This window comes from Enhydra lutris, unplaced genomic scaffold (assembly GCF_002288905.1).
Source record: "Enhydra lutris kenyoni isolate GAN:26980312 unplaced genomic scaffold, ASM228890v2 scaffoldscaffold59, whole genome shotgun sequence".
Taxonomy (NCBI): Eukaryota; Metazoa; Chordata; class Mammalia; order Carnivora; family Mustelidae; genus Enhydra; species Enhydra lutris.
This window is the reverse complement of record NW_019154143.1, coordinates 11,801,002-11,944,627: the sequence shown is the minus strand read 5'-3', so window position 1 is coordinate 11,944,627 and position 143,626 is coordinate 11,801,002. Positions and strand designations below refer to the sequence as shown.

The 143,626-nt window shown below is 44.7% G+C and overlaps 3 protein-coding genes and 1 pseudogene across 6 annotated transcripts; all 4 read right to left on the bottom strand.

The window, feature by feature from the left end:
- Positions 1-22,871: 22,871 nt before the first annotated feature.
- Positions 22,872-27,373, bottom strand: LOC111158442 (coiled-coil-helix-coiled-coil-helix domain containing 5). 2 transcript variants are annotated; one of them, XM_022520462.1, is made up of 4 exons: positions 27,186-27,373; positions 25,995-26,135; positions 25,707-25,905; positions 22,872-23,050 (listed from the first exon to the last, which is right to left on the bottom strand). In XM_022520462.1, coding segments are annotated over exons 1-4 (366 nt in total). In that variant the 5' UTR covers positions 27,188-27,373; the 3' UTR covers positions 22,872-23,026. The 2 variants fall into 2 exon arrangements, with proteins under 2 accessions (XP_022376170.1, XP_022376171.1); XM_022520463.1 differs by having other exon boundaries at positions 25,773-25,905; positions 27,186-27,370.
- A 9,194-nt stretch (positions 27,374-36,567) lies between these two features.
- LOC111158476 (RNA polymerase I subunit B) lies at positions 36,568-66,959 on the bottom strand. Of its 3 annotated transcripts, XM_022520516.1 has the most exons (15): positions 66,763-66,959; positions 62,112-62,279; positions 61,719-61,865; positions 60,287-60,419; positions 58,810-58,946; positions 57,716-57,939; positions 56,566-56,737; positions 53,647-53,818; positions 51,934-52,215; positions 50,907-51,040; positions 45,238-45,408; positions 44,089-44,245; positions 40,389-40,585; positions 39,343-39,596; positions 36,568-38,059 (listed from the first exon to the last, which is right to left on the bottom strand). In XM_022520516.1, the coding sequence occupies exons 1-15, from the start codon at positions 66,955-66,957 to the stop codon at positions 37,177-37,179; spliced, it is 3,426 nt and encodes a 1,141-aa protein (XP_022376224.1). In that variant the 5' UTR covers positions 66,958-66,959; the 3' UTR covers positions 36,568-37,176. The 3 variants fall into 3 exon arrangements, with proteins under 3 accessions (XP_022376224.1, XP_022376225.1, XP_022376226.1); XM_022520517.1 differs by lacking the exon at positions 62,112-62,279 and having other exon boundaries at positions 37,177-38,059; positions 66,763-66,939; XM_022520518.1 differs by lacking the exons at positions 51,934-52,215; positions 53,647-53,818 and having other exon boundaries at positions 37,177-38,059; positions 51,002-51,040; positions 66,763-66,939.
- LOC111158374 lies at positions 64,614-65,880 on the bottom strand (annotated as a pseudogene).
- A 4,432-nt stretch (positions 66,960-71,391) lies between the features above and the next one.
- On the bottom strand, positions 71,392-107,566 carry LOC111158497 (tubulin tyrosine ligase). Its single transcript, XM_022520558.1, has 7 exons — positions 107,405-107,566; positions 104,750-104,828; positions 95,730-95,962; positions 87,198-87,333; positions 85,985-86,254; positions 77,662-77,805; positions 71,392-74,997 (listed from the first exon to the last, which is right to left on the bottom strand). The coding sequence occupies exons 1-7, from the start codon at positions 107,559-107,561 to the stop codon at positions 74,883-74,885; spliced, it is 1,134 nt and encodes a 377-aa protein (XP_022376266.1). The 5' UTR covers positions 107,562-107,566; the 3' UTR covers positions 71,392-74,882.
- Positions 107,567-143,626: the final 36,060 nt, after the last annotated feature.

Genomic DNA, 143,626 nt, shown 5'->3' with positions numbered 1-143,626 from the left:
CTGGGCCTTACTATCCAATCTGTCATATAAGAATATTCATTCAGTTGATGGCTGACCCTGACTTAAGTTCTTATCCCTTAATTCTACGTTAAGAAGCAACGAAAATTGGAAATATAGGCGAAATAATTAAAAATGCATAAAGTGAGCTATTAAAACACTGATAGATAATAAATATATATATTTCTATGCATCTTTACAATGTCCAGAAGAGGGGTGCCTGAGTGGCTCAGTTGTTGGGCATCTGCCTTCGGTTCAGGTCATGGTCCCAGGGCCCTGCGAATGTGCCCTGCATTGGGCTCCATGCTTGGCGGGGAGCCCGCTTCTTCCTCTTCAACTCCCCCTGCTTGTGTTCCCTCTCTCGCTGTGTCTCTCTCTGTCAAGTAAATAAATAAAATCTTTAAAAACAAAAAACAATGTCCAGAAGAAACAGCGGGTAGTATCAATGGGTATCAGGCTGTATCCTAGGCAGTGTGTAAAGCACTCTGTGTGTCATCTTATCACATCAGCACAAACAAGAAACAATCAGAAGAATATTTTTGGCTTTAATTTACGAATGAGCAAACAGGCTTAGAGAGTTTAAGGATTTTGCCCAATAACACGCCTAGCAAAAGAGAGGATCGGGAATCAGGTGCCTTAATCTCAGTCTGTGCTCATTTTCCTGAAAGCCACATTTGTAGAAACTGGTGCTTATCTGAGCCTAATCCCCAGGGTGCTGTGATTCATTGGAGAGAGGATTAGGGAGGTCAGGAGCAGGATAAGTATTGGCCAGAGTCCATCTCATAGAAGGTCAAGTGGGATCCCAGACACACCACAGGGCTATTTTGCCAGCCTTGCTTCCCTTACCAGAAGAATAGGTCTATTATGGTAAGAATGGCCCAATGAAGTCCTTCAATGGGCCTCTTACATATAAGATAATACCCCAAAATTCTGTGCTTCCAGAACATTGCAGAAATTAATTGCATAAAGATTTGAAACGGCTAATGATTTTTACCACATCTGCACTTAGCTCCCCTGTGTGGTGGGTGTGAAAGGCTACCGGTGGTGGGGAATGAAGGCAAGTGAACACAAACATCTTCTGGGGATGGATTTGCTTAGCTCTCCACGGCACTTCTGCCAACGTCGCTGTCCGTAGATTTACAAGTTCTTATTCAGTTACAAGGGTGTCCCACAAATTATTTGGCCATGAGACACTATTTTATGACAAAAAATATGGCAGTGTGCCCAAATCATGGAATTCCCTGACGTTACCACATGTCATATCTCCCAGAAGCAGATAGCCTCCCAGAATGCTGTGACTGCCCGCTGGAGTCTTGTTTGTGGGAGTGGTGTGAAGACAATGACTTTGGGGTCTGTAGTTGACCTGAGGGCACTGCCCTGAATCCTCATCAGAACTCATTCCTCCAGCTGCTGGTGGTTCTGCTGAGTCCCCTTCCAAGAATGACCTTGACTCACAGGAACAATTGCACCCAAGGTCACGCACCCTCCGCGATGTGGGGACACACAGCAGTTTCAAGTAAGTGTTGAACTTCTCTTGATGGTTAAGAGACCCCATTGGTCAGATGCTACAACAGGGACAGTGCTGGTGGGCTGAGTATCCATGCGGGACCCAGCGGGCACCCCAGCCCAGCCCGGCGGTGTGGGGGAGACCGCAAGACAGCACAGGCTGTGGAGAAGAGCCTACCGCACTGATGGAAGAGCTGGTCTGGACAGGCTTCCCGCAGGCTGTCCACACTGCCTCCCCCTCTGACCCACTAGTCCCGGTCAGCCTTTTCAACTACAAAAGTCAGTGACTGGCAGGAGCCTCCAGGCATTCAAAAATGTGACCAGACATCCCCGGAGGCAGAAATCCCAGAGAAAAAGTTTGTGCCAGTGCCTCCGTCTTCTGGTGGGCATTAGTGCCCCAAGGTCTCCGAGGATGCCTGGGCCTGGTTCATTGGCAGACCAGCCATGGGAAAGGCCAGTGGAATGCATTTGGGCCATGCTACTGTGCAACCATGGAAAAAAATTGTCCAAAACTTTGCACGAAGAGGAAAACTCTGCCCAGTGGACAGAGTGGGAGTTAGTTACGCTTGTCCTGAACAAGCCCTCCAAAATGGACCTTGCTGTACTTTCAACGATCCATGGGCAGTAGCCAATGGATGGCAGGGACTACATATACCCATCAAGTGACCATGAAAGGCGCACAACCTCGCAGGCTCATGGTGAAGGAATACCCTAGACCTCTCTATCTCTGGCCCACACAGCACCTGGCTGGGCCTATCTTCTTGGAATACTTTGGTAACCTGCTCCCGTGCTGTCACCGCTGCCCTCAACTAACTACAGGACAACCATTTTAGTGGCGAGCTTAAATTAAGGACTTTAGGAGTAGAGAATCTTGACCCAACACGTCAAAAAAAGTTAATTTTCAGGACACTTAGATTCTACTCAGCCTTATCTTATTATTGCTAATCTCCCCCTTTCCCCACACGAAATTCCCTTGGATTGCTGAATCTGTCTTATCTCTTGACACTGCTGACAAACCCTTGAGAGTTCCTCCTTTGAATACTTTGAAAGAATTCCTCTAGAAGGTATTCTCCCTTATAGGTTCTTTCCGGTACTAAGAGTTCCCTTACATGGTTAATCCCAACTCCCCAGTCTTGCCAGCACTGGACCTTGACTTCACATCAACAAAATGTTGTTGCTGAGGCGACTCAAACCTATTATTAGCAGGCTGTATGTTGTCTCAGGCAGGACACGGTGTTGAGGTTGGGCTGGGCTATGATAGCTGGGTATTATATTCCGAACACACCTTTGCCCCAGATGAACCCTACTGCCTACAGTGAGTATCAGGTATATACTGCCTGCCAGGCATAAACAGGCTGAACTATGTAGTGTGATGGATGATCACATTGCCTGCATTTTCTGCTGACCAGTCAAGGGAGGGGATGTGTAATAACCAACACCTCTTCTGGCCTGCACTAAGTGAGACAGAACTGCCAGAATGGCTATGGCAAATAGTGGGCGAAGGGATCAGAAGACTCAGAGAAGTAGCTCTGCTGGTGGAGAGAGGCTGCTGAGGACAGAAACCCACCAGGTGGGTGTGGTCCACAGGAGGACCTGAAGAACATTCTATTTTCCCGAGTGGTAAGGAATGTGCCAGTGAAGGTGGCCCACAGCATCGTGAAAAGTTCAGTGGCGGCTCCTTTGTAGGCCAGGCCTGATGGGAGATGCCATTACAGAAAGAAGTATGCTTCCAATTCTTTTTTTTTTTTAAGATTTTATTTATTTGTTTGACAGACAGAGATCACAAGTAGGCAGAGAGGCAGGCAGAGAGAGAGGGGGAGGCAGGCTTCCTGCTGAGCAGAGAGCCTGATGTGGGGCTCAATCCCAGGACCCTGGGATCATGACCTGAGCCAAAGGCAGAGGCCTTAACCCACTGAGCCACCCAGGCGCCCCTATGCTTCGAATTCTAATGAGGATGACAGAATGTCAGAATAACAGAGGCCAGGTGACGGCACACCACTGCCTGCAGGAAGGTGGGTGAGATTACTGTAGTACGTGACAAGTATGGTGCTAATTCATGGCAGCCAGCAAGAGGAGTCCGTTCTCACAGAGTTACAGAAGTGGTATCATACCATAGTATTCCTAGGGGGCAAGACAGAGCTTAATTTATACAACTAAAGGGAATCAGGATGGATGATAAAGGCTCGAGGCAGCCATCTCAATAAAAAATTATGATCCTGAGGCACCTGGGTGGCTCAGTCCATTAAGTGTCTGCCTTCAGCTCAGATCATGATCCCAGGGTGCTGGGACTGAGCCCTGAGTCAAGGGGTGGGGGGGGTGTCCCTGATCAGCGGGGAGTCTGCTTCTCCCTCTCCCTCCCTCCCCCTCTCCTCTCCTCTCCCTCATGCTCTCTGTCTCTCTCTTTCTCAAATAAGTAAATAAAATCTTTTTTTTTTTTTTTAATTATGACCCCTGGCCCATCAGCCCTCTGACTAAAAGGGAGGCCAGGCTGCATAAGGAAGGATTCCCCCCATGTCATGGAAAATGCATATGGTAATGATGCCTCCAGTCCTTCTCCAAATGGACCTCTAAAAGGACCTCAGAAGAAAGGGGAGTAAGCAGATATTTCAAGGACAGTTGGACAAAGGACCTGAGTTAAAACTGAAAAGTAGAAATGAAGTATTACCATTACAGAAGGAAGGTCATACATGGAGTCCTGAGCCAGGCCAAGTCCTAGTGGATCCGCCGTGTCCATAGATCCACCTGAGGCTCATTTCCCTGGTCCACACGTAGATCATTGGAACGGACATGCTTGCCCATCTGAAGGACCCCATGTGGTCCTTAGCCTGTGGGGAAGAAGCCCTGGAGTGGGGAAGCCTCTGCAACTGCTTCCCCTGACCAAAATAATCTATCCAAAACAACACTCATCCCGGGGGGATAGGCTCAGAGTAGCACCACCCATAAAGACGAAAGAATGAGCAGGTGGAGGTTCCTGTCAAAGGGTGCCTGTCCCTTTAAATTACAACGGTTGGTACCCTAACAGGATGCATCCTGGCAGAAGGCAAGTGGATAGCTGTGCACACAATCAAAGGTTGGCCCCAGGGGTCATCACTGCCTCACCTGAGAGGGTATCCAGATGTTTTCTCAGGGGAGCTAAACAGGCTCTCAGGGCAGTAGTAGGGCAGTCGGGTGCTCTGGCTAATGGCTCTTTTGTAGCCCTGTCAGCGACCACCTACAGTCTTACCCCAGGGTATAACTCTCCCACCCTCTGGTTATGATCAAAGATGATTTGGGGTGGAATTGGGATCCCCCTGAGAACAAGTCTGGGTTAGGTTACAAGCAGGAGTAGACCAACTATAAGTGTTCCCAGATAACTGCAGTCATAGGGAACATAATGAGCACGGAGCTCCCTTTTGGAACGCAAGCTCTGGGGATGTGTATTCACTTCTAGTATCTGCTCTCCTTCCCCAAGATGGACTGGAGAAAGAGACATTGGAGGCAAAGAAATGAGTTACTTCTACAAGCCCTTCAGCGTCTCTCCCAAGACCAGCTTTCCCCACTCTCTCCCCTGCGCTGGGGCTTGACCTCATCCTGCAAATTCTGCATTTACTGTTCCATCCCCCCAAACCATTCCAAACAGGCGACCTGCTCCTTCTCACCTAAAACGAAGCAGGAACCCCTTGCTTCTTCTTGTCTTCCCACCTGTTGACCCTTAAATTTCCCTCCCTGCATCGCCAATATCAAGAATCCTTGACCTTCAGCTTCTATGGCTCTCAGTCTGTGCCTCCCACATCTGACCCCTGAGTCCAGCAGACACAGGCAGGTGCCTCAGAGCTGCCTGAGTTCCTCTAAAAGAATATTTTAATCTTTCATCCTGGAGACAGCTTCTTGTTCATTTCCAGGCCCGAGCCATTCTTCAGGCAGACCGGGTCACAACGTAGAATGAGCAGGAGAGCCTCTGGGCATTTAACGACCGAAGGCTCCTTCTTCCTACAGAATCCCTTTCTCCACCATTTTTGGGCAAGTATTTGAGTTCCTACCATGTGACAATCACTGTGCTTGAACTGAGAATATAAGGATAACAACTAGACTTGCATCTAACTTCTTGCCAGCAAGCTTGGAAGCCAGAAAATGATGGAATCTATCCAGTGTTCTGAGATGAGATGACTGTGTGTCCAGACTTTTTCAGGTTCAAGATCAACAAGTCACCAGGAGGGCTCACAGGACTCGGCATATAGTCAGACTCTTGCTATGATTTAGTACAGTAAAAAGACACAAGGAAAAAAAAAAAAGAAATGGTACATGGGGCACAGTCCAAAGGAAACCAGCTGCAAGCTTCCAAGAGTCCTCTCCCCCGGTGAAGTCACACAGGACATGCTTAATTCTTCTAGCAGAGTTGTGACAACACATATGAAATGTTGTCCACCAGGGAAGCTCATTAGAGGCTCAGCATGTAAGATTTGTATTGGGAACTGATAACATAGGCACCTCTGTCTAGCACATATCAAAATTCCAGACTCCCAGTTGGAGAGCAGATGTTCAGCACAGACCATATGCTACAGTTTCAACACAGGAAGCCATTCCTGTCAGTTAAGGAATGATGGGAACCCTGCTGAAAGCCAAGGGCCCAGATGCCAGCCAAGGGCCATCCTTGTAAGCAGTCCTTTCTAAAGATAGCAGTCTTGGGCCTGCTGTGTTAACCCCCCCTTTTTTTTCCCCACCAACGGTCGACTTGGAATTTTGCTATTGGTAAAAATACTCTTGAAGCATGAAAGCAAAGTGAAGACATTTTCTAGCTAACAAAGTAGAGCCAACAGAGCAGCAGGGAATTCTAAAGAATGTACTTTATTTTTTTTCTAAGGTTTTATTTATTTTTTTATTTATTTGAAAAAGAGAGAGAGAGAGAGAGAGCAAGCATTAGAGGGGATAGGGTCAGAGGGAGAAGCAGATTCCCCACTGAGCAGGGAGCCTGATGTGGGACAAATCCAGGGACTCCACGATCATGACCTGAGCCAAAGGCAGTCAACCCAACCGCCTGAGCCACCCAGGTACCCCTAAAGGACGTACTTTAGTCAGAAAGAGGGCAATCCAGAAAAAAGACTGAAGGAAAGAAAGAGGAATATTTATGGTGCAAAACATGATAAAAATGCCTGCCAGGTGTAAAATAACAAGATGAGAAACAAAATAAGGGACAGAGGATGGGAGGTTAATGTATTCAAATATCCTTGTATGATGTGAAGGATAGTAAAGCCATTCATTAATTTTAGACTTTAATAAGTTAATTGTGAATGTCAAAATATCTAGGGTAAAAATTATTAGGCTAGATATAGAAATCCCACACTTGTTCAAAGAAAAAAATAAAGGACTTGGGGCGCCTGGGTGGCTCAGTGGTTGAAGCCTCTGCCTTCGGCTCGGGTCGTGATCTCAGGGTCCTGGGATCGGGTCCCGCATCGGGCTCTCTGCTCAGCAGGGAGCCTGCCTCCTCCTCCTGTCTCTCTCTGCCTGCCTCTCTGCCTACTTGTGATCTGTCTGTCAAATAAATTAAAAAAAAAAAATCTTTAAATAAAAAAAAAGAAAAAGAAAAAAATAAAGGACTTATAGAGAAATACTTAATCAGTACAAAAGAAGCCAGAGACAAAGAGAACTAGAAAGGAAGGCAAATATGAAGCACAAAATCAGACGGCCAAAATATTCCAAACAGGTTGCTGATTATCATGTAAATTGTAATAGAATGTGTATCACACAAATAACTGAAAATTTTCACTTAAAAGATTTATAGTAAAGGAATGCAGAAGGATATATTTAGACAAACTAAGGAATAGAAAGCAGATGTGGCTATGTTATTATCAGACCAAATAGAATTTAAGGCAAAAAACATTACTAGAGATAAAGAGGATCACTCCATTATGATAAAAGGCTTAATTCACCGGAGCATGAAATAAATACAAACTTGTACAAACTTAAATAGCATAAAATACTGTATATAAATAAAAGTGGGTGGAACTATAAGGAGAAATTCACAATGCTATTATCCATGGGATGTTTTACACAGCATTTCCTCTAATACTTTGACCAAGATATTACTATATTGACTACACTTCGCAGTCAAAGGCACATCTTTTGGGCAGAAATGGAACAACAGCTGTGGACCACACGTTGTTTTGAGTCTCATTTTGAACTTTTATGAAAAAGGACCCTGCATCCCACTTTTCACCAAATCTCAAAGGATTGATGTCACTCCCTGACCACAATTCAATTATATTAGAAAGCATTAACCAAAAAAAAAAAAAAAAAATTAGAAAAACCCACATTTGGAAATTCATGAAATAACTTCTATTCTTTTTTTTTTAAAAGATTTTATTTATTTATTTGACAGGCAGAGAGAGAGAAGGGAGGAAGCAGGCTCCCCGCTGAGCAGAGAGCCCCCAGGAACCTGAGATCATAACCTGAGCCGAAGGCAGAGGCTTTAACCCACTGAGTCATCCAGGAGCCCCAACTTCTATTCTTTTTTAATTTATTCTTTTTAAGTGGGCTCTACACCCAACGCGGGGTTTGAACTCACTAGCCGAGATCAAGAGTCACACATTCTACCTAATGAGCCAGCCAGGCCCCCAACTTCTAAATAATTCATGTGTCAAAGAAGAAACCATAGTGGAAATCACTTAGGATGTAGAAATTAAAAACAGTGACAATACTACCATACCACAAATATTGTCTTGACATTATAGCTTTAAATGCTCTAATGTTAGAGAAAACTAAAGATCCACGTAAGTAATTAAACTTAAGAAGTTGCAAAAAGACAAAATAAATGAATTTCTAGGCAGTGGATTGCTGCCTTAAAATTATGGATATTTCTCTCGGTCTTATTAAGTCTCTCAGACATGCTTCTCCAATTTATACTCCTATTAGCTATGGTTGGAACACAATTCTTACACCCTCACCAACATTTAAAAAAATTTGCTAAATTAAGTTCTAAGGGAGTACAGATGTGTTTTTAACCCACTGAGCCACTGAGGCACCCCCAGATGTGTTTTTTATTTAATTTTTTAAAAAGATTTTATTTATTTATTTGACAGACAGAGATCACAAGTAGGCAGAGAGGCAGGCAGAGAGAGAGGAGGAAGCAGACTCCCTGCCGAGCAGAGAGCCTGATGCGGGGCTCGATCCCAGGACCCTGGGATCATGACCTGAGCTGAAGGCAGAGGTCTGACCCACTAAGCCACCCAGGTGCCCCTTTTATTTAAAATTTTAAAAGATTTTATTTATTTCTTTGATACAGAGAGAGAGAATGCAAGAGGGGGCGTGGGGGAGGGAAAAGCGGACTTCCTGCTAAGCAAGGAGCCTGACACGGGACTCAATCTCAGGACCCTGAAATCATGATCTGAGCCAAAGGCAGATAATCAACCGACTGAGTCACCTAGGTGCCCCAAATGTATTTTTTTAATGTAAGTTAAATTGGATAGCTCATTATTTGAAAATAAGGGACAAATCATCTGTATTCTCTAGGTCTCGGTATCTAAAATCTCAGGAGGGAATTTCTATCAGCTCAAGCTATTTTCAAGAAATATTATGAATGTTTAAATGATGTAAAACATTTGGAATTTTAAAAATCAAAATGCTATGGAATGTAAGTTATCAAAATATTGATGAAGGAATGACAGTGAGTCAGGTTTGTACTCTCTTTCTTGCAGAAGTGAATGGTATTCGTGGTCATTAGACTGTATTCTAGGCAACATTTGAAACATCTGACTTCAATAGTCTTCCCATATGCTCACAACAATCAGATCTAAGTATATTTAGCTCCATCTCACTGATAAGCAAACAGGCTCAGAGAGCGTAGAACCCTTGCCTCTCCTCCTCCTTCCCCTGGCGGGGGGCACTGGAATAAAGTGAGAACAAGAATCAGATTCCGGTCATTTTTAAAGCCTGTGCTCATTCCTCTAGATGCCATAATGTGGATATTAGCTCATATCTGAACCTAATCTCTGGAAAGCCGAAGTGCCCCATCATCCGTTGGAGAGAGAAGAGCTTATGGAGGTGAATAGATACAGAGGTTTGGCAGTAGTCCATCTCACAGTGGGTTAGGTGAGACCCTGAACTGACCTTACGGTTATTTCCCCGATCACATCAGGTTACACTTCTCAACTGGCGAAATCCCCACATTTCTTTCCTGACCGAAGAATAGTATTATGATGGGACAGGTCAAGTGAAAGCTTCTAGAACTGCTCCCTCCCCACTTCCACCTTAGATAATCAACCAAAAATCAATGCCCTATCCCCGGGGTGGGGGATCCCTAGCTCTTGCTAGCACCATCCAGAATTATCACCATCCAGAACTCAAAAGATGCAAAGGTGGTGATCCCCAACATATCTTCATTTAACTCACATGTTTGGACTGTACAAAATCCAGATGAATAGGTTTTCACAAATTTAATCAGGTGATGTTGCCAGTGCTCACTAGGTCCATGTACAAGTGGGAACAGTATACATGGAAGAGTTCCTGTATGACATTGTTTGGCCATAGTGAGTAATGGAGTCTAGGCATGGGTTCAACAGAACAGTTTTTTCTGAAGAAGGTTGCTATGGCTATGACACTGATGAATGTCCAATCTGCCTTTGGGGGCAGCCAACACCGAGCTATGGGAATTTGGAAATATGGTTCACTCTAGCCAAGTTGGCACACTACAAAGACTTCACAGTGACCAAACTGCCTTACCCAGGCATTTGGACAAGGAGGAGATGAGAGAGTTGATTTTTGAGGAGGCTGTTTCAAAGCTCAACAATATCAGAAGCCTGTGGATGACAGAGAGCATATAGATTCATTGACTACTTGGACTCTCAGTCCATTGTTGGGTGGCTTTGCAGGCTTTGCTACAAAAGGTGCACCACTGTCAAACTGTAAATGATCCAGAAAGCCAAATACATGATAGTTTTGTTTCAAAGGCCACAACAGTAGGCCCAGAGTCAGCTAATCAGACTGGAACAGAAACATCATAACCTTAAAAAGTGCCAACAATGGTGAAGCACTGTTGGAAGCCAAAAAAGGAGAGTCAAAGGTCCAATGTGGTCAATCCATCAAGAGTGGGGAGGACCAATGCCCTCTGTCCTGTGGCTTCCTTTGCGGTGAGATAAGGGGGCCAACTCTTGGCAGAAGTCACAAGTCTGGATGCAATGAGGCTTCTGCATCAGAAACAGGGTCCTCGAGTTTGTGTTCAGTGTATGATGGTGGATGGAGTGCCATGTTCAGGATGACGGTGGGTCCAGGAGGCAATCTGGACCACATAGGCTTGACCAACACCGTGACTCCAGTCAGCCTCCTCAGAGAAAGGGCCCTTACCATGGGCCCAGTGTGCTGAATCACCAATCACAACTTTTTTCCAGTTTGCAGTCCAAAGAGGGGTGTCTTTGTCAGTCAGCAGTTTTGAGTAACAGAGCAGAAAGCTAGTCCATTGGGGAAGATCCAAGAGTCAGTAAAAATATGACTGGTTCTGGGGCATCTGGGTAGCTCAGTGGGTTAAGCCTCTGCCTTTGGCTCAGGTCATGATCTCAGGGTCCTGGGAGTGAGCCCCACATCGGGTTTTCTGCTCAGCAGGACCCTGCTTCCCCCTCTCTCTCTGCCTGCCTCTCTGCCTACTTGTGAGCTCTCTCTGTCAAATAAATAAATAAAATCCTAAAAAAAATTTATGACTGGTTCTGTAGAGTATCATCTAAAGCAATGGAACTTCCCTTTCACACTGTGGGTGGGAATCTAAATTGGTGTTGCCACTGTGGAAAACAGTGTGGAGCCTCATCAAATAGTTAGAAATACTATATGATTCAGTAATTCCACTACTGGGTATTTACCCAAAGAAAGTGAAAACACTAATCAGAGGAGATATATGCACCCTCTGTTTATTGCAGCATTATTTACAACAGCAAAGATATGGATGGAACCTAAGTGTTCACTGAGAGATGAATGAATAAAGAAGATGTGGTATATATATATGCAATGGAATTTTACTCAGCCATAAAAAATAACGTGACCTTACTATTTGTGACAACATGGATGGAGGTAGGGGGTATTATGTTAAGTGAAATAAGTCAAACAGAGAAAGACAAATACCATATGATTTCCCTTATATGTCTAAAAACCAAAACAAACAAAGTAGAAACAAACTCATAAATACAGAGAACAAACTGGTGGTTACCAGAGGTGAGGGGGATGGGGGATGGAAGGAGTGGGAGGTATTGCAGTTATGGAATAAGTCAGTGGGATAGAAGGTAAGGCACAGGACACACAGTCAATGGTATTGTAATAGCATTGCAGGGTGACAGATGGGAGCTACACTCGTGCTGAACAGAGCATAATGTATAAAAGTATTGACTTACTATGTCATACACTTGAAACTAATGTAACATTGTATGTCAACTACACTTCAGTTAAAAAAATAATGAATTAATTTAAAAAATGAAGCAATGGTTCTGAACCAAGGCTGATTTTTGTCCAGAGACATAGAACAATGTCTAGAGACATTTTTTATTTCCATGACAGGGTTGGGATGCCACTGGTATCTGGGGGGTAGATGTCAGGGTGCTGCTAAGCATATTACAATGCCCAGGACCTCCCCCCATTCCCGCAAGGAATTACCAAGCCTAAAATGTCAATAAAGGGGCGCCTGGTTGGCTCAGTTGGTAGAGCATTGTGATTCTTGATATCAGGATCATGAGTTTGAGTCCCGCACTGGGCGTAGAACTCACCAAGAAAATAATAATATAAACTAATTAATTAATTAATTAAAATGTCAGCAGTGATGAGGTTGAGAGACTCCGGTGTAGGGTGGCTCAGCCCACTGTGCTGATTGGTCCTTATTGTAGATGATCTTCTAGAGTTGTCCTTGTGCTGCACAGGCATTCACCATTCTAGCCTATTTTTGTATTTATTTTAAATTCTGTGTAATGAGGGGTGCCTGGGTGGCTCAGTAGGTTAAGCATCCAACACTTGATTTTAGTTCAGGTCATGATCTCCAGGTTGTGAGATCAAGCCCCATATCAGGCTCCACACTGGGCTTGGACAGAGCTTAAGATTCTCTCTCCCCCTCTTCCTCTCCTCCTCCCCTGTCTAAAAAAGTAAAATAAATTATCTGTAATGAAAAATGCAATTAAATGAAGAGATCTAAGGAACCAGAATTCTGGGTAATCTTTCTATTTCTTTTTCTTTTTTTTTGAAAGAGGGGAGGAGCAAAGGAAGAGAAGGGTAAGAGATAATCTTAAGCAGGCTCCACACCCAGCACAGAGCCAGACAAGCAGGACTTGATCTCACAACGGTGAGATCTGAGCCAAAGAACAAAATTCTGGGGCACCTGGGTGGCTCAGTCATTAAGTGCCTGCCTTTGGCTCAGTTCACGATCTCAGGGTCCTGGGATAGAGCCCCATATTGGGCTCCCTGCTCAGTGGGGAGCCTGCTTCTCCCTCTCCCACTTCCCTTGCTTGTGTTCTCTCTCTGTGTGTGTGTCTCTCTGTCAAATAAATAAATAAAATCTTTTTAAAAAAAAAGGTTCCAACACTTAATCAACTGTGCCCCCACTCCCCCACCTTTTTAAAAAGATTTTATTTATTTATTTGACAGACAGAGATCACAAGTAGGCAGAGAGGCAAGCAGAGAGAGAGGAGGAAGCAGGCTCCCCACCAAGCAGGGATCATGGGATCATGACCTGGGATCATGAACTGAGCCGAAGGCAGAGGCTTTAACCCACTGAGCCACCCAGGCACCCCACTCCCCCCTTTTTTAAAGGAGTTAGAAGTTTATCAAATACACCACAAGGGAGCAGTGGGCAGGACAGCAGAGGAGAGGCTGTCAGCTTAGATTTTTTTTTTTTTTTTGAGATAGTGTGTTTGTGTGCATGGGGCTTGAAGTGCAGAGGGAGAGGGAGAAAGAATCCCAAGCAGACTCCATGCCAAGCACAGAGTCTGCCTGACACAGGGCTCAATCTCACAACCTAAGCTGAAACCAAGAGTCGGACCGCTTAACTGATTGAGCCACCCAGGTGCCCTTTGACTAACTAGAACTTAAATAACAACTTGAAACATTAAAAAACAAACTAATTAATTAATTTTAGAAAAAGAAAAAGCAGAAACAAAGGAAGAAACCCTGTGCTCATGAGCACCGACTCCCTGTTCCTCCTCTCCCTAGTCCCTGACAATCCATGAATCCACTTTCTTGTCTCTGGATTTGTCAGTCCTGGCCATTATATATAAAGGGAATCATAGAGCATATAGTCCTTTGTGACTGTCTCTTTTTACTCAACATAATGTTTTCAAGGTTCATCCATGTTGTAGCATATACAGTACGTCACCCCTTCTTACGGCTGAATAATATTCCATTGTATGGAGTTAGTACATCCTGTTCATTCCTCAGTTGATAAATATGATTTCTGCTGTTGGGCTATTCTGAATAATGTTGCTGTGAGCATTATCGCAAAAATTTTTGTGTGAATACATGTTTTCAACTCTCTTGGGTGGAACACACCTAGGAGGGGAATTACTGGGTCATATGGTAACTCCATGTTTAACTGGCACCATTTTACATTCCCACCAAAAATGTATGACATCATGAATACCACTGGTTCTTGCATAAGGACAAATTATATTTTGTGGTAGTGAAAAGCACTCACTGAGCACCCACTTTCTTGCTTCTTCTCAAATTAAGTAAAAATATTGATTTTTAACAAGTGATTTTGCTGAAATAAAGCAAAAAAAACAATTTAATGTAATAAATATTTAGTAATTCTGAATTCTGCTTGTCTTTATTTTATTACTCACCCAACCATCATCAATTACCCAGACATGAGCAATAAATATTAAATGTAGTCACCTTTAAAATGTTTTCAACTGGGGCACCTGGGTGGCTCAGTGGGTTAAAGCCTCTGCCTTCGAATCAGGTCATGATCCCAGGGTCCTAGGATTGAGACCCATATCGGGCTCTCTGCTCAGCAGGGAGCCTGCTTCCTCTTCTCTCTCTGCCTGCCTCTCTGCCTACTTGTGATCTCTGTCTGTCAAATAAATAAATAAAATCTTTAAAAAATAAAAAAATAAAATATTTTCAACCTTCAGGTGCCTGGGTGGATTAGCTGGTTAAGCATCTGCGTTAATGATCCCAGGGTTCTGGGATCGAGTCCCACATCGTGCTCCCTGCTCAGCGGGGAACCTGCTTCTCTCTGCGCCCCTGCCCCTCCCCCCTGCTCAAGCACTCTTTCTCTCTCTCAAATAAATAAATAAAATATTTTTTAAAATGTTGCCAACTTTTATCATCTCTAGTCGTAGCTTTATACATTTTTTTTTGTTTTGTTAATGTAAAGATATATATTTATCATGGGAGGAAGATAGGATACTGAATAATTTAGCATCTTGTCAGTTTGACTTTTTTAAAAGAAATTAGTATATGAATATTCTCTCTGAGATAATATTATAATTTTCATTTTGTTAGACACATATGACAATATAAGGAGAAAGAGCTTCATTTTCAGATCATTGTATGCATGCCGTTTTATAGACAAACCATTATTTCCAACTATTCATTATTCTAAACTCTACGGCAGGGTGTATCCTGTCGATTCCTGTCCATACACACGTTTCTGTAGCATAAAGGCCAGCAGAGAGAACGAGATAGTTCCACACTGCCTTCCGGAAAGGCTGTGCTAGGCCACGCATCTCTACCCATAGCAGTGTTTGCCTGTTGCTCTGTGCACCTTACATTGGGTCTTCACCCCAAATTGTGCAAGGTCTCTAGTGCGTCAGAGATGATGCTCTGCTCACTCACTTTTCCTCCGGAGCACACAGGTAGGCCCACATTTCCCGGCACCCTTTGTGCTGAGGTAGGGCTGAGTTGTGGTTGTTGGCAGTAGTGCCAAATACGTTTGAAGGATCTGGCTGTCTTCTGCAGTTGTTGGATACTTGTATTCCCCATGAACCTTCCTCCCCAGACAATGGTGCCACCTTCATCAGCCTGGCTAGAACCTCTTAGCGGGGGAGGTAAGAGGAAGCAGCACCCGACCCCTGGGCCTCTGACCTCAGCCCACCACTCACCACCATTCTGGGGACCCCGTACCTCAAGACAGCTACAGCCACACTTCCCAGGCCGTAACCTGAACGCGGCATGTGACCACCTCCTTCACTTCTTCTAAACTATTTACTGAGTACCTACTATGTACTAGACACTATTCTCAATGCATTGAATATATCAGGGAACAAATGAAACAAAAATCCTTGCCCCATTCTGGTGGGCGAGACAGACAATAAACAAAAGACCTGCTAAATAAGTACTTTACGTGAAAAGAAGGGATAGGGTAGGGAACAGGTCACCAGAAGTGAAAGGTAAGGAGTAGGTGGCTGTGCGAGGAAGGGCGGAAAGAACTTGGCCTTTGAGAAAAGACCTAGAGGTGACAGTCGCATGTTTATCTGGGAGAAGTTTTCTAGCAAAACAATTATGCAAAGGCCCTGAGGCATGGCCAAGCCTGGGGCGTTCAAAGGGCAGGAAGAAGGCCGTGTGGCTGGGAACGTGGAAGGAAATGAGGTCAGAGAAGTAGTGATGAGGAGGGTGTCCAGATCACACAGGGCTTCGGAGGTGACTGTAATGACTTTGACTTTTGCTCTGAGTGAGATGATGTGCCCGTGCACAGTTTTAGACAGAGAAGTGACATGTGTTCTGACTTATGTATTACAAGGGATCCCTTTGGCTATTGTACTGAGAACGCACCCACGGTAGGAGGAAAGTGGAAACCAGGAGATCGGGGAGTGACAGTGGCTTGTGCTGGATTTGGTAATAGGAGGTATGGATCTATTTTGAAGATGGAGCCAGAAGGATTTCCCAGTGCACCAGGTCCTGAGGAAACAGGCGTCTAGGAGGCTCCGAGGTCTTTGGGTGGAACAGCGGGAAGAATGGAACCATCTGAGTTAGGGAAGACTGAGGGTGGAGGGGGTGGTTCTGTGAGCAGGATTAGGGGCTCAGGTCTGAGCCTGGGAAGACTGAGATGTTTCAAGACATCAAAATGGAGATGTTGGGTAGGCAGCTGATTGCAAGTCTGGAGTTTGGGAAAGAGGTCTGAGTGGAGATTAAACTTCCTGAAGTTGGGGCCTTCCTGAGCCTGGGTGGCTCAGTTGGTTAAGTGTCCACCTTCTGCTCAGGTCATGATCCCAGGGTCCTGGCATTGAGCCCCGCAATGGGCTCCCTGGTCAGCAGGGAGTCTGCTTCTCCCTCTGTCCCTTCCCCCCATGCTTGGTCTGGTGCTCTCTCTCTGAAATAAATAGAATCTTAAAAACAAAACAAAACAAAACAAAACAAAACCCTTCAGAAGTTGACTATCTTCTGTAGTTGATTTTGCTGTCCCCCTTCCCCACCCCTCCACTACCCGGGTCTACACTGTGTGATTCAGAACATTGAAACATGCCTGGCCACGTTACACTTAATGATGTGACTTATGTGTGCCGCTTAAGAACATTGTAGTGTGTTAACAATCTGTCTTCGAATGTGAATTAACTGTTGTGCTCTGTAGGGAGACAATCCTAGTCTAATTTTTAAAAAAGATTTATTTATTTGGGGGGTTGGGAAGGGGCAGGAGAGGGAGACAGAATCTGACGCAGACTCCGAGATGAGCATGGAGCCCATGGTGGGGCTTGATCCCACCACCCTGAGATCATTACCTGAGCAGAAATTAAGAGTCGGGGTCTTAACCAACTGCGTCACCCAGACGCCCCTCTAATTTTTAACACTGTATCATGACTATATTTTCTAGGCGTCTGGATAACTCCAATGAGAATGGTTACAATGCCAGCATGACCCAGACTTCACTGGAAACACAGACTAAATGATGAACGTAGTTTCATCACAAATGGGAGGACGTGTGTAACTGGACTGGGGAAGTAACCGGAAGAGATCACACCTCACATTGTGCAGAAAGGAATGTCTGCTTGCACATGCACAGAGAGGTACAGGCAAGCACACAGGGAGACGGAAGCTCACAAGTTCAAGATAAGACAGGCGAGTACTTCAGTACTTCTAAATCTACCAATAGTGCAGGGGTTTTTGTCTCCCTGAAAGACACTGATGTTCAGTAGAAACTAGCAGCCACTGAACTGGCTTGGGCGCACACCTTCAACACGCAGACCTCATCGTATTGTATTGTTCCCTTAACTGCTCTGTGACACCGAGCATTTCCCGGTGGAGATACAGCAACTCAAATGTCTAGCGGACTAACCAAAGGGGAAATCCTGGTAACAGAAGGGTTGGCCCCTTAGGGCACAAACCCGATTCTATCAGATCTTCCTATAGTTATTCGTGCTAGTGTTCTTCATCCTGTAGTCAACTGCAGCAAGGCTGCGATGAGAAATGTGTCCCCTAGCTCTTAGGTACTTTGGTTTGAAAAATGGAGTTTCAATCATCTCCTTAATTTCTATGACGACTGTAATGAAATCACAGAAAACATAAAAGATTGCTGATCTTTTATCCAAAACCAAACTAGGCTTCTCTTATTTATTTGCATATTTGGCAGGGAGTGCAAATGTAAATTTTGGCCCCTCCCGCTCAGTCTGTTTCTTACCAAGAAAAACGAAAAGATGTTACTTGTTAGGTGTCCTGGACATCTAATGTACAAGCTTGCCAATACGGAGTTGTGATTTACTTACCTATGATACTGAGGCATTCATAATGTGCATTTTAGTCACGTTTCCATTTCCTCAAAATGTACAGGAGCATTTAATGAGATTTTTTACTTGCTCTCTTTTACTTCATTACATAAAATTTGCTTTGACTTTCAGCTCAGCAAGCCAACATCTGATTCCTGGGGTCAGTCTCATGTGATGCCATCAAGCTCACTACCCTCTTGACAAAATCATGGACCATGGAAGAAAGGATTTTCAGTTTTACCACCACATAAGAGAAGAGAAGGGCATCCTTGAGAATGCAAGCAGTTTAGAGAATTATTACTGGAAAAAGAAATAGAAAAAGCAAAACTCAGGATGCCTGGGTGGCTCAGTTGGTTAAGCATCTGCCTTCATTCAGTTCAGGTCATGATCCCAGGGTCCTGGGATCAAGTCCCATTTCAGGTTCCTTGCTCACCAGGGAACCTGCTTCTCCTTCTGTCTGCTGCTCCCCCTGCTTGTGCTCTCTCTCTCTCTCTGACAAATAAATAAATAAAATCCTTAAAAAAAAAAAAACAAAGAAAGAAAAAGAAAAACTCTTACTGTGTTAGACAGAAAAAGTAAGTAGTTGTTTTTATTCAATAGAGGTAATTTGCTTTTTAATTAGTACTACTGGGTTTACATTCTGCTTTTTAAAATCTTACACTTATGTAGCTTAACATACATGCTTGCCTGGACACAGTTCCCTGGGGCTGGTGCTCTGCTGGGGCTAGGTGCCTTGGGGTTGTTCTGCTTCTTCATTTTTCTGATCTGCATGTCTCTCTTTTCTTCACCAGTCCCTTGTACTGCTGCACCACAGTCATGGTGTTATCCCCAGTGGCTTATCCTGGGAAGCATGAGATCTGCCTATCTGCCCACGCTCTGCAGCAAAGGCAGCTCCAGGGACAGTGTCCAGCCATCTGCCCTTGAGAACCTCGGGAGTGCAGGTCCCTTCGTTACACACACTTGTCTGTGTCCTTGGCAATTTTGCTGCTTCTTAATACTTTTCAGAGAGACATTCTTTCCTCTGTTCAGCTGACCCAACACTCCATGCATCCCATAATTTCTAGACCATCAGAGAAGGAAAGGATTCGAATTATTTGGGTCTGACCTTGTCTCACATGTCACCACCTCACTGGTAAATATTTATTGAGTTAAAAAAGAAATACTATTGTGACACACACCGACTCCCTGGACTCTGAAACCTCTGTTAACGTCACGAGCTTCAAAGTAGTTTCCAAAACTTTCAAACCTTAATTCCAAGCATGTTAATATTATAGAAGACAATCAAAATTGAGAAATTCCACTAGGATAGTGGTTCTCAGCCTTGTCTGCATACTGAAATAGATTTTTAAAATCGGATATATATATATATATATATATATATATATATATATATATATAGTTTTTTAGATTTTAGATTTTAAAGTAAGCTCTGTACCCAACATAGGGCTCGAACTCACAGCCATGAGATCAAGAGTCACATGCTCTACTCACTGAGCCAGCCATGTGCCCTGTCAGCTTATTTCAGGATAATGAATTTCCTTAGAGAATCTGGCTTCTGTTTATACAGATTCTGTCCAAAAGATTTTCATAGCATAAACCAGGTGCTTACCTACTCAAGGGAGTGCTGACTGAAATATATAGCGTCCTTATTCTGATTATTTTTATCAACAAAGTCAGTATATTCAATGGCAAGCGCAAATCCTCAGTTCAACCACCACAGGTGAACTGGAGACTCTCGAGGACATACTCTGCTTTCGGGTTAACATACCCTACCTCCTCACCTCTGCACTCCCTTGACAGGCATATTCTGCCTCCTCAGAATCCTGAGGGTCATCGGCTCACTTGATCACCTCAACATCTGCACACGTCCCCCTACACTGACCCCTGTCCCCTCCCCACACTGTTCTCAATACTCCCTCAGCCTTCACGCCCACTACTTCCAGTTGACCTCCTTGGTTGAAGGCAGCCATCCTTTGTGAACAGAGCCAAGCATTTTGAAAGCATTTGTGTTATTGCAAAACCTCCACCAATGGTAGTTGTGGTGTGATGCAGGCATGGGAGGCAGCAGTGACGGGCACCAAAGGGAGTTGAGATGATGGGGGCTACTGTAAGGCCGCCATGACAGGCTGCGACAATGGTGGTGGTGGCCGTGGGTCACGTTGCAATGAATGGCCACAGGGTGGCTACCACTGAGCGAACTGCCCCGAAGCTGCTGCTCTTTGCTGGAGTTTTCTCTCCACCCGAGCCCACTTTGCCTGTGTGTCTGGCACACAGGAAGGAGCAGGGAAAATGACTGGTGGGGGTTAGTTAGATCCCCCTTGAGTGGGAAGTATATGTTCTCCACTGTTTTCCAGAGTTCCCCAGAGTTAAGCTGTTGGCCAGTGGTAACTTGCTTGATAATGCAGCCTTGATGTGCTGCTTTCCCTTCCTGTCTCACTTCCCTCTGCCCTACCAGTGCTTTCTGGGGCCATCTTCCAAAGCGCTGCCTCAAAATCTGTTTCTGGGGGAACCCGACCTAAGATAGTGCATCATGAACCAAGGATTAGGATTCAAGTGCAGATGGCACATTAACAAAAGCCAACCCTATGCCAAGCCGTGAAAGTCTCAACATATTTCTAAAGACTGAAACCATAGAAAATGTGTTCCTAGTCCAATTGCAATTAGGCAAGATAATGAGAAAAATCCCCATGTGTTCAGAAATTTAAAAATACAGTTTTAAACTTCTAAATAATCTGGGGTCAATGAAAAATGCAAAATAGAAAGGCTTGCTTTGTGGGAAATTTAAGTGTGTACATTAGAAAAGAAAAAAGGCTAAGAATCATTGAGCTAACCATTCATTTCAAAAAGAAAAAAAATTAAATCCAAAAAAGGTGAAGAAGATAAATTAAAAACAAATATGCAAAGAACACCAGTAAAGCCAAAAGTAAATTCTGTGAAAAGAGGGGCACCTGGGTGCTCAGCTGGTTGGGCGACTGCCTTCGGCTCAGGTCATGATCCTGGAGTCCTGGGATCAAGTCCGCCATCGGGCTCCCAGCTCCATGGAGTCTGCTTCTTTCACTGACCTCCTCCCCTCTCATGCTCTCTCTTACCCGCTCTCTCAAATAAATAAATAAAATCTTCCCCCAAAAAATTCTGTGAAAAGATTAATCAACTTGTTTTGTTTGTTCTTATCACTTCTTTTCTTTTTTATTTAATTGAGAGAGAGAATGGGGAAGGGCAGAGGGAGGGAGAATTTCAAGCAGAATCCCCACTGAACATTGAGCCTGGCATGGGGCTTGATCCCATGACCCAGATGATGATGACCTAAGCCAAAATCAAGGGTCTGGTGCTTAACCAACTGAGCCACCCAGGCGCCCCCTTGTTACCCTCCTTATAATTACATGGAGCAGAACCCCACTCAAGCAAAGTGGGGTTGGCTGAAAACACAAGAAGTTCTGAGGACTCAATCCATAACCCAAGGAAACTAAAGCTGGGGACAGAAAGCCATCAGGACCCAAGCAGCCCGTTTAGGAACCACAAGAACGATCACATTCCTTTCTCTACCTGGGTTTTCTCTGGTTTGCACCACATGGCTTTTGGCAGCTCTGGCAACCCTGACTGCTCCCAAGCAAACTGACAACTTCGTCTTAAAGATCAAATCCCCAGGAGACACCCTGGCTCATTTTTCCAAGCCAGAGCACAAGCCTTGGGCTTCCAGTGGCCAATCTATCAGCACTGGGCAGTCACTTCTAATTTCTGGAAGTTTGGAGTCATGTCCAGGGGGAAGTGGCTTGTCTGAATGGTGAATCTGGGTGCAGGCACTGGGCACACTCAGCCGGGCACGCCGGGCTCTCTCTCCCCCATCAGTCCTGTCTGCCCTCTGCCCTTTAGGACCTGCCCCCCCTGGGGCACTCGTGCTCAACCAGCTGAGCTCACAGAACATGTACTTCTGAGGAGAAACTGAGAAGCTGCAGCAGCCCCTGTTGGTCCCTGCCCAGATCCACTCAGCCCTCTTCTGGGCGCTGAATGCTGCTCACTTGATTCCTGGCTACTCTCCACGCAGGGCCTGTTTGATGGCAGGGCACAGGACCACACAGGGCAGGAAGGAGTGCAAGACCATCAGTGCCCATGACACCTGCCCCTGATGACAGACGGGCAGTTGGTGATCTATACCCCAACCCCCTTGCCCCTTAGATTGAGTCCATTGTCCACTGTGGTAACTGGCTTGATAACGCACCTTTTGTCAGCTGCCTTCCTCTCTGTCTCACCTCTCCACTCACCTCCAAACGTTTCTGGAATCACATTCCAAATATAATATCTGCACTCTAATTCTCAGGGTTGAATTTTGGAAGGACACAAACCAAGACAGAACTGAAGTCCAGGACAGCACACGCTAAACCATACCCTTGGTGTCGCTGTTCTCAGTATAAAGCCAGTATTTTCATTCCCACTGTCTAGTGCCCGTGTCTATCACACGACTGCTTCAAAACTCAGGAGGAAAAGAAGTATGATATTATTGCCCCCTAAACTTCAAGGAAATGCTCCGTAAAGACTGGGTAAACGCTGGAGTGGATGGGAGAAAGAGCCTTTCCCACATCTGTGCAGCAGGAGACTGGAAGTGGCTGTTAGCAGAGTTAACGAGGGAAGAGGGGTCATCTTAACTCTGGTGAGCAGGCCCTTTCTTGGCACACGGTGCGAAGCTGGGGAACAGAGGAGCAGCGTTTCCCCCTCAGCTGCTGAAGGCAGAAGACAAAGTCTGGTATACAGAGTCTTTATTTATTGTGAGTCCTGCTGTCCAGAGAAGCCAGACTCATGTCCAGGCCCCTCAGGACTCCACCTGGCCACTCTTCAGGGCTGGGGGCATCAAGGAGCCAGTCACTCATGTCCAGTTTTTCCATGGTTCAGAGTCCTCAGGAGGTAGGAAGTGGCTTTGCCTGTGGAAAAAAAAAACATGACCATCTACTAGCACCTCTTTCGTGCCTGGTCCTGGGGCCACCACTGGGGAGATTATGTAGACACAGCAGAGGCTGCCTTTGCCAAGTCCAGAGTCTGGAGGGAGAAGGTATCAGGTGATGACCTTGGCCATCTGTCATGTGAACACATCTGACACAGTGAACTGTCACTGGGAGCAGAGAAGTCACCATTTGCTATATTTACTGAGCATGTGCTGTGTCCTGGCATTGTTACAGGGCAATAGAGGAAGCAGGTGTGGTGGTAATCACTCTGAGTGCACTCAGGAACCACAACAAGGCTGTAAAGGAAGAGATATGATCTCATTTCCATTTTTACAAGGTCCTCTGGCTGCCAGAGGAGAGCTGATTTAGGGGCAGGATGGCCACAGGAAGAGGCTGACTGCTTAACCAGAGCAGGAATGACGAACCATGCCTCCTCTGCCTACTTGTGATCTCTCTCTCTCTCTGTGTCAAATAAATAAATAAAATCTTTTTTTTTTTTTTTTAAGGATTGTATTTATTTATTTGACAGAGAGGTAGAGAGAGATCACAAGTAGGCAGAGAGGTAGGCAGAGAGAGAGGGGAAAGCAGACTCCCTGCTGAGCAGAGAGCCCGATTCAGGGCTCAATCCCAGGACCCTGAGATCATGACCTGAGCCTAAGGAAGAGGCTTAACCCACTGAGCTACCCAGGTACCCCAATAAATAAAATCTTAAAAAATAAATAAATAAAAGTCCTTCCTACTGGTGTCCACTCCTAGGGCCTGAACCTTTCACTTATTACTGCCTTATTAAAAAAAAACAAGAACTACAGGGCCTGGTAGAAAGGCATCTCCCCCATATTTAGCCAAGAACCCCTCTGAGACAGCCAATGGGAATGAAGCAGTTACAAGGCAGTGAGATACAAGCCATGATGGAGGGAGCTCAGACACCCTGGGAGCCTGGAGATGGGGATGCGCCAGCTGGGGATGTTTTCAGAGGCAGCGATATATAAGCCAGAATAGCAAGTAGCCAGGTGGCCCGGAAGGACAGTCCAGGCAGAAGGAAATAGCTGGATAAAAGCCTGCCAGCAGGAGAGACACGCACCTGAGTAACTGCAGGCTCACTATGGCTGGAACAGAGTATGATGTAAAAAGTAGGGAGCGGGGTGGGCGGGGACCCTATAGGCTGTGCTGGAATTTAGATTTGGAGGATGGAAGTGAGAAGCCACGGAAAGCTTTGTGGTTTTTTTGCTTGTTTGTTTTTTTTAAAAGACCTTACTTATTTATTTGACAGAGAGAGAGCACACAAGCAGGGGGAGCAGCAGGCAGAGGGAGAAGCAGGCTCCTCGCTCAGCAGGGACCCCAACCTGGAGCTCAATCCCAGGGTCCCGGGATGATGACTTGAGCTGAAGGCAGACACTTAACCGAAAGGTTTTCAAGTGAAACAGGACATGGGGTGTCTGGGTGGCTCAGGTGATTAAGCATGCGCTGACTCTTGATTTGGGCTCAGGTCATGATCTCAGGGTTTTGAGAACAAGCCCTGAGTCAGTGTGGAGTCTGCTTAGGATTCCCTCTCTTTTGCTCTCTCTACCCCTCTCCCCACTCGCACGTTCTCTCTCAAATAAAATAAAATAAGTGAAGCAGAATATGGTCAGATTTCCTCTGGGACTGCTCTGGGACCATCACAGAGAATGGACTGAAAGCGGTAATACAGAACACAGAGGCTCAAATGAGAATGTTAAGAGGGAGGTGGTTCAAGATGTGACTTTTGCCTTAGGAGGACACTGTCCAGTGAGGGGAGGTGGTTAACTTCTAAAGGAGCATTTCTCAATTTCATTTTTATTACTGCTCCCCAAGGGGTCTTTAATGACATCTTTTTTTTTTTTTAAAGATCCTATTTATTCATTCATGAGACATACACACACACACAGAGGCAGAGGGGGAAGCAGGCTCCCCACCGAGCAGGGAACCCAATGGGGACTCGATCCCAGGACCTGGGGATCATGACCAGAGCTGAAGGCAGATGCGCAAACATCTGAGCCACCACCCAGGCAGCCTCCCCAAGCAATCTTTTAAGACAGCTTTTAAAAATTGCAGCCATCCATGAAATCTTAATACCATCGTTATACTGCATATCTGTTTATGTACTGTACACATCATTAAAGAGAGTAAGACTCATTTGCTCACTCCTCATCCCCTCACTGAGTACAGCAGAGGGGTAGTGAGGAAGGGAACAAGAGAGCAGGTAAGGAAGGAGGTGGATGAGGTCAGCCCAGGGAAGAACACAGAGAACCAGCAAGGACCTGGATTTTGTTCTCAGAGCGAATGGGAAGCTACTGAAGAGATCTAAGCAAATATGTACCAGGATGAGTTTTCAGTTTCTAAATGCTCTCTCTGGCTACTGTGTGGAGGGCAAGTGAGAGGGGATTCAGAGAGTCAGGGAAAAGGCTGGGGCAGGGATTCTGGAGGTGGAGAGGTCAGAGAGGGGTCTGGACTGAAGCAGGGGCTATGGGAAGGGGCAAGAGGTGATCATGTTCTGGATCCCAGATGCTCACGCAGGCCTATGGCAGGGGGGCTGAGGGTAACTCCCAGGTCTTTATTTTGAGCAACTACAAGGACAAAGGGGGTGAATAGTGACGAGTCCCTGCTCCTGCCTCACCTCCACAGTTGAGGGTGATCGTGGCGGCTTAACCTCCGCAGTTGAGGGTGAGCGCGGCGGCTGCACCTGCTCAGCACACTGCAGGAAGCGGCGCATGTGCTCTGCACAGTTGCCCACAGCTGCCTCATTCTGTCGAAGGCACTCCTCAAAGGCCTCAAAAGGTTCAGCACAGACCTGGCGGATCTGACGGATGATTGGGCTGTGGAGGAAGGACATTTCAAGCATTCACACTTCCACTCCACTGCCCGCCCCCACCCTCCACCCCGTCCCATTCTTGCCCACACTCACTGGGAGGATGTGCATTGAGCAATACTCATCTTAAGGTGGTAACAGTCCCGCTGCCATGACTCAGGCTTGGCCGCTACACACTGGCCATACTGCTCCAGCTCCCGGCCACAGTAGCGAGCCGTGACCTCCAGGGCTGCCTGCCTGTGGGACATGGTGGGCTGAGGGTAATTTCAGGCAACAGACCAGAAAGGGAGTTCTGATCTCAGTAGGGGGATGGAGCGTGGAACAACACTAGGTATCTTGGGCAGATCTAAGAGTCTGAAGGTATCCTGGGAAAGAGCCAGGGAGATGGACGGGGAGGGAAAGCATGAGCCCTGGGGACTGTGGAACAGGGTGGGGGCTTCTGGGAAGATGACGGAGATCTTTTCCAAAAAAAGTCTAATCATTCAAAGGCAAGCCTTGGGGTCCTTCAGGCATCCCTCGATAGGGCCTTAGAAGTAAGATCTTGAGTTCTAGGAGAAAATCTGGGAGCCATAAAGGGGTTCGGAAGTCCTAAAAAGAGGTTCAGAAGACCAAGTGGTAAGGTCTTGGGTCCTGGGAAAGGGTCCATTGACCAGAGTCTTAACGATTAAGTCTGAGGACAGAGGTACTGGAGGTGAGACTTGAAGCCCTGGGGTGGGCCTCCGAGTTCTAGGGGCATGATGTGGAAGCACTGGGTGAGGCTGGAGCCTTGGGATAGATCTGGATGTTCGTACAAGTAAGCTCTTGAGAACAAGATCTGGAAATCTAGAGCGGCACGGGTGGTCTGGGAACAAGTCTGTGGGCGTTACAGGCGAGATCTGCGATGATGCGCTGATCCGAAGGTTCAGAAGGTATAGTTTGGTGATCTAGGGGGATGAACCCGGAGCTATAAGAACGGGTCTAAGAATCGCAGAGGTGCCGTGACAATTCTGCAGTCCTAGGGTTGCAAGGTGATGGACCGTGCCTGGGGTCCTAGGGGCACGATTGGGTGGGTGTTAAGTGTGGACCTGACAAGTTCCCAGTTACCCAAAGAAGAGGGGCGGAGTCTAAACGCCCAGGGGGCGGGGCCTAGACACGCGGAGGGACGAGACTTGTAATGGACTGCTCTGAATCCTAAGGGTCGGATCTTCGAGGAACAAAGACGCCAACCCTTCCTCCCGGAGTGCTGGCCCAGGTCCAGATCACGGAAGAGAGGGCAGCAGATCCAGGGTAGGCGCTCCCGCTACTCACATCTCCAGGCCGGTACGGGTAGGAAATCAGTCCGGGAGGAGAGCTCCGCCTTTTCCGGTCAAGTTGTCATGGCGGCGCCCAACTCGGCTGTCCTTGCCTCGTTTTTTCCGGTCGCAGAGCCGGCAAGTGGCCCATTCTGTTCCCTTTAGGCCCAACCTGTCATGGCGGCGCTCTGTCTCTCCTTCCGGCCCCGCCTGTACTGGCGGCGCCTGCGCAGCCGTCGCGGGCCGCTCTGCGGCTCGGTGGCTCTGCGCTTTCTACATCCGGCTGGCCGTGGCCGCGCCGGAAATACGGGAGAGGCCTCCTGTGCGCTTCTCTCCTAGCCACCCGCCGGGACCTGGGGACGAGCGGCTGCTCTGGCCACTCAATGTGGTGCTGTTGGTGGCCAGGTTGGGCGCCGTGGCTGCGGGCTCCTTGCCGCGGTGACCGGGAGCCTGACGCTTACCGCCGCAGTGCCACCTTCCGTCTTGCGCGGGCGCTCCCGGTCCTCTCCGGATGCTGGCGCGTGCGCGCGGTGGCGCGCGCGGAGCCGCGGGAAGGGGGTCACCGCAAGAGTGGGACCAGCCGGCCTGGAGCTGCCATCGGCTCAGCCTGGGGGACTCAGACCAGGCCCCCTTCTTCTTGGCATAAGCCCTGGGACCAGGCTGGACTTGAGTGTTAATATTGGCTCCACGCGATTATGGGCATGTGTAATTCTAATTCCTCCTGGAGGGGTATCATTTCCACCTATTGGTCTGCCCTCCAGTGTGAGACCCGGGGGTACGTTTTCCCACCTGTGAGGGTGGGTGCGTGTATCCCGAGATCAGAGGGAGACTAAGCATCAGCCCAGCCATCAAATATGTGGATGTCTTCCCAGACTCCAGCCAAAATGAACATAAAATGGTCTTCATCATAGTGTCGAGGAGCAAGAGCTATTTGTGAGCAAGTGACAGCTACTTGGAGTATGGGTGTGCTCATCTGTAAATGGGGAGGATGACGGTGAGGTCCTTTACACAGGGCATAGTGCATGTGAACAGTTAGGGCAGAGCCTGGACCCTCAGAATTTCTGGAGAAGTGAGCGCTGTTACTGGAGACTATTATTGTGAGCTGCCCTGGTTGGCCCTGGACACATGATTGTCCCACTGACCATCCGAACCTGCCTTGGATGATAGGAGTAGGTTTGGAGCTGTGTGCACCAAAGGAAAGTTTTTTGTCCAAGGCCTCCTATTCTTTCTTGCAAAAACTTCCAAGTGTATTTTTTTTAATATTTTTTATTTATTTAACAGGCAGAGATCACAAGTAGGCAGAGAGGCAGGCAGAGAGAGAGGGGGAAGCAGGCTCCCCGCCTAGCAGAGAGCCCAATGTGGGGCTCGATCCCAGTACCCTGAGACCATGACCTGAGCCGAAGGCAGAGGCCCAACCCACTGAGCCACCCAGGCGCCCCCCAAGTGTATTTTTGATGGGAGAAGAGGGGAAGGGAACACCCTCAGTGGCAGAGAACACTTCGGCTTCAAATGTGGAGTGAATCCTCATATTTTTCTCTCCTGGAAAAGTGAAATCTTAACCTGTCCCTTGCTACTTCATGATTCTTACCTCAAAGTCCCTGTAACATGCTCCCTCAAGGGAAGGGGTTCAAACATGTGAGCTCATTAGTAGGTATGATGAAGACCCCAAGAGGAGACAGCACCCATCTTCCCTTTGGGAAGTGTGACACTTGTGCTTCCAAGCTTCTGTGTTGTTTTTTGGCCTGTAGCTCAAGAGTCTGACTAACTTCCTCTTAGGGATCAAATGCAAGGTAGGCTTATGGAGTGAAGCAGACCTGGGTTTGAATCCGGGATCTTGGGCAGAATCTGCTCTCTGGGTTTCAGTTTCCTCCGTAACAGCTGCTTAAGGATGCCCTTGTGAGCAGAGACTGAAATGACACCTGCTGAGCACTGGAGAAATGACACCTGCTGAGCTTCTGGATTCCAGCCATTTGTTAGTCTAGGCAGGGGTGGGTGAAGCTTGGCAAAGGATCCACATGTTGGTTCCTGCCATGCTATCCACACAGGCCTGGATTAAGTGTGCTGTCTTCCCTCTGGTGCTGGGCGAGGGAGGGCTTGGGAGGTCAAGGCCATGGCTCTGTCCTAGAGAAACTGACAAACACCAGCTTCACAGTCTTCTACGTGATGATGACAGCAGAACAGAGGATGTTGAGCACTGTGTACTTTCCCTTTCTAGCCTTATCAGAATTTGTTACTGTATCTGTTTGTGTATTTTCTGCCTACTTCAAGACCCACAAGGGAAGGGGCCTTGTATCTGTCTCATGTCACTGCTGGATCCCCTCCATAGCATGGGGTCTGGCAGAGTAATAATGGAATGAATAAAACCCATCTGCTTTCAGGATTGCATGAGGATAAAATGAGAGCCACTCGTTGACTTATTAAGTGCTGTCTGTGCCAGGAACTGTTTCCCCAGCAGCGAGTAAAAGACCGAAATTCATACTGGTAAAAAGGGTATACAGTGTGATGTTTGGGTATACATAGGTATTGTGAAATGATTACCACAGTAATACCCATCAGTTCACATAGTTAACATTTTTAATGTGTGATGAGGACATTTGAGATCCAATCTCTTAGCAAGTGTCAAGTATACAATATGTTAATATTAACTAATGCTATACATTAGGTCTCCAGAACTTAATAGAGTTTATACCCTTTGACCAACATCTCCCCATCTCCCCATTTCCCCCACACCCCAGGCCTGCCAACCACCATTCTGTTTCCATGAGTTCAACTTAGATTCCACATATGTGAGATCATGTGATATCTGTCCGTGTGCTTCACGGAGCATATAGTCCTCCAGGTGGGGCATGTCAGATCTGATGAAGGGCAGGGAGTGTGACGGGGGTTTGGGTGGGAGGGTGCACTTGTGGAATGGGATCCGGAGGGAGCTGTCCAGTGCTTCAATCCCTGGCCAGACTGAGAGCCGCCACAAATGGCAACACAGACACAACTTTGACCGGATGATTTGTGAGGTACAACAATGTGAGTCCTGACCCTTGATCCCCTGAAGGGGCCATGTGGCAGGAAGGGATGGTGCCTGGGTGTGTCGGTGATTTCCTAATGGTGTTATGAGAAGAGCACTGTTGACTAGGACAGGGTCTCCTGGAGTCCTGAGGGCTCCTCTCACCTCAGGTGGATTCACTGCCACCTTCATCTCCTGGGTTTTTCTTTACTAGAAGTGCTCCCTTTTGGTCTTAAGTTTATAGGATATGAAGGGTGGGAGGCAAATCCTGACGAGCCCAATACATGTAAAATCTCCAAGCTGAGGACAGCAGTGAACATGCTTTTCCTGCCACATTACATCTGTTGTCACTAGCCGGGGGCTAGTGACCTAGAGCTTCAGGACCACCCCTCCTCTGGAAACAGTGGCACAGAAAATTGTTAAGAGGAAACCATATACTGTGACTTGGAGGGGGTCTCCCAGCTCTTGACTTATTTTTTTTCACCTTATTAAGCTCCTTAGTTTAAAAAAAAAAAAAAAAAAAAAGACTGAGTGAAATGAACACTTTGCTCGAAGCTTAACTTCCATTTTCTCACTAGTGTCTCCTGGATCCTTTGCCTCCCAGATCTGTTCCCCAAGAGCTCAAAGCCTTAGGATTCCTGGGAACTGCAGTGCATCCCATCCCTGCCTCCTGCTTCTGGATTCCAGCCATTTGTTAGTCTAGGCAGGGGTGGGTGAAGCTTGGCAAAGGATCCACATGTTGGTTCCTGCCATGCTATCCACACAGGCCTGGATTAAGTGTGCTGTTTTCCCTCTGGTGCTGGGTGAGGGAGGGCTTGGGAGGACAAGGCCATGGCTCTGTCCTAGAGAAACTGACAAACACCAGCTTCACAATCTTCCTACGTGATGATGACAGCGAACAGAGGGTGTGGTGCCCTCGTGGTGAGGTCTGCTTGGCTCTGTTCTGCCCCCTGGGAACGGGTCTTAGGCAAGACCTTGACCGCTCACCCAGGGCAATTCTTTTCCTCCTGCACTGGGCAGCTGCCTGGGGCTGGGGTTCCAGTGGGCCTGGCCACCTCCTCGGCACTGCATGTACCCTCCTCATCCACTCTAGGTTCACGGGGTTTGAGGTGTAAAAGATGCAGATTTAGATGTTGCCGCTGATGAGTGGGTCCCAGTGCTGATCTCTTCCAGGTCCTTGGAGGCTGGGGGCCACAGGCTGAAAGGGAGGTGTGCAGAAACTGGTCCCAGATAGAGGGCAATGCCCTCACTTCTTGGCTTTGCCTCCAAGAAGTGGTATTTGATGTTTCAGCTAGAACACAGCTCTACTTGAGACGGAAAAGGAAGTGTGGGAAAGGTTAATTAAGTGGTTTGTTTCTCTTACAGCCAATCTGGGCCTCCTCACCAGTCTCGGTATTATCTTTTTTTTTTTTAAAGATTTTATTTATTTATTTGACAGACAGAGATCACAAGTAGGCAGAGAGGCAGGCAGAGAGAGAGAGAAGGGGAAGCAGGCTCCCCGCTGCGCAGAGAGCCCGATGCGGGGCTCGATCCCAGGACCTTGGGATCATGACCCGAGCTGAAGGCAGAGGCTTTAACCCACTGAGCCACCCAGGCGCCCCTCGGTATTATCTTCTGTCCACACGGAGGCATCGCACATTTAGAACCCACACAAGTATGTGTTCCGTAGGGAGCTGAGCCTCAGTGGGATTGGCTTCCTGAGGTTGCTGTAACAAACTGCCACAGGCTGGGTAGCTTAAAAGAACAGACATGCATTTTCACTGTTCAGGAAGCAGGAAGTCCAAAATCAAGGTGCTGGCAGCAGATTCCTGCTGGAGGCTCTGAAGGAGAATCCGTTCCATGCCTGTTCCCCAGCTTCCGGTGGTTACAGGCAGTCCTTGGCATTCCTTGGCTGGTAGACACATTACTCTTATCTCTGCCTCCACTCACATCACCTTCTCTGTGTGCTCTCCTCTTACAAGGGCACCAATGCCAAAACTCCGGGGGACGCTTCTGCCTACATCCCTTTGCCCCAGGCTGCACCCTATACCATCGTAATGCCTGCAGTTGAAAAGGCTTACTGGGACTCGCAGGTCAGAGGGGGAGGGCAGTGTGGACAGCCTGCGGGAAGCCTGCCCAGACCGGCTCTTCCATCAGTGCTGTAGGCTCTTCCCCACAGCCTGTGCTGTCTCCCCTACATGGCAGTGCGGGGCTGGGGCGCCTGCTGGGTCCCACAGAGGTACTCGGCCTGTTGGCACCGTCCGCACTGTGGATCTGCCCAACAGGAACACTTCTTCCCATCAACAGAAGTACCACACATACTTGAAACATCTGTTCTTATAATACATCTTGCAGTACCTGTTACAACCACTTGGGTGTATGGAGTGTCCATTAAAACCGGTTCATTTCAAGGACCAGTGGGGCAATTCATTTTTGTTGTATCAGCATTCTTAACAGAGACAACTTATTTATTCCATCTTGTGTATAGTTCTGTTCTTTCATTAGGAAACTCACTTTTATAAATACAGAAACTGACAGCCCTATTTTACTGGAGTTTTTAATCTACCCATTTACTATTTGGATGATTAACCCATCATTCAATTTTGTATTTATTTCCTTAAAATATTAATGTTATCCAATATTCCATTCATAGACATAAGTAACATTCAGTTTTACATATAGCTCCATCCTTTCCTTGAAGACATTTGTTTCACAACAATTCCATTTGTATAAATATGTATCTTGTCTACACCTGTATCCATTCACTGCATACACTAATTTGTGTTATACCAGTACAGCAAAGAGATACATGATATATCCAGTCCTCTGGCAAGAAAAAAAACAAAAACAAAAAAACCAAGAGGAATCTTGAGCTGACCCTCACACCTTATAGAAAAATTACTCAAGGGGCACCTGGGTGGTTAAGTCAGTTGGGCATCCAACTCGATTTCGGCTCAGGTGGTGATCTCAGGGTTCTGCAACTGATTCCTGTGTTGTCGGGCTCCCCGCTCAGCAGGGTCTGCTCAAGATTCTGTCTGCCTGTCCCCACCCCCTCCACTCACACACTCTAATAAATGGACAAATCTTTTAAAAAAACTCAAAAGGGATACATGGATCATAGATTTAAGTGTACAGCATAAAATTATAAACACTTAGAGTATATAAAATCTTGGAGCTTGAAGAGTTTTTTTTTTTTTTTTTAAAGATTTATTTGACAGAGATCCCAAGTAGGCAGAGAGACGGGGAGGCAGGCTCCCTGCTGAGCAGAGAGCCCAATGTGGGGCTCAATCCCAGGACCCTGAGATCATGACCTGAGCTGAAGGCAGAGGCTTTAACCCACTGAGCCACACAGGCGCCCCTGAGCTTGAAGAGTTCTTAAGACAGGACACCAAAAGCATGATCTACCAAAAACCAAACCCAAATGATAAAGTAAAAACTGCACCCTCTCATGGAGTGCTGAGTAGCAGTAAGAAGGAATAAGTTACTGACACATGCAAGAACCTGAGTGGAGCTCAGGGGAACTGCAGAGTGGAAAAGGCCAATTTCAAAAGGTCACTACTATATGATTCCATTTATATAATATTCTTGAAATAACAAAATTATAGAGATGGAGAATAGATTAGTGGTTGCCGGGGTTAAAGATGGGGTATACGGTTGGGGACAGCTATGAAGGGAAAAAATCATGGCTGAGCCTTGCGGTGTGGAATAGTTGTGCGTCTTTTTTTTTTTCCATTTAAATTCAGTTAACATATGGTATATTATTACTTTCAGAGGCAGAGATCAGTGATTCATCAGTCTTATATAATACCTAGTGTTCATTATATCACTTTTCCTCCTTAATGTCCACTTACCCCATCCCTCCACCCCATTCCCCTCCAGCAATCTCATGTTTGTTTCCTATGATAACATCACTTATGGTTTGTAGTCCTATGTCTTGATTATGTTTGTTACATTAATCTACATGTGGTAGGACTGATCCAAACAATACACACATACACAAAGGAGTGCATGTAAAACCGGTGAAACAGGACTAAACTCTGGGAATTGTCCCAATGTCAATTTTGTGAATCTATAAATTTAAAAAAGGTAAGCAAATAAGAGATAAGACATATGACTTCACTCTGGTGTGGAATTTAAGAAATAAAACAGATCAACACAGCGAGGGACAGGACGAAGAGAGGCAAACCATAAAAGACTCTTAACTCTAGAGAACAAACAGGGTTGCTGGAAGGGAGGCGGCCAGGGGGAAGGGGTAAGTGGGTGAAGGGGTTAAGGAGGGCAATTGTGATGAGCACTGCATGGTATATGGAAGTGATGAATCTCTAAATTCTACTCCTAAAACTAGTATTACACTATATATTAACTGGAATTTAAATAAAAAACAAAAGATAGGGGCGCCTGGGTGGCTCAGTGGGTTAAAGCCTCTGCCTTAGGCTCGGGTCGTGATCCCAGGGTCCTGGGATCGAGCCCCATGTCGGGCTCTCTGCCCAGCAGGGAGCCTGCTTCCCTTCCTCTCTCTCTGCCTGCCTCTCTGCTTACCTGTGATCTCTGTCAAATAAATAAATTAAAAATTAAAAAAAAAAAAGATAAAACAAACTTTATTTGTTACCATTTTTAGTGCTCCTAAAAAAATTGGGAGACTTGGAACCACATACCTCAGCTATGGGCTTGTGAGATAGACAGAGACTGGAATGGGGTGGCAAAGTTCATCTGGGAGTCTACTAACAGTAGTGCAAGTATCAGCCAATAGATTTGAGGCATTTTTCCTTATTTCTTTTTCCCAACAGTTTAATGAAGCAAAGCCAGGATATACTAGTTTTCTCAGTCTAGCTCTATCTGCCTTATCATTAGTAAGAGACACCTAAAGCCAGACTCAAGAATTATCTTAGTAAAGTTTAACATCAAAGAGCATGTATTCACAAGTGAATACAAGGTCATCTACTGTCAGCACCATTTATAGTGCCCAAAGAATGAAACTGCCCAAATACACCCCAGCAGGGAACAATACGTCCAAACAATGAAATATTGTACACAGAAAAACAGCCACTGGGTTTTAGAGATTAGTATGGAAAAACAATGTAAACTATCTCCATAAATTGTATTTATTACATGTGGAAATGGCATTTTGGCTGTATTACATTAAATAAAATAAAGCATATGAACATTATTTCTAAGATATGGAAGCAACCTAAATCTCCATCAAGAGAGAACAAAGAGGGGCACCTGGGTGGCTCAGTGGGTTAAAGCCTCTGCCTTCGGCTCAGGTCATGATCCCAGAGTCCTGGGATCGAGCCCCGCATCGGGCTCTCTGTTCGGCGGGGAGCCTGCTTCCTCCTCTCTCTCTCTGCCTGCCTCTCTGCCTACTTGTGATCTCTGTCTGTCAAATAAATAAAAATCTTTAAAAAAAAAAAAAAAAAAAAAAAAAAAAAAGAGAGAACAAAGAGGGGCGCCTGGGTGGCTCGGTCGGTTGAGTGTCTGCCTTTAGGTCAGGTCATGATCCCGGGGTCCAGAATTGAGTCCCATATTGGGCTCCCTGTTTGGCAGAGAGCCTGCTTCTCCCTGAACAACCCCCCATTGCTGGTGCTTTCTCTCACTCTCTCGAATAAATAAATAAAATCTTAAAAAAGATGAATAAGGGGCGCCTGGGTGGCTCAGTGGGTTAGGCCGCTGCCTTCGGCTCGGGTCGTGATCTCAGGGTCCTGGGATCGAGTCCCGCGTCGGGCTCTCTGCTCAGCGGGGAGCCTGCTTCCCTCTCTCTCTCTCTCTCTGCCTCCCCCTCTCTCTCTTTTTGATCTCTGTAAAAAAAAAAAATAAAATCTTAAAAAAAAAAAAAAAGATGAATAAAGAAAACGTGCTATACATACAATGGAGTATTATTCAGCCCTAAAAAAAAAAGGAAATCCTGCCATGTGCAACATGGATAAGCCTCAAGGCCATTACACTAAGTAAAATAAGCTTGTCACAGAACCACAAATACTGCATGATCTCACATGAGGGATCTGAAAGAGTCAGACTAGAATGATGGCTACCAGGAGCTGGTGGGAGGGAAACAGGGAGTTGGGTGTCGAGCGGGTGTACAGCTCCATTGCTACCAAATGAGTGAGTTCTGCCTCTAGTTAACAATATTCTACTGTACACCTAAACATGTGTTAAGAGGGTAGATGTCGGGGCGCCTGGGTGGCTCAGTGCGTTAAAGCCTCTGCCTTCAGCTCAGGTCATGATCCCAGGGTCCTAGGATCGAGCCCTGCATTGGGCTCTCTGCTCCTCGGGGAGCCTGCTTCCTCCTCTCTCTACCTGCCTCTCTGCCTACTTGTGATCTTTGTCAAATAAATAAATAAAATCTTAAAAAAAAAAAAAAGAGGGTAGATGTCAAATTCAGTGTTTTTCTAACCAAACACACACACACACAGACACACACACACACACACACACAACCCCAAAGGGCACAAGGAATCTTTTGGAGGTGGTGTTTCTTACCTTGATTGCGGTGATCATTTCACAGGTGTATGCGTATGCTCAAACCCGTCTAATTGTACACATTAAACATGCACAGTTTTGTTTAACAATTACACTTCAATAGAAGTACCTTTGGTTTTTACTTTAATGTGGATATAAGCAAATACAAAATGAAATATATGGTTTACAATTGTATTTGTATTGGGTTGCTTTGTTCTAGACGGAGAAATGTTTGAGGGTCACTGCCCAGAGAATGTAGGGTACGGGGACTCCGGGGTTGGAAAGACTTCCCTGTATATCCTTCTACTTATCTGTATATCATTTTTTTTTTCCCGTGTATCATTTTTAAAGAAGATGCTTGTGGAACTTTTGAACAAATAACACTGCAAATCAGCTTCAGTAGTTATTCTGATGAGACTCAGAAATCCTGAATTCTTAGTTGCCCGGTCTTGGTGGAAAACCTGAACACCCCTGAGAAAAACTCCAGAGGAACCGAGTCATCTCTTCACTGAGCCCAAGTTAGAGTTTGTTTTAATCCGATCGTTCTCCTAACCCGAAAGGCGCCATCAAGTTAAATGACATCCAATTTCACCTTAATGTTCATGGCTGCCAGTTCGGCTACAAAATACCGGAAAACGTAAGGCACAGAAACGGTGTCGATGGTGTCGCTTCGATCACACAACGTACAGTTGTATTTTCTGTTGCGCGTGGCAGACCAGGAAGGGGGTGGCTTCTCCAGCAGCGGAGACAATAAACTGCCACACTTAACGCACACGTGTGCTACCGAGCGATCCGAACAGTTGAAGAGGCGGTCATGCAGGAGAAAAGATGTACCATGAGCTAAAAGAGCGTCCCGCTCCATTTCCCCAAAACGGATTCCGCCCTGGACATTCCTTCCCCCAATAGGCTGGTTGGTGACTTTGTCTCTGGCGCCCGTGGTCCTAACCTGGAACTTGTCTGAGACCATGTGGCGCAAACGCTGGTAATAAACCACACCTATGAATATGTCTGCTTCCAGTTCCAGCCCACTGATGCCACTGTACAACCTCTCGGTGCCATAGAAGTTGTAGCCACCAGCTTTTAACAGCTCCCCGAAGTACTCCAAGGCCGAGTTCTCCTCTGAAAAGGTGAAGGGTGTTGCATCGTGGCAGAGACCGTGCAGGGCAGCGGACTTCCCTGCCATACTTTCAATTAACATCCCGATGGTCATGCGGGAGGGAAAACCGTGAGGATTGAACAGAATGTCTGGGACCATCCCGCTCTCGGTGAACGGCATGTCCTCTACTGGCCACAGCCTGCTCAGGATGCCCTTCTGCCCGTGGCGACTGGCGAATTTGTCTCCGATGGTCGGGTTCCGAGGGACTCTCATCGTGATGCAGATACACTTGAACTTCCCACTGCCGGTGTCATTACTACACACTTTGATGTTATCCACGATGCAATTTTCTTTACTCCTGGGAAGAAAAGCAGACTAACTTTTCTAACTTTTCTAACTTTTCTTCCTTTTCTAAGGAAGTCTAACTATTCTCTTTACGCTGACAAAGACACCTCTAAGTTTTAATTGACATAATTAGTGCTTCATAAAGGATATCTGCACAACTTATTCTAACATCTCTTCTCCAGCACAAAGAGAGTTGGTATCCCTAAAAACACTTGTCAACAGGGCTGCTGATTCCGTTCGCTACGGAACTCTGCTCACCTGAAAGAACAGCGACAGACCACCTACAAAGACCTACAGCTGAAACCATTTCATAGATGTAAAATAAGCTAAACATTTTTAATTTTAGCAAGAGGCATCATGAACTTGACATTTTTAGCTAGGAAAATCCCTAACTACATCCTGAGAGAGATGATTAAGTTTGAATATCCTAGTTTTAAAAGAAGTCACAGGCAACTTGTCAAATCCTAACAGACTGACAAGAGAAGCAGAAAAACAAAGACTGACCAGCAGACACCAAACTTTGTCTCATTTAAGAAATGCCAATTCAGGGGTGCCTGGGTGGCTCAGTGGGTTAAGGCCTCTCCCGTCAGCTCAGGTCATGATCTCAGGGTCCTGGGATTGAGCCCCGCATTGGGCTCTCTGCTCAGAAGGGAGCCTGCCTCCCCTCCCCTCTGCCTCTCTGCCTACTTGTGATCTCTGTCTGTCAAATAAATAAATAAACAATCTTAAAAAAAAAATGCCAATTCAGTTACAACTAAGTCAAGTCAGGGAGCTACCACTTGTATCTTCTCCAAAATTTGCCTCTTACAAGGTAAATTTCACTGACCTCAGCAACTTCACTGAGAAACAGCCTTTAAAAAACAGCACTGGGGGGGCGCCTGGGTGGCTCAGTGGGTTAAAGCCTCTGCCTTCGGCTCGGGTCATGATCTCAGGGTCCTGGGATCGAGCCCCGCATCGGACTCTCTGCTCCGCGGGGAACCTGCTTCCTCCTCTCTCTCTGCCTGCCTCTCTGCCTACTTGTGATTTCTGTCAAATAAATAAAATCTTTAAAAAAAAAAAAAAAATAGCACTGGGGTGGGCGCCTGGATGGCTCACTGGGTTAAAGCCTCTGCCTTCGGCTCAGGTCATGATCTCAGGGTCCTGGTATGGAGCCCCACATCAGGCTCTCTGCTCAGCGGGGAGCCTGCTTCCTTTCCTCTCCCTGCCTGCCTCTCTGTCTGCTTGTAATCTCTGTCTGTCAAATAAATAAATAAAATCTTAAAAAAAAAAAAAATAGCACTGGGTACCCAAACTTACTTATAGTACATCACAAAGCTTTCCCCGGTGTTGAGGTTCAGGTAGCCATAATACGGGTCTCCATACTGTAGCTGGGCTCCGATGAATGGCAAGCCATCGTCGTCTAACTTCTGCAGAATCCGCGGGTCACCAGGTTTGACTCCAAACACCAGACTATCATCTCCTTGTTTAATTTTCTCAGATAGATCTATGAACTCAGACTTGTAGACACTTCCATGGGCAAAGCCTCGTTCCCAGGAGGCCTTATTCACGATCTACAAGGTCAAAGAATAGTTAATTTAAGAGACTGAGGCCAAATGGGGATTTTCACAATAAAAATGGTTAGAATTAAAATATATGATTTAGGATAACTGGCATTCTATTTTAAAAACTCCAGGGATGCCTGGGTGGCTCAGTTGGTTGAGCATCTGCCTTTGGCTCAGGTCATGATCCCAGAGTCCTGGGATCAAGTCCTGCATCAGGCTCCTTACTCAGTGGGGAGCCTGCTTCTCTCTCTACTCTGCCTGCTTGTGCACTCTCTCTTTCTCTCTGACAAATAAATAATCTTAAGAAAATGAAATAAAAACTCCAGATTTTCTGGAGCGCCTATGTGGCTCAGTCAGTTAAGCATCTGCCTTCAGCTCAGGTTGTGATCTCAGGTCCTGGGATCAAGCCCCACATCGGGCTCCCTGCTCAGCAGAGAGTCTGCTTCTCCCTCTCCCTTTGCCCCTCCCCCTGCTTGTGCCCTCTCTCTCAAATAAAATCTTAACAAAACAAAACACATTTTCCAAGCCACCTACACTATGGCTTTCAACCTAATCATGCGTAAATATAAAAGGTAGATATACCCAAGACTATACTCATTCAACACATTATACTATGCACTCAAATATGCACCATACATGCATATCTGAATATTTAGTGAATATCACTTAGGGCTTGCCACTTTCATGGAGATTAGCAATTAATCATGTAACAGAATGCTCACAAGCCAGGATGTAGAAACACAGTAAACAAAAAAGTTAAAAAGTAAAAGGAATGGAATGACATCTCCTGGGAGAACTTACCATGGCATCTTCCATATCGTAGCCAGTGTAAGAAATAACAGCAACGATGGCATTTGTCCCAATTGGATAGTTATCCATGTCATAATAATCATACATGTATGGTCTCACTAAAGGGCTTTGTGGAGTCTGAAGACGATACAGTTTATTATCTGATCGAGCTTGGTAAGTGAGAAGTGGAAAGCCCATGGTTTGCTTCCCTACAAAGGGGGGAAAAAAACTTCAGCATCTTTTTTCCCCCTGATTATAAAGGTCATATATAAAATTGGAGGGGTGCCTGGGTAGCTCAGTCACTTAAGTGTTTGCCTTCAGCTCAGGTCATGATCTCAGAGTCCTGGGATCGAGCCCTGCATCAGACTCCCTGCTCAGTGGGGTGTCTGCTTCTCTCTCTGCCTCTCACTCCACTCTTGCGCTCTGCCTCACTCTCTTGCTCAAACAAGTAAAATATTTAAAAAAATAAAATAAAATAGGAAACAACAAAACATTCATCATAGGGGAATGAATAAATTAATCATGGTGCTTCTGCTCACTATAGACTAATACACAGCATCAAAATGAAGCAGAACCACATGTAGCTACGTAACCAGACCATGAAGACAACACTGAGTGGGAAAAAGCACAGAATGACATTTAATATTATATGATTTATGTATATTTGCAACACATCCCAGACAATTCCATACCTAGTTTATGAACACATGTATGATGTAAGAAAAGCATAAAAAAAGATAATAAAGGATATATACAAATATAAGGTATTACTAGTGGGGGAAGAGAAGGGGTAAAGACAGGAAAGTAACTATTATCCGATTACTTTCTTACACAGAGCAAAATGTCAATATTTGTTAATTATTTCATAATTTTTATAATTATATTTTTAATTATAATTATAATTATTTATAATTACATTATAAACCAATATTTGTTAATTCCCAGGGTAGGAAAGTAAGACTTCTTTCTACTTTATATTATAGAGAATCAATTTGAAACAAAAAGGTTTTTAAGACTATATATATATATATATATATATATATATATATATACATATACATATACATGGAATTTTAAAATACAGAAGAGGAGACTTCTGGCTTCCAGTAATAGAAGGGTACTCCTACAAGACCACCCTCCACATATAAGATCCAGAACAATACTAAACAAAAACACCATATGGACACACACACACACACACACACACACACACAATCTGAAAGCACTGGAGAGTAACCAGAAGCAGTGAGGAACTGGAGAAGAATTTACACTTGGATGAAAGAAATGGGACGGAGTAAACTACTACGTTTTTCAGGTTTTAATGTTTTTGTTTGTTTTGGCCTGGCTGTCCAGCCACTATAGCGGCTATAACCTAGATAGAAACCTACCATTTTACCGGCTTAAAGAGCCAAGGAATAGAGTTCAGAATACAATAGCAACTGGAGAGTAAGGGGGGAAGTTTTAGAAAGGGAAGAAACATAAAGGGAGGGCCTTAAATTCTACGTATAAACTGAATCCAGATCTCAGTAGGCTGAGCTATGCATGCATGGGACAGATCTAAGCAGCCACCTAAGGCTAGAAGAACATACTTCAACTGCTATGTTCAACTATCTATCAGTTAAATCTAAAAACCAATCCTCTTCAAAGGAACATAATAGAACCCAGAGTCTTAAAACCTATCATTCACGGGTGCCTGGGTGGCTCAGTGGGTTAAGCCTCTGCCTTCGGCTCAGGTCATGATCTCAGAGTCCTGGGATCGAGCCCCGCATCGGGCTCTCTGCTCAGCAGGGAGCCTGCTTCTCCCTCTCTCTCTGCCTGCCTCTCTGCCTACTTGTGATCTTTCTCTCTGTCAAATAATAGATAAAATCTTAAAAAAACAAAAACAAAAAAAATCCTATCATTCACAACATTCCCGATATGATCCGGTAGTACTAGAAAAACAAAGAAACAGGAAAACAGAACCCATGCTCAAGAAAAAAAATGTAATCAATGGAGACTGATCCCAAGGTCCTGGGATCGAGCCTCAAGTCAGGCTCCCTGTAGCAGGGAGTCTGCTTCTCCCTCTCCCTAAAAAATATATAAATAAATCTTTAAAAAAAAAAAAGATGTTGTAATTAGCAGACAACGGTTTTTAAAGACCTGTTACAACTATGCTCAAAAACAAAGGAAAAAAATTCATAAAGAAGACAAAAATCTCTGAGAAAACAGAAACTATAAAAAATAAATGGAAACAAAAGGCTGAAACATTAAATATCTGAAATAGAATAAAAAGTCAGTGAGGATAATGATAGATCAGTAAAAATGATCCAATCTGGGGGCGCCTGGGTGGCTCAGTTGGTTTAGCGTCTGCCTTTGGCTCAGGTCATGATCCCAGGGTCCTGGGATCGAGGCCCGCATTGGGCTCCTTACTCAACAGGGAGCCTGCTTCTCCCTCTGCTGTTCCCCCTGCTTATACTCTCTCTCTGTCAAATAAATAAATAAAATCTTTAAAAAAAAAAAAAAAAAGATCCAGTCTGAAGAGAAAGAAAAGAAAGACAGGAAAAAAAAAAAAAAAAAAGAACGGAGACCCCATGGCTTACAGGGCAGTATCAAAAGGTTTAACATAGATGACACATACTGAAATCTCAGAGGAGGTATGAGAGAATAGGGCAGAAGCAGGGTTTCTAGAAATAATGGCAGAAAAGTACAAATTTGATGACATCTTTTAAAACGGATTTTAGAAGACCAGTAAACACCAAGCACAAAGACCATCATATGTGGGCGTATCACAATCAGCTACCAATGAGCTATGAAGAGAAAATCTTACGGACAGGAGAAAATAACACATTACATACAAGCAAACAATGACACGTACAACCACTGACTTCTAACACAAATGACAAAGACCAAGAAGAGACCCAGTAATATCTCTTAAATGCTGAAAAACTGTAACTGTCCGACCAGAATCGTACATCTAGTTCCAGGTGAAGACCAAATAGAGACATTTCCAGAGGAATAAAAACTAAGAGGATTTGTAGCCAGCAACCTAAACTACAAAAATAAGCACTAAAGGAAGGCTTCCAGGCTCAAGGGATACGACACTCAGTGGAAACCGGAATCACTGGGTGGGCAGGCAGGGCATGGGCAGTGGTGGGATATGGGGAAAAACGACAGCTTGGGTTCTTCAAAAATCCAATCACAAGATCTCAGACAAATCCAAATCGACAAACATTCCACAAAATGACCTTTCTGTTCAAAAACATCAGTGTCAGAGATGACAAAGGCTAAGGATCTCATTTAAACGACTAAAGAGACTCGACAACTAAATGCGACAAGTGATCGCAGACTAGGTGCTACACAGAAAAAAATCTGCCATAAACCGTGTTTTGGGGATGATCCGTCAAAATCTGAGTAAGGACTATAAAGCAGTATAACGACATCAATGGTACACTTCCTGTTGTTAATCCTTGCCCTGTAATATGCAAGGGGACACCCTTACTGGTAGGAAATACACAATGAAATACTTCGGGGTGAAGGGGCATCGGGTCTGCAGCTTACCTCCAAATGGAAAACGGTACACGTGGGACAACATGTTAACAGAATCTACACAAGGGGCTTATGGGAGTTCTTTGTGCCGTGCTCGCAACATTTCTCTGAGTTTGAAATTGTTTCACAATGAAAAAGTTACAAGTGTCTTTCTTTGTGAATACCACCACTCTCCCCTCCATCTTACCCATCTGGCACTGGTACATGTTCCGGGGACTCTGGTTGTGATCGGAGAAAGGGATGAAGTTGGCGATCACACTCAGCAGGCTGTGGGGGAAGAGTTCCTGGTGAGTGGTAACTCCAGCCAAAACCTCATCCTCAAAGATGGCAATGTTCATGGAGATCTGGAAAAGAGGAAGGACAAGGAAGTTCAAGGCACAGAGTACCTGACGGCTAACATATTAACACTCCCTCTCTCTCAGAGTTTGGGACTCAAAGATTGGAACGAAAACCTTCCCCACTCAGCATCATGAACACTGATGGGATCCACTGGGAAGCACAGGGAAGCTTCGGGTCAGAAATACTGTTTGCCTGACGCTTTTCATTCTAAATCCACCCTGGTCCAACTGTAAAGGAGGGGAACAAAGATACTTTGAAGCAGCACAAAGCTCACAGTTTTGCAACTGCGAAGATGTAGGCAAATACTGTAAGTCTGATGGAATGTTCCCACCTCAGCACCTGAGGCAGAGCCAGGTGCAAAGGAGTGGGGCAGGATGGGCAGGCAGGTGATGTGACCACTAATCCTCTCTCTCAATGAGAGGTCACAAAGGAGGCAGAAGATAAGTTCTGATTTTCTTTCAAATGCCCAATCATTACTAAACAATGACAACACTTTATAAAAAGGTTTTTTTTTGTTGTTTTTTTTTTGAGAGAGAGAGAGAGAGAGAGCACACAAGCAGGGGGAGGGGCACAGAGAGAGAGAGAGAGAATCTGAAGCTGACTTCCATTCAACATGGAAGCCTGACACAGGGGTTGATCCCATGACCTGAACCAAAATCAAGAGTGGGACTGAGCCACCCAAGCACCCTGATAACACTTTTAAAAAATAGTGGTTAGGGGCACCTGAGTGGCTCAGTGGGTTAAGCCTCTGCCTTCGGCTCAGGTCATGATCTCATGGTCCTGAGATTGAGCCCCATGTCTGGCTCCCTGCTCAGTGGAAAGCCTTGCTTCTCCCTCTCCCTCTGCTGCTCCCCATGCTTGTGTTCTGTCTCTCAAATAAATAAATAAAATCTTCATAAAAAATTAAAAAAAAAAAAAAAACACAGTGGTTATTAAGTTTCCTGAAGTTGTACACTACACGAGCACACACAGGCACCAATCACAATGCTCTACGTACCTGCTCCATAGTTCCAATTAGTTCTTCTTTGCCTAATTCCAAGTTCTGCACGGGACGCACCAGTCTACAAGGAGTGGTAAACAGGAACAATCCTGGGTACAGACTTGGTTTTCCTGTCATGGGGATAAGGGCCACTTCCATCCAGGGAGGAATTCTTTTCTCTCTCAATACCTGTTTTCAACAAAAAGAAAGTTCAATTAAGGAGCGATGTGTTTTATATCTATCTCTTGCCACCCAGGAAGTGGGAAGAATGGGAAAGGAGGTCAAATATAAAAAGCAGTATGAGGAAATTAGTTATGCCAGTAACATCCTAGTGCCCTGCCAGTCTCATCACCGCACAGAATGCCACTCACCCAGTATCCAGAGCTGGCAAAAGCCCTACTTTCTGGGGGGGGCGCAGCCCTACTATGTGACAAACTGGTAATGGGGAAGACTCAGGGAAAAGTAAACCAAGAAGGTGTGTGTGAACAAACACACTAAGTAAAAGTTTGTCCTCTGATGTCTAGAATATAGTATGTTACTGGTTTTATTTTAAACCCATTATTCAATGGGGATGCCTGGGTGGCTCAGTCGTTAAGCCTCTGCCTTCGGCTCAGGTCACGATCCCAGGGTCCTGGGATCAAGCCCTGCATCAGGCTGCCTGCTCAGCGGGGAGCCTGCTTCTCCCTCTCCCACTCCCCTTGCTTGTGTTCCCTCTCTCGCTGTATCTCTTTCTGTCAAATAAATAAAATCTTTAAAACAAAACAAAACAAAACAAAAACCTATAAACTGTACTCAATGAAAAGGCCCTTCTACCTGGAATTTAAAAAACAACAAAACTTTCATTAATCAACTCCTGGATAAATATGAACCCACATCACAGAAATGTAAAAAAATAATGAAACCTATATATCAGAATTTAAGGGCAGTCACAGCTAAGCAAGTCAAAAAAAAAAAAACAAAATTGTTAAAATTTTAAAGCAAAAGCTAAAAAAAAAAAAAAAAAAAAAAAAAAAAACAAAAAGCCAACAGAGACACAAAAACACACAAACCCCCTACAAGTTAACAAAGATAGAACCTGAAATTAATGAGGTGTAGTACCGAAAAAGGTTCAAAACAACAAATCAAAATTCTTGGTTCTTAAAAAGAAAAAAAAAAAAATACCCCTCACTTAACCTAAACAAGAAAAAAAGGGGACACAAACACACAAATGTGCTGAGTAGGAAATAACAACAGGAAAAAAACATTAAAACTAAATTTTAAAATCATGGGTATACTCTGCATACCTATAAGAAATCAAGATGAGGGACGCCTGGGTGGCTCAGTTGGTTAAGCAGCTGCCTTCGGCTCAGGTCATGATCCCAGTGTCCTGGGATCGAGTCCCACATCGGGCTCCTTGCTCATCAGGGAGCCTGCTTCTCCCTCTGCCTCTGCCTGCCATTCTGTCTGCCTGTGCTTGCTCTCTCTCCCTCTCTCTCTCTCTGACAAATAAATAAATAAAATCTTTAAAAAAAAAAAAAAAAAAAGAATTCAAGATGAAATGGATAAAATGTAGTTTACCAAAACAGACCTCAAGAGAGGTAAAAAACCTTTTAAAAGATGATCAATTTCCATATTAGAAATAAAGGTATCCAGAAACTACCCCCAAAGAAAGCACTAGCCAGGGCGCCTGGGTGGCTCAGTGGGTTAAGCCGCTGCCTTCAGCTCAGGTCATGATCTCAGGGTCCTGGGATCGAGTCCCGCATCGGGCTCTCTGCTCAGCAGGGAGCCTGCTTCCCTCTCTCTCTCTCTCTCTGCCTGCCTCTCCGTCTACTTGTGATCTCTCTCTGTCAAATAAATAAATAAAATCTTAAAAAAAAAAAAAAAAAAAAGCACTAGCCAGACGGTTTCAGAGGGGAATTCTAGCAGACTTAGACCCAGATAACCCAATGCTCCACAAACTGTTCCAGGGCACTGAAAACAAAGGAAAACTTTCTAATTCTTTTTATAAAGCAGATACTCATGTCAATGAAGAAAAAAAATCCACCAAGACCAAGTGAGATTTATTCCAGGAATTTAGGATTCATTATTCATCACTATGACTAGAGAATGATGATTATTAGGGAATAAATTAATATAATACACTCAGTACACACCTAAGGGAAAATATTACAGATTTGTCCCCAAACAGACCCAAGAACGAAGCACGGAATTACTGTATGATCCAATGGTTCCGATGGGAGGCAGACACCCAAAAGTTCTAAAAGCAAGGATTTGAAAAGGTACTTGGACGCCCGGGTTCATAGCAGCAGTATCCACAACAGCCAAACTGTGGAAGCAACCCAAGCGTCCACCAATGAATGAATGGCTCAACAAAATGTGGTATATACAACGGGATACTCTTCTGTCTAAAAAAGGAATGTGGGGGTGCCTGGGTGGCTCAGTCATTAAGCGTCTGCCTTTGGCTCAGGTCAAGATCCTAGGATCCTGGGATTGAGCCCCACATTGGGCTCCCTGCTCATTGGGGAGCCTGCTTCTCCCTCTCCCACTCCCCTTGCTTGTGCTCCCTCTCTCACTGTGTCTCTCTCTATCAAATAAATAAATAAAATCTTTTTTTTTTTTTTTAAAGATTTTATTTATTTGACAGACAGAGATCACAAGTAGGCAGAGAGGCAGGCAGAGAGAGAGGAAGGGAAGCAGGCTCCCTGCTGAGCAGAGAGCCCGATGCAGGGCTCGATCCCAGGACCCTAGGATCATGACCTGAGCCAAATGCAGAGGCTTTAACCCACTGAGCCACCCAGGCGCCCCAATAAATAAAATCTTAAAAAAGAAAAACAAAAGAAAAAAAAAGGCTTAGAGAAGCTTCTACTTTAAAATAAAATAAAATAAAATAGGAATGCGATTCTGACCCATGCTACGATATGGATGAACTTGGAAAACATTATGCCGAGTGCAATAAGCCAGACACAAAGGGACAAATATTGTATGATTCCACTGACATGAGGTACCTAGCAAAGTCAAAGTTCACGAAGAAAAGTGGAAGAGCGGTCCCAGGAATTAGGGAAGGGGGAAATGGGGAGCTCCTGCAGAATGGCAGGGTTTCAGTCTGGGATGACGAAAACCTTCCGGAGATGGACAGGGTGATGGTTGCACAACAACAGTATGAATGTGCTTAATGGCACAGAACTTAAAATGGTTATAATGGTAAATTTTGTTATGTAAATTTATAAACAAAACCGAAGGACAGGGACTTCTGGAGAGGGTGGAAACGGATCCAATTTGAGCATCAAAATGAGCAGCAGCAATGGAATACTCATGAAATGAAACAAGCATCTTATAAATCAATGCTGATGTGAATAAATAAACAAATGGAGAAGGGAAAACTCTACTTACAGAACAGCAACTCATAAATGCCGAAGGAACAATGGAGTTAGGAAACCATCTGGCAGCCATCACAGTAGTAACAAACTCAGCAAAGAATCCTCAATAGAAGAGTAGTTTTTGTTTTGTTTTGTTTTGTTTTAAGATTTTATTCACTCACTTGACAGAGAGACAGCAAGAGAGGAAACACAAGTAGGGGGAGAGGGAGAGGAAGAAGCAGGCCCCCGCGGAGCAGGGAGCCCAATGTGGGGCTTGATCCCAGGACCCACGGATCATAACCCAAGCCGAAGGCAGACACTTAATTGACTGAGCCACCCAGATGCCCCCAGAATAGTAATAATTCTGCAAAGAAGTCACCAGCTCGTGGGGGAAAATCTAATGAGGGCAAGGGCTTTCATGTAGCTTCCAAATCTCTCTCCACAAGTTACTAATTACACAGAAACTGGTAACAGTGCAGCAGGTCAACCTAGAGACTACAACCTGAGAGTGATCATAATTAATACAGCCAGCTTCGGGACAGGCCAGCCTCATGTGCCTCTTGAAAGGATATCCTGAATCACATCATCAGAAAGCTCCATGCCCACATAAATTAAAGAATATCGAATAACTGGCCTGTAGTTTTTTTTTTTTTTTTTTTTTTTTTTAAAGTTAAGACCTGAAAGGCTGAGGGACTGTTCCAGAGTAAAGGAGATGAAAGCAACATGGTAACTTTATGTAATACACGATGCTGCCCGGGGCCCAGCCCAGGATGGCGAAAACAACACCATAAAGGACAATGCCATAAACGACCTGACTGAGACAACTGGTATCATCTGAGTTTCAGGGGCACATTCCACTACCCTGACGCTAAAAAGTGTACAGTGGGGTGCCTAGATGGCTCAGTGGGATAAACGTCTGCCTTTGGCTCAGGTCATGATCTCAGGGTCCTGGGTTCGAGCCCCGCGTTGGGCTCTCTGCTCAGTACGGAGCCTGCTTCCCTCTCTCTGCCTGCCTCTCTGCCTCCTTGATCTCTCTGTCAAATAAATAAATAAATAAGATCTTAAAAAAAAAATGCGTGCTATGATTACTAAGGAGAGAAACTCCTTGTTCTGAGGAAGAATGTTCTGCAATCTTGGAAAAGGCATCTTATCTGTCTACCACCCTCAAATGGTTCAGAAGAAAAAACTATGTACCTGTTTATAAAGAGCGTACAAATGGATAAACCACGTGGAACAAAACGTAACAATTGGTGGAACCAGGGATCGGGTACATGGAAGCTCTTCCTGCTGTTCAAACATTTACGTTTACAATTATACCAAATATTTACGTTTACAATTATACCAAAGTAAAACGATTTTAAAAACTAAAAAACCAAAACTAAACTGAATAGACCAGAGCACGAACTACAACTCATCCTGTTGCCAAAGAACAATTCTTCAATGCTCGTCATCTCGTAACAACGCTCTTGTTAGGAACATTCCAAGTAAGTTAGTTAAAAGATGTCTTTCTATTTGATTATTTATTTATTTATTTATTTACTTATTTTTTAAAGCTTTTACTTATTTATTTGACAGACCGAGATCACAAGCAGGCAGAGAGGCAGGAAGAGAGAGAGGAAGGGAAGCAGGCTCTCGCTGAGCAGAGAGCCCGATGTGGGGCTCGATCCCAGGACCCCAGGATCATGACCTGAGCCGAAGGCAGAAGCTTTAAACCACTGAGCCACCCAGGCGCCCCTCTATTTGATTTTTTAAAAATATACTTTCAAGATCCAGAAGCCAACAGGACATGACTTGTATCTTGCCTATCTTTAGTATTACTTGAAATACAAAGAAGCTATTTTGAGGCCCCCTATAGGCCACTAGTATTTATAAAACAAAAAAAGTTAAAATTTGTTAGAGTAGGGCCTCAAGGAAACTACCAAAAAAAAAAAAAAATGCTTTCAGGTCAAAGTATCTGGCACTGACCCCAACCTATGAGGCCAGCACAAGACAAGACTCTGTGACTACAGGGGATGTACAGGCACCTCTGCATCATTTTTTTTTTTTTTAAAGATTTTTATTTATTTATTTGACAGAGAGAGAGAGAGATCACAAGTAGGCAGAGAGAGAGGGGAAGCAGGCTCCCGGCCGAGCAGAGAGCCGGATGCAGGACTCGATCCCAGGACCCTGAGATCATGACCGGAGCCTAAGGCAAAGGTTTAACCCACTGAGCCACCCAGGCATTTTAGGAATTAGCTTCTGATCTCCAGACCCTCTGACCACTCTGGACAATCCTGCGGCTACCTCAACAATGAGAAAAGGACTGACAATGAAGATCAAGACACAGAATAATTCACTAAGAGGCAAGATCACCTTAAAATGTCGGAGCGAATCTGCAATGCTAGGAGCAAGTTCCTTAGCCACCCAGCCGAGCATGACGCCATCCAGCAGGACAGGGTAGCACTCGCTGTATGATCGGTGTGGAGTTCCGTCAACTGGAGTGACCCCTGGTGAAACAAACACACAGAATGCTCACGTCGGAATGCTTTTTTCCTACAGTCAGAATTCCCTCCAGATGGGCTCAGCAACCGCTTCGTCATTTTAGACAGCTAGTCATCTTGTCTCTAAACCACATTTTTTTTTATTGCTTTAGTGTTTCTAAGTCACTGCAGCAAGGACACACGAGCAGCTAGTGACTCTGTCTGGGGGGAGAGCAGCTGGGGAACAAGGGTGTATGTATACCTTCTATATTTTGATCTGAACCATGGAAACAGATGAACTTTTCCCCCAAAACCTAACTACATGTGACCCTCATTATTTGTGGATTCCACACTTGTGAATTTGCCTACTTGTTAAAATTTATTTGCATTGTGGGCGTTCCAGGACATTCAGCCAAAGCAGAGAGAGCAGCCAGAAGATCCCCAGGAACAAAGACTATGTCTCTGATGACATTGGGGTACAGACTAGATTACTCCTTTTCAACTGTCTTCCTAAAAAATGACACGGTTCCATACTTAGAGATGCAGTGGTCAAGCCACCAGATGCACAGAGAGTGACCCAAAACATTATTTCTGATATTCAATGCAGAATGCTGCTTTATTTCAAATACTTTTGACATCTTTTTTTTGGTTGGGGGTTGGGGAAGTGTGTGTGTGTGTGTGTGTGTGTGTGTGTGTGTGAGAACAAAACCATATTTAATTCCTCCTTCACTCATTTAAAACAAACAAAAATGTACCTGACCTACAGAAGAGCCAAGAGATCAGACCAACTCCAGCACAGAAGAAGAAATAATTCTTACAGGAATTCTCCGCTCAGCCTCCAAAGAAGCAAACCTTAATAGTTTGCACTTGTTAAAACCCACATACCCAAACGAGATGGCTTCTGGCCGCACCCCACATACCCAAGCTGCACAGCAGAGCGGGAACAGACGCCGTGTACACAAACTGTGTGACGACCTCGCACACAGCAGTCAAGTGGTTCATGAGGCCGCAGGGCTCCCCGTCTGGGGTGTGCACGGGACACAGGAAGCCCCAGGACTCAGGCAGCAGCCTGCGTACCGTGGTGGTCCTCATCTTGGCAAAATCGGCCCCTCTGTGCACACAGCGGAAATGGGAGAGATAGCGTACGAAGTTCAGCTTGTCAGCCACAACACAAAGGCCAGAATCTTGCAGGAAGCCAAGACCTTCATAAAACAAAAATCATTCAGAAACAGGCTCAACTTAAAAACACAAGTCTCGGGGCACTTGGGTGGCTCAGTGGGTTAAAAAGCCTCTGCCTTCGGCTCAGGTCATGATCCCATGGTCCTGGGTTCGAACCCCGCATGAGGCTCTCTGCTCAGTGGGGAGCCTGCTTCCTGCTTCCCTTCCTCTCTCTCTGCATGCCTCTCTGCCTACTTGTGATCTCTGTCAAATAAACAACAAAAAAAAAATCTTAAAAAAAATAAAAATAAAAATAAAAACACAAGTCTCTTTAGATTTGAGGCTCTGAGGACAAGCACCTCAGGGCACACTATAAATTACACAGTGAGTTATTATAAAGTTTATTAGCTCTCCTGAGTGGGAAGAGTTTACAAAAAAAGGCAGTAAAACCCCCCAGACTTCCAAATTATATCAGTCTCCTGGTTCTCTCTCTCCTCTACGACTACCTCCTTAGGGGGAAATGTTAAATGAATATGAAACAGCAAGTAACTAAATGGGACCCATCATTGAGGCCGGAAGAATGTGTGAGAAGTTGTTATCCTTGGGGCGCCTGGGTGGCTCAGTGGGTTAAGCCATTGCCTTCGGCTCAGGTCATGATCTCAGGGTCCTGGGATCGAGCCCCGCATCGGGCTCTCTGCTCAGCAGGGAGCCTGCTTCCTCCTCTCTCTCTGCCTGCCTCTCTGCCTGCTTGTGATCTCTCTCTGTCAAATAAATAAATAAATAAATAAATAAAATCTTTAAAAAAAAAAAAAGTTGTTATCCTTAAGAACAATCTGCACTGGGGGCACCTGGGTGGCTCAGCGGGTTTAAAGCCTCTGCCTTCGGCTCAGGTCATGATCTCGGGGTCCTGGGATCGAGCCCCACATCAGGCTCTCTGCTCAGCAGGGACCCTGCTTCCTTCTCTCTCTCTGCCTGCCTCTCTGCCTGTCAAATAAATAAATAAATAAAATCTTCAAAAAAGAAAAAAACAAAAAAAACTGCTTTAGTACCATCTGTTTGGGGAAAAAAAAAACAACCCCCCCCCCACACAAAAAACCCCAGCAGATTTCTGGGCTTTCAATGACCATATAAGTCTTCCAGGCCTTTCTAAAGCACCTGGTTTAGGGACAGGAACACATCTACAACCCTCCCAGACTATCTGTCCCAGTGACTGCTCCTCACAGATCTACGCTGTCTTTAGTATTCTGGAAAGAGCCACAGAGATGCACGTGACAACGAGAAGTAGATTTAAGCTCTACGGATGCCTTGTCTCAAGTCCTTCAGACCAAAACACACTTGTCAAATTTATGACATGAAATCGTTCTTTACTGAAAGGGACAAGAACACTTTCAAAGAGAACCTCTCTTAGCAATATATAAATCTACACTGAGCAAACGCAGTGCAACTAAAACAAAGCCAATCCGTTTAGTTTTTACCTGTTTTAGAACGCAGATTTCCAGTAGCAAGAAGATACTCAAATGGCTTTGTAAGGTCTGTTCCCAGATTAAAAATCTTCATCAAATTTTCAGTGTTTATGGACACATTCGTCTTCTGAGCCCTCTTGTCTAAAGCTATTTTAATAGATACTAACCAAGATTCCATTTTTTCCTGAAATAAAATTTAAGCCATTACATTCAAATTATTCACGTTTTGTATTTACTCCCATGTAATCTGTACGTTTGCAACAAAGGCCCACTAATTTATACATTTGACATGGAAAATGGCCTATAAACCTGAAAACCATGCACTATTATAGGTCAGGCATTCTCTTTTTTTTCTTTTTTTAAAGATTTTATATATTTATTTGACAGAGAGAGAAATCACAAGTAGGCAGAGAGGCAGGCAGAGAGAGAGGGGGAAGCAGGCTCCCTGCTGAGCAGAGAGCCCGATGCGGGGCTCGATCCCAGGACCCTGAGACCATGACCTGAGCTGAAGGCAGCGGCTTAACCTGCTGAGCCACCCAGGCACCCCAGGTCAGGCATTCTTAAGATAGAATCTACAAACGCCTGTAGATGAGAGTTTCTCCACTTCAGCACTACTGACATTCTGGCTGGATAGTTCTTCATGGTGAGGGGCCCAGCATGCGTGTAGGATGTCCAGCAGCGTCCCTGGCCCTAACCCACTGGATGCCTGTAGCATCCCCCAAGCCGTGACAACCAAAACTGTCTCTGGGCACCGTAAAATGTCCCCTGGAGTGGGGCAAAACTGCCAGTCAACACTCTCGACACCAGTGGTTTGCTCTGGCGTTAGAGTGTTTTCATTAAGATGCTCTTATCAGGGGCTCCTGGGTGGCTCAGTCAAATAAATAAAGTTAAAAAAAATAAAAACTTAAAAAAAAAATAAAAAAAGATGCTCTTATTGGAGGCACCTGGGTGACTCAGTCATTAAGTGTCTGCCTTCAGCTCAGGTCATGATCCCAGGGTCTGGGATAGAGCCCCACATCGGGCTCCCTGCTCAGCAGGAAGCCTCCTTCTCCTCTCCCACTCCCGCTGTTTGTGTTCCCTCTCTCACTGTGTCTCTGTCAAATAAGTAAATAAAATAAACAACCAAAAAAAAGGGCTTTTATCAAGCAGTCAGAACAGCTTCGACAGGCAGAAACAGACAACAAAAACAAAGCTTTAAGACCAAGCAGCAGCCTGTTGTCCTACCAGTTAAAACAACTAAAAGGAGGTCAAAGTCTCCAAATGACACCCAAAATACAAGATGGCTGACAAAAAAGACTGACTCTTTCTTCTCCCAGAAATCTTAAACACAGTGGAAAATAAGACAGAAAAGAAAGAAAAGAGAAGAGAAAGTCAGGCAAGCGGGGATCAAGAGACATGGGGAGCAGCTCTGTAACCCAAGACAGGAGGAGACTGGGGGAATGAGGAGCTAACCTTGCTCCCCAGTCACACGTTTGCCTCCTGTCACTTTGTCGTTAACTTGCTAAGTGAGCAAGCAGCATTTCTCACAAGACCACTTGGGCCAAACGTATTTCAGTATTAAGAATTTTCCAGACTCTAGGGGCACCTGGGTGGGTCAGTGGGTTAAGCCTCTGCCTTCGGCTCAGGTCATGATCTCAGGGTCCTGGGATCGATCTCCGCATCGGGCTCTCTGCTCAGCAGGGAGCCTGCTTCCCTCTCTCTGTGCCTGCCTCTCTGCCTACTTGTGATCTCTGTCAAATAAATAAATAAAATCTTAAAAAAAAAAAAAAGAATTTTTCAGACTCTAGAAAGGTAGCAGACGCACAAACCTAACACCTCTGATAAAGACTGAGGCATTGAATTGTAATCAAACACAGTTCTACAGTGAAACATACAAACTGTCACACTAAGTAGAATCAGTAAAAATTATAAACAACCCCCCGCACTGCAGGTCAGTTTTTCCTGCCAAATTGCGTTCTTTTAGGTTCTTGCACTTTCTGGACTGGGTACGAGTCCCCAGGTGACCGGGGACTTATATGTAAAGGTTGCACACGACAGAGCAAGAGAAGCCAGAGAGGCCTCTCAGAAGCCTTCCTGGGAGGTTCACCAGCCTTTCCACTGAAAGGTTGAGGCGTTATGAGGCTGAGCAGATGATGCCGAGGGCAGGGAAGGGAGACGTCACAGAAGGTGAGGCGTGACGCCCACCTGATCTGTTCTCAAGTTCAGCAAGGGCAGCCCGGCACTCGCTCTCGCTCCCTCACGGTTGAGAAGCCCTCAGAACCAAGCACAGAAATGAAAGACACTTCAATCTCTGCAGCAACACTCAGTGAAATGGCCAATGCAAGGCTGTGATTCAGATTAGGTCACTGTCGCGTACCTTCCTGAAGATTCCTACTGTGTCCCACGTTCAGAGGTTTAGAAGCTTAAAACAAAACTAGTACAAAAGGAAATGACACATGGTTAGGCCAGTCACACGGGGTCATTAATGTTACAACCAAGATCTGCTGTTATCTTCACTTAGCCACTAAGAAACATGAAGGACATTTTTTTTTTTAAAGATTTTATTTATTTATTTGACACAGAGAGAGAGAAATCACAAGTAGGCAGAGGCAGGCAGAAAAGGCAGAGAGAGGGCAGGGAAGCAGGCTCCCCGCCGAGCAGAGCCTGATGCGAGGCTTGATCCCAGGACCCTGAGACCATGACCTGAGCCGAAGGCAGAGGCCTAACCCACTGAGCCACCCAGGCGCCCCATGAAGGACATTTCTGAATTTGGTATAAACTAAGATCTTTGATCCAGTCCCTTACTGCTCAGCAAACACACAAAAAGAAAAGGCGGACTATGTAAAACGCCCAAACTACAAATCATAACCATGAAGGAAACAATACTGCCGGAAACTGCCAAAACATTCCACGAGAAGGCAGCTGGCCGGGGCGAGAGCAGCAGGCTCTTACCTTCAGAAACATGAGGAAGAGCTGACCGGGCGTCAGGACTTCCTGATTCACTAAACTATCCGGATTGTCCTCCATGCACTCTCCTTTGGCTAATGCAAAGAGCTTCCGGGTCATGAGACAAAGCATATAAAACTTTTCCGTATTGGATTTCAGGTGGATACAGACGCACTGGCTGTCAAAGAGAAAGCAAAGCTTAAAAAACCATTTTGTTGCTACTAGTCCTTGATCTACCGACCAAGGGGCCTGATTCCTCTTTACCTAGAAGAGCTTACTTGTTTTCAAAAAATTGCTTTTCATCTTCACTGGCAACATAAGCAAAAGGACAGCACATTGTCATAAGGTCCAGAGCTGTGCTGGACAACACGGTGTGACAAGCACCATGTGGCCGTTTACATTTAAATTAATATTATTTTTTAAACGATTTTATTTATTTATTTGACAGAGATCACAAGTAGGCAGAGAGGCAGGCAGAGAGAGAGGGGGAAGCAGACTCCCTGCTGAGCAGAGAGCCCAATGTGGGGCTCTATCCCAGGACCCTGAAATGATGACTTGAGCCGAAGGCAGAGGCTTTAACCCACTGAGCCACCCCGGTGCCCCAAGTTAATTAAAATTATTAAATAAACTTAAGAATTCGGTTTCTCAGTTGTACTGGCCATTCAAGGGCTCCTGATGGGTCTTGTGGCTACATACTGGATGGTGCTAAGAACTAGAGAGTGGTTAGAGAACCCAGAGTCCCTGCCTTGGGGAAAGAAAGGGACGTCCTGCCTACAACTGTTAAATGTTGCACAAAGAAACATGTTTGTCACGTGCAGAGAAATTACGAAAGCAAATGTAGTCAAAATGATACCGACTAGTGAATGGAAGTGTCCACCATACTATTTTTGCAGCGATTCCAGAAGTCCGAAGTTGTTTCAGAGTAAAAGTGTAAAAGTACAATAAAATAAAATGAAACTACCATAAAAGGAAAAGGTGAGGATGGCCATGGAAACACAGGGCTAGCCCCTACTTCCTTAGACCAGAATCCTACCCGCAGGTCCATTCTGAGTCCCAGATAACTCGCCAGCACTAACTACAACCGATAAAAAGAACCACTGACACCTTCCGTCCCACGGAAAAAAAAAAAAAACACAGTTTAAGCAAAACCACATACTTAAACAGAAACTCTGCAGCTTGTTCATTTGGACACCAGTCAGGAAGACTGAGCTTGACTCTGAAGCGTTCACCTAGATAATTAAGAACCTGCTTTTGTGTGGAACAACCCTCTTCCATGACGATCCTTAACATCTGAGAAACGGAGTTCCTAAAGAAAGAGTCCTCCTCTTTGCCTTTCATGAGCTCCTGAAAAATCTGGTAATCGGAGAAGCTGACAAGTGCCTGGGGAAAAAAAAAAAAAAGGTTTTCTTTTGAATTACTCATAATAACTAAACCATTTTACCCGTTCGGTAACAATTCTCTATTTTTCTAATTTCCAAGAAAAATTAACACTGCACTATCGGTGAATCGAAATGTAACTCTCCAAGATAAGATTTTAAGTTTGTTTCGGCGTTAAACAGAGATTGCTAAGACATTCTGCATCAGTGACGCAAAAGAATAAATGCCTAGACATTGTGACTTGCTGAGATGCTGTTATTCTAGATACGGTAGGTAGGGCTCTCATTAGAGGCTATATGATAAGACGGCAAGATGGCCCCAGTGAGCCTCGCCTTCTGGTATTCACAGCCTTATGCAACCTCCTCCCAAACTAAGTCAGCACTGGCCCATGTGACCAAGACAATACAGTGGAAAGGCAGATGTCTGACTCTCAAGGACAGGTCATAGAAGGGACTGTGGTACAGCCTTGCTAACTCAAGCAGCCAGTCCAAAGGCCCATGCGGAGGAACTGGGACCTCCCACCAATAGTCCATAATGATGGGCCAGCCGTGAGCAACCACCCTGGACGTGGACCCTCTGGCCCTGGTCCAGCCTTTTAAATGACCACAGCCCCTACTGACATCTCACTGCAACCTCCTGACATCCCAAGGCAGACGTGTCCCCCAGTCCCAGCCATTTCCAAGCTCCCAGCCAGAGAAATAATAAGACGGAAATGTTTACGGATGGTTTAAGCCACCAAATTTTGGGGGATTTGTTATGGAGTAGTTCACAGCTGGTACACCACTAAGGAGACCCTATCCATCCGTTCTGCACAGAACGTGACCCCCCAGTGATGGTCTTCATAGCAAAAGAAATATATTCACAAAGTCACACCTTAAGTGCAAATCCCAAAGGAAGAAAAAATAGTTCTTTCCGATAAATAAAGTTCAACATAACCGTGCCATTTTCCAAGTAGTGAAGGTTCATATTGACTGCAGAATGTTCCTCCCTCACACAGTGCATTGAGACTCCTATTGAAACAAAGCAAGAAGTCAAAAACTCAGTATTACCGTAACTGCTTCCATAGTTGTTTTTTCTTCTGAATAATGTTTACCCTCTTAAATAAAATTTTTTAAAGATTTTATTTATTTATTTGACAGAGAGAAAGAGACCACAAGTAGGCAGAGCAGCAGGCAGAGAGAGGAGGGGAAGCAGGCTCCCCACTGAGCAGAGAGCCCGATGTGGGGATCGATCCCAGGACCCTGAGATCATGATCTGAGCCGAAGGCAGAGGCTTAACCCACTGAGCCACCCAGGCGTCCCTGTTTACCCTCTTAAAAATAGAGCCAAATCACCAAGGTTAGCAAAGACTGGCAACCAAAAATGTCTCCAGACCTTGCCGAATGTCTGCTAGGGTGCAAAACCTCCCTGGTTGAAAACCTCTTAGTAACCGAAGCTACAGAAATTTAATCCAACTCCAAAGTTTCCTTCCAGAGCAGGGTCCGTGTCTTATAACACGTTATATCACTGGCACCCTGCGGAGCCCGATCACACAGCACTTTATATCCCTCATACCCTGTGGAATCCAGTCAAGAGATGATGGCTTGATCAAAGAGTTCAAATGAAGAAAAGCAGAATTTTAAGATTTTAAGTTTGTTTGCGTTAAACAAAGATCGCTGAGACATTCTGCATCAGTGATGCAAAAGGATAAATGACTAGACATTGTGACTTGCGGAGATGCTGTTATGCTAGATCCAGTACGTAGGGCTATCATTAGAGGCTGATTTTTAGCTCAATTATTAGAATAAATTATTTAACTGCAGGGCTGCCCAAGAATGTAAAATGTTGTCTTAGAAGCCAGGAGCGGTCAAAGAGAGTGCTCAGAGTCCAGGGGGCTGTCTGCCAGGGACCCCAAGAGGAATGCCACGGCAGCCTGCACCAGGAGACTTCTGAGACCCATACCAACCTCTGGTTAAGTCAGGCCAACCTCCATCTTCATAAGCCATACCATAAATACATGTGCTCTTTCAATGTGAGAAAAATGACACATAATAGAAAGTAGGGCTTTTCACTATAAATTCTTAGCACAGAAATGTATGCATTTCTGTGCTAAAACAAAACTTCTCTCTCTTTTTTTTTTTTGAAGATTTTATTTATTTAACAGAGAGAGAGATCACAAGTAGGCAGAGAGGCAGGTAGAGAGAGGAGGAAGCAGGCTCCCGCCGAGCAGAGAGCCTGATGTGGGGCTTGATCCCAGGACCCCAAGATCATGACCTGAGCCAAAGGCAGAGGCCCAACCCACTGAGCCACCCAGGCGCCCCTGAAAAACAAAACTTTTCTAAAAGAACATTCCAAAAGTCACTACAACTTACCATACTGAGTATAGCCAGGCCCTCTGGTTTTCCATTTTGGTCTTATCATTGCAATGGGGAAATTCCTCCGAGGCATAATCAACATTCGGATAACTTTTTCAATGCCATTTATTATAAAATAGCCTCCCATTTCCTGCCAAAGAGATGAATTATAATTTGTTGAACAAAGATACATTAATCGTAATGGACACTGGGAAGGGTATGTGCTATAGTGAGAGCTGTGAGTTGTGTAAAACTGATGATTCACAGACCTGTAGCCCTGAAGCAAATAATACATTTTATGTTAATTTTAAAAAATAAGATACATTAATTGTAAACATGAAACTACCTGCCAGATATAGTGCCAGGTGCACACGGAGGCGAAAGGGTCTACAGATCCCTTGGAAACTGTATGGAATCTGTCAGTGTGTGAACTAACAGTCTTCTCAAGTACATTAAAAAGGTTCTGGGGACCTGGGAGAAAAGTATGGAAGAAAATCAGGGTACTTTCTTCCACTGGACAGGCTCGACCTAACTTGCCCTTTTGTCCCCTAAAATGATTTGTCTTCATATGATATTTAAAAAACAAAACAAAAACAAAAAAAACTTACTGTAAAGAGATGAAAACAATAGCCATTTGCTTCCAGGCAAATAAGGTTTCCCAAATAAGTTAAAAAAAACTTTGTACAAAAACTCTGGAAACCAGAAATTCAGATTAGCTAAAGAGGAAACTATTTTTTCACAGTTCTAGTATCTCATTTCTGTAATAATAATAAAAAAAAACCACTACAGTGGCAGCCCCACTCTGAAGCAGGTGTAAGCATGCTAGGTGCTCTATGTTACCATCCCATTTAATCCTCGTAATAACGAGTGGCACAGTTGTTATGCCCAGCAGAGGGAGCAGAGGCTCAGAAAGATGGAATGTGCCCAAACCCACATAAGTGGTAAGTGGAGCATCTGCATGTCAAACCCAGATCTGACACCACCACGCTCATCCCGCCACATTACATGTTACACAGTCTCCCCACTCCAGGCAGAGTCTGTGCTCCTGATCACTCCAACTCAATACTGCAAAGCCACCTAACGTGGCTGAAAGAGACGCCGAAGGGAAGGTAGGGAAAGCGTTTAATATGCTCACACAGTCTTACTGCTGGTAAAGCAGAACATCTCTAAATGTGTATCCTATGGAAAATTGGGGAAAAGCCGCTCAATTCTTCCCCCACAATAATAATGTTCTCTAACTGTATGGCTACTTCTCATACACTGTCTCTGAGCCTCATTCTGAGCCCAGCACAAGATGCACACAAGGGAGCCAGCCCCGTTTAACCTATCCAGAAGAGAAGCAGAGAAGGACAACCTGACTCCTACTGATGAGTGTGGGATCTTCTTGCCCCCACCTCGGGCCTTCTCTAGCATCGCCCAGCCCTGCAGCATACCAGGGGCCCGCAGTTACCTCTGCTTCCTCATGGTGCTCAATGAGGGCTTTGGGAGAAAGGCCGTGTAAGTTGCAAAGCTTAGACTTCACCATGATGGGAACGTAGCCAAGAAACTGTTTAATGATTCCTCTTGAGATTCCATTCACTGCCCAGCTGATATCAGCCTAAAGGGAAAGAAGAAAAAAAAAATACTTAAGAAAAAGAAACTACGTGCATCTACAAGAACTCGTATTTTAAGAGAGTAAGGAAGAAGGCTGGAAAGTAAATGAGCATATGCTTTCGATTTAGAAGATGGAATCTCTTGGACGATCGTGCTAAGAAAGCAGAATTCTGGTATATGCTTTATGAGGCGTCAGCTGTAGTCTCACAAACGCACCGTGTGAGGGTCGCACGCTGTCACTTGTACTGACCGTTAGCTTGCCCCGGTAGGTGCTCCTCCGGCCCCGGCATTCGGCTGGATAAATGTTGAGCTCTTTGCAGATGTTCCCTTTCGGAACCATGGGCGGGCTGATGACAGCGTCCACAATAGTAAGGGAGATGCGCTCATCTTTGAAAGCGAATTCAAAGGGAGGGATAGCCTGAAATACAATCCATACTATTAACTGCTTGCATTTCTCCAAGACCCTCTTTCTCCCTAGAGAAACCTTTCAAACCCCACACGTTCTACACGCACTGATGCCTACCATGCCACAGGTGACCTATCTAGGAAGAGGGTTAAAGCTACATCCATTCTACTCACACCCAAGTCCCTAAAACGATAACGTACTACCTTCAGATCATGACAGGCTACTACAAGTCAGATTCGTAGCAGGCTCCAGGGACAGTTATGTACAGAACAAAGCCGTTCTCTGAACCAAGTGTCTGCCTTCTCTGTTATACTTGGTGTCTGCTAAGTATGTAGCCAAACAAATGGGACTGCGCCTAACAGGCAAGGATATGGAAACACCTGCTGATTTGGGACCAGACACTCTAATGCCCTTCTTTGATATCTGTACATTTCATTCCATGGTGGCCTCGTTCTGAAGCCAGAGCCACAGGTGGGGGCCATGGTTCTTCCTCTGCCACAATAGCTGCTTCTCTGCACCGCTCCCTGGGGGAAGCTCTGCTCTTCTGAGGAAAGGGCATCATTGAGCTACCCTAGAATCAACTATGAACAACCCCCTAGCCTTAGCGTTAGAACAAGAATGCCGAAAGTGGGGCCAAGAAAATAGATTCTCCTCCTCCTGTCAGTTCAGTTGACCTTTTCTAAATTTTACAATTTTATCTAAAGCTGGCATTGTTTTAGAATTTAATATTTTATTCTAAAATAAAATTTTAATCTGTCCTGTTTAAGGATTAAAATTAAGCATTAATTTTTAAAAGAGGGAAGATTCACTTTTTCAAGCCATAGCTGCACTATCTATATCTCAATACGATCTCATTACTTGAGATAGTTATGGTCTATAAAGTTGACACAAACACTGGATTAGTGAATACTGAACCACCATTCTGAGGGGAAAGACAAAATTAGGTTCCTGTGGGTCCCCGATCACATTTCGTCAACTGATCAATATACAACCTTGTTTTAAGGATACCTTATTCAATATATATGTTGATTCATTAACACTGAACCCACAGCCAACAGCATTAACTCATGACTGAACAAAGGTTATCTAAAACAGATTTTCTCCTAAGAGGTACGTCACAGCCTTTCTGCACTTGGAACATTAGATAGCACTGTGCTTGAGGACCATCTTAAACAGTGAAATCACCAATAAAAAGCACCAGAATGAGAAAAACTGGACAGAGTTCGAGAAGGATACTTATTTATAGTATGAGACCTTGAAACAAGAAAGCGGAGCATCACCTTCTTGGGCCTCCGTTGGGATGATGGCCGTTGGGCAATTCAAATTTTTCACCACTCTGCACGTGGTGAATATTTTAAGAGTTTATTTATTTATTTGACAGAGAGAGATCACAAGTAGGCAGAGAGGGGGAAGCAGGCTCCCTGCTGAGCAGAGAGCCCAAAGTGGGGCTTCATCCCAGGACCCTGAGATTATGACCTGAGCCAAAGGCAGAGGCTTAACCTACACTGAGTCACTCAGGTGCCCCTGCACATGGTGAATATTGACTTGGGGGTTACAAATAAATTTTAGTGAGTAGGCAATTAATAAATACGAATTCCTGAAAAATGAGAATCGGCTGTATTCTGAAAAGATGATTGTGATGTATTAATCTGGACTCAGAGAATGAAGGAATCCATCCCCCCCATCCCCAAATTGGGCAAAACTCTAAACAAACAAAAATATGACAAAGGCTATTCTTCCCTAGACTCTGTTAGTCATTTACTTTACTGTGTTTTCTGCAACAACATTTTCTCCTCGTCTTATGGTACCAGCTAAGGTGCAGCATCATTATCTGGGCAGGCTACATTTTCTACATGTACTTTTATTTATTTTTTAATTTTTTAATTTTTTTAATTTTTTTATTTGACAGACAGAGATCACAAGTAGGCAGAGAGGGAGGCAGGGAGAGAGAGAGAGGAAGAAGCAGGCTCCCCGCTGAGCAGAGAGCCCGATGTGGGGCTCCATCCCAGGACCCTGGGATCATGACCCGAGCCGAAGGCAGAAGCTTTAACCCACTGAGCCACGCAGGCGCCCCTCTACATGTACTTTTAATTAAAACAACATATTACGAGACATCGAATACAGAAGCAGAAATGGGAATCCAGCTGTCTTCTAATAAGCCAGACATTTAAAAAATGTGCAAAAATATCATTTACCTTTAATTTTTTCTGCTTTAGAAAAAAAATTTTTTTTTAAACCATAGCACTAAGTTTTATCATATTTTAATGAAATATCAGGTATTTCATTAAAGTTAAATCTCTAGAAATAGGGCAGTCCCTTAGGGGGCACAAAGCTGATGGAGCCTCCTCAGATCTCACAAAGAACCACCAGCTTGGGCTCTTCAGTGGGATCGCTGCCTCATTCCAGGTACAGATTATCATAAGGATACCGCTTTGGCCCCATGGTCTGGTAGGTGGCATAAGTTTCCCCACCCGAAACATGAACACCATGAAGGCCACAAAGCTCAAGAGGTGCTTACACATGAGATTTCAGGAAACAGGCATAGGGGATGTGTCCACAAGGCTCCCGATGGACACGTCAAGGTTCCAGTACATCGGTTCATCCCAGTTCAACCTCAGGCCTGGGCGGTCCCAGTCATACCATGGATCCCTCTCCTGTCAAGAGTGGTCAGGGAGCTTCGGGTAGTCGCTGCACCCCATGTTGTCTGTCATCTAAGTATGGCTGGTAGTCTTCCACCCCCATATCATACTTCTTGGCAGCAGTGGCCGGTTCTTCTGGGGTCTTGGGATAGGGCCCCTGGGATATGGCCCCAAGAGCACGTCCTTGGTGATGTGGGAGGCTGTCTGTGTACCCAACAGCACCATGGTCCCAGCTGCCCTTTGCAGCCCCATCAGACTCCCAGGACCTACACCCTGGTAACCACCATCTTCATCCTTCCCCAAAATATTTTTATTAAAAATGTTAGTATCTAATTGGTTTATCTTTTAAATGAATTAGTGTTCTAAAAACTTCTCAACTTCAATTTCTAATAGAGTAAATACTGATAAACAAAAGCTCTTTACACTCCCTCAAGATTTTGAGCGAGAGGTTGTTCTGGGACCAAAAAGTTTGAGAACCCACCAGTCTATCTATGACTCCTCCTAAAAAGTCTTGTGTATACGTGCATTTTTATTTTAGAGCAAGTCTTCCTTGATCATCTGAATCCAGGGCTCTTTTTTTCACTGTTTCAATAAACCCCAATGCTCATTAACCTTTAATTAGATATGGTTTTTCTCAGATATACGACACAAATATTTCTCATCAGCCTTATCTGTTGCCAAAAGGTGAAGGAGTATTAATTAATCTTCAAAGAAACTTCAATGATCTTGTATTATTTGGAGAGCTCAAGTATCAGAAACTGGCGAATCTACTATCCCTATTTCTCAGGACACAAATCCTACCCAACAAACCCACACAGTAGTGTCCCCTGAGTTGTGCTCTTCCGATTCCCCTGAGGGAGTGCACTCTCCTCCCCCCTTCAATTCACCCGACCCTGCCTTGTCTCAAGCACCTGGATTAGCCTTGCCTCCTATGTGCTCCAGTTCTTCAGAGTACTGGCACTGACTGCTTCCATGCGTCCCTCTCCTCCACTCCACTCGCAAAACGTGATACCAAGGCCTCAAAAGCAAGAACTGTGTCTCACACAGGACTGCCTCCTCCTCACCCTCAGAGCCTAGCACCTGGAGACAGTGGCTATGCTGATTAAAGGAGACTCGACCTCCCCCCCCCCCCCCCCGCCCACCTTCTCTTGAACTCTCCTACCTTATCCTTTAGATCAATCACTTAACGCTGAGCAAGTATTACGGCTACCCAATCTCGCTTCTATGCCTCATCTGTATCTTCCTCAACACCCACCTAATTCAGAACAGGTGTCCAGCAGTTTCTCCCTTTAAAGCTGTGAGCGAAGAAAACCGTGGAAGGACGACCTCCCACAGTACAGTCTTTGGGCTAATGGGCTCAGAACCTTTTCAGGGAAGTTTCTCGGAGAAGCGAAACTCCCAGTGATATGAAAGCGCGTGCGTTGTGCATGGCTGTCACCGCACGCTGGACCTGTCCTACAAAACACTACGGGTTCCGGTCACAAAGAAATCCAGCAGTGACAAACACGTCTAGTATCCCCCTAGTCAAGTAGACTACAATTGCCAGGCCCCGCGCGGGGTCTGGCGCGATCGAGGGGTACAACTATTTGGTATTATATCGGGACCTCCAAGCCATCTATCTAGGACCCCTACCCGAGGCCAGTGCCCCACTCCACCCAGGCCCCCCCCCCCCCCCCCCCACCTCCTGGATCTCCCACACCCCCAGAGCCACACACGCACCCTGCCACCCGCCTCCCTCCAGCCCCGCGGGGCCCCTCTCCTCTGCCCGCCTCGAGCTTCGCCCAGTCGCGGGACGCGGGGCAAGCGGCGCCAGGCAACGCAGAGCGGACAGGAGCCGGGGAGGACACCGGGCTCACCTGCACCGCGTGGCTGAGCCCCTCGCGCACAGCGTAGTTGAAGGACTCAACATGCGCCCGCGTCAGTTCCTGCAACGCTGGCTTTTGCTGCTCCCGCGGGATCCCATAAGACGGGTCAGTTAAGTGCTTTAGGCTAGGCCCGCTGGGCAGATTCTGCCACCGGCCGGCTGGATCCATGCGTCCGCCTGGATCCATGCGTCCGCCTGCACACCCACAGCCAGAGACCGCTCTGCACGCCCCGGGAAGAAGGGCGGGCACGCCGGCGCCCACGGCCTGCTGGGAAATGTAGTTCCTCCGGTTCCGCCGGACTTTGGCCCTTCGATTTTACAGGGTCGACCTGAAACCTACACCACAGAGTGAATGGGCCGGTCTGGAACTATACAGAGCCAGAGTGCGGCGGTCCCACCTATTCCCCGCTCCGCCGAAAGATGGCCGAGATCCGGTTCACGCCAGCTCTGCGCCCAGTTCGTCGAGTGATCGGTTTAGCGTTTATTCGCGCAGTGGATTAGGCCTGGAGGAGAGTGGTCTTCAGAGATTCCTTCCCCTCCTGTTTCCCATGATCACTTTCCGAAGCTGATGCCTGATGCTGACCCTGACTTGTGGAAAAAAGCAGAAGTTGGGAACCAGACCGACTGCTGTCACCACCCAGCTCTTAAGTCGTGAAAACTGCCCTGCGATGGTGAAGAAGTGGTCTGTCTGCGCTAGCCCCCTCCCCACATCTAGACCGGATTCCTGAGGCATGCTGGAGGCCGGGACATCCGAGGAGACTTCCAGCCTTAAGATCCTTGGAGTTTGTGCGAGTCCTATGAATCACTTCTCCCCCCAGGATATGGGTTTATCAAGGAATGCCGGCACATGTTTTTCAACTTCATCCTTTGGGTGTGTATTTAACAGTTGTATTCTGTATTGTGGCATAATTGGCTTGAAGTAAACCACACGTTTAGAGTGTACACGTTGATAGGTTTTGACCCATGTATACACTGGGTGGAGCCATCACCATAATTAAGGTAACGAATTAATCCACCACTCCTAAAAGTGTCCTCCTGCCCCTTGGGAATCCATCCCTTCTGTCAGTCTTACCTCTACCTAAGTCAGCTGGTAGTTCTTATTCCTGTATCACTTTTAAAAGTGATCTTCTGTTTCTATTCAATGCTGACACCATTAAACCTAAGGAGATGGGCGCACCTGCACCCTAAATCCTGCCTCCTCCCGTTTTATCATGTCTCTGCTCCTTCAAAGGAAAACTCTTCCTTTGTCTCCCCCGCCCCCCCCAGTCAGGAACTCTTTGAAGGCAAGAGAATGAGGGGATTATTGTTGGAACAGCCATTTCCATCAGCTTACAAATTTGCTAGAAAAGCTGTTAAACAGAACAATACAAAAACAACTCACTGATTCCTTGTCCCTCTTCAGCTACCAAGAATCCTCTTCAGAGCACAAGTTCTGAACGGATCATCCTCACAATCTCTCCACTGCTTTCAAGGTTCATCCATGTTACAGCAAGTTTCAGTACTTCTTTTCTTTCATGGCTGAAGAAAAATGCATTGTCTGGCTACATTACATTTTTAACACTTGGTAGAATTTAGCAGTGAAGCTATTTGATGCTGGGCTTTTCCCTATAAAAAGATTTTTTGGTCATTACTTCAATCCACTTTTTACATCTGTTCAGATTTTCTGTATCTTCTTGAGTCAGGTTCATCAGGTTCATCAGTTCTAGGAATGTGGCCTTTTGGGGCAGGTTATCTAATTTGTTGGCATAAAATTGTTCATAGGAGTCCCCTATAATCCTTTTTTTTTTTTTTTAAGATTTTAAAAATTTATTTGACAGACAGAGACCACAAATAGGCAGAGAGGCAGGCAGAGAGAGAGGAAGAAGCAGGCTCCCCGCTGAGCAGAGAGCCCGATGTGGGGCTCGATCCCAGGACCCTGAGATCATGACCTGAGCCAAAGGCAGAGGCTTTAACCCACTGAGCCACCCAGGCACCCCACCAAAATATTTTACTTTTTTGACAGAGAGAGAGAGAGAGATGGCACAAGCAGGGGGAGTGGCAGAGGGAGAAGCAGGCTCTAGGCTAAGCACAGAGCCCAACAACTTGCAGGGCTCAATCCCAGGACTCTGGGATCATGACCTGAGCCGAAGGCAGACTCTTAACTAACTGAGCCACCTACACGCCCTCTTCTGAATTTTTCATTTGCATTACTGTACTTTTAAAAGCCAAAATTCTTACTTGGTTCTATTTTTGTAGACATAGATATATAAATTATATAAACAATTTATATCTCTTTAATGATATTCTCTCTGGTGACACCATTCTCATCATTCTTTTAGTTCTTTAAACATTTAAATAGCTGAATTAAAGTCTTTGTGCAATAAGACCAATGCCTGGGCTTCCTCAGGGATGGTTTCTACTGATTGCCTTTTCCCTCCAAGGGCCATACTTTCTTTTTTCTTTGCATGTCCCATAATTTATGCTGAAAACTGGAAAAATGTAATACAATTTGGGGCAACTTTGGAAACCAGATACTCTATCCTCTCCAGGATTTATTGTTGTCATTGATTAGACTTTCCTGAAATAATTCTGTAAAGCTTCTATTCTTTGATGTGTGTGGCCACTGAAGTATCTGCTCTTAGCTTAGTGGTCAACTAATGATTGAACAGATTTCCTTAAACACTTGGACCAGTAAATCTCCCTGTCTTTGCCAAGGGGTGTGTGTGTGTGTGTGTGTGTGTGTGTGTGTGTGTGTGTGTGTGTGTGTATCTGCGCATGCGCCTTGGGCATGCCAGGGAGGCTTGTGTAGATCCTCCTGGTCATATAGAGGTAAAAACTGAGGGAATTCAGGGTGCTGGGGTGGCTCAGTCTATTAAGTATCAGACTCTTGTTCTTAGTTCAGGTCTTGATCTCAGGGTTGTGAGTTCAAGCCCTGTGCTGGGCTCCTACTTAAAAAGGAAAAAAAAAAAGAAAAGCTGCAGGAATTCAGGTCTCCCCAGGCCTGCACACAGCCCTATACATGTGTGTGGCCTTCTTTGTTCTTTAGAACTTTTTAAAACTTCTCATGGATATCTCATTCCCCATCTTTTCCTAAGTTTTTTGGTCAGCTTGTTGTTCCTTCCAACTTTTATGGCCATCCCAGGAAAGCTGATAAACAATTGCTGGTTATTTTTAACAACCTCACATAGGGAAAAGGTTGTTCACACCAGGCCCACTTTGGGAAGTGCCGAAGACAAGCCCTGAGATGAGGATTTACATGGAACAGCCAGACAGGTCAAATAATGACCATTCACTGGGAATGGGGCTTTTTGGAGGAGCTTCAACCCCTCTGTAGCCTCCAATTGTTGCTAGACTCTGGCGTTTTACCATGATCGTGGGGCTTTTCATTTGCAAGGCTACTACGGAGCTAAGAAAAGGGGAATGAAAATAGAGTGAATTAAAACATTCCAAAACTTGCTATTCTTATCAAGGTAGAATGGTTTTTCTTTAATAAATGTTTCTGGATTGTTGCAAGCCGTTGGTTAATTTCTAGAAAGTTTTTGCCAGTGTTCCCATCCCTTTCAAGGAGAGAGGTTTTACCCTGCTGTTCTTACTGATGTCCTCTCATGTGAATTTTGAAAAGGAATCTTGGCTTGCAGCAATCAACCTATGCAAAGGATTCCCTGGGACAGGGGCTCATTTCCCTTTGTCCTTAGGGATGTTTTGGGGGAGACATCTTTAAAATATCACTGAACCTCTGGGGCCATGGGTAACTTCAGGTTCTTTAAGGAGAAGGGGCAGCTCCTGACAGCAAGCAGGACCAGCCCATGAAGAGAAGTCCTCCAAAGGCTTTGAACCTGTCCACTCTCGGGATCCTAAGTAGTTTCCTGCTTCGGTCCCTGTCTGCTTGTCCCTGCACCCCGCCCATGCAGTCTACACCGAGTCTGGTAGGTGTGTATCACATCAAATCAGAAACGTGTCTGGAGTGCTTAAGCCAGGGTTTCCATTTGTGGAAGGCCACAAATCTTTGTGCCAGAAGATGTTTATGGAGCGAAAGCAGCCGTACATGGGAAAGAAGTCCAAAGCATTCAGCCTCATCACACAGGAAGTTACAAGTTAACTACAATTTACATAAATGACACTAAATGCCTGAGGTGGTGACGCTTACAGATATTCATATACGTGGCCTTAGTGAACTCTTAGAACTTCACGGTCTTCCCGCTGATTGTAGTCATTTTATGAAGCCCCTCTACCTCCTCCCATGTCTGAAGCACACATAATGCTTTCTCACAACCATGGGTCTCACCTGACCAGCTGTAGCAAGCTTCAGACAACACACAAGGCAGGGAAGAGATGCACCGGATTCTGGCAGCAGAAATTATTTCAATGCTTCACCTTGGGGGAGCACATGACAGTTTCAAAGGACAGTCTGTTGGCTTATGTCTTGGGTAACATGCTGTGTCAGCAAGCAATGCCACATCTGGCCTGTGTTTGTACCGCCTGTCAACCAAGTTTGTTTGTTTGTTTTTAAGAGTTGGTTAAAAAGAAGAAGAATATGCAACAAAGAACCTGTTTGGTTTGCAAAGCCTAGAATATTTACGACTCTGACCCTTTCTGGAAAAAGTCTGCCTACCTGAGCAACGGAACTGTGGATTCATATAACCAGTGATATCCTAGGCCAGTCAACCACCATGATGAGATGATAGAACCAAAGGGCACAAAGACGCTTGAAATATTACTTTAATGCTCTGGGCATTTTAAACATTCATAAAATCACCGTAGTTCAGAAGTCATTTCCTCTTAGGTACAGATTCTGCATCTGGGATCAGAGACAAGTGTATCACTGAATTTTCTCCACAGCACCCACATGCTGCAGGGGACTTACTCTGGCCCCTTGTGTTCTCCGGCAGAGTCCCCCACCCCCACAACAGGGCTGGATCCACACCTGCTTGACACAGCCGTGGCTGTCAACAAAAACACACTCTGTAGCTTTGCTGCTGTTTGCAAATTCTGTGGATCCCATACATTTCTGACACTACCAGATATGCCGAGTCTGGGATAATTATCCTGAGGTGCTAGTGAAAGGGCGAGTTCGCAGGTAAGCATGCCAGCACCTGCTCCACTGAATCATACAGACACTGAGGCACTTCAATGTTCTGGGTAAAATCGAGTTTATGATTACCACAGGAGTTAATGAGGGAAGGGGCTTTTCTCTCAGTAACGAATACCCTTAACACATATTTAGTAGATGTATAAATTCCTGGCTGTTTACATTTGTTGTCAAGGCTTCACAAACTGTTTAAGGAAATGAAAGCATGTTTGAGTTTACAAATGCTGGACAAGAAGCAAAACGAGAACATGCTTAGACAGCAGTTGCTTGTATCATGAATACGTAGGTCAACACGTTGACCAACATGAGGTCATTCCTCAAGAAATGCCTGTTCTTCCTAAAGGAACTTTTCCAAAAAGTCCTAGATCTTACTTGATTATTCTAAGGTAGCAGTGTGTTTGTCCTTCCTTCTTAAGCAGTGGTTCAAGGCATCTCAAAGCATACTGATGCCTCAGGTTCTGATTTCATTGGTCAGAGGTGGGAGAGAAAGGGTGTAAAAACCAGCATTCTAAAAAAGCTCCCCAAGTGATTCCAGCATATAGTCAGCACTGAGAACCTTGGTACCACAGGTTCTTGAGTCTTCCTAACCTCACCTGTCCTCACTAGAAGTCCCTGAGGTTGTCTCCAGGTCAGGCAACAATCCCTTCCATGAGATAAGAATCTAAGGCACAGAGAAGTTAATGGGTTCATCTCACACTGTGTGGTCAAATGACAGTGCGAAGATTGGAATTAACATCTCCAAATAAAGAACACCTCCTCCCCTAGCAACTGGCGACACATACGCACTCTGCATGTAGGAAGACTGAGAGGCGAGGCACTACCATCTGTGCCAAAGGTATCATGGAAGGGTATGGAACAATTCTGAGCCAACCATCCCACCCGATCAAAAACTAATGCATGAAATAGATATTTATTTGAAACCATGTGAGGAATGAAGCATAATTTTCTTTGTAAAGCTTTACGTCCCTCACATATATGCCAGTGATTGAGGTTTCTTAGTAATTCTGTCAAGATCCATGGACTTGCACCATCTAAATTCTTAGCTCTGTCACTGTGAGAGTTAGGAAACTCTCAGATGTCCCTTTAATTTAGGTCCAAAAGATCATTACAGATCTACATTCACGTGTGATAACACAACAAAAACCTCCATGCTCCCCCTGTCACCAGTCCACAGAGCCTTCCCAAGGACTGAGTAGCTCACACTTTCTAGAAGGGTGTGCACCTTGTCATGATCTGCGCAAAGTCCCCAAACACTCATCAAACAGTGCTGGCCTTCCAAGACTGACTTTCCCTGCTGACTGTTTAATTTCACTCTGGATGCAAACCTTATTGTCTGTATTCTGGGTAACCAGAATATTTTGTAATTCCAATTTGCAGAAGAGCCGAACCAGTTGGGCCTTTCTCCTTCACCTCAACATAATGCTACCACGTCCTACACCCACTGCTGCATCTATGAAATACTCCTTATCCTTTCTTCACCGTGAGCTCCCACATCTCATATGTTTCAGGAGGCATTGCTCTTTTCCCTTTTTAGGAAAGTCTCCCTGACTGCAGAACTGTTGTCTGGTACCACACAGAAAGAATAATGGGGCACACATATACACAAAGGAAGAACACAGCACATACTGGACAAGGCCTGCTGTGGTTCCCAGTACATTCTAAGAAGGACCTGCTCATTCAGCTCACGTTGGAATGCAAGTAGCATCTTGTTCTTCCCACTGCTAGGGATATAGTCTCCTGAAAAATCTACAGAATATTTGATCCAGTGAGTGGAAACTACACCTAACAGGACACATTTGTTGACTTACAAGATGCTGTATAGAGCTCTGAAACCACGTCTTTCCCATTTTAGGAGATTCCCCCATTCAGGCCAGACAAACACTCATTTAGACCCTCGCCTGGCATGCAGAGGCACAAGCAGGCAGAGAATCTTCCCTGGAACCAAACGTGCCCTTCTAGCTCCTGCGGAAGGTGCTTTGAGGGCAAGAAAATGGGGGAGAGCTACCTGTGTCTGGGGCAGTGTCACCTGGTAGGGTGTGTGTGTGTGTGTGTATGTATTTGTGTGTGTAACTCTACTTCTTCTACCCTCTAGAGGGGTTTTTACAGAAGTTAAAACAAAAAAAAGCGAGCCAAAGGGAACTTTGCAAAAGTGCATGTAGAATTCTGGTTAAAACAAAGATAAGTGAGGATCATCCTATTTCCAAAACCTACCACACCCAACTATTAAGTAAAGCAAGACATCGTGTTTTGTTTTGTTTTTTTTTTCTCTCTCATGCTTATTTGATGCTTATGGGTTTGTGGCAAACTTGCTGCTTGGTTTCTAAAACATGCACAGAGCAGATCGAGAGCAGCATTTGCTGTTTCGGTGCCTAGCCCACACCGGCCCTGACAGGTGACTGACCAAACGCCGTCAGGAACATGATGAGGAAAGCCCCCTTCGCTCGCTGTGAGGTGGCGCCCAGCACGAACCCGAGCACTGTTGGTGCATGCTTGTCCAGACTTCCACGGGCAGGGTGCTGCGGGGAGAGATGGGCAGGGAACACACTGGCAACCTCCCGGACGCTATAATATCCAATCCGTGTCCCAGACAGAAGGGTTGCAGCTGGGCATGGAGCTAAGGCACTAAGGCTGCAGCAGGTGGAAAGACACCAACGAAAGGTCCAACGGTCTCAACCCCCAGGGAGGAGAGGCGCTGCTCACAATGCTGCCTTAGGATAAAAACTGGATTTTTTTAAAGGATGAGAACATAAAATAATCAAATCCCTGTCTTTTCCCCTTAGAAGAGCATTTGGCTCCCCCCCTCAGAGCAACTGGCTTCCATTCTCACATCTCAACAGCAGCGCTGAGAGTGCCACCTGGAACCCCTGAGCCACCGCTCTTTGGGGAAGCTGCCTTTTCTTCTGGTGTTCTCCCTTCTGTCACGGCTTTGCCGGTTGCCTCTCTTTCTCCAGTCCTGGCTTGGTAGTGAGCCACCCTGACAGTTCACCTTCCCCTGGAGCAGGAGCTCGTGCTTCTTCTGAGGCAGCTCTGAGCGCCTCCCTCGGTCACAGCTTGATGAATGCCGCCGGCTGGACGTGCTGCGGCTCCACGTCCGGGGGCGGGAAGACACTGGAAATGGCTATGTCCACGATGCCCTGGCAGAGTTCTGCATAAAGCTTCCTGAAATGTGTTTTAAAAAATATCATTGTAGACGGTCATCAAAGTGCATGTGGAAAGTCAATAGATATTTTTTCACCGGGACCTGCCCTAGGTGTTCCATCTCATGACCAAGTTCCTAAAACTGGTTTCCATGGTACATACAGATGCTGCACGAGCATCAAGCAGCCCCTTAACAAATACTTCGGGAAGGTCTCGGGTGAAGAGACCAGTAACTCCTGCTCTCACTGGCAGGGAAGACGGGCAATTTCCATAGAGTCTAAGAGCCATCTTGCCTGCCTGTGGTGGGTATACTTGGAGGGAAAGCACCTTCTCAGTGTGGCTGAGGAGACCCTAGGAGAGACTCCCCAGGGGTGCCAAATAGGTGACACCTGGGGAATGAGTGAGCTCAGACAGAGGATAACGGGGTAGAAAAGAGGAGGGAGAGGACAGATAGACCCAGAGAGACAGAAAGGAGCGGGAAAGAAAAAAGAGAGGAGGAGAAAAGAAAGAGTGTGTTTGTGAGGGGGAGAAGGAACAGTGCGCACCAAGAGTGGATTTTACTGGGGCAAGAGCAGAAGAGGAGATCCCCGTTAGAAGGCTCCTGAAAAAGCATCCACAGTGATGGAAGAGGACCTGTGGGAGAGCTAGGACAGTGGGGGTGGAGAGCAGAGGACTGCCAAGGCTGGAGGCTGAGCTGACCAGCTCCCGATGCACAGAACCTGAGGGTAATGGAAAGGAGGAGGCTGCATCTCGGTCAGGATTCCAGTTTAGATTCTGTGGGGAGGGGAGGTGGGCATTCATGGAGATGCGCGAGTCTGGGGCAGGGCGTGCCTCTCAGAGACAGTCACAGACATCCCCGCAGGACGGTGGGCAGGCAGGTGCACACATGGCTCTGGAACTCTGGGCTGTGATGTAATCTGGTGGCTTTAAAAGTATGAAGTTGAATAAGATCACATTCAGAGAAAGCATAGTGGAGAGAGAAGACAAACACCCAGGGCTGAGGCGCTGACTGGGGTCCACTGATGAGGAGCAAGAGGCCAATCATGCCCACATCTCCTCAGCCAAAGCTTCCCACTACAGAGTGTGTCTGAAGCCACAACAGAAGAGCATCTCAGCACGGTGTCAGCAGCTCCCTCAGATACTGCTGGGAGGTCCAGGATGTCCACACGGAAGGGGGCCACTGGACCTGGCAATATGGACTTAGCTGGGGACCTTCAAAGAACATTTCTGTGGGGTGGAGGAGATGACGTCCAGCCCAGGATGGACCACAGCACGGATGAGGACAGAGAAAGAGGAACCAGCCTGAGCAGACACTGCGTTCCAGAAGTCTGGCTACAACAGGAGCAGGGAGGAGGAGTTACTGGAGCAGGACATGGCCTCGAGGGAGGACTCTTTATAACTGCTGAGGAAATCTGCTGCATATGCACGTGTTGATGGGAACCATACCCTGAAGAGGGAGAGGGGGGAGAAGCTGACACTGAATGAGGAAGGCAAAGGGACATGGGACAGGAAGCGGGGTGGAGAGGGCACAGGACACAAGGGATGACTGAACCTTTATTGGAAGGACAGGGGAACAGAGGCATGCCGCTGTTTTCCAGCCGTCCTGCTCACCTCTCCTTCCAACTCAGTTCCAAGCACCACCTCTCAACGGCAGCCCTTTGCTCAATGATACTACTTTAACATCCTTGATCAAGGATAAAGCATGTCCCAGTTTGTAATCTGTATTTGTCTGGTTCTTTGTCATGCCCACAGTCTTTCCAAGGACAGGGCCTGTGTCTCAGCTCATGATTGGGACCCCCATACTGGGGCCTGGGAGGTTAGGGGTACTAACAAGTACGGGTTAGCTGAAGGGACTGCCGAACAAGAAGAATCACACATGCCATGTCACAGCCACTGAGCAAGCGGCGAAGGCCTGGCTCCTAATGAAAGAGTGGCTTGTGTGTCAACGATGCCCCTTGTAGGTCCAGAACTTTCTCCTGAACGTGTGGACGATCACCTCAATTCCTCCAAGATGCGGACGTGGGGAACCATGAAGGGTCCTGACCTGATGAAAGTGAATCTTCAGAAGAACCAGCAGCCTTTGAGGATCATGTCCAGCTGCCCCTAACTTCTAAGGCCTCCATGAGGCTTTCGTGGGCAGGGTCTGCTCATCTGTGCATCCCCCACAGAGCCGGGCACAAGGCGTGGTCCCAGTGGATGCTATGTCCCTCTTCTGAAGGCTCTCCCCTCCACTCCATGGTACATGTGACACTCTTCTCTTACATCCCCATTCTAGCTCCACTGTGTCTACAGTGCCTTCTCAGAGTACTTCCTGCCTGGAGAACCCCCTCAATTTCTTGGTTATCATCATCCCCCCCCCGCCAACTCAGAGGACCCCATTCCCTGAACTGGTCACACAGGAGGGTCTCCTCTGACAGTTACTAGCTTTGTTTGAAACTCTCACAGCAACTACCACCCACCTAAGCACAGACTCCTGCTCAACACACGGGAGAATTGGGAAGGACTGACTCAGCAGAGCCCCCTGCTGGCCAGGGTCCTGCCAGAGGCCATCCTCCCTCACAGCAGTTAAAACAGCCTCCACTTGGACACGTAGGTGAAGAGAGACTCACCACCTTGCCAAGACAGGCTATTCCAACTGTGGAACCAACTTCCCCTTTGTTAAAACACAGTGGTGTTCAGGCTTACTGAGCACAAGCTGGGGCGCCGTTGACCTCAATGAGCCACACCTTCAGCTCCTCGTCCACCATGAAGTCGAAGCCAAAGAGCTGGAAGCTCTGGTAAGGGAGGTGCCTGGTGCTAATGGCGGGCTCCACGCTCATGAGGCAGCTTCTGCGGGGCAAAGGGGGAGAGCTCACTGAGAATGGGTTGGTTGAGGGAGAAGGAACACGGAAGATGTGCTTGGATGATTTTGTATCAAAAGTGATGATAAAAAATCCACTTAGACTTAATTCTCTCTTTTACTTATTTTATTTTTTAAAGATATTATTTTGAAGTAAGCTCTACACCCAATGTAGGGCTCAAACTCATAGCCCAGATGTCAAGAGTTGCACGCTCCACCAATTGAGCCAGCTAGGTGCCCCAATTCTCTTTTAATTACCAATGATTATTCAAGACAAAGCTACTTATCAAGCTACTTGTTAGAAAACTCTGTAAATACTCATGTTCTTACAGGTAGGGTCTGCTTTCCCAGCACAGTGTTAAGTCACCATAGCCCTGGAAAGGTGGCTTCCCCCAACAGGAGACTGATGCCATGTTTGTCTGTAATAAATAAAACACTCCCATGCATTGCTGCCATGTAGAAGAACTGGACTACCATTTGGTGAAGAGCAAAACTGGCAGTGAAGTTGGCCTCATTCATTACTTTCATTAGCTTCAGTTCTAATGCCAAATTATTACTAATTAAAAGATTTAAATATTAAAATACAAAATAGAATTACTATTAACATCAACTACTGTTCAAAAAAAATTGGAAAAAAAAAACAGACAAACTGAAAACACGAAAAAGTTGAACATGAACTTCAAAAACATACTGAGTTAATACATGAGATCTAAGGTCAGGGGCCTAAGGCCAGAATCTTAGGCAAGTTTTTAACCTCTCTTAGCCAAGCTTTGATTTCTTTATCCATAAAGGAAGGGGTAAAAATAATACCTAGTCCTAGCACTGGGATGTTCAATGAGATAATTACATAAAGAACTTATGAGGGCACCTGGGTGGCTCAGAAGGTTAAGCATCTGCCTTCCACTCAGGTTGTGATCCCAGGGTCCTGGAATCAAGCCCCGTGTCAGCTTCTCTGCTCAGTGGGGAGTCAGCTTCTCCCTCTGCCCCTCACTGCCCCACCCCTCCTTGTGCTCTCTCCCTGTCAAATAAATAAAATCTCTCTCTAAAAAATAAATAACTTACTACTGATAAATCACTATTTTGTATAACCATCCAGAAAACCTGTGTCATTTCTGTTTTTGTTTTTTTTTTTAAAGATTTTATTTATTTATTTGACAGACAGAGATCACAGGTAGGCAGAGAGGCAGGCAGAGAGAGAGAGGAGGAAGCAGGCTCCCTGCGGAGCAGAGAGCCCGATGTGGGACTCGATCCCAGAACCCTGAGATCATGACCTGAGCCAAAGGCAGAGGCTTAACCCAGTGAGTCACCTAGACACCCTATGTCATTTCTGTTTCATGCGGATCTTCCCTGACTTTTTCCCTCAACTGAATGTTGGGGTAAAATATCTATTTTAGTAATAATGTATGTTATGATGACTCTAAGATTAACAGAAATAGCTTTCCTCCTACATAACTATATGTTTAGAAGGAAAAATGAAGGAACTGGCTTTCATGTGACTAAGTCCAAGATGTATCCATACAAGTATGTTTTTTTTTTTTAAAGATTTTATTTTATTTATTTGACAGAGAGAAATCACAAGTAGGCAGAGAGGCAGGCAGAGAGAGAGGAGGAAGCAGGCTCCCTGCTGAGCAGAAAGCCCGACGTGGGGCTTGAACCCAGGACCCGGGATCATGACCTGAGCCGAAGGCAGCGGCTTAACCCACTGAGCCACCCAGGCGCCCCTACAAGTATGTTTTGATTCATGACTTTCAAGAACTAAGACCTCCCTGAACTTGGAGCCGGAATTTTGCTTCCCAAACCTCCCTCCACCACCACATCCCCCCCACCCCAGCCCAAGCATCAGCTTACTTTCTACCCCCTGCCTAAAGGAAAGTATTTCTATGCATATGTTTAAACCTTTAAAAGTAATTTTGGGCAGTTAGCCATTTAAGAATCAACTGGAATGAAAATTTCTTCTCTCATTCATCTTTAACCTGCACTGGTAAGCCACCCATCACTTTTTTTTTTTTTTTTCTATAGCTTTATCTGTACTCTTTAAGGGAATACCCTTACCTTTTCTTTTAATTAAAAGACCCTTTCCAATATTATAATTAAGAAAACTTTTACATTTAATAGAGGTTCATGGTTAAAAAAAGAAGAAGGAAACTCCCCCAACCAAAATGAAAGAAACACTATGCTCAAACACATAAAGGAAAAACTAAGAGCCAGAAGTAAATCAAAATTAAATATTACTTTTTTTAATATGCTGGAAGCTCAAGATTAATAATTCATTTTAAATAGTTTTTTTTTCATCATCAGAGACTTTAGACAGTACATCTTTTTCCAGCAGGAGTGGGAAGGGAGGGGGAGGCTAGCTGGGTGGGGTGGGGGGAAGAAAAACCATGAGAGTTGTTAGGGACATGTATAGCATCAAAGTAGCAACACTCTCTGAACTATACAGGACAATGGTGGGGGTAATAAATATCTAATAAATTTTTGCCTAAAATAGGAAATCTTTATTCAGCGTACTTGATTTATCTGGTGTCAGAATTCTAAGCACCTACAATCCCTGAAGAAATAGGATTCTAGTTATTCTGCCAGACTCGATGTAAGAATACATTAAGGAAAAAGCCTCAGTCATTGCGATAAGGTGCTAATGACACGACAGATAATAGACCAACAGAAGAGAATGGAGATCCCTAACACAAATGGCCACCTGATTTATAACAAAAGCTCACCAAAACGCAGTGGGAAAAGGCCAGTCTTATGCACAAATGGTCCTGGGTCAACGGGATACCCCGTAGAAAAACATGAAACTTGACATATAAGAATTCAGGTAGATTAGAGGTCTACAATGTAAAAGATAAAGACCAAGATGCCCATCAACTATAGAAGGGATAAACCATGTAATACTCACACCATGAAATATTACACAGCAGTATAAAAGGTAAATCACTGCTATATGCAACAATATAGATGAAACCCATACCTACAATTGTGAAAAAGTTGAACAGGAAACAGGAAATACAGTATAATTCCATTTACATAAAACATAGAGTAAGCAAAAGGAATGGATGATGATAAAAGTCAGAAGAGTGGCTATCTGTGGCATGAAGTATATATTTTGAGGGAGTCCAAGGGAGTATTGGGGGTGCTGTAAATGTTTTATATCCTCATTCATGTGATGATTAGCTGTGTGCCTAATTAAAAGTTCACTACACTGTACACTTAAGGATTTGTGGATTTTACCATATGCATGTTACACCTCAATTAAAAAAAAACTATTGGATTTAGTAAACTATAATAAATGAATAACACTAAAAAATTATTTCCAAGCATATTAAGAAACAGGACCAAAAGGAAAAAAAAATAAACAGACAATAGAAACAAGATCCATAAAAGTCAGGGGTTGGCAAACTTTTTCTATAAAGGACCAGACAGTAACTATTTTAGGTTTTGAAGACTACATATGGTCTCTGTTACATATTCTTTAATTTCTAAAAAACCTATTAAAAATGTAGAAACTATTTTTAGCTCATGGCCTATTTGAAAACAAGCTTTAGGTTGGATTTGGCCCATAGAACAGAGTTTGCTAACATTTACTACAGGTAATTCAGATTTCAGACTAATCAAATAAAGATGTTAAAGAATTACCATTAACATGTTCAAGATATAATTATTAGACAAGTTGGAGATTTCACAAAAGAATTATAACCTAAAAAGAGTCAAATGGAAATCCTAGAACTGAAAAGTACAATACCTAAAATCAAGAACTCAACAGATGAGTTTAACAACAAATTTTAATGGCCTTTTCCTTTTTTTTTTTTTTTAAGATTTTATTTATTTATTTGACACAGATAGAGAAAGAGACAGTGAGAGAGGGAATACAAGCAGGGGGAGTGGGAAAGGGAGAAGCAGGCCTCCTGCCGAGCAGGGAGCCGGATGTGGGGATCGATGTAGGAATCGATCCCAGGACGCTGGGATCATGACCTGAGCCAAAGGCAGACGCTTAACGACTGAGCCACCCAGGCATCCTAGGCTTTTTCCTTTTTAAGCAGGTTTTAATTGCTGAAGAGAGGGATCAAATGATACACATGGGAGAAACAGAAGACAGTGAAAAAAATTGGCATCCATGTAATTAGAATCCCAGAGGAGAGAAGAATGGGACAAAAGCCCTAACTGAAAAGATAGTGGCCATGAATATCCCAAAACAAATAAAAGACTTGAAGCCACAGATCGGAGAAGCACTATGACACCTATGTAATAGAAGCCAGAAGACAATGGTAAGCCATCTTCTAAGTGCTTTAAAAAAAGGGTGGGGGGGATTCTGCTGATCTAGAAATCTGTTTCCAAAGCAAATGTCTTTTTTTTTTAATTTTTAAAATTTTATTTATTTGAGGGAGAGAGACAATCTCAAGCAGACTCCCCACTGAGCAGGGAGCCCAACATAGGGCTTCATTTTACAACCCTGAGATCATGACCTGAGCCAAAGACAGACACATAATCCACTGAGCTGCCCAGGTGCCCCCCTTCTTTTTTTTTTTTTTTTTTAAGACACTTGCTTTGGGGGCACCTGGGTAGCTCAGGTCAGATCTCAGGGTCGTGAGATTGAGCCCTGCATCAGGCTCTGCACTCAGTGGGGAGTCTGCTTGGGAATCTCTCTTCCTCCTCCCACCCCCCGCCACCCCCTAAACAAGCTCTCTCTCTCAAAAAAAAGGAAACTGATCCTAGACAAAATTAAGAAAATAAATGAAAGAAAAAGAAACAACATAAACGGTAAAAATGTATGGGGAAATATAAATAATGTTAACTATATAGTACTAATGATAATAATGTCTTGTGAGTTTACAATATAGGTAGCATTAATGACCACCCATGTACCCACACCACAATTCCTTTAAGTCTCTTTCTTGGATCCCTCCTGCTTCCATTTCAGAGATAACCACTATCTTGAATGTTGTGTTTTTCATACCTTCAGTTCTCTGTTTTTACCATACATGAATATTCTTCTAAATAACTTTTTTTACTTCTGCTTGTTTTTCAATTTATATGAACAGAATCAATCTGCATACATCTTGTATACAGCTTATATATTTTGCAATTTTTGCTTGATATTATGTTTATGTAACACCAGTGAAAATATCCTTCAGGAATAAGGTGAGATAAAGACATTCTCAGATGACAGAAATTAAAAGGACTGATTATCTAAAGAACTACTCTAAAAGAAATGCTAATGTCTGAAGGGAAATAATGCCAGAGAGAAACTTGGAACTTCAGGACTAAAGGAAGAGAATAAAAGGGGCAATTATTTGGGTAAATAAAAAATAATATTTTTCTCTTTTTTAATTTAAGGTGGGTTTTCTTGTACACAGCATACCATTTGGTCTTGTTTTTTGTTTAAAAAAGTCCAACCTGTCAATCTAACATACAAATAAAAATATATATGACAACTGACAGCAAGAATTATAATATTATGCAGTAGAGATTTCAGTGTATGTAAACGTAAACCACACCACAACTTGGGGAGAGTTAAAGGAACTATAAAGTTTTAAGTTTTCTGTACTTTATTTGAAGTGGTAAATTATTAATTCTAAGAAGTCTGTAAAATAAAAATTAGGTATATTAATCATAATTCCTAGAGTAAGCACTAAAAAGAGAGAGAAAGCCAAATACTCAACAGAAAAATTAAAATGAAACTCTAAACTTAAATTTATTATTTAAATAAATTTAAATAATTTTTAAAAGGTAGGTAATGGGGAGGTCTGGGTGGCTCAGTCAGTTAACTGCCTGCCTTTGGCTCAGGTCATGATTCCATGGTCGTGGGATCAAGTCCCACACTGGACTCCTTGGTCAGTGAGGAGTCTGCTTCTCCTTCTGCCTGCTGATCCCTGCTTGTGTGCATGAGCATACATGCTATCTCTCATTCTCTCTGACCAAAAAACAAAAAAACTTTAAAAATACAAAAATAAAAAGCAGGAAATGGAAAAGTGAAAAACAAAACCAAAAGGGGACAGATAGCAAATAATAAAATAGTACATGTAAATCCAACCAAACCAATAATTACATTAAATTTAAATGATAAAAACATACCAATTAGAAAGGTAGAGATTACCGTGTTGAATGATTTGTTAAACAAAATGAAAACAAAACCTAACTACATACTGTCTGCCAGAAGCCCACTTTATTATTTTTTTATTATTATTATTTTTTTACTATTTTATTTATTTATTTGAGAGAGAGACAGTGAGAGAGAGCATGAGCGAGGAGAAGGTCAGAGGGAGAAGCAGACTCCCCATGGAGCTGGGAGCCCGATGCGGGACTCGATCCCAGGACTCCAGGATCATGACCTGAGCTGAAGGCACTTGCCTAATCAACTGAGCCACCCAGGCACCCCAGAAGCCCACTTTAAATATAGAATGGAATAGGATAGGATAGAATTAAAGGGGTGGAGACATATCTCTAATCAAAAAAAGCTGGAGTGGCTATATTAATATCAGGCAAAATTGACTTTCAAAATAAGAAACATTACCAGAGATAAAGACAGACAAGACATTACGTAAGGTTAAAGTGGTCAGTTATCACAAAGAGGTAATAATTCTAAATACATATGCACCTAAAAACAGATTTCCAAATATATGAAGCAAAATGGGTAAATCTAAAGGAGAGACAGACAAATCCATAATTATACTTGGAGACTTCAAAGTTTTTCCTCTCAATCATGGACAGAACAAGTAGAACAGAAATGAGGCAAAGATATAAAAGACTTTAACAACGCTACTAACCACCTTCACCTAATTCACATTTATAGAACACTCAGCCCAACTATAGGGTGATAAACATTATTTTTAGTATACATGGAACAGTCACTAAAACTGGACCACATTCTGGGCTATGACACAATCTTTTTTTTTTTTTTAAGATTTTATTTATTTATTTGACAGAGAGAGAAATCACAAGTAGGGAGAGAGGGAGGGAGAGAGAGAGGGGGAAGCAGGCTCCCTGCTGAGCAGAGAGCCTGATATGGGGCTTGATCTCAGGACCCTCAGATCATGACCTGAGCCGAAGGCAGAGGCTTAACCCACTGAGCCACCCAGGCGCCCCCATGACACAATCTTTAACAAATTTTAAAGTGTTCTCTGACCAAAATGGAATTAAAATAAAAATCAGTAACAGGAAAATATCTGGAAAATACCCAAATATTTGGAAATTAAGCAAAAACTTCTATATAACACAAGTCAAAGATGAAGTAACAAGGTAAATTAGAAAATATTTTAATAAAATGAAAATGAAAACATAACATAGGAAAGCCTGTGGGATGCAGCTAATGAGTACTCAGAGGGAAACTGACAGCATTAAATGCATTTAAAAAATGAATTCTTTCGGGACGCCTGGGTGGCTCAGTTGGTTGGACGACTGCCTTCAGCTCAGGTCATGATCCCGGAGTCCCGGGATCGAGTCCCGCAACGGGCTCCCAGCTCCATGGGGAGTCTGCTTCTCCCTCTGACCTTCTCCTTGCTCATGCTCTCTCTCACTGTCTCTCTCTCAAATAAATAAATAAAATCTTTAAAAAAAAAAAAAATGAATTCTTTCAAATCAATGATCTAAATTTTTGCCTTAAGGAAACTACAAAACAAATCCCTCAAAAAAGGCAGAAGGAAGGGGCGTCTGGGTGGCTCAGAGGGTTAAGCCTCTGCCTTCAGGTCAGGTCATGGTCTCAGGGTCTTGGGATCGAGCCCCACACTGGGCTCTCTGCTCAGTGGGGAGCCTGCTTCTCCCTCTCTCTCTGCCTGCCTCTCTGCCTACTTGTGATCTCTCTCTCTGTCAAATAAATAAATAAAATCTTTAAAAAAAAAAGGCAGAAGGAAGAAAATAATAAGAAACATAAGTCAAAGAAATAAAAACAACAGAGAAAATCAATAAAACCAAAAAGTAACCTTTTGAAAGGATTAATAATACTGATATATCTCTAGCCATTCTGTCCCGGTAAAATAGAAGAAATAAGTTACCAATATATGGAATGCAAGCAGTGACATCATTACAGACCCTATAGATACTGAAAGGATAATGAAGGAATATTACAAATAATTTTTGTCCTTAAATTAGACAGCTTAAATAGAATAATTCCTTGAAAGGCACAAACTCCCAAAGCTTCTCCAAGACACATAACTAAAAAAGATACAATTAAGTTACCTTATTATATGTTTAATTTGTAGTAAGATACTACTTTCCAGGGTAATGTTCAAAGCACTTATTAGGTACTGATTGAACTCCTCAAAGAACATTTCGTTCCCTTCTTCATACTTTCCATAATTCTTTGAGTACTCCTTTTGAATGCAGTGATTGGTCAAATGGCAGGTTTTGTCTTGGAAATTATCAACATGATATGGTTCTGAAGCAGTCCGAAGCACACCCTCCTTATAGAGGTAGATATTATACTGATGATCCACCAAGACCCAGCTTCTGCAAGTCAATAAAAACAGTTTCACTCAAGTCATCCAAAGTTTCTCCATAGCACATACATCATCACCACACCTTAACAGTTTTGGAGGGAAGCAGAGGAAGGAGACAGGTTCTAAAATTCTATGAGGCAAGCCATGACAATTAGCCAAGATAGTGGATTATCACTGTAATGAGGCAATTAAAACATTTTATAAAAAATGATAAGGAGCGTTTGATCTTCAAAAGACAGCATTTTGAAGAGATCTGGATAGGTTGGGTCCTAAGGTTTATCCATGAAATTTCCATTTGCCATGTTTGCTCTATAGTAATCTTAAAAGGGAGAGTGTTCATCCTGAAGGTGATCTGACATAGGACTGGTGTTCAAAAAGCAGCAAGTTATTATGAAGACAAGAAGACAGAATCCTCATAGAGGAGATGTCAGCAAGACCACAGGAAAGCGGGGGAGAGTGCTGTTTAGCTTTAGAAGGCACAATACAACCTCTTATTCTATGACAGAACTTTGCTCAGAAAGTCAGAATCCAAAAAGGTATGTGAGATGTGTTTATGAAATTCTTAAAAAATAGAGGACACAAATAACAAAGCAAGGACGTATTATGTCCTGTGTCTGAATTATGTGTTCTAGGTTTATCTCTCAGTTGCTTCCATAAGCAAACCCCATACACTTAAACTCTCCTCTATGGAGACACAAGTCATTCTGAGTAAAGAGAACATACAAAAAAAAGGAAAACCCATAGTTTTAATAATGTTTTCTAGAGAGAAAAGAGAAATACTGAAGGAAAAATAGAAAATTAGGTACAGAAGCTTGGTTCTATTCAGCTGTGCTCAATTTTGGCTATATGTTAAACATGGTCAAATACTTCCTCACATTCCATGTTACCCTTATCACCCACCACCACATTTTCCTCAAGATTAGTAACAAAAACTCTGGACACCGATGCATTACCGAATGTCAAACTTGCGGTGACCTGGCTCCAGAAGCAGAGGGTGCTCAAGGTACTTCTGGATCACATGCACCTGACCCTGGTTGTCAATGAAATCCAGAAGCTCTGTAGCCTCCGAGGAGATGAGGATGCCTTCACCTAACAGGGCAAAATTGTAAGAGAAATGAGTCCAGTTGATCCCAAGAGGAAAAGATCTCTACAAAGCCAAAAGGGGAATACTGATAGCAGGAGAAAACCGAGAGGAGGCTTCTATGGCCTGCTCACCTTTCTTCCTCTATCCCATCACTTCCCCAATCTCTCACATTCTCCCCTCTGCCCACAAGAGCACCAGGGCCATCTAACTCTTTTCCCAAATAGGACTTTAACACTACCTTGACAGGCTTCAAACATGAAATTTCATTTTCACAGACATCCAAAATATCCAAACATCCTAAATAAATGTCACTTTACTGTTGGCCACATGGCTACCCTGATAAAGACCTTAATAAACCTAGTTCTCAGACTATAGCTTATAGAAATATCCAGAAAGTTAGGGCATAAAGATAATCATACAAGTCAATTCTCTACAGTACTGTAATAGGAAAAATTTGATACATGTAAAGTGTCCATCAACTTTAAATGATACAATGTCCTTTTCAACAGCTTTATTAAGATATGTTACATATCATAAGATTTTCCCTTCTCAAGTATACAATTCAATGGTTTTTCATATATCCAAGAGATTTGCAACAACCACTAACAATTTTAAAACATTTTCATCACCACCCTGCAAAAATCTGTATCATTAGCAGTAAACTCCCCATTCCTTCCTTATCCTATTCTGACAACCACTAATCTACTTTCTGGATTTGCTCAGTCTGGATGATTCATATAAATGGAATCACACAGTATATAGCCTTTGTGTCTGGCTTCTTCATTTAACATAATGTTCTCAAGGTTCATCCATGTTGTAGCATGTACCACTACATCATTCTCCTTTTCCATGACTAGATAATATTCCATTGTGTGGATATACCATTTTTGTTCATTCACTTATCAACCGATGGACATTTTGCTTGGCTCTTATGAATAATGCTGCTATGAAGACTTGCACAGAAGTTTTTGTGTGGACATATTTTCTTTTGTGAATATACCTAGGAGTATAATAGTTGGGTCATATGGTAACTCTATGTTTAACTTTTTGAGAAACTGCCAAACTAATTTCCAAAATGTTCACACCATTTTACACCCTCAACAGCAATATTTGAGTGTTCCAATTCTGCCACATTCTTGCCAACACTTACTATCTTCTTGATTATAGCCATCCTAATGGGTGTGAATTGGTATCTCATTGTGGTTTTGATTTGCATTTCCCTAGTGACTAACAATGCGGAGCATGTTTTCATGTGCTTATTGGCTATTTGTATATTTTCTTTGGAGAAATAGCTACTTCCGTTCTTTGTTCTTTTCTTATTATGTTGTCCTTTTATTACTGAGTTATCAGAGTTCTTTTTTTACCTTTTTTTAAAAGATTTTATTTATTTATTTGAGAGAGAATGAGAGAGAACGAGCATGAGAGGGGGACAGTCAGAGGGAGAAGCAGACCCCCTGCCGAGCAGGGAGCCCGACACGGACTAAATCCCAGAACTCCAGAATCATGACCCAAGCTGAAGGCAGTCACTCAACTAACTGAGCCACCCAGGTCCCTGAGTTATCAGAGTTCTTTACACATTCTGGATACAGGTGTCTGATAAGATATATGACTTGCAAATATATTCTCCTGTTTTGAACAGTTCCATCACCATGGATCCGTCACAGTGTTGCTCTTTTAAAGCCACAACTACCTCCCTCCCCATAACACCCTCCTGACAACTGCTAATCTGTTCTCCATTTCCATAATTTTGTCCAAAATTTCAGGAATTTTATACAGATAGAATTATATAGTATGTGATCTTTGGGGCTTGGGTTCTTTCACTCTGGAGATGCATCCAAGTTGTTGCATGGATCAATACTTCATTCCCTTTCATTGCTGAGGAGCTGAGGACTGTTCCATGGTATCAGTTCTCCACAGTTGGCTTAATCACTCGGCTTCTGAAGCAATTTGAGTTGTTTTCAGTTTGTTTCCAGCTATTAAAAATAAAGCTGCTATGAACAATCACATGCAGGTTTTTGCATGGACATAAGTTTTCATTTTTCTGGGACAAAAGCCCTACTGTGTGCAATTACTAGGTTATATGGTAGTTATAGGTTTAGTGTTACAAAAAATTACTACACTTTGTTCCAGAGTGGCTGTAGCATTTTACATCCCAACCAACACTGTGTGAATGATCTAGTTTCTCCTGACCCTTGTGGCACTTGCTGTCATTACCGTTTCTTATTTTAGCCATTTTAATAGAAGTCTTATGGCTTTAATCTGCATTTCCCTAATGGTTAATGATATTGAAAATCTTCTCATTTGCTTATTTTTTTTTGTTTGTTTGTTTTTAATTTTATTTTTTATAAACATATAATATATGTTTCTCCCCAGGGGTACAGGTTTGTGAATCGCCAGGTTTACACACTTCACGGCACTCACCATAGCACATACCCTCCCCAATGTCCATAACCCCCCCCCCCTCTCCCCACCCCCCTCCCCCCATCAACCCTCAGTTTGTTTTGTGAGATTAAGAGTCACTTATGGTTTGTCTCCCACCATTTGCTTATTTTTTATCTGTAGAGCCTTCTTTTTTTTTTTTAAGATTTTACTTATTTATTTGAGAGAGATAGTGAGTGAGAGAGAACACAAGCAGGGGCAGAAGGAGAGTGAGAAACAGACTCCTCACTGAGCAGGGAGCAGGAATGCATTCCTATGCCTTTGCTAATCTTCTAAATGGACTTTTTCTCTTTTCTTTTTTTAACTGTTGAGTTTTGAAAGTTGTTTATATATTCTAGATATAGAGTCTTTTGTCAGATAGGTGGTTTGAAGGTATTTTCTCCAAGTCTATAGCTTGGATATTCAACCTGATCTTCAATAGAGTCTTTCACAGAGCAAAAAACCCAAAAAAACCCCAAAAAACCCCCACCTCATTTATTGAGGTTTTGGCTTATGAACTTTTATTTACTCTTATGGTCATATATGTGATATTAAGTTTAAGAATTCTTTGCCTTGGGGATCCTGGGTGGCTCAGTTGGTTTAGCATCTGCCTTCGGCTCAGGTCATGATCTCAGGGTCCTGGGATGGAGCCCTGCATTGGGTTCCCTGCTCAGCGGGAAGCCTGCCTCTCTCTCTCCCACTTCCCCTGCTTGTGTCCCTTCTCTTGATGTGTCTCTCTCTGTCAAATAAATACATAAAATCTTAAAAACAAACAACAAAAAAGAATTCTTTGCCTTGCCCTAGCTCCTATTTTTTTTCTGGTAATATTTATAGTTTTATATTTTAAATTTAAGCCCACAAAACTGTTTTGAGTTAGTTTTTGTATGAGGTGTGAGGTAATATTGAAGTTGATTGTTTTTATCTATGGATATCTACTTGCCCCAGCATCATCTGTTGAAAAATCTGTCTTATTATTTTTTTTATTTTTCAAGATTTTATTTATTTGTTTGTCACAGAAAGAGAGAGAGAGAAGCACAAGCAGGAGGAGTGGCAGGCAAAGGGAGAAGCAGGCTACCCGCTGAGCAAGAAGCCCGATGCAGGACTTGATCCCAAGACCCTGGGACCATGACCTGAGCTGAAGGCAGATGCTTAACTGAACTGAGCCACCCAGGTGTCCTGAAAAGTCTGTCCTTCTATTGAATAGCTTTTGCACTCTTGTCAAAAATCAGGTGGGTATTTATGTAGGGTCTATTTCTAAGTTCTTTCTTCCACAGATTTATGTTTCTGTGCCCCTAACAATACTGCAGGGTAGTGATTATTGTAGCTTTGTAGTATGCTCTAATATCAAGTACAGTGATTACTCCTACTTGATTGTTCTTCTTCTTCTTCTTCTTTTTTTTTTTTTTTTTAAGATTTTATTTATTTATTTGACAGAGAGAGACACAGCAAGAGAGGAAACACAAGCAGGGGGAGTGTGAGAGGGCAAAGCAGGCTTCCCGCTGGGCAGGGAGCCTGATGCAGGGCTACATCCCAGGACCCTGGGATCATGACCTGAGCCAAAGGCAGCTGCTTAATGACTGAGCCACCGAGGCACACCCGACTTGATTCTTCTCTTTCAAAATTATTTAAGCTATTCTAGGACTTGTGCCTTCCCATGTGAATTTTAGAAGAAGCTTTATGTCTGCATAAAAACCTGGTTGAGGTCTTGACAGCAACTGCATTAAGCCTACAGATTAATTTGGGGTGAACTGACATCTTTACAATGTTGAGTCTTGCAATCCATGAACATGTATGTCTGTCCATTTACGTAGATCCTTTTTGACCTTCAGTTGTTTTGTAATTTTCAGCATTAAGATGCTGTACATGTTATGCTAAGTGAATATCTAAGCATCTCATTTTCTTTGGGGTGACTATTAAAAAATATGGTTTTTAATTTTAGTTTCAATATATTAATTGCAAGTTACAGAAATGCAACTGGTTTTTGTGTGATCTGATATCCTGCAAACTTGCTGAACTCAGTGTTTTTAGTTCTAGGACCTCCCACCTATGCTTTAGATTTATAGCTCATCTCTACTTGCATCTCATGCTTTTAAAACAAATTACTCTAATTTTATTAATTAATTTAACAATTCAACTTTCCTAAAAGCCAACCCCCATCTAAACCACCTCATTTCTGTCACTTGCTCCATCATGCGGTTAGCTCTTAAACAAGAAACTACAAATCACCTCAGAGAAGCTTCTTCCTCTCATTTTGTAGGAACAGGCTTCTTTCTGTTTCATCTCCCTCAGGAACCACACTCAGATATCCTAGTTCCTCTTTATTTCCTTTTTTTTTTTTTTTGACAGACCTTTGTCTCTCTCCCTTTTCACTTCTCCTAAAATAGTTATCCTAAGGGGCACCTGGGCGACTCAGTTGGTTAAGTGTCTGCCTTCATCTCAGATCATGATCACAGAGTTCTGGGAGGAAGCCCCACATAAGGCTTCCTGCTTCTCCCTCTCCCTCAGCCTGCCCCTCCCCCTGCTTGTGCTCTCTCTTGGCCAAATGAATAAATAAAATCTTTAAAAAAAATAGTTATCCTAAAATATCCCTTCCTACTAATGCTCTGGAACTGTACCACTTTTAATGCCTTGCTCTCCATATCTGCTCACATTCCCTCCTATTTGCTCCAACTTTGTTTCCCTTATGCTATTTCTTTATATAAACTATTTCTTACTGAAAATAAACCTAATGCTGATAGGTGGGGAAAATAAATGGAAGAAGGTAGAAAGTTACATTTTGATAACTTTATAAAACTATTATTATTGAAAAAAAACATGGCATTCAAGTGAAATAGAAAATTTACCTGTAGTCTTATTTCCTAATATAGTTATTTTTATCTTTTAATATCACTTTCCTTTCCATAAGGAAAGATTGGCTCAGTCATAGTGAACTCACCTTATATCGTCAATTTTTTTCACTTTATATTGTCAGTATTTTGACTGTTTCTACATTAACATTACAATTATGTTAGCAGCTGAAGAAAATTACACATTTGTTTACTGATTGCTGGACAGTGGGGTTGTTTCTAAATAAAATGTTGCTGTTACAGGTCACATGGTAGTAAATGTCTTTGCTATAGATCACTCTTGTTTCTTTTAAAATATTTCCCTGGAGTTACGTTTTCAGGAACGAGATTAGTAGGCCAAGGCCTATGTACTCTCTATGGCTCTTCCTTTGTATTATCCTATTGATTTTTCAAAAGACAGTGCATCACAGCTAAGAGGAAGCAGTTCATTACAAACCTTCAGCAACAGTATCACTGAAGGTCTCTCTTATTTTGTAGGTATAAAATGATACATAAAATCTATATATATTTTGTAAATTTTGAATACCAGTGTAGCATGTTTCCATGGATTCGTTAACTGTATTTCTTTTTTTTTTTTTTTTAAAGATTTTATTTATTTATGTGACAGAGAGAGACCACGAGCAGGCAGAGAGGCAGGCGGGGGTTGGGGGGCGGGAAGCAGGCTCCCTGTTGAGCAGAGAGCCGGATGCAGGGCTCGATCCCAGGACCCTGAGATCATGACCCGAGCTGAAGGCAGAGGCTTAACCCACTGAGCCATCCAGGCACCCCTCGTTAACTGTATTTCTAATATTGCTTCTTTATATCCTCACTAACTAAACCTGGAGAAGTTATGAGGAAACTCTGAAATTCTTTAAGGAGCTTCCAGGTGATAGTTTTTTTTTTGTTATTTGTGCCCATCTCAACTATTTATCTGGAAATATATGTATCCCTAGCATCCATAAGGGCAAGAGATCATATCTATTTTATTTATGTCTGTATCTCCAAACACCCATTACTTCATCTATTCATTCACTCATCACTCAATATATGTATCGAACTTTGGCTGGGTTCTGTGTATTGCCCTAGCGCCAGGGAGACAGCAGTGCACAACAGATGTGACAGGGTCTGACTGTGTTTAACATGATCTCTGTCTGCTGCACTGCATGTGTATTCTGGAGAATGGCCAAGGGCAGGAGGACAAAGAACAATGCTCCAGGTGAGAGGTGAAGGTAGCTGAGGTCCAAGATCGGCGGTGGGGGTGGTGAAGAGGGGGTCTTTACACCAGATATAGTGTGGAGGTTGAGCTAACTATTCCCAGCATGTGGCAAGTACTAGATACTTCTTTAAGAAGAATAAAAGCCATTATACATCCTATTGGTTTCATTTTGTAGTTCCCAAACAAAACAAATGCATACCACTTATCTCAACTCCCTAAGGCAAAATTTCCCCCTTGTTTGGCATTTTATTCTCTCTTTACCTCGCCCTGATGCTGACCACCAACCTATGACTTGTCTGGGTGAGGGTTCAGACACCACCCAGGTGGGATCCTTGCCACGACTTGACAAGGGTCTTGCCTCGCTCCTGATTCTCACTCCGGCTAAGACTCCATAATACAAGATGTCCTTACAATGGCGATCCTGACTCAAGCCCAAATCCACAGAAGGAATATGGAATACTGTAAATGTCTATTTCCTCTTCCAATTCCCCCATTTATCATTAGAACTAAACTAGGGGACATTACTTGAGAAGAGGTCACAGAGGGGAGAGAGAAGTAGGTGAGGTACCTGGCTTGTGGCAAGAGTCCAACTCTCCCCCTTTCAGGAGATTCCAGGTGATGCCCTCCTGTCTCATGGTTGGTGGAAAAGAAGGTGAGGTCCACTGGACCGGGGATAGAAATGAGTACCAATGGCCAGATGGTCTTCCAAGGCAATAAAAGAAGAAGTAAGTTCAAAATAGAATGGTTTTAAAAGGAGCATATGATGGTAGCTATAGAGATAGACTGTGTTTATGTGTTCATTACATTGGGGACTGCCTATATTTTGAGCTTGAGTCAACATTATAAACCGCATTCCTTCTATGCATTCATTCAACGCATATTTACTGAGTGCCTCTGGGGAGGGTAGAGATGAACAAGACAAAAATTCTGTGTTTACATGGAGTAAACGGAGCTTTACGGTGTAAGAGAGGAGACAGGAGGATAAACAGATATGTAATAGAAGTGCTGGAAGAGGTTAATGCGGGGAGGGAAAACAAAGCAGGGCAAAGGATGGAGAGCAATGGGCATAAAGGCTATTTTAGAAAGGAAAAGGATTCTCTGACAAGGCATTATCTGAGCTGAAAGAAACAGAAAATAATCCATAGGGACATCTGAGATACGCAAACGGATTTAGGGTATTTTTAGGACTCTAGGCAGGCATGGCTATAGAACAGTGAGCAAGGTCAAGAACAGGAGATGCTATCAGAGATGGGAGCAAATGTTAAATAGTGTAGGCTCCATCAGCAATCTGGAATTTATCTGACTGCATTGGAAAGCCAGCTGGTAAGTCTTGAACAGGGAGTAACCTGATCAGGCTTACGTTTTTAGACATTGCTCTGTCTTAGAGACGTGGCCGAGAGCAGGCATAGCAATTACGCGGACTAGAGAGAATCGTAGTTTTGACTTCAAGTGATAGCAGCAGAAATGGCAAGAAAAAGTATAATTCAGAATCTATTTTGAAGGTAGAGCTAGCAAGACTTGCTGATGCATTAGGTATGGACTGTAAAGAAAAGAGCAGTCAAGGATGAAGCCTAGATTTTGGGCTTCGGAGACTGGGTGGAGAGTGGGATCACATACTATGTGAAGACTGAAAGAGGAGTAGGCTAGGGTGGGTTAAACTGGGCAGGAAATGAAAAGATCCTATCAGATATATTACATTTGAAATGTCTGCCAAACTGAATCTGGAGCTTAAAGGGAAATACTTTGGCTAGAGATGTCTACTTAGAAGTCTTCAGTACCTAGATAAATACTTAAAACTATGTAACTAGATGTGGTCTCTACCCTTGAGCATTCAGATTATAACAGTCACTCATCTAAAGACATCACTGAATCTAACGCACAATTGAACAAACCATATGAGAACCTACAGCAGAGGCAGAAGGGGACAGCAATGCCAACTCACCTTTGGCACCAGCTGATGACTTTGCAATCCAAACATTGCCCTCTCCATCTTCTTTCTTTCTGTTATAAGAAGCCAGGAAGAATTCCCTTTCATCTGTCCTTGAGTTATGGATTGGTGGATGAATTCCATTCTGTGCTGGAGCAACTGGGGTCTTGAGATTAGTTGGATAAATCACATAGGACTCTGGAAACCATGTGCAGGATTCAGCCAGGTCTGGGCTTGTCTTGATTAGCCTGACAGATGACAGAAGGTCAGTTTCCCTTCTTAGTACACCCTGCCATTCCATTCAGAAAAGCCAGTGCTTTCCCCCAGAGTTTGTCAAGGAGGCAAGGCAATACCAGGGCCGGGAGCTGCTTTTGTTTTGTCTTGCTTTGTTTTAAAGATTTTATTTATTTAGGAGCTGGTCTTTTTATCCCACTCTTCATTCTTGGCCTCCTTGAGCTGACCTATAACACACTACTGGGCAGCACCCAGCTATGACATGCAACCCTAAAGGCATGCTCCAAGTAGTTCAAAAGGAGCTTAATATCCAGGACTTTAGCTCTTTTAAAAATGCACCTCTAAGGAAAATTAACTTGAAGTAATTCTGAGACAATACTTTTTCAACATACATGTTGTGGTTGAGCTAGACCCATGCTAAAAAAACAAAGTAGAGAACTTGGGAAACTATTTGGCTTACTAGAAAAAAAACTATCTTGGCCCAACTCTCTGGAGAGCAAAGACTACTGCTTAGTAGTCTTTGAAGAATTATTTGAAGACTTGTTTTAGTTTTTCATTTCTTCATTTCTTGCTTTTAGCTCAGCCTGGCTTCAATGACACATAAAGGAGGAATGTTTCTAATAAGGCACACGACTACAGTGGTCATAACTAAACATAACTCCGGCCCCCAAAATAACATAACGCAACGGAAGATACAGTCAGGCCATGGGCAAGGCACTTAATAAACATAAGGGCTTATGAAGGGCTTCTCAGTGCATTTACTCTCAAATCAGACCCCCAGTGGGGGTACACTAGCATCTCATCTCACAGATTAGCCACTGGGTCCCACAGAAGTAAATTTCCCAAGATCATAAAGGCAGTAAGAAACAGCCATTACACAAGCCCCAAACTCCTGGTCCTCACTTGAAACTTACTCTTACTCCCCAAGAATTGGAGGCAGGAGGGAACTCACCGAAAGACATCTGCAGGCCTTCCCTAAGCTGTGATCCCTCCTCTATCAAGAACAGAACTATGAATGTTAAGCCTGTGTTAAGATCTACTTGCAAAATCCACTCTATGAGCAAATGGCAGAAATAATAAAAAGAAAATGGTTAAAGATTGTATTTATTTATTTGACAGAGAGAGAGAAAGGAGAGAAAGAGCACAAGCAGGGGGAGTGGCAGGCAGAGGGAGAAGCAGGCTCCCCTCTGCGCAAGGAGCCCGAAGCAGAACTCAATCCCAGGACCCTGGAATCATGACCTGAGCCAAAGGCAGATGCTTAACCAACTAAGCCACCAGGGGTCCCGAAAAGAAATTTTTAACTAAGATTTAAAATAAAGTTATTTTTAAGCCGAAGGCAATAGAATGCGACAATTAATTGAATTCAAAGGAACAAAACCAATAAATTTCTAACTCACCAAATATTCAACTCTATTTACATCGGCCAATAAGGTGGCCACTAGGCACACACACTAGCCACACGCGGCTTCTGAGTATTTCAGATACGGCCAATGTGACACAGAAACTGAATTTTAAACTTTGTTTAGTTTTTTTTTTTTTTTTAAAGATTTTATTTATTTATTTGAGAGAGAGACAGTGAGAGAGAGCATGAGCGAGGAGAAGGTCAGAGGGAGAAGCAGACTCCCCATGGAGCTGGGAGCCCGATGCGGGACTCGATCCCGGGACTCCGGGATCATGACCTGAGCCGAAGGCAGTCGTCCAACCAACTGAGCCACCCAGGCGTCCCAAAACTTTGTTTAGTTTTAATGTAAAACCTCAAGTATTGTAAAACATTCTTTCATTATTCACAATTGTACTCTTTTGGTAGGATGACATTAACCACTGCATGACCTAAGATATTTTTGTGGTACTGCAGTGAGCACGTCAGGCGCATGTGTTTCTAGTAGCATGCATAAACACATCACTGTTCTACTCAGGGACAATAGGTTCATTCAGTTCAAGTGACTTTATCTTCCAGGCACTGCTGATGAAACACTGTATCATGTCTATTATGCAGACAGCAGGAGTTACAACTATAGCTATGCATATCATAATTGGTAATTAACGTGAAATGTCACTACATATCTAGTTAAAAAATAAGCATGGACAAATTTTTAAATTTAAAGCAATGGAATACTATTGTTGCCAGATTTTTTTTGGTCAAGTTAATGTGATAGCTTTATTCCCTTTGAGTTTGTATATTATCCTCATCTTCATTGCTAGAATTCCCTTACCAGCTCTAAAGCTAACAAAAAGTTCATGAACACATTTCTAGTATAGAGCAGACATGCATTTTAGCATGGCTTTGTTAGTGTCAGATATTTCTTCTTCTCTCAGTTTTTGATTCTTCTTACTTTTTTTTTTTACGATTTTATTTATTTATTTGACAGAGAGAATGAGAAAGAAAGAGAGTATGAAAGGGGAGAGGGTCAGAGGGAATAGCAGGCTCCCCCCTGAGCAGGGAGCCTGATTCAGGACTCGATCTTGGGACTCCAGGATCATGACCCAAGCTGAAGGCAGTCGCTTAACAGAGCCACCTCTTCTTCTTTTTCTTTTTTTTTTTTTTAAGATTTTATTTATTTATTTGACAGAGAGAGAGATAGTGAGAGAGGGATCACAACCAGGAGGAGTGGGAGAGGGAGAAGTAGGCTCCCCGCCAAGCTGGGAGCCCAAAACGGGGCTTGATCTCAGGACCCTGGGATTATAACCTGAGCTGAAGGGAGACACTTAAAGACTGAGCCACCCAGGCGCCCCTTCTTATTTTTTAAATCAAAGATTGATCCAGAATTGAGTGAAGATGCCAAAGGTAGAGCTATGACCAGAACAATAAAGGAGAAATAACAACAACAACAAAAAAGAACTGGTGGAAGGTATGTCAGAAACTTCATAATGAATGGCAACTTGCTATAGCAGAGTAAAATGAAAAAAGTTTGTTTGCTGTACAAAGGAGGCATTTTCAGCAAATACACAGTGAATTTCATAAGCCGTTTCCTCTCAACCACCAAACCAAACCAAACAAAAACAAAAAACAAAAAAATGAGAGAGGCAAACCAAGAAACAGACTCTTAATAAAGAGAACAAACTGATGGTTACCAGAGGAGAGTAGGGTGGTGGGAACAGATGACATAGGCGATGGGAATGAAGGAGTGCACTGCTGTGATAAGCACCATGGGTTGGATGTCAGTGCTGAATCACTAACTTTATACCTTGAAACTAATATTACATGCTATGTTAACCAACTGGAATTTAAATAAAAACTAAAAAAAAACCAATCAGTGAAATCTGTGGCTGAAACCAGAATTAACCTGAGCCAAAAACTAAGATTCAGACACTCAACTGCCTGAGCCACTCAGGTGCTCCAAAAGAAAACCATTTTAGTGGCTCCTGGGTGGCTCAGTTGGTTAAAGGTCTGCCTTCAGCTCAAGTCATGATCTCAGGGTCCTGGGGTTGAGCCCTGCATAAGGCTTCCTGCTCAGTGGGGAGTCTGCTTCTCCCTCTCCCTCTGTCCCCCATCCCTGCTCATGCTCTCTCTAATAAGTAAGTAAAATCTTAAAGAAAAAAAAAAAAAAGCGGGGAACCTGGGTGGCTCAGTGGGTTAAAGCCTCTGCCTTTAGCTCAGGTTATGATCCCAGGGTCCTGGGATCGAGTCCCACATCGGGCTCTCTGCTCAGCAGGGGGCCTGCTTCTTCCTCTCTCTCTGCCTATTTGTGATCTCTGTCTGTCAAATAAATAAGTAAAATCTTAAAAAAAAAAAAAAGCAAACCATTTTAGATAGAAATACAGTTAGAAGAAATATTCTGAGGAAAAGAGCAAAAATGGTATTTTACAAAAAGTGAACAATCTTTAGCTAAATCATGAACATTGCCCAAGGAGCACTAAACCTTTCTAATAATATCAAAAACTGATTCAGAAGTTAAAAAATCTTAAATATTTTTCTTTAGGGGGCACCTGGGTGGCTCAGTGGGTTAAGCCTCTCCCTTCAGCTCAGGTCATGATCTCAGGGTCCTGAGATCGAGTTCCACATCGGGCTCTCTGCAGGGAGCCTGCTTCCTCCTCTCTCTCTCTCTGCTTGCCTCTCTGTCCACTTGTGATCTCTCTTTCTGTCAAATAAATGAAAAAATCTTAAAAAAAAATTTTTTTTTCTTTAGTTTTAGTTGAGTTCTGTGACACGAGATGTTGCCCAATTTAATACTTTGGGTATGTTCTGTCTCCAAGAATTTTCAAATACATGAAAAAGTATTTGTAGCCTCAAAACTATAAACCTCGGGGTGCCTGGGTGGCTCAGTGGGTTAAGCCTCTGCCTTTGGCTCAGGTCATGATCTTGGGGTCCTGGGATCGAGCCCCGAATCGGGCTCTCTGGTCAGCAGGGAGCCTGCTTCCCCCCTTCTCTCTCTGCCTGCCTCTCTGCCTACCTGTGATCTCTCTCTCTATCAAATAAATAAAATATATTTTTTTAAGATTTTATTTATTTATTTGGCAGACAGAGATCACAAGTAGACAGATCAGCAGGCAGAGAGAATGGGAGAAGCAGGACCCCAGGACCCTGGGATCATGACCTGAGCGGAAGGCAGAGGCTTAATCCACTGAGCCACCCAGGCGCCCCTAAAATCTTTAAAAAAAAAACCAAAAAACTATGAACCTTGTGATGTAGGTATTTTTTTAATCTTTTTCATCTGTCAAAGAAGAATTTCACCTGTATGTGAAAATTTCTATGATGACAGTACTTCAGCTAGGTTGGGTTGACATCTGACTTACTGGGATTTTAAGATTGATGCTTCTTTTATTGCTTCATTGTACCATATGTTATATATCAGAAACACTTGCACTCAATTTTCTGAAGCTGGCTCTGTGAAAACTATCATGGATACAGTTGTTGAAATGCTTTAGTATATACTTGTAAATGCTACAATGATTCCCCAGTATGGAACTGTTGAAAGAAACAGAAGACAATGGATTTAATGATTCTGTGTTTTCTGCCAGTGTTCACTGATTGAGAGATAAAAGAGTCCTACAATTCACTGTATTGTCAACTCGAAATCAGATTTCCTTGTAATAAAAGAAAATGCTCCCCAAGTCAAGAAATAATTATTTCACGCAATAATCAAACATAAAAAATGCCAGTGGGATTGACATTTTCTCACCGATACCCACACCGCATATGATCAAGCTAAATTTAAAGCTCCAAGGAAGGGAAAAGATCATATTTATGACCTAGTCAGACAAGTGTGAAAATTTTTGTTTCAACTTCATAATATAAGTTAACAATAATGAATTTTACATATTTTTAGAACATGACTCAACATGTAGATTTAAGTTGAAATAGCATTATGTAAATTGACTGCAAAAGTTAAAAAGTTTGAAGAACACTTTGTTGATATTGTTAAATTTAAATTTTCTTTTCAATTTATTCAATACTTCTTTTGAATTTAACGTTAATAATATGGTTTTGACACAAGAGTTAGCAAATTTACTTAACTTGGGCATGGTTTTTAAAAGTCAAGTCAATTCTTCTAAAAATATGAACCAGTTTTGTCAATGTGCATGTGACTATTACAGGAAAATGATTTTGCATTTGGTTACTGAAAAAGTTTATGTGGGAATAATCTCTAAGTATGTAAATCTACTTTTCCAATCATAAATTTTTATGAAATCTAAATAGAGGGAAAGGATTTCAGGCAAAAATTTAGTGTCTAAATTAAGATGTTCCAAAAATGTAAAATGCACATCAGATTTTGAAGACTCAGAATGAAAATAAAATACATAAAATATCTCATGAATTGTTTTTTCTATTAATAATATATCAAACTGATTATTTTAGATTTCTCTGGTCAAATAAAATATATTATTAAAGTAAATTGCACTTCTTTCTTGGCACTTAGTTTAACGTGGTTATTAGGAAATTTAAAATTACACACGTGGCTAGCATTCTATTTCTGCTGGACAGCAACCTTTGCAATTGCTGCATTTCCTCATAAACTCATTTAGAAAGAAATCACAATAGAAGACTTACTTATATACACAAGGGAGAAAAATTCACCATAGGAAAAGAAAGCTTCTACCCTGGGTCAAAAGAAAAGCCACTCGGGGCTCTGAGAGTACAGCCTCAGGGCCTTGATGAATTTCTGAAATGCCCTGAAGTAACAAGAGGAAGGGACTTGTTGTAAAGGGTCCAGTGGAAAACCCAACTGCGGTTCTGGGAAGCCCTGTGAGGGATGCCCAGTCATACGGCCCGCGGGTCCCATTTGTACAGATTAGAACCGTCTTAGCTCAACACTAACTGATATGGACACGGGCAACCGAGTTGTCCTCCCGGAGCTGCCATTTTGTCCCACATTAAAATGAGAATATTATGTTTTTAACTCTCTGGAGCCCTTTCACACCATACAAAATTATGAAAGAGGGACAAAACAACAAAGGGACCATCAATTCCTGGAACTACTACGATCCCTTGAGGGACACCTGAGACAATGAAGAAAGCTTACATGGATGATGACAAGCCCCAGCCACCATTTACAAGGTGCCATCACAACAATGTCACATACCATAGAAGGACACAGAGCCAGATACGATCACCACCATCCACGTTTACAGATGGGTCACTTTTTTTTTTTTTTTAAGATGCTCAACATCACTCATCATCAGGGAAATGTGAATTATTATTTTTTTTTAAGAATTTATTTATTTTTTTGACACAGAGAGAGAATACAAGCAGGGGAAGCAGCAGGCAGAGTGAGAAGCAGACTCCCCACAGAGCAGGGAGCCCCATTCAGGACCTGATCCCAGTACCCTGAGATCATGACCTGAGCTGAAGGCAGATGCTTAACCAACTGAGCATCCAAGATCCAGATACCTACTCAGACCCAATCAAGACTCCAGCCACGTACTGACTCCACTTCATTATAGCTGCTAACTATGCAAATACGTAGAATGTTATAGGTATGTATTATTTACAGCTTCCTCTGTACTTATAAAAGCTTATACTTATAAAAGCTAAATTCTACCTTTATCTTCAGATTAAAAAATCATAGCAGAAAAAAGATTGAATAAACCTTTTTAAAAATTTTCTAAACGAATAATCTGGATAAACAATCATGTCCCACTTTTACTCTTAGTTCTGGTGAAACCATCTTTTGCATTCTAAATATGTGAATATGTACTAACAAGGGGCGCCTGGGTGGCTCAGTCAGTTAAGCCTCTGCCTTCAGCTCAGGTCATGATCTCAGGGTCCTGGGATTGAGCCCCGCACTGGGCTCTCTGCTCTGTGGGGAGTCTGCTTCTCCCTCTCCCTCTGCCCCTCCCCTGCTTGCACATGTACTCTCCCTCTCTCCCTGACCAATAAACAAAATCTTTTAAAATAATGTAATAATAAGACTTCACAAAGCTTTGCTCACCTTTAGGGGTAGCTGGTGAATCATGAAAATCCATCACAGAGAGAAGTGGATACATACATTACTGGGGCCAGTGAGTATAAACAAAAAGGGGAAAATAATGCCATGAACACCCAACCTAGATGGAGTCCAGAGAGAAATGCAAGTGGGGAACAGAGCATTTAAACTGAGTCATACCTTCCAGTGTCTTCTTCCCTAAGTGGTTTGTTTGGCTACACACACGTGTTCATTGGTCATCATGGAAAGAATACTGGAAACCTGTTACAGCCGCAATTCTAAGGACACTACCCAGTTTTTCCCTACTCAAATGAAAACAGTCATAGCAGTGACAGCCATAATAAGAGTAATAAAAGAGCCTATACTTATGTAGTGTGAACTATGAGACAGACATGACTCAAAGCCAATACACAAATCAATTCAATTAATTCTTACAACAACCCTAAGGCAGTTGCTACTACTATCCTCATTTTATTTACATAAAGGGAAACTAATGCACAGAGTCAAATACCTACTATTTACCATTGTGCTATATACTTTACATCATCACCGTATTTAATCCTTGCAGCCACCTTATGAGGTAGATTCTAAGACTCGGAGGGATGAGGAAATTTGCCCCAGCCAAGAAGAGGAAGACCTGGGATTAGAACCCAGGCTTCTCTGGAACTCTAAGATAAAAATAAAATAAAAAATAAAAAAAAGAACCCAAGCTTCTGATCCTAGATCTTAATCACTGTATAATACTGCTCCCCTCCACCTTACCGTACCATTCTTGTGACACGTTGCCATAACCGCACTGCTCAGAGATGGGCAGTGTAGCAGATAGTGTTATATCCTGCCCCGCTGTCCTTTCTGAGGGGACCCCTGGTTGCTGGGAGGTGGCTCCCAAGAGCTCATGCAAGCCTCTTCTCCAGGGTCTAGGCGCTGCTCAGAAATGTAGGAGGAGCTACATTTTCCACTTCCCCCACAGCCAGTGGCTGCCTGATATTGGAGCACAGGACCTCTGGTCTCAATGCTGAGGTACCATTAACTCCTGACATGTCATGGCGTCAAGCTGAGGAGAGACTTCTGTTGAAACCACATCTTGGCTTGGCTTCTCCTCCTGCTGTCTGGCCCCCGCTTGCTTCCAAGTGAGTTTCTCCCAGGAGCCTCCACCTCTTCCCCCGCCCCATCAATCGCCCACACAAGAAACCTGGTTTCCCTCTGCTTCTAGGGAGCCTCCTAGGAGACAGGCTTTATCAAGCACAAAGAGCAAAGTTTAAAACTGCAATCAAAGTAGCACAGAGGATGCTCCAGAACTAATACTTTTGGCTTTTTAGATTAAAGTTATTTTTATCCTCTTAAAAAAAAAACAAAACCTCACATTTTTGTTTAAGTGCTTCAAGATGAAAACGAAAAACATTTATGTATTGCATTGAAAGGATCTTAAACACTTACTTCACTAAAGAAGCTTTGCGACACAGTTTGTCAGCCCCTCTGTAGTAATTCACCAACTGCATCAGCCCAGGCTCGTGACCTATAAAGGAAAGAGGAGGTTCAGAAGGGAAAGAGGACAGGTGGGAAATGACCATGTCAGCACCAGCATGTAGGAGAGAGAACAGCTGTGTCATGCCCAGTTTTTCTTTCTTCCATTTCAGGACTGGTTGGTGGAAATGGAACTGTTCCATTGCCCTGCACTGTACTCCCCTTCCACAGCACGGCCCTGGAAACCCTCCCCGGCCCCACAGTGGGCATTAAGGTAACAACATTCTAGCTCTGCCAAAGACAGAGCTTTTTGTTTTTGTTTTCTCTCCTTAGGGTAGAAGGGCATTTTCCATTTCACCTCTCTTTGATCCCTACCACACCCCACTCTTGGCTTAACACAGAAGGATTTAATAATCTTTGTACAATACAACTGTAACAGTCATGCTCTGACACCCCAACCTTGCTTTTCTACAGCCATCAGGGCGGGCAGTAGAACTATGCTGTTGCTTTTCTCAAGCACGTCTACCTCTGCGAGCTTCTAGGAGAACCACAAGAGGCAAACGACGGTCGTGGAGAAGCCATGTCTATAAAATCAGAAGCCCTGAGGACCTTCTTCTGAGTATCCTCCACAGAGAAACTCATCTTTGGTAAATCTTATTGGATTGTCCCCTCCTCTCTAAAATAGAGCAGAAAGGATACAAACAAACACAAAGGCCTCCATTTTTGTTTAAAATCCTAACAAAATGCATTGAATTTCCAGCAACAAAAATAAAATAAAACCAAACAAAGGGAGAGTAGAAGATGCCAGAGGTAAGAAGAATACATCTGAGAACAGCATACAATTTAAATTAAAAGATTTAGGCACTAACTAGCTCTCACTGTCTCTCTGGGGCAGATGAACCTGGCTTATACCTCAGCTGTCTACCTTCTCATCTCCATGGTACCAACCTTCCCGAGACTTTACCTGGCTCTATAAGCCACCTCCTTGGGTTTCACACTTTAAGCAAAAACTAAATATCCCTAACAGTGAAGACATATAACCAGATGGCTGAGGGATGCTGTTTTCTTTTCCATAAAAAACAAATATTTATCATCTGACGACTCTGTGGTACTTGTTTAGGATTTGGGCCCTGTGAGTTTCTGCTCCTTCCTCCCTAGTTCTGAGCACCATAGCAATGCCAACCACGTCCCTGCTTCGGCCCCGGCAGGGGAAAGTCAGTCGGTCAGGCAGGGAAATGCAAGAGCAAGAAGGAAATATATGTTCTCAAGTGTCAGTAGTTCTTCTTTCAGGGAAGGTATTCTCTTTGCTAAGGGCTTCCTGGAGAGACAGGTTAACCAAAGGGAATCTGCAGGCACATTCCCTGTGGTCCCAAATTTCTGGGGGTTGAAATTAGCCCCTCCATGGAGTCCTCCTCATACATACATCTTACATTTCTAGAACAATAAAAAGTTGTCCATGGTACCATTCCAAAGGAAAAAATGTCCATAAGGCTATGCTAAACACCCTTCATTCCTGAAATCACTACAACTGTACAAGCCACCCCCCACCCAAAGGCTCTATGGAAGCTCACCAGTGGCCAGCTTTCAATCTGCCCATTCAACCTCTCCACCCTCTGACCACACCTATTTCTAAAAACTGTGTCCTCTGCTGGACATTGAACACGGCTCTCTCTGGGCTGCCTCCAAGGCAGAGATGACTTTTCCTCGTTACTGATTGGTCCCCACCCCAGGAGAATTTTGGCAAGGAACATGGATGGCTACTGTGGGAGAGGCTGCATCTCCGGGATGACTGCGCAGTGAAGAGAAGCCACGAGACCGTTCAGGTCAATGGGATGTAAGTTGAAGTGATCTGCACAACTTCTGGATTACGTCATCTAGAAAGGAGCTGCTGGTCCTCTCCTCCTCTCCTGTCCCCGGCCCCTCCCTACGCGCGAGGATGCGGATATGGATGTAGATATGATGCCAAGCCAGCATCAACCATGTGAGTGAAGGTTACTCCCTCGGGATGAGCAGGTCAGAGAAGTAGGACGCAGGGGGAAGCCCGCGTCCTGTAAAATCTGCATTCAACACACAGCTGTGGAAACACTAAGGAAAGGCCGAAGTCAGACACCCTCCGGCCCTTCCCTGGCTTGGCTCATCTCTGCAGCTCCTGCTTTTGGAATCCAGAGGTCTTTTCCAAATCCCCGGTTCACCTGAGCCTTCGGGTAGCTGAGTCCTCAGGGTTTTCAACACACACAAGGATCCCTCCCGCGCCAGCATCAGGCAGGGTGGAATCCTCAGTGCAGAAAATTCGCAAGAGGACTCGAGCCCGAGGTCGTGCGGTTGCTCTGCGGAGCCTGGCCCCGCCCCACCTCAGCCCCGTGCGATTTGGGGGCGTCTGGCCGGGGCAGTGCGGAGCGCGCGGCCGACGCCCGCCGGGTTGCAGGGACCTGCCATTGTCCGGCAGCCGCGGCGGAATCCGACTTACCGGACGAGAAGGCATGCAAAGCGGAGGGTTTAGACCTTTACGGATCCATTTTCCCTCCGCGCGAGGAACGACGGAGAGGAAGACTGATGACCTTAAGACAAAAGCGCGGGTGCTAACGGGTCGTGGGAGGAGCGGGAGGGCGGGGACGGGGAAGGGCTCACCCAGTCTCCCGAAGGGCAGCCGGTTCCTCTCGCCTAGCATCAGGTTGAACCTGGGGTTGTCGCGCCTCAGCCTCTTCCAGTGGCCGGTGGCGAGCAGCAGCCGCGAGACCTCGGCGTAGACGCTGCTGTTCTCGTCGCGCACCACGAAGGTGTACATGGCGAAGGACCGAGCCCCCGGGCCGCCCGGGCCGCCGCCGCAGGGACCAGCCGGCCGAGGTGGCGGCTCAGCGCGGAACCCGCCCGGGCGCCCGTCGCCGTGCCGGCTCCCGGAGCCACTAGGGTCCCGGTGGCGCCGCGCTCCGGCGCCCGCGCGTCAGCCCGGAGGCCGCGCCCCCTCCCCCTCCTTCAACTCCCGGCGCGGCCCCGCCTCCGCCCCGTGATGCCGCGCGGCCGCCCCCGCCCGGCGAGGGCTGGGGTGGGGGGGGTGCTCTTCGCTGTGGCCCCGCAACGCGTCCTGGGCCCTGGCGGGGGTTCCTGGTGGCTGGAGGCCGGCCGGGACGAGCGCGGCTTTGACGCAGCGTTGGCAGTGTGCGACCGAGGGAGACTGGGCGCGTCCCCGAGTCCCGGGTCCCAGTCAGGGGGCGGTGCCAGCGGAGGATCCCGCACTCCCCGCTTCTGCGCGGCACGCTGCGGCTCTTCTACCCCCGCTGTTCCAAAGGGACGATTTGTGGATAAAAATGAAACGTTCCAACTCACAGTCCCACGTCTGCGGAATGGAAATGGACAAGGCAATTCTAAAATTTATGCAGAAATGCGAAGGTCGAAGAATAACAAAAGCAATCTTGAAGAAGAAAGTTGGAAAACTTAACACTACCAGAAATCAAGACCTATAAAAGTTATAGTATTCAAATACAAAGCTACAGTAATTAAGAAAGTATGGTTTGGGCACAGGAGAGACAAGTAGACCAAAGGAAAGATATCTATCGATTGATATAGTCACTTGGTTCATAACAAAGGTGACGTTGCAGATCATTGGGGAAAAGGACGGACTTTTCAATAAATGAAGTTGGCTCAGTAGATGTACATTTGGAAAACAAAAGTTATTTTGACCTCTATCACACACAAAATCAGTTGCAGATTCATTGTGAGCTGATGCATCCAAATATGAAAGTAAAGCAATAAGACTTTTAACAGAAAACACGAGAGAAAATCTTTATGATCTTACACTAGGTGAAGTTCTTAAAGAGGACACAAAAGTCTTCAGGAATAAAGGAAAAAAACTGGTGAATTAGTAACCTTAAAAATAAGAACTCTTATTTATCAAAAGACACTATCCAGAGAAGGAAAAGGAAAGCCACAGAATGGGATATGATGCCTGGTGTGTGTGTACATACATATCTGACAGAGGACCCATATTTAGGACACATGAAGAATTATAAATGAATAATTCAAAAAATTGACAAGCCAATTAACAAAAGAAGTGAGCTGGATATTTTAAGGGACAATCCAATAGGTAAGCTCTCAGCCCAAGAGAAGATTGGGAGAAGAGTCATAGGAAGACACTAAATAAGGAATATGTTGAGCCAAAAAGCAAGGCCACCTCTAATAGTTGCAGGACAGGAGTACAAATGGAAACCATATGTCTAAATGTCTACTGTATGCCTAAATATTTTAAAGTTATAAACCATGCCCATAAGCTGCTAGATAAAGTGTCTATTTCCCACCTTGCAAATATATAATGATAAGGATGACCTCAAAGGCCAGAATTTTTAGAATTCTCATATTCATAGACATTCAATGCCAGAAACTGGAAATACTGGAGGAGATGGCCCTGGCCTCTACCCATGGCCGGCCCCTGTTTCTTCCCTTCCTTGACTCCATCCTGCAGCATGAGGGGCCATGCATATGTGCACGGAGACAGTACAGCCAGGAAATTCAAGCTCCATCTGCTCACCCGGCACCTCCCACAAACAGCTGCAGTTTGGTCACTGCCCAGACCTAGGGGTGTGCACACCAGCAATGTCATTGTGTGTGGGAGAATAGACCCTGGGAAGAAGTTAGAGCAGGCTCAGGAAAAAGAGCTGGGCTATTTGGATGGTGAATTCTGGTTCTCAGGTACGTAGCATAGTCTAGAGGGGGGGGCATATCCCTTTGCCCTCCCAAACATCTTATCTATAGGGAAGGACATGGCTAGAGTGGGTCAGACTGGGAGCCTCTAAAGCAAGGATCTTTCTTACATGGGGCTAAGGGTCATACTCCTCAGAAACAAGCTTCAGAATCCTCTACTACCCTCTCCCCTCTCTCTGTTCTTTGTGTCCTATACTTGGACACGAAAACAACTCAAAATTCTTTTTCTCCCATCATCTCTAACATTACCACAAGCACTTCATGCTTTGGGTTTCGCACCTGTCTTCTAGCTGCTCTTCTTACTTTAGCCCCTTTACCTCTCCGGTCTTCCCTGAATATCATTACCAAATTAATCTTCCTAAAACACAGCATTCCTCACATCTACCCATGTATCAAAGATTGTGATGGCTCATTGAAGCCAACATCCTCAGTTTCAAAGTCATAGCCTTTTATTAAGTCTTTCCATTGTAACTTTCTTGCCACATTTACCACACTACTTCAGTCAGAGTCTTTGAAGTGCCCTGATTATCATCAAGTTCAAACAGAAGTGTGTTAGATGGAGTTTTAATGTTGAGTTTGTATTAACCCTTCCAAAACTGACGAACCATGTACCAGATGGATCATAAAGTCCCTATTAATCAAAACCTTTAATTAGCTAGCATTTTCTGTCTCACAGTTGTGCTGAATAAAATAAGACTGGCCATTTCTTTGGACCAAGGTCTTGGTTGCTCATAGCACTTGGGGGTAGGACTGCGTTCCCCTTCCACAGAGCCTTTTGACACCCCTCTCTGAAGAAGATGCCACTCACACGCTTCTACCCCCAGAAAACCTGCATTTAACAAGTCCTCGTTGCAGACCATGTTCAAGGCATAGAGGACACACGACGAAGTCCCTGTCCTCACAGAGCTCTGTTCCTGAGGAAGCTTACATTTTTCTGGATGCTACCTAGAGGAATTTAACTGGAGGAACAAATATCCCTACAGTTTCTGCTGCTGCTGGAATTCTGGGTTGGAGGGACAGTTGTGAGGACAGGAATACCTTCCAGAGACACTCACATCTGAACATGTAGGATGAAGCTGCTCAAGTCCATATGGCACCTGAGTCATTTTCTCCCCTATTTCCTGTTCTTCCGAGATGCAATAACTCCCACACAGAGATGAAGGAAAGTAGAAAAAAATAGAAAAATAACTCAGTGAGTGGCACTCAAAGGACATTGTGAAACCTAGAGTTACAAGGTGTCGGTGACTGTGAGGTGATGCCCACACCTCCTATCCAGAGACCAGCAATGGAGCCCATACTCTCTTTCTCCCTGGGCCGTGTTGCTACAGCGTGGTACGTGCTGAGAATTTGCACACAGGATAACAGGCCTGGGAATGACCAACTTAATTAGATATTGGTGGCATCTTCTTTTCTTTTTTTTTTTTAAGATGTTAATTACTTGAGAGAGAGAGAACATGGGCGGGCACATGGGTTGGCGGGGGAGGGGCTGAGGGAGCCGGGGAAGCAGACTCCCCACTGATCAGGGAGCGCTGAGATCAGGACACAACCTGAAGGAAGATGCTTAACTGACTGAGCCACCTGGGTGCCCAGGTGACATCTTTTCAAATGAATAAAAATATTAATAAATATAAGATAGTTTTCCGCATCCCATAAATAACTAGTGGTGCTAAGGAGATAGGAATAGAAGAGGCATTTGAGAAGGGAGAATCATCAGGGAAAATTTCTTAGAAGAAACCAATTTTGAAGCCAGTCTAGAACGGAAGGAAACTGAGTCCCATATGTATTGGCCAAAGGAAAGGCTGAAGGCCACATCTTCCTCTACCCCCTTTATCCCTAAGCCTTGTCCGACTTTGGGTATCCCGAAGGATACATGAACAATTTAACATCAAGGTTTTACATAACTCCTGAGATTCTCTTCCCCTCAGATATTTCTGGGAGGCTGCTTCTCAGGCCAAGCCTCAGCAAGCCTGCTCTGGGGCTCACCAGCCCTCAGGGCTCCTCAGGGTGAATTCTACCCTTCTCTGGGCCATGCTGCCTGGTGTTCTCCCAAAGCTGGAAGAGCAGGGACGCCTGGGTGGCTCAGTGGGTTAAGCCGCTGCCTTCGGCTCAGGTCATGATCCTAGGGTCCTGGGATCAAGTCCCGTATCGGGCTCCTTGCTCAGCAGGGAGCCTGCCTCTCCCTCCGCCTCTGCCTGCCTCTCTGCCTGCTTGTGTGCTTTCTCTCTCTCTCTTTCTGACAAATAAATAAATAAAATCTTTAAAAAAAAAAAGCTGGAAGGGCCATATGAGTGTCCCCAGTGTCTCTACTGAAAGGGGAAGACTGCCTCTTCATAGAGCTCCCAGTCCTAGAGTAGAGCGAAGGAGTGACTCTTCTACTGTCTTCTCAGTGATCCTACTGAAATTCTCATTTCAGCTCCAAGCCTCCACTCCAAAAACCAGCCCCCTGCTCCTCAAGGCAGATCGCCTCTCAGTCTGTCTGGACTACTGGTTGCAGCCTCGCCTGCTCCATCTTGGGTGGATTCCTAAGAAGTGAATTGCTGCATCCTATGGTATATTTGTGTCTAATTTTTAAGGATGCTATCAAACCTTTTGCCAAAGTGGGTCTAGCATTTTACATTCCCACGAGCAATGCACAAGGGTCTTAATTTATCTGCATCCTTGATAATACTTGGTATTGTCTTTTAAATTTTTATTTATTGTAAAAAATATTTTATTTATTTATTTATTTAGTTAGTTAGTTAGTTACTTACCTAGAGAGCAAATGAGCAGGGGGAGGGGCAGAAAGGGAGGGAGAGAATCTCAAGCAGACTCCTCGCTGAGCAAGAAGCCTGGCTCCAGGCTCAATGGCATGATCCTGAGGTCATGACCTGAGCTGAAACCATGAGTGGGTCACTAAACTGGCTGAGCCACCCAGGTGCCCCAAGAATTCTTTATATACTTTGGATACAAGCCTCTTATCATATATATGATTGGTAAATATTTTTCCCAGTTTGTGGCTTATCTTTTCATTTTTAATGATGTCTTTTGTAGTGCAAATTTTTAAATTTCAATGAATTCTAATTTACTGATTTTTTTTCCTTTTTATGGATTTAAAGCTATAAATTTCCCACTATAGCCTTAGCTATATCCGATATATTTTGATCTGTTGTGCTTTCATGTTCATTCGATTCAAAAAATTTTCTAAGTTCCCTTGTGATTTCTTCTTTGATCTATAGGCTGTTTATTAATGTGTTGTTCAATTTTTAAATATTCAAGGACTGCCCAAATTTCTTTCCGTTGTTGATTTTTTTTTTAAAGACTTTATTTATTTATTTGACAGAGAGAGAGAGAGAGAGAGAGATCACAAGCAGGGGGAGCAGCAGGCAGAGGGAAAGGAAGAAGCAGGCTTCCCGCCCAGCAGGGAGCCCAGTGCGGGGCTCCATCCCAGGCCCCTGGGATCATGACCCAAGACGAAGGCATACGCTTAACCAGCTGAGCCACCCAGGTGCCCCTCTGTTGCTGATTTCTAATTTAAGTCTACGGTGGTCAGAGAATATACTTTACATAATTCTAATCCTTTTTATTTATTGAGACTTTTATAGCATAGAATGTGTTCTATCTTGGAACTATTCCATGAGTGCTTGAAAAGAATGTGTCTTCTCCAGTCATTGTGTGGAGTGTTCTGTATATGCTAATTAGGGTGACTTGGTTGAGAGTACTGTTGAAGTTTTGCTAATTTTAACTAGTTGTTCTATTAATTATTTAAAATTGGATTTTGTATTTTTTTAAGTAAACTCTACCCCTAATGTGGGGCTTGAACTCATACCCCAAGATTAAGAGTTGCATGCTCTACTGACTGAGCCATCCAGGCACCCCAAAACTGGGTTTTGAAATCAATTTTGAAACAATTATACATGTATATTTCTCCTTTTAATTCTTTTGGTTTTAGTTTCATGTATTTTGGAGCTCTATTGTAAGGTCCACTTACACTTACAGTTGTTATATTTTATGACATAGAGACCCTTTTTATCATTTGAAATGTCTCTTTTTGTCTAGCAATATTTTTGTCTTAAAGATTACTTTAAGACAGTAACAGAGGTGTGTATATTCAAATTTTTTTAGGGCTGCTAACAAAATGGGTGGCTCAAAACAACGGAAACTGATTCTCTCACAGTTCTGAAGCTAGAAGTTTGAAATTAAAGCATCATCAGGCCATGCTTTTTCTCAAGGCTCTAGGAAGGAATCCTTCCCTGTCTCATCCTAGCATCTGGTAATCGTTAGCAGCCCCTGATGCTCTCGGCTTCTCTCTCTCCAATTGCTGCCTCCACCGTCCCATGGCATTCTGTCTCTCTGTCCTAATTTCTCTCCTCTTCTAAGGACATCAGTCATTGAATTAAGGCCTGCTCTAATCTAGGATGACCTTATCTTAACTTGATTACATTTTTCAAAGACCTTGTTTTTAAATAAAGTTGCTTTTGTAGGCTCTGGGTAGAGATGAAATTTGGAAGGACACTGTTCAAACCAGTAGAGCACTCACTCTATTTTGGTTCCTGTCTGCAAGGGATAGCTTACACCCATCACTTTACTTCCTACCCATTTGTGTTTTTGAATCAAGTCTGTGTCTCTTGTAGATAGAATTGGGTCTTGCCTTTTTTTTTTAAGTTTATTTATTTATTTCAGAGAGAGAGAGAGCACAAGTGTGAGTGGCAGAGAGAGAGGGAGAGAGACTCTCAAGCTGATTCCCCTCTGAGCATGGAGCCCAAGGTGGGGCTGGATCACACAACCCTGAGATCATGACCTGAACTGAAATCAAGAGTCAGTTACTTAACTGACTGAGCCACCCAGGTGCCCCTGGATGTTGCTTTTTTATGCTGTCAATCTCTGTGTTTAGATCAGGGTGTGTAGAGAATTCAGATTTAATATAATTATTGATATTAGCTATATATTTGTCATTTTTCTATTTGTTTTCTATCTTCTCCTTGATTGCCTTCTTTTATGTAAAATAAATGCTTTTAGTATGTTTTTTTATTTTACTTTTTAAATTAAGCTCTCTACCCAATGTGAGGCTTGAACTCATGACCCTGAGTAGACATGCTCCTCTGCCTGAGCTAGACAGGTACCCCTAGTGTGCAATTTTAATTAATTTTTGGTTAACTTTAGTGTTTTTAAAAAAATATTTTATTTTGGGGGCAGTGCCTGGGTGGCTCAGTCAGTTAAGTGTCCAACTCTTGGTCCTGGTTCAGGTCATGATCTCAGGGTTGTGAGATCAAGCCCTGTGTCAGGCTCTTAATCTCTACACTCAAGGTAGGGCTTGAACCTACAACTCCAAGATCAAGAGTTACATGCTCCACCACCTGAGCTAGCCAGGTGCCCCTTTTATTGTTTTTTCAGTTATTTTCTTGGTGTTTGCAATTGGGATTATAACGTGCACGTTAACTTTGAAAAAAAATCTGCTGCAAGTTAATACTATTTTAATTCTGGTAAAATAATGTAAATTTGCTTTAATGTAGTTCTATTCTCTCTTTCTCCTCCTTCATGCTCTTTTTCTTGTAAATCCAACAACACAGTATTATAGTTACTTTACATAATCTTATATTTTTAAATCTGTTGAGAGAAAAGAGAAAAATGTGTGTATGGTTCTGATAATAACTTATGTAAGTAACTTTATAGGACTTCTTCATTGCTTTCTGTTGGTTTGAATTAACATCCAGTGCCATTGCCCTATAGGCTGCAGGATAGTTTGACTTGTGATAAACATAGACTCTCCTGCCTCAGGGAAATCACTTTCAATGACAGTGATCCTGAGTGTCATCATCCACCACTCCAAACTGAGGGAATCCCTTTCAATGGCAAGAGAGAAGCTACTGGTTCTTCTGGACCTCCCTCTCTGGCTGAACCCCATGTTGATGGCTTAGAGGGAATCAGCCCCAGACTGGAAATGCTATAGAGCTCCACAACGTCCAGCAAGTGCTCATGCATAACCACTTCTAGGATTGTTTTTTTGCCTTTGGTCAACTTCCAGAGTGCTGAAATGGTTGTTTTAGGGCCATTTCATCCATCTTTGGAGTTGCTTCTGGGGAAGAGGATTTGACCGTCTCCTCACTCAGCTGTTACCAGAAGTCCTGCCTCAGTCACCATCCTTCCCAGCGCTGTTGTCATTAATTCCTTGAACCAAATTCCCTCTATTTTAAATACCTAAAGTGGTTTCTATTTTCTTGACCAGACACAACTCAAACAGTAATTTCTAGGAACTTACTAAAAGTACAGTAATTTGAATAGGAAATAATTCTCAGAAACTTGGTACTATTCATATGCCCCAGTCTTCAGTTTCTTCACTCATAAAGTAAACTTAATAATACCTACCTAACTGGGCTGCCTGGGTGGCTCGGTGGGTTAAGCCTCTGCCTTTAGCTCAGGTCATGATCTCAGGGTCCTGGGATCAAGTCCCGCATCGGGCTGTCTGCTGGGCGGGGAGCCTGCTTCCTCCTCCCTCTCTCTCTCTCTCTCTCTCTCTCTCTCTCTCTCGCTCTCTGTCTACTTGTGATCTCTATCTGTGAAATAAAATCTTTAAAAAAAAATGCTTACCTAACTAAATTATTCTATGGAATAAGTGAACTGATATGTGGAAAACACCTGGGACACAATACAAATTAATATAAATTAAAGTCTATTTTTCCTCCAGTTTAAGCCCCAATTCCTTTTTTTGTTCCAAGAAATAGCCAGAATATTCCCTCAGCAAATTCTTGTGAAAATCCACACGAAGGAACTAGAAAGAAGCCAAGTTAATTCAACTGCTCAGTGATTCATCATCTGCCTTTTATTAGCACTAGTGCCAAATTTCCTTTTTGTTGCCCACAACAAAACTGTCCAAAGACTCATAGTTGAGTTTTATTTTTATGACTGGATTGACTAAAACAAGTTAGCTTTTTTCTCATACTTGAACCTCGTTCTTTTTCTTGTGGAGAAGCAGGACTTTTAATACTGCAGAAACAGCAGACCCTCTATAGCTGCATGCATAAATTATGATGTTTGCTTCTTAGCAATCCTGCCTGTGACGTCAGTGGCAGAGTCAGCTAACAGTTGCTGGGCAATGCCACAGTCTTGAACTGTAGTGTGGATGTAAATAGATTCCTGTTGCTGAATTAAAAAAAAAAAAAAAAAAAAGACCCAAACTGGGTTTCTTACATTTAGAGTGAATTCAGGGGTCTTCTCTTTGGCTTAGAGAGTGGAAAGTATCTTCTCATCAAGGTAAGCAAAAATGTCCATGTTTTTCTCCCTTGTTGGCTACCTATGCGTGGCTACACTCTTGGAATTATTGATCAAAAACATTTCAGGGGCGCCTGGGTGGCTCAGTGGGTTAATGCCTCTGCCTTCGGCTCAGGTCATGATCTCAGGGTCCTGAGATCAAGCCCCACATCGGGCTCTCTGCTCAGCGGGGAGCCTGCTTCCCCCCTCTCTCTCTGCCTGCCTCTGCCTACTTGTGATTTCTGTCAAATAAATAAAAATAAATCTTAAAAAAAAAATTTCAGTACTGGAATTTGTCCATTTGCCCACACGATGCTTGAAATTTCTATATACTATCCTCAAGTTGTCATTCAGCCTTGTATACTGCCAGGGAAAGGAAGTTTATTTACCTCCAAGTAATAGGACTCCTAGGGTCTTTGAGAATTTTTATTTGAGATGTCCATTTAACCTAAGTGAGAACTTTCTCTTGCCATATGACTTTCATCCCTTGTTCTGAGAAGCTCCATAGAATAAAAGTCAGGCAAAATTTCTTTCTTTGAGGGATCCCTGGGTGGCTTAATCAGTTGGGTGTCTGCCTTTGGCTTGGGTTGTGATCCCAAGGTCCTGGGACTGAGTCCTGAGTTGGGCACCTTGCTCAGTGGGGAGGCTGCTTCTCTCTCTGCCTGTAACTCCCTCTGCTTGTTCTCTCTTTCTCAAATAAGTAAATAAAAATCTTTAAAAAATTTCTTTCTTCTACTGTATGTAGTTCTCCAAATAATGAAGACCTCAGTCATGTCTTCTTAATCAGATTAACCACTGCTTAAACTGGTCTTTTTGTCATACAGTTTGCATGAGTGACTCCGTTTTCCTTCCTATTTGCCTTCCTCTGAACCTGTCTCAAGTGTCCTTCTTTTACTTTTTTTTAGCATGTTGCTGCTAAGCCACAATATATTCTATACTTGTAGGGTCCTGAAAATTACCTCAACTTAGCCCTTTAATACTTTGTAGACTTCTTTCCCATTGTAGAGGTAAAATTAGATGAACATCAAGTTGGAGAAATATTTATACATGTCAGTAAGCATGGGCTCAGATCACGTCATACTTCTGTTCACAGACTGGAAGAGATGGAATCTTTCCTCTTGGAAGACATTGGCTCCATGATACAGAACAGGGCCATTGAGAGAATCATCTCCCCAATGACTGTCCAACTTTGCCATCTAATCATTTCGATGGAGAGGAAAGATATGGAAAATGAAGTATTCGCCTCTTTGGAGAAGAAGGCAGAGGAATTGGCTCAAGCTAGTGAAGACTTTGTGCAAGTTGCCAAAAGGTAATAATTTCAAAGAACTCCAGCCCTTTTCCCTGACAGGATTGCCAAAGAAGAGGAGTGTTAACTAGAGCCTGTTATAATCTTAAATGCTCTGGAAAGAAGTCAGTTGGGAAAATAAATCAGTATAACATAAAGCAAACCTAGTTAATATATTGTTACTTATTAGTTGGGGTATACTTTTAAAAAAAAAATTATTTATTTGAGAGAGAGAAGGGAGGGGCAGAGGAAGAGGGAGAGAGAGAATCTCAGCATGGAGCCTGATGTGGGGCTCGATCACATGACCCTGAGGTCATGACCTGAGCCAAAACCAAGAGTCAGACACTTAACTGACTGAGCCACCCAGGCACTCTGGGGGATACTTTCAGTATACAGTCATTTCAGGATTAGTTCCATTTTGCACTAAGAAGCCATTGTATGTTCCATCAAGAGGTTTCTTGATTCCTTCTTTTTTACAGGTTATTCTGTATGGTAGAGATAAGAATTTTCAGAGTTGTCTAAACAGGATTTTCATTATCTATTGTTTATTATCTGCATTGGGCCTGATTATTAGCAAACCTGCATGCAAATTATTTCCATATTAAATTTAGTTCCAGGGTCCACATAAAAAGAGCCAGTTGTAACAGCAAAACTGAACTTTATAAATGAAACAGAGGTAAATACTACAACAAAATATTTACATTTCACTGTCCCAAACAACATACACACAGCAGCTTGACTGCCTGTGTTTGAATGCCAACCCCAACCTCTTTTTTTTTTTTAAAGATTGTATTTATTTGATGGAGAGAGAGAGAGTTCACAAGCAGGCAGAGAGGCAGGCAGAGAGAGAGAGGGGAGGAAGCAGGCTCCCCTGCGGAGCAGAGAGTCCGATGCAGGGCTCGATCCCAGGACCCTGAGATCATGACCTGAGCAGAAGGCAGAGGCTTTAACCCACTGAGCTACCCAGGCACCCCAGCCCCAACCTCTTGTTGCTTGTCTAGCCGTGGCTAACGTCTGAAATCTCTGGGTGCCTCATCTGGGTAGGTAGAGGGAATAACCAAATCTCCCTCACAGACCTGTCATCAGTGTACGAGAGCAGACTGCCCAAGTCACTGAGCACGGTGCCAACATATGGTGGCTGATGACCGATTGCTTCATATAGATCTTTACAATAAAAAGAGGCATCATAAATATTTCTCTCTCTCTTTCTCTCTTTTAAGATTTTATCTATTTATTTAAAAGAGAGAATCGGGCTTTCTGCTCAGCAGGGAGCCAGCTTCCTCCTCTCTCTCTGCCTGACTCTCTGCCTACTTGTGATTTCTCTCTGTCAAATAAATAAATAAATAAAAATCTTAAAAAAAAAAAAAAAAAAGAAAGAAAAGAAAAGAAAAGAAAATGGGGCGCCTGGGTGGCTCAGCGGGTTAAGCCGCTGCCTTCGGCTCAGGTCATGATCCCAGGTCCTGGGTTCAAGCCCCGCATCGGGCTTTCTGCTCAGCAGGGAGCCTGCTTCCTCCTCTCTCTCTGCCTGACTCTCTGCCTACTTGTGATTTCTCTCTGTCAAATAAATAAATAAAAATCTTTAAAAGAGAGAGAGAGTGGGTAAGAGAGGGAGACAAAGAGAGACAATCCAAGCAGGCTCCCAGGCATGGGGCTGGACCCCACAACCCTGAGATCATGACCTGAGCAGAAACCAAGAGTTGGTCACTGAACCGACTAAGCCACTCGGGTGTCCCAGTATTCCTCTCCCTCATCCAGCAAGTATTTATTCACCACGTGGGAAGGGGTCAGGTCCTATCCCAAGTGCTGAAATGAGTAAGTGAATAAGACGTTCACAGTTCCTGCCTTCAGGAGCAGTGGAGCAAACAGAAAAGAAAAACATACAAACACATAACTAGGGGCGCCTGGGTGGCGAGAAGCCTGCTTCTCCCTCTCCGCCCCCCCCCCCCCCCCCTTGTGCCCCCTCTCTCTCTCTCTCTCTCTCTCTCTGTCAAATAAATAAATAAAATCTTACTTTTTTTCTTTGAAAGATTTTATTTATTTATTTGACAGACAGAGATCACAAGTAGGCAGAGAGAGAGGAGGAAGCAGGCTCCCTGCTAGGCAGAGAGCCCAATGCAGGGCTCGATCCCAGGACCCTGGGATCATGACCTGAGTCAGAGGCTTTAACCCACTGAGCCACCCAGGCACCCCAAATAAAATCTTTTAAAAAAGCACATAACTACATCAAGAAGGAAAGAACAAATACATAAATAGGAAAGTGGGAAAAGGACAGATATTTCACTGAAGAAGAAATTAAAATGAATTTTTTAAATGAAAAATATATTCAGTCTTAGACTCATTAATTCTATTTGTTTGTTTGTTTATTTATTTATTTATTTATTTTGAGAGAGAGCGAGAATCTTAAGCAGGCTCCATGCCCAGCACAGAACCCAACATGGAGCTCGATCTCGTGACCCTGAGATCATGACCTGAAACCAAGAGTCAGACTCTTAACCAGCTGAGCCATGCAGGCGCCCCTAGACTCAGTAATTCTTTTACTAAACCATTTAGCAAACGACAAAATGCAAATTACGATGGTAAGATTCTATGTCTCTGGCCCCACATAATTAAAAACTGTGACCAAGCAGAAACAAGCTAAATGCCCTCGTCCAGTTAAGCATGATACAACTTTATGGTGAAACCTAAAACACAAAACGGATGCTAAAATTGTTGATGAACATTGGCTAATTAGGGGCAATCTGTAGCATTGCTTTATGTGGAGAAGCTGGCCCAAACAAAAATGTTAAGCTAACAGAGCTAGAATTGATCCTGACAGAATGTGCAACTGTCATAACAACTCTTCCAGGCAAGGGTCACCAGCGGATGTTGAATTGGTGGGCAAAGGTTTAAGACAAGATATGTATATTGTCTCAAGGTGTCTTCTGGCAAAGGTTTTTATTAACTACAAAGGGGACAGTAGTGGTTTTAAGGAAGAGAAACCTGACAAGTGTAATCAAAGTTAACATCATTATATTGGGAGAAAAACACAATGTACCTGCTGATGTGGTGCCCAGCACCATTGTTAGGAATTACTTCCCAAACTATAATGAGAATCTATTCATGAAACAGACAATAACTACGAATAACTGCTTGTACTCATCATAAGACGTCAGAAGTCAAGACAGAAAGTCTCAGGAACTGTTCCAGAGTAAAGGAGACTGAGGGGACCTGAATTAGTTTCCTGTGGGGGCTCTCACAAGGGATCACCAGCTTAGGGACCTAAAACAACACAAACGTATTGTCTCACAGTTTTGCAGGTTGGAAATCGGTGGGCTTGGCTGGTTCCTCTGTTTGGGGTCTCACAAGCAAAAATTGAGGACTCTTATGCAGAGGCTCTGGGAAGAATCCACTTCCAGGCTATTCAGGGTGTTGGCCAAAGCCAGTTGCTTGTGGTGATGGGAGTGAGGAATCCATTTTCTTGCTGGCTGTCAGCTCGAAGCTGACAGTCTTTGCCCTTCAAGTCTGCCTACATTCCATGTGTCCCCTCCAGCGATGGCAGGTCAAGTTCCTCTCATACTTCAAACTTCTCTGACTTCTCCATCTGCCTTCTTCTATTTTTAAGGGCTCATGCGAGTACACTGGACCCACCTGGGTTTCAGGACACTCTCCCTGTTTTGAGTTCAGGTGGTTATTAATATTACTTACTTCCGCAAAGCCCCCTCACAGCAGTACCAGATTAACACATGATTGACTAGCCGGGGGATGGGAATTTGGGGTTGGGGGAGTGCGTTTAGAATTGCCCACCACAGGGTAATTTACACACAAAAAGAGCACACAAAATTTTGGGAGTAGGTAAGCTTTTTTGTCTGTTTCAGTATGAATGTCTTTGTTGTATGGTCTGTTTTGAGCAAACAAATTATTTATAAAGAGAATTATCCATGCTCATGACCATGGGAAATGGTCCAGCTCACCCATCAGGACAGTACTGCAAATAATTCATATTCTGACTTGGGTTTGGTTCCATTGGCTTTCAGGGCAGCTCCTTAAGCACTTCTCAAGATAGGCCAAAAGGAAACAATCAGCACAAAACGTGGTTAAGTGTTTGGCTGGCAAGTTCCCCTGTCTCTGTCTGCCAGTAAGCTCTCAGGAAGCCAAAAGAACTTGCCACATCAGTGGACTAGTGTTGGCAGGAAGCTAGGACTTCAGAGAAGACCCCACAAGAAGAGGTCAATACAAGTATATGTTTCCTTTTGCTTAAAAATGTATCCTATGATGAATATTTAGAAAATATGAGTGCAATGAGGAAAAAAGTAATTGCCCATAAGCCTCCTGCCCAAAGATAACCACTGAGAACATCTTGGTACATATTGTTTACAGGGAGTTTCCCTTTCTCTCTCTCCTTTGCACTTCCTCTTCCCGTCCTGTTTTCTTTTCCCATCTCTCCCTCATCCTGTGTAAGTCAGTCTGTCTGTCTGTCTATCTCATACTCATATGAGATATAAGACAGATATGAATCCTGACTCCCTATCTCCACAGTATGTCCACGTACCTGTTCAACCCTGGAGTACTCCTATGTAACCATAGGAGAAATAAACTGACTAACTAGAGAGCAGTATTCCTGTGTAGTTCTTACTGTCTTTAACCTGCTCCTAGCCAGGAAAAATACTGTTCTCCAAAATTACTTAGGTTAGTTCTTCCCTGTCCCTCTTGGAGTTGTTATGTTACCCACCTGTATTCATATTAGTTTTGTACTGTTGCATTACAAATTGCCACAGTCTAAAACAGCACATATCTATTATCTCCCAGTGTCTGTGGGTCAGGATCTGGTCCACTGCTTTGGGTCTCAGCAGATGGGGTGAGCTGTGTGTTGGAGGTGGCAGCTGGGGCTGCAGTATCTGGGGCTTGGGTCCCTTTTCTAAGCTCACTGGTTGTTGACAGAATTGTTCCTTAGGACTGCAAAATGGAGGCCCTGACATATGGTCCTCTCCACAATGTGGCAGTTTGTTTCTTCAAGGCCAACCAGAGAGTGTTCTCGCTGCTTCAAATCTGTCTCTTCAAGAAGGACCACCCACACACCCTCTTTTGAATGCTCACCTGATTTGGTCAGGCCCACCTAAGATATTCCCCTTTTGATTAACTAAAGCGAACTGATTAGAGACCCTAATTACACACCCCCAAATTCTCCTTTCCCATATAACATAACTTGATCATAGAATAACATCCCATCCTATTTGTAAGTCCCACCCACATGTAAGGGGAGGCCATTATACAGGTGTGTGCACCATGGGATTAGAATTTTGGGGCCATCTTAGAATTCTGACAACTTTATTAATAGTTAGATTCCTTTTCATATTTCATTTTGGGGTTTCCCCCCACATGCCAGTTAATTTTAACACGTGTATTTTCTCAGGGGCTCATGGGTGGCTCATTCAGTCATCCAACTTTTGTTCTCAGCTCAGGTCTTGATCTCAGGGTTGTGAGTTCAAGCCCCATGTTGGGCTCCACACTGGGAACAAAAGGTAGCATACTGTAGACATTGTTTGTACTCTTAATTATTTTTTTAAGATTTTATTTATTTATTTGACAGACAGAGATCAGAAGTAGGCAGAGAGGCAGGCAGAGAGGATGGGAAACAGGCTCCCTGCCGAGCAGAGAACCCGATGCGGGGCTTGATCCCAGGACCCTGGGATCATGACCCAAGCCGAAGGCAGAGGCTTTAACACACTGAGCCACCCAGGCACCCCTCTAATTATTTTACTTAAGAATATATCGTGGAGATCACACATACCACTTCATAGAAATTTTCTTTGCTTTTTTATATAATAGCATACCACTCCGTTGTGTGTATGAGTATACCATAATTTATTTAAACACTTTCCTATGAATGGGCATTTAGTTTCCTAATATTTGAAGTTACAAACAATGTGGCAATGAATAACTTTGTGCATATTTATTTTCATATTGTTGGAGGTGGTAGTTTCCATTGCTGGATTAAAATATATCACATATTATATATTGAATATATTGAAATCTATAATATGGGTTTTAAAAAATATTTTATTTATTTATTTGCCAGAGAGAGAGAGAGAGAGAGCACAAGCAGGGAGAGCAACAGGCAGAGGGAGAAGCAGGTTCCCCACTGAGCAAGGAACCAGATGTGGGACTTGATCCCAGGACCCTGGGATCATGACCTGAGCCAAAGGCAGACACTTAACCAACTGACCATCCAGGCATCCCTATATAATAGGTTTTTGTAACATATTTTGGGACTGTATTATTAACCCAATACTCACATACAGTATTAAGTGGTAAAAGCAAAGTGTACAATGCAAAGTTATATTACCAGGTTTATAAACATTGAATATATTATATATTCTAAAGTTATTACTGCCATATATACCGAAAATATCTTTTCCCGGTTTGCCATGTCATTTGACTTAAAAAAATTATTTTGCTATGCAAATTAAAAATTTTTATGTAGTTAAATTTATCAACTGATTTTTATTGCCTTTGAATTTTTGAATCATAGTAACAAAGGTGCCCTGTACCAAGATTAAAGAGGCATTCATTGGTGTTTTCTTCTAGTACTTGTATGGTTTTGACTTTACTTTAGATTCCCTAATCCACTCAGAGTTCAATCTTGAATGTATGTTTTTTTAAAAAGATTTTATTTATTTATTTGACAGACAAAGATCACAAGTAGGCAGAGAGGCAGGCAGAGAGAGAGGAGGAAGCAGGCTCCCCGCCTAGCAGAGAGCTCAATGCGGGGCTCGATCCCAGGACCCTGGGCTCATGACCTGAGCTGAAGGCAGAGGCTTTAACCCACTGAGCCACCCAGGCGCTCCTTGAATGTATCTTAAAATAACAATCTGACTATGTTTTTCTGATGGCTATTCAGTTTTCCCAGCACTATTTATTATAAAGTCTATGTTCACCCAAATAACTTGAGCCACCTTTATTTTTTGATGTGGGGGATAATTTTGAAAAATTAGCTACAGTACATTATGAATGAAAAATTTTAGTGCTTCTATGAAGTATTGTCTCCTTCTAGAGAAAGTTTAATTTATTCTGGTGGGCAATTAACATAGGGAAATGTCACACTTATCCAATCAAAGCCTTGAGACGATTCAGGACTAATTTCACTCTTCGTATGAAGATAATTATTTCTGACTTGTTCTTATTCCCAAGGTGTAGCCTTTTGGGGTCTCAGCTAAAATCCTGGGGGTGTTCATCAGGTTCCCTTCACAACAACAAGACCAAACTCAATTTTTTGTTTTCTCAGAAGTTGTGTTACAGCTGCCATTTTGTAATGGCTTTTCTGTCTTTTGGCCTGTGTTACTCAGGGATAAGTCCTGGTTATCTTGGCTGTTCTCTGGGTTTAGTAAACTGTTTTATTCATCTTTTATAACTTCTTGATGAGCAGGTTACTCTGATACTCTCACGACTTGACACAGAAGCTTGAGAATGTTTATAGTTATCCCTCCAATCATGATCTGAAGGATTGCCAATAATACAATTCAAACCAGAGAACAAAAGCAGAAAGATAGAAATCATGCATGAAGAAACAGTAGAATTGGAGGACAGATCCAGGAGACCCAGCTTGCGAATAATGGGGCTTCTAGAAAGAGAAAAATGAAGACATTGAGGAGAAGCAAAATTTCAATAATAGAAGAAAATTTCTCTGAGCCTGTTAATGACCGAAATCTGTCCACAAAAACTACTCCCTTGGTTCTCGGTGAGACTGTGGAGAAAAGATACATCTAAAGCATATGGTGGTAAAATTCCTGAACTCTAAGTACATTCAGACACAGGAAAAAAGAATTACTCACAAAGGAGAATCAACTAGACTGGTATCAAATAGACTGGCCTCAGATTTCTGACCTGTACCTCTGGAGGCCAGAAGGTGCTGGAATCGGGTCTATGGGCTGCTTGGAGGAAAGGACCACCACAAAGAATGGTCACTTATCATTATATTTCCTGCTCTCCCAACTCCTAGCATAGGAAGGACATAAACAGTGCAGATGTGCAAAGACGTGGTGACTATTACCACCATGTACTCCAATTCCAGAAACCATGAAAATCAAGAAAAATAATGATTAACAACACTAAACAGAAACCCACAAACAGAAACCACAAACAGAGACTTCAAGGTAAGGGAAGATGAAAAAGCCAAGAACTTTGTACAGGACAGTAGTATCGTATCTTGGAATGCCTTGATGATCAAAATTCTTGGAAGAGAAAATGCAATGCTAAGGGATATTCCAACTGTAGCTTCAAATGAATAACATTAAACTATCTCAGCCGAATCTGAAAGTAGGGATCGGAGTTCGGGCTGAGGGGAAGAGAGGAGCATGTTCCCCAGGTCTCAAGGAAGAGGGAGGAGCGTGGGGAAATCTGGCAGGTCATGACAGGTGTCTAGTGACCTCTGATGAGCACCTTGGACTCAAGCTTATATTGGGATACAGTCATTGAAATTTCCTTAACACAGTGCTCCACAGCCTCAATTAACATGGACAGTCCTAATGTTCGATAGCTTTGTTTCTCTCCCCTCCTTTTGACATCGGGAAGTGAGAAATGCCAGGAGGCCAGGCTGCATTGGGGAAGGTCCCAGCTCTGCAACTGAACAGCTGACAGGATGTGGCGAGTCCTATTTACGGGGCTGAGCGGACTGCATGTCACGTGCAGCTGAGGGGTATGTTCTCCAAAAGGAGTGATAAGTAAAGTAAGGGAATGAGACGGCTGTCACATATTCCTCGCCCTTAACGTTTCAGCATTTCGACATGCTGGGTTGTTTGGTTTATCCCACTCAGCACGAGGGGAACTCAAGGGTCACTGGGATGTTTGGAACAGGCCGGGATGAAGGGGCTTTGAAATCGACTGCCACTAAGTAAGGGACCAAAAGTGGCAGGAGATTCTTGGTGATTACCCCAGCGGGCACTCCTGTGTTCGTTCTCTCAGCGTACTATTCCAAAGGCACAGAACTCAGCTTCATTTGCAAAGAATAATCACAAGGGGGCCAGAGGACTTGTTCTGCTCTGTATAATCAGGGATTACTGTTGAAAGGGAAATGTTTGCATCACATGAAAACAGTTGCTGTGGACATCTGTGTTCATGGAAATTGATTTTTGTTATGCAAAACCTTTCCTCTTGATAACATGGATTGAAATGAGATTCTAGGTATTTCTTTCTTACAAGAAGAGGCTTTGGGGTTTTGTGTAATTATACATGTTCAGTGCAGAGAAAATGAGGACAATTCAAAAAGGAATGAAGCATATTTTTATTTTAAAAGATTTTATTAATTTATTTCCCAGAGAGAGAGAGAGAGAGAGAGAGAGAGAAAGCACAAGCAGGGGAAGCGGCAGGCAGAGGGAGAAGCAGGTTCCCGGCTGAGCAGGGAGCCTGATGCGAGACTGGATCTCAGGACCCTGAGATCATGACCTGAGCCAAAGGCAGACGCTCAACCGACTGAGACACCCAGGCATCCCAATGAAGCATATTTTTAAATGCCAAGCTATAACCACAGTTTGATGATTATCCATCTAGATAGATAGTTCTTTATGTAGATATGTACATGATTGAAAACTGATGAGATCTTGCCATACATGCTATTTTATAATTTGGTTTTATTTACTTAACATTATGTCTTGGAGAGGCTTTTATCACCATTAATACACATTTACCTTACCATTTTAAGAGCTTCATAGTACTTTGTAAATTCTATGTATCATAATCTGCTTATGGGTATGTTTCTTTTTTGTATCATTCCATTCATGGATATGTCTGTAATGCTGCCTGAAAAACGTGTCTGTCCAGGCTGGCAGGAGACCCTGAAGAGGAGTGGCTCTGGGAGGAAATGGGACCTACTGCTGAGTCTCTGAACCTGTCTGGGAGGACCATCATGCTGGTAGCTCAGAAGCTCCATCTTCAGCCCGAATGTCACAGCCACCAGGAGGAGCTAGTCACTACAGCTCAACAGATCTTGGTGGATACTACCAAGGTGAGGCTGTTATCAGACCTGGTTAGCTGGTTAGTGGGACATAGCTCATTGCAACGAAGCATGGGTTGGGCACGTCATTCCCACAGTGGATGGCCTTTGCAGAGAAATCCCCTTCCCAAGCTTCCAGTAAGATCACAGCACGACTTCATTACCAATTAAATAAATGCTAAGTGTGGAAGATGCCACAGGGAGCCAGTAGACCTACTAAATTAGGGTCTATGGTCTCTCTCTCTCTCTTTTTTTTTTTAAGATTTATTTATTTATTTGACAGAGGGAGACACAGCGAAAGAGGGAATACAAGCAGGGGGAGTGGGAGAGGGAGGTGCAGGCTTCCCACCGAGCAGGGAGACCAACATGGGGCTCGATTCCAGGACGCTGGGATAATGACCTGAGCCGAAGGCAGTTAACAACTGAGCCACCCAGGCACCCTGGGGTCTATGGTCTTAAACGCATATGTGCCTCCTTACCCCCCCACACTTGGTTTATCAACCTCTAATAAAAAGGTGTCACTGAGGGGTTCATTTTTCACCTGGCTCATGGCCAGGAGCTCTGGGGGGAGAGCCTGCTGAAACCTCTGTGAGTCTTAACCTATTTGGCAAATGTGGCCCCCAAATGAAAGCTTTCCTGGAAGGATCTTGGGGGCAGGGGGCAGGATAACCTCTCGGCTTCCAAATACTCACCATTTTCCTGACATTCCACTGTATGGCACAACTCTTGTAAGTTGGGGCATTGTTCCTGAGTAGGATCTATATGTCTTAAACATTATAATATTAACATTCATTGTTAAACCTTTAATGATGGGGGTAATTGTGTGGGGACGGCATTGGAAACTTAACAGATCCTCATTAAAGTGAGACTGGAAATGGGGCGATGTGAGAGGCAAAGCCAAAGGGCTTTTGGGCATCTGCTGATGGGAGGAGCAGAGGGGAAGAAGGGCAGTCTGTTGGAAGTGTTTGGGTACCTGCTCTGTCACTTCCTAGACAGGCCATTTCTCCAGGCCCCATCATCTTCATCCAAATAGTAAGTCTCTCCTATAGTCCCTCTTATAGTCCTCCCAACAGTAGGTCCCTCCTAAACACTTTCCCCTTAGTTACGTGTCAGTTACCACATAGTTGACTGCTCCTCTTCTAACATAGAGATGCCCACTCCAAACCCAAGTTTGACCTCCCATTAAATGGAGCTCAAATTTAGGAAGCCTCACATTTTCAGCCAAGCCAAGTATTTACTTTAAAGGTCACTCCTAGATACCTTACGTTGTTTTGTTTTGGCCCTGAGATTCTATACTCTGCAGCCTTGGGATGTTGGGGGGAACGTCTATTCGTAAAACTGGGGCAGGGTGGGGGGAGGGAAGCAGCTGCCGCTGTCTGCTATCGCTCCTGGAACGTGCAGCGTTTTTAAGCCCCCCCACCCCCCTTCCGAACAGGTCCTGCTCCTTGAAGACGCGGTGATGGCGAGGAAGATGGTGCAGGCGGTGGGGTGGTGCCTGACCTGTCTGGATGCGCTGGAGTACGGGGAGGACGCGGCCTCACTGCGCGGCCCCTTCGCGGACCTGGCCTCGGCGCTGCTCCGCCTGGGCGGCCTGACAGCGCGCCGGCTTGGGGAGCGCCTGGGCCGCGCCGGCCACCTGCTGCGAGGCTGTGTCCTCGCGCTGCTTGAGGCCGCCCGCGGCCACCTGCAGCGTCCGCGCGACCCGCAGCTGGCCGCTTCCCAGCGCCACACTTTGGCCCAGACCAGGAAGACCCTCGGCGAGCTCCTGGCGCAGCTGGAGCCCCGAGCCGTGGCCCCAGCGGCCGGCGAGCTCTCCTGGCGCCTGCGGCGACTGCGCGAGCTGTTGGCGGTGCCCGAGCCCGAGCGCATGCGCGGCGGCCCAGAGGACGCGCTGCTGGCCGCCGTGGTGTGGCACTGCATGCGCCTGGCCGCGTGCTCCGCGCCACCCGAGAGGCTGCGCCTGGTGGCCCGCTGCGGCCAGCTGCTGGAGCTGCTGGGCGCCCGGCGCCTGGGTCGGATCCACGGGCCTCCTGGGAGCCCGGAGCTAGGGCGGGAGTGCGCGGCACTGCAGGCCACGACCGAGGCCCTCGCCCAGGGAGTCCGGGCTGGGCTGCTGCGCCAGATCCTGGACACGTTCACTGACACGCGAAGTGCCCTTCAAAGACTGGTCCAGACCGCCTTGGCTGCTCGTCCATTCGGTTCCCCGTTCCATGGCGAAGCCTTGTCGAAGAAACTCCAGCTTTTCCATGCTGCTTTCCGTGACCAGGCCAAGCAGATGCTCAGAGTGGCTCACTTGGTCTTGGTTTGCTGCCCCCGACAACAAACTGGCAAAGACATGGAGGTCGCCATGGCAGGACTTTGGGGGCTTGTGGTCAGAGTGCAACAACTTTTTTCACAAAGCCCCCAAGGGTCTGGTCTGGACTGGAGCCCTGATGCCTTGCAGGCCCTGCTTCATGCATGGACCAAGGCCTCTGAAGGCCTGTTGGCATGTTTCGATGACGTTCTCCATATTCCTGAGTTCCTGAGTGTGTCCATTCAGGAAATGACCAACCACTTGGACTTGTTTACATGGGCTTTGAGGAGTGGAGATTCCAAAGAGTTTCCCGGCCTTGTGGCATATTTACAGGGTCGAGCCACACACATAGTGCAGGTGATGAGCAGGTATGTGGACCAACATCGAGATCCCATTTTCCGGAATGGCCTGAGAGTCCTGATCCAGCAGCTGGAGCAGTCTTCCCTGTTCTTGAGTGCAGCTGCTGAATGCTGTTCAGGTGGGCACAGCACTCAGAGCACAGATGCGTTTCTAACCATGGCAAAACATCTGATCTCTTCAGCCCAGAGCATCCAAGAGGGGCTGGATGGGACTAACCACCCAGATATCCTCAGCCCTCTCCGGGACCAGGTCCAAAGGTTTGACACCGCTAAGGGACGACCTTATTTTTTTCTCCCCAGCCTTCAGGACTCTACAGATCCTGCACCCAAACACCAGGAGGAACCTAGGTTGGAGAAAAGCAACTCAGGTACTTCCTATCCACCGAGGGACAATCTTTCTTGCTCCCTGATTCCTGACACCCATCCACAGAGGAGGGAGTCTCTGTTACCAGCCATCAGCAAACTCATCCTTGATGTAGAGAGCCAGAGCCACCAGGCAGTGACCTCAGCTAGCACCAGCTTGCAGGAGCAGGAGGCAGCTGTGGATGTACCTCAAGAGGCCCTGGCTGGGGAGGGACCACTGGGGTCAGAGAGGATGCTTGGATTCCAAGAAACCCCAACACTAGCACCTTCTGTTACTGACCTAGCAAGGGAGCTAGCACACTGCACAACTGCTAGAAGTGATGGGCTTCTGGAAGTGGCTCTCCAGCTGTCTGGGAGACCCAGGGAAACTGGGCAGGATTTGGTGGCCAGGGCTGGTGACTGGTACCTTCTGTGTCAACAGCTACTTTGTCACAACCCTGCAGCTGATCTTCCAGGGAACATGGCAGTGTTCATGGAGCTTCAGCAGAATTTAGCTTCAATGGTTCAACTAGCAGCCAAAAGTGGGCCTGTGGGCTTGAGGAAGAAGGACCCTGCCTCGACTGGGCATCCAGAAACACTTTTACAAATGCAAGGCAGATTGGAGGAGGTAGAGACCCAAGCTAAACAGCTGTTGGACAAGTTTCTGGCTTCTGATGGTCTTCAGACCCCTAAGTCATGCAAGGAGAGCATGGACGATGGGTGCCTTCTATGGTCAGTGGCTGTCCAAGACCTACTCCAGTGCATGGAGAGACTCAGCAGGAGACAAGGCCTGTTCTTACTGCCCCTGCGACAGGCCATGAAGGACCAGCAGGGACTGCAGGAAGGGTTGGCCCAGGCAGCAGATGGTTCTCAGAGGCTACAAGAGGCTGCCAGGCTGTCTAGCCTCCTGTGTGGGGATGTGCATGTAAAAGGTGAGGTCTCCTTTTTGCTCAGGGAAATTCACGTGCTCACAGATGCTGTGCTGGATGTGGCCGAGATCCTGGCTTCCTCCCCCAAACCATCTCCCAGCCTGTCCACACGCTTTGAACTTCTCTGCTTGGAGCTGTCCTTTCAAGCCAAGGCCCTGACTGGCCACCTCAGCATCATCAATGCCAACTATGAACATGCCTTTCAAGATGCCGTCTGTCCAAGCCTCCCTGTCTGTGAAGAACCTCAGACCAGACCAGAAAGCTCCCTGGAAAGAATGGTGTCTGCTATCCAAGCTGCACAGGGAATCGTGGCAGGAAGTCAGGAGTCTGGGCCTGGCCAGGAAGATCTTTTTATGGCTCTGGAGAGCATTCTCATCCTCACCAAGGAGGTGGCCCAGAGGCTCCCAGTACTCCAAGAACTCCCAGAAGAGTGGAGAATGCACACCCTGGACAGGCTTCAGTGGGAGTGGGCAGCCAAGGCCCATTGTGCTATGGCCCAGCTCCAGGCCTGGAAGGGTGGTCACACTGAGGCCTGGAGACTCCTGGCCCAGTGCCTGAAGCCCAGTGAGGAGACAACAGTGATGAAACCCAGGGATGAACAGGATGCTGCCCAGCCCCAGCTCCGCTGTGACGAGGGTGCATCAGGAGCTGTTGCAGTGGGCAGTGTGGATTCTCAGGGTGCTGCCCCCCAAAACACCCCAGGGATATCAGCAGGGACCTGCGCTGCCGATCCAGCCATCCCCGGGACAATCGCGGCAGACCCGGACACGGTAGGGCAGTCAGCATCTTTCTTTCTCCCCCACCACAGCCCTCTTTCTAGTACCCACAGACCACTGCCAAGTTCCAGAAAAAGTTGTCTTGGTGCCCACTTGTGTAATTCACATCTGGCACGCAGTACAGAGTAGCACAGCCTTTGAGAATCTGAGATCAGGAATCTCACTGCCCGGGGCTCTGCCTGCCTCCAGCATTTTGTAGCTCTGAGACTTCAGTTAAGCTTCTGAGCTGGGTTGGGAACATTGACACTCTTCTGGCAGAGGGTTAACGAAAGCTTCCATGTAAAATCCTCACGCTTGCCTGGAGGGACGTAAAAAGTGTCCTTCCTCTACGTGGTGGCTGTGATTGTGGACCTCTGTGAAGCTTTTCCCCATTGTCCCGGCTGGAAGTGGTTCCCCTTGCTGTGACCGACAGCACCCCTCCTGTGGGTCAGACTGCCTTGTGCCGCCTTGGCCTCTGTGATCTTACCTCCCCGTCCCAGTCGAGGTTCTTTTGTTGGCATATGGCAGGGACCCAACTTGAAGCAGCCTAGGCAGAAAGTTTGCTGGAAGGGTGCTGGGTCTGTTGGACACATTCCACACGGAGACATTTCCTTCTAGGGCACCAGACAGGACATTCAGCCACTGGGGAGCCCAGATGTTTGATTTACTTAGACCTGCTGTGACCAAAGTCAGTGGTAGGTACAGTAGGCTGGTGATGGCCAAAAAATCCCCTAGCAGGTGTGCTCAGCCCAGTGTTTTATGCATAACTCGATCCATCCCCTTCATGACCTTATGCTTGGCTGCGTGAGCCATTCCAAGCCCTTCCCGGGGCCTTCTCCCAAGGCAAAGCTGACCAGACTGTGTGCCTCCACTCCCTTCCTCTTTAATTCCTTTCTCTCCCTGAAGGGTCATTACCATGAGAGGGGAGGGACCCTCTTCCCAAAGTAGCTGGGAGGAGAGCAGGCACAGTGCCTTTTCCTCTACAGCCTAAGGCCTCTCGCCTCAGATTCCAGCTGTCTTTTAGGCCTACCTTGCTCCATAGCTGTTTGTCTCAGGAAATCAGTAGTCTGCAGTCTCCTCCTTATCTGTTTCTGCATATGGTCTTTCTGACGCTTACTTGATGCCACTGGCTTCAAGAACATTCTATTTCTCTCCGTTCCCGTGATGCATCCCCTTTTTGTCAAAACCTCCTGTCAGGAGCCTTTCGCACAATTGCACCAGGGCAGGTGAGGCCTGCCGCCCAGGTCTGACGCCCCCTGGTGAAGAGAACCGTTCAGCCTTCATTGCCACTCCTGTCCACGAAGGGGTGTCATCTTTCCTGTTGGAGGCTGGTTTCCCCTGTGCGAGGAGCAAGGCCTCATGTTCCAAGGTTCCTATCCCAGAGGAAGCACGGTCCTACACACATCACTGCAATAGGGACTGTGGCTCTGCCTCTAGCGCCCCCCACCAGATGCGAGAGCCTGCAGCAAAGGGACAATCACCATGCATGGTATATGTCTGTGCCACTGTCCCACTCCCTGGGGGGGGCAGAGACACACCCGCTGTCTAGTCCAGATCAACACCTCAAACAGTGAGCCCGAGAGAACCTGCTGAGGGAGGAGGTGGGTTTGGGAAGGGGTTCTGCGTCTTCTGGGCACTTGGAAGTCACAAGTGGAAATTCTTCATTCCAGGTAAGGGGACCTTACACACAGTGCTAGGCCTTTTCCCTTATTGCAGAGCCTGGAGACTCTTCAAAGCCAGACATCTGGCTTTGGGTGCTTAAAGTTCCTGGCAGTTGAATATGAGACACGAGTTGAAAAGAATTATTTTCTGCTTTCTAAACCTTTGACTCAAGGACCACAGATCGCACATTTCCCGTTTTTGCCCTTGTTTGCAGTCACTGTGGTTGAATCTTAGTCTCGGGTGGATTCTCTCCCTTTCCCCCTCTTCTTCTCACCTACTCCAGGGCCCCATCTGGGTAAGCTGAGGACCTCAGTGTAATTTGGTCCCTCTCCAAAAAAGCTCACGCCTCCCAGCATTCAGGGGACATCCCAGCCTGTCTAAAAGAAGGCTGACAAACAGTTTTCAGAAGGCAGGGGACTATTTAACTGAAGAAGCAGCACGAAACAACAGCGAACCAGATGATTCCTCCATGTGCACAAACACAGAAGACCTTAGATAGATCTGTTACTAGTATTCAGGCCTTAGTCTTACTCCTTTAGATCAAAGCAAGCACAGATGCTGCTGCTTCACAGGGCCCACTAAGTGATTTTGCCTCTTTGCAAGGATGCTAAAGACAGACTACAAGTGCAGAAGGGGCTCAAGTTCAGGGCAAAGTGGTCGTGGAAGGAATGAAACAGAAGTTCTAGAGGTCTCCTAAGAGGAAGGCAGTCTCCAGTTGAGTTTCAGAGGAAGCAGGGAATCTGTCTTGTCTGCAAGTGTGGCGAGGACTCTCCAAGCAATAAAAGCTCTGAGGTGAGCTCGTAGCCGGAGGGCCTCCCAGTGCCTGTGCTGAGATGTGCTCCTGGTGTGAAAGGGGATACTTGATGGCTGGAGAGAAAAGCAGCTTGAACCTAAGCCTTCACTACGAAACTCTGTACCACCTTCAGCCATGCAGCTGGCTGGTTGCTGTTTTCCTCACCTGGACAGCTTCTGAGTCGAGCCTGAGGCATTAGGATGCTTCCCACAGCCTTAACAACTGTTACCTCTGCTTCCTCCTGGGCCAAGCTTGGGGCCAAATGCAGGGCTTTGGAACACCCAGATCCCAGGGCGGGTCCCCTGGATCTTGTCCTCTGCGGTCTCCTGGCCGCAGACTCAGGCCCCCTCGTCTGTCACAGGGCAACTTCCGTACCCGCCTGAGCTCTGTAGCAACAGCCAAATGGATACAGTTCACCCCATGCCTTCCTGGGATGGTTGGTCTTCTGGTTCCACACCATTAGCTATAGACCCCTTCCTGTGTGCTTAGCAGTGGGGGAGCATGACAAAGACAGAACATAGCCACCTACCAAGGCGGGAGTGGAAGGTACACGGGGAGGTCTCTCCGCAGGACTGGAACACTTAACCTTTGATTTCCATTCCTCTTTTGCCCAAACATTTGTTACATTAACAGCCTGTGACCAAACAGAATCAGGAACTTCTATCTCCCAATTTAGATAGAATTTATCATGTTCAGGACCTCATACTTTTCCAAAAGCGACATCTAATAATTCTATCCCTTCTGAGGCATTCGGATGCTACTCCAGGGTATTGGGGAAGAACAGGTATTGGGGGCAGGCCTGGAGGTCCCTCCCACCCTGTTCCCTGCCCACCTATACCCTTGCCCTCAGTAGCTCAGGATCTGGTGGGTGGGGTGGAGAGACATCAAGGCCAGTCTTGATCCTCTGCTATTGGATTTGGCTCGAAGCCAGAACAACTTGTCTCAATTCCAGAGTCTGGAAAAGGCTAAGGAGAGGCTCCACGAAGTATCCAATAAAAAAAATAACCTGGCCAAGCTATGCATCTCTGCTCACTTCTGGGTGCCAGTGGTAACTCTTTTTCTCACCCGAAAAATAACACGTTCATAGGAGAATATTCCTAATTATTCATATCAGAACTGTAAAGTCCTTTCACATGGAGTGATTGGTGAGAAGGTGTCTGGGTCCCCAAAGAATACTCAAGGCTTCCCAAATTTCCTCTAGGAGCTATAGAGTCCCTTCTCCCATGTAAGGCCTGACACTTCACAGAAGGAGAGAAAAGGGGATATTGGAACCATACTGGGATCTGAGTATACCAGCTTCCAGTTTATGAAAGTTCTGGATGAATGGAGCATCTAGTAATAGGGATTCATGGTTTTTACTATGTACTTGGAGAAAACCGCCTCGAGCTGCTGGCATGCAGAGAATCAGGAAGCCGTCTTGACTCCCACTCTTCCTTGAAAAGTGGTGAGAGGGCCATCCACCCAGTAGTTGAAGGCCTGGGCATCTGGAGTCTCATTAGCTGTACCTGTCCTCTTGCAGGAGCAGCCTGGCAGCCCCACATCCAGCTCCCCGAGTGCCCTGGCCTGGCTGAACCCTGAGCTGGACCAGCCCCTCCCGGAGGATGGCAGCACAGACGGGGGGAGCAGAATCATCCAGATTACCCGTGAGATGGCCACAGAGGTGCTCCTGATGGCTGAGTGTCTGAGGAGGAGAGGACCCATCTTGGTACTTGGCCTTTTGCCGTGGTGGAGGCGCTGGGCACCATGGGGGCAGTGCACCCCCTATGGCTGATGTGGGAGCTGGGACAGACCAGGCCAGGCAGCTCCCAGAAAAGAAGGGCCAGGCTCTGGGCTGATGGGCACATAATGCTCTACCGTGCTCTCTTCTTTCTCTATCTGGGTGTGTCCTAGAGGTCACTGCTCTCTGCCCCTCATCTTTTGGGCTCAATCATGAAGTCTAGGTTTTACTGCATCAGGAAAGATCATTTGTCAGAAACTGCAACTCACTAAAATCAAGGACTCATTCATATCCCCAAAGGATGAACTGAAGGGGGCTATTTACATCTTTAAAAAATTCCCCCAAATAGGGGCGCCTGGGTGGCTCAGTGGGTTAAAGCCTCTGCTTTCGGCTCAGGTCATGATCACAGGGTCCTGGGATCGAGCCCCGCATCGGGCTCTCTGCTCAGCAGGGAGCCTGCTTCTTCCTCTCTCTCTGCCTGCCTCTCTGCCTACTTGTGATTTCTGTCTGTCAAATAAATAAATAAAATCTTAAAAAAAATTCCCCCAAATAGGAGTGCCTGGGTAGCTCAGTCCGTTAAGCGTCTGCCTTTAGCTCAGGTCATGATCCCAGGGTCCTGGGAATGAACCCCGCATTGGGCTCCCTGCTCAGCGGAGAGCCTGCTTTTCCCTCTCCCTCTGCTGCTCCCCCGTTTGTTCTCTCTTGCTTTCTCTCTCTCAAATAAATATATAAAATCTTAAAAGAAATTCTCTCAGAAGTAACAGAGCTGTCGCCTTCCGACGGATAGCCATTCGGGGCCAGCACAGCCTGAAGAGGAAGGGGCTGCTTTCCACTGGAGTTTGGAGGCCAAATTCAATCATGTGTGGCTGTTCTAGTTCTCTTTATCCCTCGTCTTGATTCAAACCTAGCAGCCCCCACCACACCCAAGACTCAGACTTTTCATTGCCCTGCTCAGTTCAACCAGCTGCTTTCTCACTGACTACCCAGAGGTCATTCCCTCAGAAGGGGAAGTGGTTACTTCTCACTGACTCCCATTTTCTTTCCAAACATCTCAGACAGTCTCATTTATATAGGACTTGGGTGCTGGCCATGCCGTGTGGCTGAAGGACCAGGAATATGCTGACCTTCCACCCTGTGGAGTTCCCTGGGAAATGTACACATAAGGAGAAATGACAAAACAGTCAAATGATAATCTTTAATAGTGAGCCTAGTGCCTGGGAAGATGGAGTGCCTCTGCAGAATTCTCCCACAAACCTCCCAAATCTGTGATAATACCTTCCAGATTTTAAACACCAAACTCAGTAAGAGAAAACAGTTTAAAATAGCTGATGAGGGGAATACCGGCAGCCCCGGAGTGGAGGACCTAGGGTTTCCTGAAGCAGAATGTTAGACCCATAACACTAACCTAGAACCAGCCATGTCAGCCACGCTTCAGCCCAGAGGCTGGGGTGGAGCTAGAGGAAACAAGGAGGAAGGTGGGGTCCACTGGAAAGACAGAAAAAGGAAGCACCTCCTTTCGTGGTGGAGGTCTACACAAGATTACTCTCATGTGGTTTGTGGTTGCTTCAGCATTCACTGTGATGTTTTAAGATTTTATTTGCATTAAAGGTTCTGTTTTCTGTCTCCAGTCCATTAGTGATCGTTTCCCAGCTAGGAAGCTCTACACGGGACTGTAGTCCTTTGCACCTTTGCTCCAGCCGAGATCCCCTTCAGCCTGGATGTTCCCTATACCTGACTGACCCTTCTTAGCGGCCTCATCTCTGCCCTGGGTCTGCTGAAAGTACCCCGAGCCAGTGCAGGCCGTGGCTCCTGTGGGAAAAGGGCTAGACCACGAGGAGGCTGGGCTGCCTTCCCTACAGCAGTTTCCCCCCAGGAGCCTGGGTGCGGACTGCTTCATTCCGCTGGCTTTCAGGAGAGTGAGCTTCTACGTGGCTGGTCCTGAAGCCTTTGGAGGAGGTTCGGGAGATCATGGATTTAGACCAAGCTAAAATGTGTTCATTCTGGGGCTGATGTACCTTGCGGCCAAACAAGTTTTGGATGCTTTATAGGCTTTTAAAGAATATTTTTATTTGTTTTTATTTAGAGAGAGAACGTGCAAGTGAGTGTGAACAGGGGTAGGGGCAGAGGGAGAGGGAGAGAGAATCCCAAGTAGACCCTGTGCTAAGCGTGGAGCCTGACTCAGGGCTCGATCTCATGACCCCGAGGTCCTGGCCTGAGCCAAAACCAAGAGTCAGTCGCTTAACTGACTGAGACACCCAGGCGCCCCGTTGGATGCTTTCTTTTTCTTTTTTTTTTTTTTTTTTTAAAGATTTTATTTATTTATTTGTCAGAGAGAGAGAGAGGGAGAGAGAGCAAGCACAGGCAGACAGAATGGCAGGCAGAGGCAGAGGGAGAAGCAGGCTCCCTGATGAGCAAGGAGCCCGATGTGGGACTCGATCCCAGGACGCCGGGATCATGACCTGAGCCGAAGGCAGCTGCTTAACCAACTGAGCCACCCAGGCGTCCCGCGTTGGATGCTTTCTAATTCGCCACCGATTTCTTAGGGAAAACCTGGGAGGGCGCTGTTGATAGACTTCTAACCCCCTTCATTTCTTTGATATAGACCAAAGATCAGCTCATTACCTCTGCCAGGAAAATTGCAACTTCTGGAGAAAACTTCGCCAGACTTATCCGCATCATTGCTAAGAACTGCATCGATCGAAGATGTTCCCAGGAGCTTTTGTGTGTGGTAGAGCAGATTCAGACGATGAGCAACCAGCTCCGCATCATCTCCAGGTAGGAAATGGCTTTGGGGGCCACGGCTGTGCTCTGCCTTCTCAAGAACCAGAAGAAGGGCTTAGGAAGGGGGAGATTTTCTTTTGCTTTTTGGGTTTTTTTGTATACTTTTAAAAATGTTTCCTCCAAGAGTCTACATTCATGTTGAGAATGCTAAACAGATGTTGAAAATACAGAGAATTATTACAGAGGACCAAAAAATATATTTTAAGTCACTGTCCTTTCTCCTTTTATCCCCAAAATAGTATATCTGGCAATATACTTAAAAAAAAAAAAAAAAGAAGATTTAACATGCCAAACTAGATCCTGAGGAGATGTGAACATAAAGTAACTATAAGAAATGTTTAAAAATCAGACACATCAGAACATCTGTTCCCCTGCAAGGATCCCCCTCCGGTCACGGCACCGTGCACCTGCTCCAGCCGTCCCCCCTTGCTCGCATGGCATCAGAGTTCATCCAGAAACAGAAATGACTCATCTCTACTTTGTAATCATGTTTACGTTTTGAGCATTCGTTCTCTATTTGTTTTTATACCAATCATATCTAACAAAAAAACCAGTTGTCTAAAATACCTTAATTACAAAGTGAAAGCACTGTGAATGTCATCAGCCTAAGGAAAACTGTACCAGTACAACACTTACGTTAAGGTCTATTCATTTAGGGCACGAGGGTGGCTCCGTCTGTTGAGCATCTGCCTTTGGCACAGGTCATGATCCCGGGGCCTTGGGATCGAGCCCTGCGTCAGGCTCCCTGCTCAGTGGGGAGTCTTTCTCCCTCTGCCTGCTCTGCCTGCTGCTTCCCCTGCTTGTGTTCTCTCGCTCTCTCTCTCTGACAAATAAATAAATAAAATCTTTAAAAAAAAACAAACAAACCCAAACATCCTAATGTGAGCACGGGATGGTTTCCTTCCAGCCCAAGTCTCCCAACACCTGCATTGGCTATATTTGTCAGTGCCAAACCCGTACTCGTAATATTCTTATATTATGGGAAAGCTTGATAGCTAAAATTATTATCAGTCGCTAGGAGGCATAAAAATAACATCGCCAAGAACAGGGTATGTGAATTTTTTTAGACAATTCTTTAAAAATAAAACGTGGCTCCTGTTCTCTGGGAAATACTATTTCAGGTAAACAGTCATTTCAAGGATAGCTACCCAACCCTTTGAACTTAGGATACAGGAACTGCAATTAATTTCAGCATTTCAGTTAAGGGTACTGTTATAAGGGTACTTGGGATTTGTTTCTATCAGTTACGGTAAGATGTGGAAATGTGGAAAAGATTGGCTTGGAGGAAGAAGGTCCCTAGAAACAGAAGGCATGGCACACCAGGCAGGGCCGCACAGGGAAGCACCACGGTTGGTCAGAAAGCAGCGGGAGCTAGGGAGAAACACGATGAAAGCCTGTACTGGGGTTTTTGTGGGAAGAAATAGGCAAGGCAGGGAAAGGAAGCAAATAGGTTTAAGACAGATTAGATTGAGTATTTTCAAGCGGCTCCAGGAATGTAGATACGATCTCTAATTGGTACCTGGCCCTGGGGTGATAAGGGCGGCAGCCTCCAGGGAGAGAGCGCCAAAAAGGAGGTGTTCGGGGCATGGGCTGGTTTGCCTGTGTCTGGGTCAACAGGTCATTTACTCTCTCTGGCCAGTGGCAAACCCTGGGAGGGGCAGTCATTCCACCGTCATCAGGGCTCTAAGAGTCAATGCATCCAAAATACGGAAAGTCCACAGGCATGATGAATACAGATGTATTTATCAAGCTCCCAGTCTTCTAAAGCACGTAGGTCCTGAGATTTTACCAAAGTTAAACAAACGTCCATTTCACATCTGTATTTGCCTTTGTGGAAAGCCAGCCTGTCTAATTCAACCCAGTTACACGCAATTTAAACAAAAGTCATCGAGGTGTGTAATGGAATTCGTGTGATCTTGGAGGAGAACATTGAAGTCCTGAATGCAGTCCAGTGCGAAATCTCTTGCTCTGCTCAGCATCTAGAGATGTTGCCACGCGCTCTGCTGCTTCTCTTCCATTGTTTTCTAGAAAAACACACTTCTTATTGAACTGTAGGTACTGTACGGTTCATGCTTTCTTAGTGTTAAAATATGAATTTCATTTTAACACGTGAAATTTTGCCTTTGGGGTATTTTCTTCTCAGAGTCGTCCCGATAAAAAGGCATCCCAGCTTTCCAGAAGAGGCTCCCATGGTAGAACCTTCTGGTATGGGTGTATTTGAGATCGCACCTCTTACCTGGTGTAACGTTGTCTGCTTCCCTCCCGTAAACACTCCAGCGTGAAGGCCTCGCTGGCGAGAAGCAGGTCCTCTGAAGAGCTCCTGCTGGAAAACGCGGAGCAGCTCCTGCGGGCTGTCTCCAAGACCGTGAGGACCACGGAAGCCGCGAGTCTCCGGGTAGGTGCTGACCCCAAAAGCCGGCATTGGCAGAGAGCGCACACGCACGGCACTGGGGCTCAGGCTTACTGGCTGAAGGGAACATTCATTAAAATGTAAACTGCACGTGCCCTTGTGATGAGCCCTGGGAGATGGATGGAAGTGCTGGATCACTCCATTGTCCCCCTGCAACTAAAATTTTTTAAAAAGTTGGCTCCATGAAGCCACAGACCTAGAATTGTGGGCTGCTGCATGGAGGCTAACTAAATCAAAGGAGAATGTTCATGTCAAGTTGAAGGAAACTTCTTACCTGTTAAGCGCAAAGAGCATGTAGGATACGCACACCCAATGAAAAGCATTTGGAAAATGTGCCTATTTTAGCTACAGGCTCGGGTCTCTTGGATATAAAGAATGCTGACAGAAAAGCTCAGGCCGGGCCCCTCGGGGAGCAGTGTCTGTCCCTCCCTGATGGCTTGGCCACAGTCCCAGCCCCCCAACGGACCCTACAGCACCCTTCAAGGCGGAGCCGGTCCCCACAGCCCAGCCCCCAGGCCACTTGAGTGCTGGAGAACTTGAGAGTGGGACTGGGTCCTGGCAGCGTGCACCTGTGTCCCAGTTCCGCTTAGGCCATAGGCCCAAGACCCACAGATAATTCGCATAAAGCAAAATCCCAAAGGAGGCAGAATTTGGGGTAGAGAGAGAAGTCTTTAATTGGCTACTTTCTCAGAACCTTTGATGGTGACCAACATAGGATTCTTTGCTCTGTTGTACTTCTTTCCCGAGTGAGTGAACGAGTGGGCTCTAATTCAGAAGACCTCTTCAAACGCAGTTCCTTGATCTTTAAAAAAAAATTTTTTTTTAATTTTATTTAGTTACTTGACAGAGAGAGAGCACAAGCTGGTGGAGTAGCAGGCAGAAGGAGAGGGAGAAGCAGGCTCCCTGCTGAGTAAGGAGCCTGACATGGGGCTCAACCCCAGGACCCCGGGATCATGACCTGAGTCGAAGGCAGTCGCTTAACCAACTGAGCCACCCAGGTGCCCCCAACCTTGATCTCTTTTAAATTAGGGCCAGTGGTGCCTGGTCTGGCTCAGTCGAAGAACATGTGAGTATTGATTTTGGGGCCATGAGTTTGAGCCCCATGTTGGGTGAAGAGTTTAATTAATTAATTAATTAACTGGGAAAAAAATTAAGGTTAGAATGTCAGAAAATCAGCTCCACCCTCTCTCAGTGGAGTCCCCTAACTAAGCAAGAGCTCCAGTGAGTTTGCACGGTACCCCCTAGTACCCCAAATTACCTCTCTCTCCTCCAGGGCTTGAGACCACCTTCCTCAGACCCAGAAGAATTGGAAGTTGCCGCCTTCTGCGTGCAGTGGAGAAGAAAACTGCTGAGGCACAGACTTCGAGAGACTTCAAACCTGGACTGTGATGAGCTAGGCCTGCGAAAAACCGGCACAAGAGGGCCCCCATCCCTGGCAGCCTTGGTTCAAGATGGCTTATAAAGGCTGAGAAGTATTCCCCGAGTCAGACTCTCTGTCGATGTGGACCTCAACCTTGAGATGGGCCACCCACAGTGGGGAGTGCCTTTTAGGCGGAATCAGCCTGCGGGGACACAGGGTGACATGGTGGGTTGGGCGAGGGCCAGGTGACTGGGGCCGGACTTCATGGAGAGCTGCCCTGG

What these genes read in the sequence shown, in the direction of transcription:
- LOC111158442 (XM_022520462.1), bottom strand. An exon ending in GCTCAATGCACATCCTCCCA is followed by an intron (nt 25,906 to 25,994) that starts GTGAGTGTGGGC and finishes CTTCCTCCACAG; the next exon opens with CCCAATCATCCGTCAGATCC. An exon ending in GATCACCCTCAACTGTGGAG is followed by an intron (nt 23,051 to 25,706) that starts GTGAGGCAGGAG and finishes TTTTTTCCACAG; the next exon opens with GCAAAGCCACTTCCTACCTC.
- LOC111158476 (XM_022520516.1), bottom strand. Translation starts at nt 66,957, where the DNA reads ATGGATCCAGGCGGACGCATGGATCCAGCCGGCCGGTGGCAGAATCTG. An exon ending in CGCTCTGCTGTGCAGCTTGG is followed by an intron (nt 51,041 to 51,933) that starts GTATGTGGGGTG and finishes TTGTTTCACCAG; the next exon opens with GGGTCACTCCAGTTGACGGA. An exon ending in ATTCGCTCCGACATTTTAAG is followed by an intron (nt 45,409 to 50,906) that starts GTGATCTTGCCT and finishes TGTTGAAAACAG; the next exon opens with GTATTGAGAGAGAAAAGAAT.
- LOC111158497 (XM_022520558.1), bottom strand. Translation starts at nt 107,561, where the DNA reads ATGTACACCTTCGTGGTGCGCGACGAGAACAGCAGCGTCTACGCCGAG. An exon ending in CAAATTAAACATATAATAAG is followed by an intron (nt 77,806 to 85,984) that starts GTAACTTAATTG and finishes TTTGCCCCGCAG; the next exon opens with AAGCTGCCTCATGAGCGTGG. An exon ending in GGCGCCCCAGCTTGTGCTCA is followed by an intron (nt 74,998 to 77,661) that starts GTAAGCCTGAAC and finishes AACACATTTCAG; the next exon opens with GAAGCTTTATGCAGAACTCT.